The sequence below is a fragment of the Hippoglossus hippoglossus genome, chromosome 20 (assembly GCF_009819705.1).
Source record: "Hippoglossus hippoglossus isolate fHipHip1 chromosome 20, fHipHip1.pri, whole genome shotgun sequence".
Classification (NCBI taxonomy): Eukaryota; Metazoa; Chordata; class Actinopteri; order Pleuronectiformes; family Pleuronectidae; genus Hippoglossus; species Hippoglossus hippoglossus.
The window spans coordinates 1,695,500-1,828,498 of NC_047170.1; the positions used below are offsets into that span (position 1 = coordinate 1,695,500).

The 132,999-nt window shown below is 40.4% G+C and overlaps 1 protein-coding gene and 1 long non-coding RNA gene across 2 annotated transcripts; one reads left to right on the forward strand and one right to left on the reverse strand.

Moving 5' to 3' along the window:
* Positions 1-27,972: 27,972 nt before the first annotated feature.
* reck (reversion-inducing-cysteine-rich protein with kazal motifs) lies at positions 27,973-97,450 on the forward strand. The gene is made up of 21 exons (XM_034572530.1): positions 27,973-28,164; positions 48,336-48,394; positions 52,030-52,104; positions 55,833-55,869; positions 58,259-58,344; positions 58,509-58,556; positions 59,172-59,205; positions 59,596-59,793; positions 60,850-61,114; positions 61,217-61,390; positions 64,390-64,602; positions 65,672-65,808; positions 67,070-67,213; positions 67,308-67,496; positions 73,457-73,579; positions 74,873-75,044; positions 81,722-81,911; positions 83,227-83,437; positions 83,595-83,668; positions 89,071-89,226; positions 95,697-97,450. The coding sequence occupies exons 1-21, from the start codon at positions 28,098-28,100 to the stop codon at positions 95,916-95,918; spliced, it is 2,874 nt and encodes a 957-aa protein (XP_034428421.1). The 5' UTR covers positions 27,973-28,097; the 3' UTR covers positions 95,919-97,450.
* A 48-nt stretch (positions 97,451-97,498) lies between these two features.
* Positions 97,499-100,131, reverse strand: LOC117753952. Its single transcript, XR_004612331.1, has 2 exons — positions 99,363-100,131; positions 97,499-99,300 (listed from the first exon to the last, which is right to left on the reverse strand). It is a non-coding gene; the product is annotated as an uncharacterized LOC117753952 (long non-coding RNA).
* Between the last annotated feature and the right edge of the window lie 32,868 nt (positions 100,132-132,999).

Consider the following 132,999-nt stretch of genomic DNA (forward strand, 5'->3'; position numbering starts at 1 on the left):
GCCTCCAATATATTTCATTTGCATTCTCCAAGACCAATTTATGAAATAAAGAAATATGGAAAAGAGAGTAGAGCCTCTCAGAGATTCATCCATTAATGAATTTCTGTCTGTCTGTCTGTCTGTATTTAGATTTTCTCGACAACTGCTTATCTGACCAACTTCAAACTTTTAGGTGCATCGAGGATGTAAAGAAGTCCAGTGTTGACAGTGACGTGTTTGGGGGATGAGCACAATTCAGTAGGTTGTATAATGCTGCTATGTTGTGTTTTTGTGCTTATGAGTGTTGACAAACGATTTCACATTGCGACATTTCTTAGATGTGTAAGGGAAATGTAACATTCTCATCATGCAGAATGTAATCATGTTAATTTCCCCTTTGATTGATTATGATTGAATCGTATACAATGTAACCTTGAACATGCTGTATCCTGTGCAACTGAATTAATCTTGGCCTGATGTCATCAGAAGATCCTGACCTTTGGCTTAGAAACCCTAACCCTCAACCAGAGGGGGAGGAAGGAGCCAAATGTATAAAGAGAAAGAACAGCTTCCCATCGGGGGTGCATATTACAAACCAACCTTTGTCTTGTGCACCATGCTCTGAGCAGTAAAGTGTGACAATACTGTAGGAGATTTGTGTCTCGTTCCTCGTTGTCAGAGTGGGATTGCAGAATTGCAACGACGGATGCCAAGTGATACTAATTTGGGTTTGGCTCAATTAGTTGTTTGTATGTGTAATTAACGTGAGACCATGCAGTGCCCAGAATGAGAAATGAGAAAACACAAAACTCTAATCCCACAAGTCTCCAAGTATAATGGTAGAAAGGGATCATGTTAGTGTAAACAATGTACTGATTACATAAAGTTGAAGGGTTTTATTTGTCATGATAAATGGATCTCTACTACAGCATTGTGAAATTTGAACGCTGCTTCCTTCGAGCAGGCAACAGTTGAGGACGTGACAGTACCTAATACTTTTAGCTGAACATCATGGTCACAGGCCAAATCCCTGTAACCATCCGGATTGCAATAAATGAAACGCATGTGAAACCTAACACCGGTCTCACTGATTAAAACCTGGCTGGTCACACAGGTTCATGCACGTTACACATATTGAGGCAGAAGAGTTTCCTAATTCATTCCAGAACTCCAGCACATATGCAACCCAGTAATGAGATTTTTATCTAATGTTGCCACTTTGCCTTAGAGACCTGTCGAAGATCCAAAGAAAATTCCCGTGTGTGCATGTGTTCTGGGTTTGTAAAGGTTGAGGTATCGCTCATTATATGTATTTGTGAATGTGTATTCACATGGTTCCTTGCATGACTGTGATTTCCCCACAGCTGATACATATTACTGCGATACTATCATGGTTAAAGTTTTATAATTACTCTCAACCGCTCCCCACACACAGTGTTCACTCAGACATACAACCACCATCTGCTTATGTGTTGCTACATTTGCTTTCATTCTGAATATTTTGAGGCATGCTCGAAGGCATATAAGCACATTTTATACACATGGAAACCAAATGGACCAATATGCAGATGTAACAGGAGGGATGAAGTACAAGTTGAGGCCACATTTACTAACAACTATATCTTTGAAAATAATAGGGTTTCAAAGAGCAGAGGTGTGAACTCAAATAACATGACTTGGACATACGTCATAAACTAGTGATTTAAGATTAAACTTCAAATTGGACTTGATTCATTGATCTTGACTTGGGCCTTGTCTCACTTGTTGGTCTTGACTCGGGACTTGACATGATGGTCTTGACTTGGGCCTTGTCTCACTTGTTGGTCTTGATTCGGGACTTGACATGATGGTCTTGACTTGGGCCTTGTCTCACTTGTTGGTCTTGATTCGGGACTTGACATGATGCTCTTGACTTGGGCCTTGTCTCACTTGTTGGTCTTGACATGGGCCTTGTCTCACTTGTTGGTCTTGACTTGGGACTTGACATGATGGTCTTGACTTGGGCCTTGTCTCACATGTTGGTCTTGACTCGGGACTTGACATGAGGGTCTTGACTTGGGACTTGACTTTTTGGTCTTGACTTGGGCCTTGTCTCACTTGTTGGTCTTGACTCGGGACTTGACATGATGGTCTTGACTTGGGCCTTGTCTCACTTGTTGGTCTTGACTCGGGACTTGACATGAGGGTCTTGACTTGGGCCTTGTCTCACGTGTTGGTCTTGACTCTGGACTTGACTTGTTGGTCTTAACTTGGGCCTTGTCTCACTTGTTGGTCTTGACTTGGGCCTTGTCTCACTTGTTGGTCTTAACTTGGGCCTTGACATGAGGGTCTTGACTTGGGCCTTGTCTCACTTGTTGGTCTTGACTCTGGACTTGACTTGTTGGTCTTTACTTGGGCCTTGTCTCACTTGTTGGTCTTGACTCAGGCCTTCACATGTTGGTCTTGACTTGGAACATGACCAGGGACTAAACTCACTTGTTGGTCCTCACTAGTCACCTGACTTGTTGGTCTTGATGTTTTGACTCGGGATATGATTCTGGGCATCATATCCACGACCTGAAACCTACAGTTCATGTTTATTGGAAATCAACTACTTAGTCCCACTTCTCTTAGACAACAATGTGGGCGACAGTGTTTTGGGGTTCAGATTGTCCTCTAATAGTGTGTCGTCCTCACTCACATGTTTCCTGCAACCAAGTCGACTGATGTCAGTCAGTGACAGAAAATACATTTGGACCCATTTGGATTCAAACTACTGTAGGTTGCGTAATGCTCAGGTGTATTTGGGAGATGTCACAGTGTTTGAATCCAGCATGGAAACACAGTGGGATTTAGTTGACGGTTAACAGGCCTCCTTTGGTCTGCATCACAGACTTTGTTTCTTCATGGCTTTGTACTCCTGATTAATTCCAGTGCGTTCACAGCTGGGACCGAATTGATGATGAATGTGTTTTTTTTTCCAGCTCGCTGTTTTTGAGATGTTTCCTTCACTCAGTTTGTCTTTGTAACTGTTTGTGTTTCCCCTCTCTCTGGCTTTGATCAGACAACATGAGAGCACAGGCACGTCTGCTTTGCCTGGAGAAACTCAACTGGAGGATGTTGTTCCTCTGACTGGCCCTTTCAGAGCCCTTCAGTGCGAGAAACATATTGGATATGTTCATTTTTACAGCATATGAATTTCAGCGACCCCAAATCAACAATATTTGCACAAGACTGGACACTGGAATGGAAAGTTTTGTATCTCAAGCTAAATTAAAGGCATTTATCGTTTGAACTTTTAAGTTAGACTACACCTGCCCTAAATGAGATACACTTTACATTGTGGCTTTTTGCCTAAAGACAATGGCGCCATTAGTGTTACTTTTCTGATTAATAGCTACAATCCAAACTAAATGGTGTTCTTATTACCATGTAAAATCCTTACAATTCCCAAATCTTGTGTTCAGCTGTGGGCTATAACAGTTTTGATTTTATTCCAACTGCTCACTTTGGGCTTTCAATAGACTGCGGCAATGCAGATAAAATAAAACACACTGCCTGCAGTGGCTATAGAGAGCTTGGTTGTGGTTATGAGAGTCAATAGCAATGAGAGCAATGCTGATGATTTGTTACACAGAATGTAAGCTATGAACTGTGCAGTTCCCTTTCCCAATTTGAAACAATCAAAGGCTTATTTTCAAATTTCTGTTTCAAATATCAATTTTTTTCTCTCCTACGGTTTTTCAATTGTACTCATTAAACTTTAACCAGGATAAGAAAATCTAGTGCAATTCTTCACAAAATAGTCTATTAAATACGCTCACAGTGATAAACTTATACAATAAGTGTATATGGATGTTTTGGCACAGTGGTTTTACCTTTAACTGCACGTAAGCTAACCTATATCTGTATAATTAACAACTTATTGGAGCTGCTAATGACATTTTCTCAACGTAAATTAATGTTCTTATTTTCTAAGAACTAATTATGTTATGTTACTGTTTTTGCATGGCAGCACATGAAATTTCTCTCATATGCTTTTGCAGTGTCTCACATCAAGCTTGATTAGTAAAGCCAAAGAGGAGCTTTTCTTTGAGATATATTCCACCCAAAGGAAAAAGTATACGCTATCTGTTGAATGTCCACATGTCCACTGGATCCATTATATATTCTTGCTAAACATTAGACCTATTTCTTTCGGCTGTCACATATGTTATTTTCTTTTTTGCATTTTCCAGTGAGCATGTGTGGAATGTGTCCACGTTCACATATCCCTGAGTATGTATAGATACCACGTGTGCATCTGCTGTCCACATGTTAGCCGGCTGCGGTCGATATCTGCATCCATCCTGGAGTCAGAGCACAGCTTTACACCTGCCACTTACTTTAGCCTCAGAGGAGATGCTGTTTCACCGTGGACAGCTTGTCAGGATGAGTGACAGATAATGAGAGGGGAGGAGGACGAGGAGAACAACTTCCGCCGCTAGGGAAACGATGCAGATTGTGACCGTGGGGTTGAAGGGGTCGACAGGCTGTCACTATAACAGAATCTGGACTCACAGGTGTAAGAGACACTCACGGGATGCTTTTTCACATAATGCAGCAAACTTAGTCCAGGTTGATTAACATAAGCATGCTGCAGGTTACTTCCTCTGTATCATGATACTGGAACTGATACTCTAATGTAATACAGTTCCAGTATTACATTAGAGTATCAGTACCAGTGTGCATTATGCAAAGTTGACTTCTGCATTGTTTTTTGGTTTTCCTGTAATTGTTATTTGCACACTGAATTTAACACCTATTTATGTTATTAGTGGCCTTTATTCACTTTTTGGGACTTGTATTTTTATCCATAAAACATGTGTATTAGGTGTTTATCACCTAGGTCTACCTGTGGACAAAATATGAAGCTATACATAACAATAAAAAAAAATGTTTGGCATTGTTAATGACTGTTGATTGCTAAATTGAAACAATAGGATATAGGCTATGGTCATACACTAAGATGAATAAATACTACTTAAATACAACATGTAAAAACAAATGATCAAATATAAAACATCCCATATAACATGGATACTATAGGGATCAGTTTTTAAACCATCTCTAATCCTTTCTTCCCCTTTTTGTTTCTTGATGATTCCAATGAAATTTTGTTGCATACAGATTTGCATATGCTACTCTTTTAGGAGTGGCGAGTTGCAATAGTTTTAATGGAGTGTACACATTATCAAGACATTAAGTTTAAAAGGAAGATAATCTCTTGTTTGGTCCCTCCTCTTCCATCTGGATTTTCTCAAATCACTTTGAGCCCATGGCGCCTCACATCCATGTCCAGGCCAAAGATCTGTTTTAGCTTTGATCCAGCCTTAAATTTGGTAAACATATTAACAGCTCAAAAATATAGCTAAACCCTTACCTTACCAGACTGTTCTCTCCGGCTTTGGACTGTCCTTGATCAAGTCTTGTTTATTTATTGATTAATTAATTCATACCCTGTTTGTTTCAAGCCTGTTTAGCCTATGCCTACGGGTTTGCTTTGTGAACTCATCTTAAGCTTATTAAGTGGCTTTTCTTTATATCCTCTTATTCTATTGTTATTTAATTGTACTACACTTCAGTCAACTCTGGTTGTTTTTAAATAAGCTTTATAAATAAACTTGATTTGTTATTTTGGGGTATCTGCAAACCATACTATAATCTGGATTTTCAAAGGTAATTTCAGTGAGATAAATTTGAATGATACAAACACAGCCACTCGCACACAAACAGAGAAAAACAGCAACAACAATCACAATAATCACACAAATCTCCATTGTCTCCAGTCCAAACATTTTTAGATATTGAAGTCTCAGTGTCCTCTGCCGTTTGTGTTGTTTTTATGATGCACAGTTCTAAAAGCAGTGACGCTTTTCTAGTCTTCATGACCACTCAAAGCTCTTTACAGTGCAGTTTTACATTCACCCATTCACACACACATTCATACAGTGCATCTATTAGCAGCACTTTGTTGTTCTATGAGGGGCAATTCGGGGTTCAGCATCTTGCCCAAGGACACTTCGGCATGCAGATGGGGAAGACTGGGGATCAAACTGTCGACCTTCAGGTTGGAGGACGACCGCTCTACCCCTCAGCCACAGCCGCCCACATCAAGAGTTAACTAGTTCTGGGATTTGTCTAAATTTGAAAAGAAATGTAAAATTCCACTTTAGTGGTAGATAGGCTACGTGTGCTCTTGTAGGCAGGAGCTACTTTTTCAAATTGCTCACAGTGGAGATTATATAAGCATTGAGTAAAATAGTTTTATGGTGAGTGAGCAGTGTGAAGGATTTTTTCACAGTCAAGCACAAAAATGATGGCCACAATGGCTTTCCTGTCTTCAAGAGAAAAATCCAGTGCAGTATAATCTAATATATGAAAGATTATTCTAATAAGTTTAAAAGTCAGATTTCTATCTCAGTTAATTCAATATGTTTTTGAAGAAGAAACAGCTTTGATATTACTGCCATTATTTTTATAGATTCCAGACAAACATATTATTGGTTCATTTTGTCTCTCCAGCATTCAGCACCAGAGATGTCTGAAAAACAACAAAGGCAAACAGTTATATACACATGGGTTGAGATGCAGAAGATTGCACACAAGATTGTATTGCCTGCATAAAAAAAATAAGTAATGATATTGTTGATTGTAAATAATGGCCCAAGCACAGAATATTGTGGTAAGGAGATAAATGAAACCATCTGTACAGATCACACTATGCACTGATCAACAACACCAAGACAGGGTCATTCGTGTTTGTATTGATGTAGCTTTTATTTCTATACATTTTTTTGAGTTTCTAATTCACTTTGTAATGTTTTAGGAATCTTGTGAGTTTACTTTGCCGTTTTTTATAAATGTATTGTTATATGTTATTCAAAGATTCAATTGTTCTGTTGAATTCAGTTTTTGTTATACCATTTGTACCCTGTACCCTATACCCTTTTCCACTAGGCCCTGTCTCCCTATATTAAAACATTTGGTCATTTGATTATTATTAGAATTTTGATGATCAATTAGATTCTGTAGATAATCTGGTTTTGAGTTGTGTGTTGTATTATTTCACAGCAGGTATGTGTTGACCGTTTATTCTGTGATGTCTGTGATGTTGCTGTGTTTTTCCAGATATGTGCATGGGGTCAGATCAGCTTGTGGTGAGGCTGCCGAGTTTTCTACTTTGTACTCTTTTTTTCTTTCTCTAGTATGATTTAGCCTTTTTAGCATTTCCCAGGGATATTTATATGCCAGATAGCATCCTCCAACCCTTTCTGGGGGTTACGGCGCTGCAACATTGTTTTATTTTATATATATTGCATGGAAAATTGTAAATTTTGCAGATTTAGTAAATGTGCGGTCCTCTGATGTGACTGATTATACATTCACCTGAAAGTCAGCACTTCTTTTCAGTGAATAAATAAACAATATATTCCAGTAGAAAATGATACTGATGCTGCATCTCCTCAGACAGACTCTGCATACCTCCCTCTCATCTCCGTGCACTGCTTACAAACAACAGAAGAATGCAAAGTGACAAAAGCAATTCGTCTAAATCAAGTCTTTGAGTTCTTTCTGGGTTAAAGCGACTCTGGAAACAGCTCCATACCGCAGACTGAATACTGCTTCTAAATGGGATTTTTTTTGTGTGGTTAAATCCTCCCCATTTTAGCTTGAAATTACAGTTTATTGCCGACGGTGGAGGGGAACTCTGTGGACCTGGGTTTGGCTGAGAAAGAATCAGAGCAACTGTCGTGCTTGGTTACGTGTGTAGTATGACAATATGGGCACAGCTGTTCACCATAATTATTGTTGCTTTTAGGGAAAACAAAAGTAAAGCGAAGATGCCCACAAACCACCAGTAGAAGATGGTCAATGTTAGGATGTCAAACTTAGAACTTCATTATTTTTTATATAAACAAGGGGTTACTGTCTGTAATGTACAATGTGTCACTTGTAGTAACACATCAGTGCCTCGTTCTTTTAGCTCATAGTTTTGGTTTTACATCATCGCAACTCTCCTGTTTATTTAGTCTCACCCTTCTCAGCCGCCTGGTTACCAGCAGCAGACAGCTGTTATATTTAACTTCAGAAGCTCCAGATATATTTCTCTGAAACCAAAACAAAGGATGGTGAATATTGGACATGACTTTGCCTTTCAGACATGCACATGCACAGCAGGAGATTCTCCACTCAGACACGTTCACAACAACACAGAAATCCATGGTGTGTTCAGGTGAGGGGGGGGTGCAGCGGGCAGAAGTAGGATGTAACGTATAAATTCCACTGCAGAGTTTACAGCACATCAACACCGGCATCGGCCTTTGTCACCAAAAGCTCTCCTCATCAATGTCTTCCATGGCACAACTTTTTAATCTGGAGATATTTGTATTCTTTGGGGGGGTTTCAATTTGGCATCTGTTGCATGTTTTATGGAGTTGTTTTGCATGTTTGGTGTGGAAAACCATACAACTCAATCAATCCAGATGATGTGATGGGCTCTCATCTCACTGCCGTTCACACTGCACCAGAAGAGATTTGATTGGTGTTGAGTCTCTTCACTGTAGTGTACATGACCCTATTTTAAGACAGTCAAACTGAGTGGGGGTGCACAATTACAATAAATGGCATAAATAGTTTTGGCATCAAAGTGCTGGTACATATTAGAAGGGGCAAGAAGTCCCAATGTAAAAAAAAAAACCCTACACTGTTAGTGGTTTGCAAGCTTACAAGGGAAGGACCGAACAGAGTTTTGTTAGCGGTGATAAAGCAGTGCAAAGAATCGAGACCATGAACACATACACCGCGTGACATCAGTGAGCATATATTTGAGCCGCTCAAAGTTTTGCACCTCAGCTATTAACCTGTAAATCAAGATTAGCACGTATGTTCTTACACTGAGCCAAGGTGCAGAACAAGACGTACTGTATAGGTTTATGCTTGTAAGTAAAAAATGTTAGAATTACCTGGAAAACTAATGTAAGAAGGATGTGGCTGCTGCCGCGACCCCATAGCACAGACTGAACAGCCTCATTTCAGGTGCAACAGATAAATACAAAGACATCGTGGGTGGCTATGTGTCGTCCACTAAAGAGAAGGTTGGATCCCAGTCGCCCCCATTCTCCTCGGACAAGACACTGAATGGCCCTGAGAGCTGTGCCGACAGTGTGTGAGTGATGTGTGTTAGAGAAGGTGCTGCACATAGAGGCTCTGAATGAATGTGTGTGAATGGGGGAATGGCAAAACTGTATTGTAAAGCTCTGCGTGGTCATCAGGACTAAAAAAGCCCTATATAAGTACAGACCATTTACATGCTTTAAGTTACAATGTTTTCCACCAGCTGTATCCACCCTATTTATACAGTAAGGGCTTAAATATAGCCCCACAGGACAGAACTGGTAATTGTGGCCTTCAAAGTGTCTTTTTATAGATGTTTTTCAAACAGGGCAAAGAGTCTGTGGCACGATGTATTATTTGCTACAGTGGATAGATGCAGCAGACAGGCTGCTGACATCATTTGTTATGATGATGCTGAAACAGTTTTCTAGGGTTAGGCATAGTTCAGCAGCCTTGTATAATAATGAATAAAATGGATAAAACCCATCGACATTTTTAGCTGACATCATATATCATATTATTTATCAGTGTGTATATATATGTTGGTGTCATCAGTGGAAAATAATATCAACAATTTCCAATCGTCACGCAAAACCAAAATAAATTACATCAAAATGAATAAATCTGCCTTAATGGCCTCCCACACACAGACCATATACACAGTCATGCCACAATACAATACCACAAATGAAAGGCATATTCTATTTTGACATATTTTTAGATTTGTTCTGTTTTCTGTCTCAGTGGTCAGTGGTGCACGGAGCCTGGTTTCTGGCTTTTGGCAGATTCAGCAGCAATATAACAAAAAAAAAAATGATGGCAGATTTTGAAACGGGATGATATTAAGCCCAGAGGGAAGAGTGGACCTGGCACTCTGGCTTCCTCTACGAGCAAAATGCTTCAGTGCAGCAGGAACAGACTCTCCACTGTTGAATACACAGCAAATGAAATTGTAATTCCTTCAGAGGAAAATATATTTTATATTTTGCTTCATTCCATTAGTTGGCGTGAGAAAAACAAAGAGCTAAATAGAAAGTGGTGGTGCAAAACAAAGGTGTTTTAGACGGAGCAGCTACCTCCCCACTCCCCAGTCTGTATACTGTAGCTGTCCAGTATGATGGATGGCCATCATTCATACCACATGCACAGATTTATTTTTGAAGCCTGATGGATTTACAGCAAATGTCAAATGTAAAAATATTATTCACTATATTTGTATAAACTTAAACACGCAAAGGCACAAAAAAGGACTGATGCACATAGTAGGAATAAGGATTAGGAGAGGGCAGAGGCAACACATGTGAGACTGTAGCTGTGGCTCAGGATTTAAAAGCGGGTTGTCCACCAGTCAGAGGGTCAGTAGTTCAATCCCCAGCTCCCCCAGTCTACATTTCGAAGTGTTCTTGGTAAAAATATTGAACCCCAAATTGATGTTGGATTGAGAAAGTGCTGCACGTAGATGCACTGTATGAATGTGTGCGTGAATGGTACAGTAAAGAGTTTTTTGAGTGGTCATCAAGCCTAACAGTGCTATATTAAATACAGACTATTCATCTCATTTAGCTGTGTGTAAAATTATTTCAAAAGGAAAACTTAAACCCAGTGTTACATTTCAGGCCATCGTTTTTCTCTCAGATACACCGTGAAGGGCCAAGATGCTCGGTGAATAACTTTATCAAAAAAAAAAGAATTCTTAGAACTTTGTAACAGTAGTAACTTTTTGTAGAAGCAAAAATATAGCACCTGGAGAGCCAGTTACATGTGCCCACTTTTTTTAGTAATGGCTTTAAAGACTTAAGACAAAAACAGAAAGCAGAAGAAGACAGAAAAAAACAAATTGTCCGCCTCAGATTGAGGATTGAGCTTTCTGATCTGGTTTCTTGAATATTTTTGACGAGCCTGATGTTTGTATTTATTTGTTTATTTTTGGCCCTTTGCTCCGTGTGCTCCTTTAGTACATTTTTTTATTGACGTGTCTGTTTGGCAATCTTCCTCTTACACCTGACAGCCCCACCAGCTTTGCTATGAGCCTCAGGAAAGGAAAACCGACTTGGTCCAGGCACAGCCTCGTCAGCAGTGCTGAACCCAGGGTTTGGTCGCACCGTAACGGAAGATTGGGCAGAATCCTGTTCAGAAAACACATCCTTGTTATGGGGGAACATTCCAGCCGCCCTGAGTCCTGCTTGAAAGTTCTTTTAGGTTGCAAACAATGTCCCCTGGAGGAAACATGTGCTTACGCATGGCGATTTCTACGTTTTTGAAGAAAGTTGCAAAATGTTCTTTATTGAAGCTTGTTGAATGAGAATAAGGCTTGTGGCCTCTGGCTTCCTGGTGGAAAGGGAAGGGTGCCTCTTCAAAAACACTGTAAACCAGTTACAGCTGGCCTACTGATGCTCTGCTGGACTCATGCATCTTGATGTGCTGTGCCACAGCAAGCTGAAAGGCTAGCTGTCTGACCTCCCTGGGTGTAGCCAAAATAAATGTCGACTGACTTTGACAGATACTCAACAAGCTCCCTTTGCAAATCTGGGGAAATATTTTTCTGTACCGCTACACATAGCTGCTTCTTGCCTTCAGTCTCATCCTGGCTGATCTATTGGCAGATTCTGGTATATTGATGTTCTTCGCGCAAAAATAAATAACAACTAGTGCTAAACTCCTATGGCTTGCATTGTCGAACTTTTTTATTTCAGACATGACCAGCAGAGGATCTCTGAGAAATTGGGTCCGGACTTTCTCCAGATGTTGCCTTTCATACATAAACAAGGCAGCGTTAGATACTCTGTTTGGATGCATTCACAACAACAACCACTCCTCCAGATCGTTCAGGTGAGGGGTAGTGTAGCAGGCAGAGGCAGGATGTAACATTCTGTGGCTTCCCCTTTTCATGCGGAGGAATTTGTTTTGTTTTTGTTTATATCATTTTTTGCGTCTGTTGCTTGTTCGATGTGTCACCTACTCACTGTGGATCCTGCGCTGGATTCACACATGAGCTCCTCCGGAGTTTCTGCGGACTTTGTCCTAGGGTGCCACCTGGAGAAAGGAGGCCGGAGGCTCTCTCTCAGACTTTTGCGTTCACACATATACGTACCTCCTCAAGAGAAACTCCAGAGGTTTAAATACCAGACTTCCGCTTCCCCACTCCGCCAGATCGTTAGCCTCTGCAACATAGATCAACGCGGCTGACCTGACTTCTCCTGTGCTTCCTTATCTGTTATTTGGACTCGTCTGTACTCTCTAGATTTTGGACTTTGGACAAACCGCTGCTTCCCTGGACCTGTGGATTCCTCCCTCTGAGCCCCTACTCCCACCTGCCTAAACGTCCAGCCCAGCTCCCCTCTTCTATTAAATTCTTATTCACATTAAATAACCTTCCATCTCTACTCTGCTTTTGTGTCTGAATTTGGGTTTAGTTAAATGTATGCTTCTACGATGCCTTATTTTTGAATTGTGTTACAATTGAGAATTATGCAGTTTCCTTGCTTGAGAAAAAAAACTAACTTGGAACAGCCTCTGATCCCAGCAGCTGTCTCAGTATAAATGAGGGCGTATATATGTGTATATACATATGTGCTGCCCACATTGCTGTTTTGGAAGTTTACATGGATGTTTAAAGGGCATTTATTAAACATGCATACCACGCACACACATTAGCAGATGTGAGCCTCAGAACATTCAATCCTTCTACACGATGTTCAGGATGTGAGGAGGTTTCTTGAAGCTATTAGCTAAGACACAATGGAGATTACTGCCCCTATGTGTAACCGAAAACACATTCAAAGATCCCTAAACTGAAGTGAATAAGATATCAAAAATCAGTCCCTTAGAAGCAGATCGACTGTATCTCAGTCTAAAAATGTAAGACTGACATCAAGTTGAAAGGCTGTGATTCAACGTCTCTTCTCATGTTTCACCTTTGACAACAGCTCAAGAGTGAGATCACAATGAACTGAGCCACACTAGAATACATTTATACACCAATGCACCAAGGTCAGACATGAAAGCACTGGCGATCAGAACAAATTTGACTTTGATTTTTATTAAATTATATAAAAATGTATTTTATTAAATCACTCACTTGTCAAAAACCCTGTTAATGCCTGGTATTAACATCCGTCCTGAGTTATCCAATCACAAGGGGATAGCATTAAGTTCGTCTGGTCACACATGGGATTAAAATGCGTCCTGAATGTTTCTCCTGTAACCACTTGTGGACGGATATCAGGTCAACACTCTACATGCAAAAAAACACGACTTTCAATTGTCTTTCCAAAGACTGAAGGCTGTTTTCACCCACTTTAACTTTACAGATGTGTCTGAGAGAGAGATAGAGAGAGAGAGACAAAAGAGAGCAAGTTGAGTCCGGAGGGGCAAAATGAATGATTGCAAAATTCTGCTGTGAAGAAAGATTTTGCCAATGTTAGATCAGTATCAATCATGTGGTGAGCAGTGTTGATATTGTAGCAGTGGCCACACAGAACACAATTAACGCATGAACACTGAGAAGCATAAATATACATTTTCATACGTGGCCCAGGACACATTTGTGTTCACACAGCAAAGAAAGTGTGGCCCCAGACCACCTCCGAATGTGAAACAAGTGATAGGATCTCAAAACATATTCAGGACGCATTCGGGTGATCACTTGTAATCAGATCACTCAGGAATGATGTTTATACCAGGTCTGAACTGGATCAAAATGAACAACAAACAGGCAAAAGAGCTGACTGATTAAATAACATCACCCAATTTTCAACTCAACTGTCTCTTTATAGTAAACGTGGCACCCTGAATTAACTGATTTATAATATAATGTGTTTTAGTTTTAGTTAGATTATTATACGGTTAAAATTCATGTTTTTGTTTTTCTCTTGGACTAGCTAAAGTTCAACTGACAAGGCACTGAAAGAGAGCGGTGAACTTTGTGTGTCTGTTCTCAGTTGATAGTGGTGGGAATTTCTACGTGTGGTGTTTGAGCTCGGGCTGGTTAAAATGGTTTGGAAACCGGTATTTGTCAATTTGTTCGTCATTGAAAATGACCACTGACCAAGATATTACTACCAGTGTGAATCCCTTGTTTACGAATACATTCAGATAAAGGTGTGAGCTCACCTCCGATGATGTCACAGCAGGTGTTAAGGTGATGGAAAACACCTGCTGTGACATCATTGTTCAGCATGTGGCCACATGCTGGGTCTCCGTCCTGTAGCGAGCAGCTCAGCAGCACTGTTTTACCCTTTGGGATTCAGTTAAACTCCTGATTGGGACCTGAGGGACTTAATATATAAAAGATAAAAGGCTACCTGCAGTGTGTTAGAAACCTTTTACTGGCATGAGCTGTAAATTGTTTGTGGTCAACTTTTTCCTTTGCATAATATCACTGTACATTTAGATGCTTTCCAGATTCACTAGATGCTAACTCAGAGAAAACTTCAACTGTGCTAAATTCCTGTGCAGGGAGGGGAAGGAAATCCCAAACAGCTCATCGTGCATCTTGAGGTTCTCTTATAATTCCAGATAGCAATAAATACCTCGGACAAACTGCAGGAATGGAGACCAGCTGTAATGGATCCGGGTAGGATTAGTCTATAGGGTTGATAAAAGCTTTTCTGGGTTTGCGTGGTCTGTTAAGAGATTGCGACAGTGGTTTCTTGATAATATTTAGCTCTTGTTGACTTTCTTGGCCACGGTCAATGCTGTTAAGATGAGATGGGATGTTTGGAGATGCTGTGGGTTGGTAAGGGAGGAGAGATCATCTAAAAGAGAGATAGAAGTGTGGGGGGGGGGGATGCCGAGGCCGAGGATGTGGGAACACGCCCAGCTGGTGTGTAAAACCAGAAGACACGGGAGTGCTTGTCTTCCGCAGTAGAGCAATGTGCGCAGGTGTTGCTGTCCAGTTGAATTTTTGAGTTGTATGACGTTTTGAATATTGTAAGTGATGGAAATCAGTTTCCTTTTTTATGGTTTCTTTCACCTTTATATACTGGTGGTGACAGTGGGCTATTTCATCCGTTTTTTTTTAAAAAAGATGGTCAGGTTATAATAGAGCTGCCACTGCTGGGGTTTTTGGGGAATAGTTTCCATTACATCATCCACTGATTATTTAACTGCATTAATTCATTTTGAAATGGCAACGTCAATTAGGAAAATGAATAAAACTATGTCATACGAATATGTTTTAGTTTAATAAACAATCTGACATGATTAACATGTTCCGTCCATACATACCTGAAAAGGCAAATCACATGACCTTTCACCTACTGGGCATGCTCGTGCTGGTATAAACAGGAAGGAGATTGTCTAATGTTGGTTGCTTGGATGCAGAAAACACGTTGGAGAACTGTAAGAGCAGGGATTTATTTTCTTGGACAAACGACGAGGTGGAACTGTTACTGCATTCACTAGAAATTTAGTTGTAACTGATAAGAACCAACCAGGAATGACTCAGTGTTTGCCTGTTAAGACTAAAAAGCAGCATTTTCCAGGTCCTCCGTTTTAGAGGCTCACAAATTCCAGAGTGGTGTGGATACCAGGCCTAAACGTAGCAGAAGTGAGATGCTAAATTAAATGTCTATAAGTGTGGCTAAAACCCTAAAACTAAGCTGGCCAATCCAATGGTCAAACCTAATCTCTCAGTCATGAGCCATTTGACTGACCAATGGTTTATCTTGAACACTCAGTCAGTGACAGTTGCATTTAGAGGGTCGGCCCCACCACTGGTTGCGGTTCAGACAGAAAACAGGCCCTGATTCATACCAAGACCGAGAGGAAGTCGAAGCATGTGTGAGCAGACCTCAACTCAATCTGGTATCACATTAAGTGAGACTCAATCACAGAGTTCTGGCTCATTTATTGGCATCCTGTGACCACAAAGTACAGAGGCCATGTTACAGCCCTGTAGGCAGGCTTTACCTATGTTTGTGTGTGCATGACTTTTTCACTCCGTGGTGTTCTTGAGCACTTTTGGCTCACATATGGCCTCCAGGTGCACTTCACCCAGATCCCCCCTCAAACACATGCTTACTGTAGCCACACACACATTTCCCTGAGATTACTATAAAGAGCTTGATGTAAAAATAAACTCCTTTTATCTTTGTTCTTGCTAACCACTGATTTATAAGATTTATTAATTGACCAAATGATTATGTGGGACAGTCACATTATGGGACTTTCATTTGCCCCAGCTCCTGCAAACGAGTTGGAGACATCAACAGAGTAATAATGGGATTGAATTGGATTTTCATTTGTTTTGTTGTTTAGGAGTGCATTTGCTCCGAGGTGGCCAATATAATCAATTCGTGCATATTTTAAAGCATCAGTAATTTATCATTGTTCATATTTGTGAAAAAAATTGTCATGGTGAATGTGTCAGACCCAATGATACAAAGTATATATTATTTGTAAAAGCGAAGAAGCAACTAACTATATTAGACTGAAAATTCAAGATAGAGATGTACCTGTCTGAGAATGTTGTTAATTGGATACGATTTAGCTTTTCAATGGGAATATTTGATAGTTTGATTAATTTTTTCATATAAACTAGCAATATTATCTAGCAATACTTTAATGAACATCTAGATCTACTTACCAAGCACATAAGTCGCCTCACTGACTCACCCCTCACTGACTCACCCCTCACTGACTCACCCCTCACTGACTCACACCTCACTGACTGCAGGAGGTTGACCTCGTCACGTCCGGAGCCGAGATTTAAACCACTAGTTACTCACTAAATACCAGCCATAGCTATGACCTGAGTAAATACAGCCACAGCTATGGTTGTAGTGTTGTAAATACTGTCAAATATTGTTGAGTACAGTTATGAGAGTGAGTGCAGGAGTAAGCTGTCGACAATAATTGTAAATGGCAAATGTGTTCTGTGGATTTTAGAAGGTCAGAGCAAGTTTGTAACCCACGGTTTTGACTCTATAATACACAGTTCATATTAGGTAGGTCTACAGGGGTTTATACTTCTAGGCACTGTTCCAGTGTAGAAAGAAAGTTTGAACTTCTTCTGATATAGAGCCATAGCAGTGGGGTGCATAATTGAAAATTATAGACTGAAGTAACATTTTATGAAAATCTGTTGATGCTATTGTGCGGAATTTGATGACTAAAATTACACTTTGATTACCTGCTTTATTAGTTGCTTCCTCTGTCATTGTTAATAATTAATTTGAAAAAATGTGGTAAGTGGGGGTTTGAACATTTTTGGCTTCTCAAGGTTGGGCATGCTAGAAAAGGTTTACAGCAGATAACTGAGCCTTAAAGGGAAAGGGATTTAGACTAAAAACATGAGGTAAATGTTGCCGTTTCGAGTTGAATTTACACCACAGGAGCGGTATGGAGACATTTTATGTTTGTTTTTTTTACGTTTGAAGAATCGGTCTCCCAGTTACTTCAATTGTATTGATTTTGGCTGCTTTAAACAACTGAGTTTGACACATTACGTTGTAAACATGAAATAATTGAATATATATGAAAGAAATGGCCTTTTCGTCTCCCCCTTCTCTCTTTCTATTTTCCATCTTGTCTTTTCAATCTGTTCCTCACTTAAACATGGCCTATATGTCATCATTCAGAATTCAGGGGTTACTCTGCATGTGTGGTTAAGTTGGCCACCTACAAATGTTAATGTGATCATATGGTTATAATATTATTGTGTCACTGGCCCGAGTGGCTGACCAACCAGCGGGCAGAGGTGATGATTCCCTGTTCGTCTGTTTGCGAGCCCCTCACTTAAAGTTACATCATTAATTGTTGATATAAAACTATTAAATGAACAACTTTAATTTTCAGTAAATGAATGCTTTAATTTACACCCAACTCCATGGAGTCAACCATTATGGAAAATAATGCTCTAACTCAAGGATTTCCTCATGTATAGAAATACAGCACATGTGGTGCTCTCAGCCGTCAGTCCTGACTCGAGTGGGCCACAGGTGGCTCATGTTATTTTCCTTCATTACCTGCTGTGGCAGTGTGAGTCATGACCTCAGCCATGTCAAACCCAGCGCCTGGAAACCAAGCAAACAGCTCTATATAAAGGTGGACTTACTGAGTAACAATAGCAAAGCATATGTTCCTGTTCTCCATCCATCATGGCTGACACCAAAACACTGACATGGCCTGCTCCTTTCTCTATTTCTGCCCTTTTCGCATGCGCACACACGCTTCAGTGCAATGCACCTTAAAAAGTGTGTGTGTGTGTGTGTGTGTGGTGCCACTTCAGCCATGAGCCTGTATGAACATATAGCGTACATGAGCAGTGAACTTGACGATGTCGTTTGCTTTGGGAAATGTCGAGTTTCCATTCACATCTCTGTTTGTGTTTATACTTATATCTTTGTGAGGACCATTTTGAGCATAGACCTTACAAAGTGAGGACATTTTGGCCACTCCTCACTTTGTGAAAGGGCTGTTTGAGGGTTAAAAATTGCTTGCTAAGACCTGGATTAGGTTGAGGTAAGAGCTCAGTGCTCACAATGAGTGCTACGAGGGGCATGGGCACACAATATTTTTATATGTTTTAGTTTTTCTATGTTTCTGAGTAGTTACCCTACTCCATGCACTTTGTTTATTCTGGCCAGTAGGTGTCACTGTTCATTCTTTTGTACATGTTTATTTCATGGTTATTGGAAACATATTTTTATAAATATATATATATAATGTTTTCTTGGTTTTGGTTAGCAATGTACTATGAGCTAAGTATAGACTATAATGTCTGATTCATGTATTTGTATGTGTTGTAATTAGGGTTGCAAAGGGGCGGAAAATTTCCGGAAACTTTCCATGGGAAGTTAAGCTCGGGAATTTGGGACATTTTGACACTTTTTTTGCAAATGTTAGCTTATAACAGGTAACTTAAATGTAGTTGAAAACAAGACTAGGCAAGCCTAGCTCAGCTGGAACCTGGATGCAGCTAGTTGGGAACATTGTCTGCCAGAAACGTAAACCTATGACTTTCTGTTGTTTTTGAACGTCTTTGTCATTACCTAGCATATTGATTACTTGTTACACTGAAGCCATGTTCATTTTAATACCAAGTTTATTTGTATACAGTAGGCTAACTTTTTACAGCAGTGAGAGTAGGATGTATGTATGTCCACACAAAAGTACACCATCACCTCGATTACTCGCGGCTGTTGGGGTCCATCAAAAAAGCGCAAGTTCGGCTACTTATCAAAAATAAAAGTAATTACCGCAAATTAAAGGCTGAGCAATAAAAACGTCATTCAAAACTCTATCTTAAAGATGTATGGAATGCAGCACACGCTGTGTTTCTTTGAAAAGGATGTAGCTAGCTATTGTAAACCAAATTGACAGAATTAATGGATTGTTTTATTTTTCTCTCAACCCGACATGATCAAATGCGTCAAATGAAAGTCCGAAGTCCTCTTGTCCGAGAAAGCACGCAGTATCCATTATTGATTGACAACGCAAACAGGTGACTGTATTTATAGTCCACAGGAACAAAATTGTCTTGCTGGCAAGTGGCTAACGTTAGCAATTCTAGATCTTGCAGCATGATCTTGGTTAAAACAGCCAGCATGATCTTGGTTAAAACAACCAAGATCATGGTTGATCATGGTCGTTTATGTGTAAAACTACTTCCCCTTTGCACTTTACATCCATTTCCTCTAAAGTCAAAATATATTCAGAAACCACCAATACTCATCTCCAACATACTGTCACATAGAGGAAACTGCTGAGGACAGATTTTCATATTTAAGTCCATCGTTCCTGCAGGTTTTGATAAGTTTTCACTGACCGGGTTCTATCCTGAGATCCACATAGAGACGGTAGAGTTCTACTCACAAATGGATTAAGTCAAAAATGTCATTTTAAAAATAGAAATGTTTGCATGCATGTCTGGTTATGACAAAACAAAATGTTTATATTTATGTCTGTATATGACAAGGTAAATACAGTTAGTATAAATTACCCCAAAGTTTCCAGTTTATTCCCATTAATTCCCGTATATTCCCGTTAATTCCCATGGAAAGTTTCCAACTTTGAATATTCCCGGAATTTTGCAACCCTAGTTAGTAGTACAGTTAGCACCAGAGCTGAGAGGGTTGGAGCAGTGATCAGAGACCAGTCGTGCTGTTCTGCACAGTTTCCTCTCTATAGGCTTAAAACATAAAAAATGATTGATGCACATTCATTTTCTCAGTAATTCATAGTTTAAGAATGAACCAACATCACATCCTTTGGAATCAAAGTAATTGTATGAATGTGAATTAATTATAAATTAGTTGATAGTCAATGTTTAAATGAGCATGTTGAGTCAAAAACTAGATGAACCTTGTCCTACTAATACATGATATGCTTATTTTCAAACAGTGACTGGGCCCTGTCTACATAACAGGCCCACATTGGCTTTATACTGAACATGGGTTTAATTCAGACAGAAGGACACCCACACACATGCACGCACACACACACGCACACACACTGTAACTGCAAAGCTGTGTAATAACTGAAATTAAACATCTGGTTAGTGCAGACGGTGGCAGACCTAATGGAAAACAACAACACAGAATTCATCATGGTGTATTACTACATCTGCCATGACAATGGAGCTTTATGCTGAAGCTGGGAGCCTGTTGGCCAGTCAGTGACGGATGGAGCCTCTGGCCTCAGGCTTTGTACTGTCGGTCTGACAGAAAACAAGAGACTCTCTCTTCCACGCACTCTTCTTTTTCCTCCAGACTCCTGTTCAGTCAGCTGCTGCTGTGGGCAGATGTACGCTCGTTATTATTATTACCGCTTCTGCTGGTTTTCAAATTGGTGAGAAATACAAAATAGTGAAAGATAAATTCTGTGCCTCACTTTAATACAATGCTTTAAACAAAATACTAGACACTACTGCAAAGGAACTGATTTTAAAACTTCCCCAGTTCTGATTAAGTGGTGATACCGAAACCTAAAAAGCTGTATGAACATGTGTGTGTGTGTGATGGGTGAATGTGACTAGTGTTTTGAGTGGTAGATAAGTCTGAAAAACTCCAATTACATATTCACGATTTTATTTTAAAGCATGAAATAAGTTTTAGTGTATGTGACATGCATTCTTGCGTTGCAAAGCTTACTGACCACACACAAACATTGACAACTGACAGCAAGAATGATACATTATCCAGAGAGAGACAGCAGCAAGCCATGACGCTACATGACTGATGTTCATGTTGTGACTTTCGTTCCACTGCCTGTGTATGCATGTCACTGTCATGTGATGATGTCACTTGAGCCTTTTTCAGACATGACCTGTGGATAAAATTGGGAGAATTGGCTAGTTTACCCAGATATTTTGTCTTTTTCAGTTTTGGTCTGTCGTTCGTTAGAAGCGTCATCAACCTTAAAACTGGTTTGTCACATCGAATTCTCCTGGATTTCTATGGAATTAAAACTAGAAGGCCAGGCAGATAAAGTCTGCAGAGACTGCGGAGCGTCTAACTCAGACATTTGCGTTCACACATTCACCTCCTTCGGAGAAAATACGGAGAAACTGCAGAGTTCAGGGCATGTCTGAAAGCAGCTTCTGAGAGCTGGACTGAGTGCGACTCTAATCAGGATGCAGGACCAAAGCAGGAGGTGGGAACAAAACAAGGCCACACCTCCAGTACCCATTTATAGATAAATACCACTTACACTGAAGAACCATAATAATAACAATTATAAAGAATAGATTACTATTACAGTGTGTCAGGTGATGATTTCCCTTGGCTCTTCTACTCTGGATCTGCATAGAGCGACATGGAACACCAATACCACATCTTTCCACCAAGTTTTGGGGTAATCCGTCCTGAAATGTTTGCGTAATCTTGCTTACCAAAAGACAAACAAACTGACAAGCAAACAAACCACAAGGGCGCCCATAGAGCGTTTATCTCGCCATGTCAAAGCACTGTTTCTCATTATTATTTGTCTTGCCACGGTTTCATAATCAACCCAAAACATTTTTTTCACTTCTCTTAATTACATAAGATCGCTAACTTGGTGTTTTGCTCTGTTTCTGCATTGTATAGCTTTGTTTTGCAGCATGCTCAAGCTATAGTCCATAAAGTTTGTCCACTCAAACCTCGTAGTTTCAGCTGCAGTTGTGTGCGTACCTGCAAGTGGCATGCAAGGCAGCTCTCTCTCTCTCTCGCAAGAACTCCCCTTTTCTCTTTAGTCTGTGAACCCATCATTCATATGACGAGCTATCAGGGACACTTACAGGAATAAAGTTGTCAATTTACGAGGATAAAGTCTCAATTTTTGGCTGCATGGGGAATATCAGAAGATCAGCCTGTAGATTGTGTTAAAATAAGTAATATGGGGCATCTTGTTGAGTTATATTTTTAGTAAATGGGGGCAGCTGTTGCCCAGTCTTTCCCATCTGTCCTTGGGCAAGATACTGAACCCCAAATTACTCCTTCTCATATAAATGCTGCATATAGAAGCACTGTATGAATGTGTGTGTGAATGGGTGAATGGCAATACAACTATAAGGTAAAGCTCTTTATAAATACAGACCCTTTACCATTTAAAGGTCTGACAAATACCAACATACTGGATTCTTTGGCACATCAGCATCACATTATCATAAGTATCTGGGATATTTTTAAAGATAGTGCCAAGCAATTCTATTCTGAAGAAAGAAGCACATGCACCTGGATGAGATTGTCTCTTTTCTGGAGGAGGAAATGTTTGGTAGTGTTCGACTGTATAATGTTGGTTGGGGTTTCATCGTTTCACAATGAGACTGGTTCAAGGTTTTGGATCCACAGCTTGTGGAACTCCAGCGAGCATGGGTTCTCCTAGCTACCTAGTTCCTTTAAATATTTTTTTTCTCATATTCTCGTAAAATTACGACTTTATTCTTGTAATATTTGGATTTCATTCTTGTAATATTAGGACTTTATTCTCAAAATCTCAACATTGTACTAATAGAATTTTCACTTTCTCTGCAGATAAAGTGATGATCCTGGATTCTGGATCCTGTCTGGATTATTTGGATCTGCAGCAAAGTTTTACCACATCCTTCCACCAAGTTTTGTGGTAATCTGTCCAGCAGTGTAATCGTGCTAACTAACAGACTAATAATTCATTATATACATTTAAAAGCTATTAACTTCCCTGTGGAAGTTTCTTGTAAAGCAAGCAAAAGTCTTCCTCGATCAGTTGTCTGGAATCCTGAGGTCTAACAAACAGGTTGATGAAGCGGATTAAACTTTTGATTAAATATAAAATAACAAATACAGCTATTTTAAATGCATCATTATTGATTAACATTACCATTATATGTAATGAGGTAATGATACGCTGTAGTACACAGCGAGCATTTGTCATGTTTTTTACATCAAAGGACTGTCTATCCCAGACGACCTCAGTACATCAGTATGAATACACGATTCATTCTCCTCTTCTCTGCTGCCAGTTGGCCCTCTCTCCAGGGACCCTCACTATTCATGCCAATCGACAGTATGATGTAGCCACATGGGGCCAAAGTGCTGACTCCAGCCCCTGACATCCTCCCTCACGCTCAACCTTTGACCCATTACAAAAGAGGGTGTCTCCCAGAACAGAGATTTCCCTGCTGTTTGACAGCTGTATGGCACAAAAAGCCGCCTGGCCCTGTTGACACGGGCATTAAGAGGCACAATGAGGAGACAGACTGGGAGGCCACCCCCCCTGGAAAAGAACACTTCCTGCCACTTGATGGATGTATAGAAAAATTGCTATCTGTCTTACCTGAATGGTCTTCTTATCATGCTGAAACGTTCAGCTTTGACTATACGAGTACAGTTAGAGTTAGACAGATGGAAGGCTCCTAATGATCTGTTTCATCTCCCCTTTCCATATGGTAAATTATACATAATGGAATATAGTACAATTATGACTGCTTCTTTGATTGGCTTAGGAGCCACTTGAAGCTACAGAATTATTCCATGTGATTAGTGAGTCCTCTTCAAACCAGTTCTACAACACGCTGTTATTTATTGTTTGTTATTGTGTGCTGGACGTTGTGTGAAGAGCCTTTTATAAACAGTCTATGGTGCAAAATGAAGTTAGAAAACTTTGTGCTCATCCAACCTGGTTTATCCACAACTAAGATTTCATTGTTATTTTATATTATATTTTACATTATTTATTATTATTCAAATACTATTTATAATATTACTGAATCATTTATCTACTTATTCCACAAACAACTGTCTGTCTGTACGCATATCTTGTGAACTGTATAACCTATTGGCTTCACACTTGGCATGACTATTGTACAAGAAAGTGCAGTGCCGATTTTGGCGCAGCACAATAAGGCTGTCTGACAATAAGGCTGTATATATTTTACTCTACATACTGTACATATACGCTGTATATACAGTATTGTACAGGACAATGCTGAATACAGTTACTACCAGTCAATACACCTTTTTCACGACAGCCATTTTGACATGAAACAGTAGGTAAACACAGGTGTTTTGCTGTCTATGGATACACTGTAATGTTTTTTTCTACAGTAATTAAATTGCAGTAATATACTGGAATATAAAATATGCCAAATAGCCGACAACTGCCTGCCAGAAAGTTACTGTGCAATTCACAGTAACACTCGTGCACACAAATTGAATCTGTGATGAGGAGGTCCTACATTTGTTTTGTAAAAGAAACATTAGGTCGTAAACAGCACTTTAGCTTTCGTACAGCAAATTGTATCTTAAGTTTCACTTTAGAATCCTCACATGTTGATACTTAAATTCACCCAACCATCTATCGTTATTCTTCAGAACCACTGTACATGGACATACTTGCATGCAAGTGCATTATATCATAAAACATTAGAGATCTAATGTGAAAATGTTTGTTATGTTACACTGTATGTTTATATTTGTTTAGATGGGGCATGTTTTTGGTCTAGGGTGTCAGAGACATACAGTAGATATGCAGGGAAGGTTGATATAGCAACACACTATCTATACAGGCACCATTAACAGTGACCACTTGATGTGTTTCAAGCTGCACAGTGTTCACATAATGTTTCATGGTTGCAGTATTGACAGGATCTCTGTGTGGTAATTGCCATTAGCTTCCGCAGCTAAACGCACAGCAGAGTAATAACTCCACTGATGAACAAGAGCAACATGACCAAAGAGGAGAATCATTCACAGATTTAATGCATGGTCGTGTTTACTTGGTTTTCTTCAGACAACAGTTTCCAGACATGCAGGCTATATAAGTGAGAAATCTTAGAATTTCCTATAGATGTTCTTCTAGTGCATACTGGGAAAGATTCTACAGTGACTGTAAAGTGGATGAATGATTGGTTAAATTTAGGGTGTGTTGTCCTGCAAAAGTTAGCAAGAGCAGGCTACACTTTGGAAAAATTCGGGTTAGGGTTTCATCCGATACATCCCACCCCCTAAAATCAGCCCTCTTGTCAAAGCTAGGCCCCAAAATACATGAACGTGCACTGCCTGAAAACTGCTAGAAGACGACTTTTGACTAATGTCTCTACTCCAGTGATATATGGGTCAATGACATATAAGGATTTTCAACAGGCCAATTTTAAAATACAAAAAAAAAGAATATCTATTATAATTATTCAAACATTAGGAATGTTGTGTACACATAAAATCATATAAAAATTTCAAATTATTTGATTTTAGTGTTTTTTCATCTAGATGAATTGGCCGTGGCCTTAAAAAATGTCATGTGGTGCGACCGTAATTTATCTTAAAATGAATTAATTTCCTTAATATACTTACATTTTTTTTACAATTTCTCAATAATATAAAGTCATTAGTAACAAAGTAGTTGCATTTCTTTAGAGTTTTTGTAAATAATGATCTCATATTTTTGTTCTATAATGTCACCGTCCCCTTATTAAATGTAGTTAACAGACTTATTTTTCCGGTAAAGTGCATAAAGTTGATCAAAATGTTTAAAAAATACCATTCATTTAAGCATACTGTATCAGTGATTAATATTTCAGCCACAGAAATTTTATATTTTACTTTAAATTTAATACAGGTCTTGGTATTATTGGTCGCACCACATGATGAGTGGTCGCTCCAAATGATATGAAAACCTCCTATCGTTTATCCAAATGTGGCAACTACATACCAGCTGTGAAAATGGTTATTTTTTTTCCAAATTTGAGAGAGAGTTACAAACCTGTTGCTGCTTCCATGGGTCCTTGGCTAAATGGTTTATGATGCAACTTCCTGTCTTTGAATGGATTTCAACATCAAAGTCCCAAATTGGTCCTTTCTTGATGGTCGCACCACATGATATTTCATAAAATGGACATCATCGGACAAAGTTTGTTTGTATACTATGATGGAAATATAAATGCTAATGCTTTGCAATTTTGTACAGGATTACAAAAGACTTTGGAAATCATGCCAAATATGGCAGAAAATAAATTTGAATAGATTTTGAGTAATTTCAAAGAAGTTTTCACAACAGCAGTCATGGCCGGACGGTCGCACCACATGATATTTTGACACTTTAAAAAACAGAAACATTTAAATAACTAATGGTTTTTGGAAATTTAAAGTGTGTACATATACGGGACAGGTACTACATATATATGGTATTTCTTTATGTATTTAAACCTTTTTTTAACAGAAGAAAATGCAGTCGGACAGAAAATATAGGCGTCACGTCAATGACCCATATGTCTCTCAGGCTGAAGACTCGGGCCATGTGCAGCGAGAGCGAGGGAAGGTTAGGTTAGGTTACTGACAGACAGGTACACCAGCAAATCGAATTGATTGGTCGTGTTTATTACAGTCCTTAATGGGACACAGACACTGGCTTCTTGCAAGGTAATGCAATATGCAGTGTGAGGTAAAACTGAAGTATTGCATGTTAATGCAAAACTTATTGTGAGGGAATGCTCACCGCGACTGAGTGGGGCTGGTGGGAACTGCGGTGATAGTCCGGACCCGTCTGGAGATTCTCTGCAGGACATGTCTGAAAATGGCTCAAGGTTGTTTTTCACACATTAACAATGCAGCAGGAGATTCCCTGCTCAGACGCGTTCACAACAACACAACAATCTCTAGATTGCATTCATTCTGCTGATCTACGTGTTTTTGTTTTCAGCACATTGACACCGGCATCGGCCTTTACCACCAAAGTCTCTCTTGAAGTGTTTGTCCGTGTCTTTCACATGCATGGCTCTGCTCTTACATTCCGACATATTTGTGTTCTTTGTTTATTTCATTTTGTCGCCTGTTCAAAATATCACCAACATGCCCACTCGCTTGCGGTGAACCCTGCGGTGGATCTCCTGCTGTGTTCTCACGTTGGGACATTCAGCAGTCTGTGGACTTTTTACCAGAGGGCTGGCCAGAAGAAACTCCACAGAAAGTCCGGAGGCTCTCACTCTGGCATTTGCGTTCTCACATACAGCCCCCTCCGGAGAAGGTCTGGAGTTCAGTGCATGTCTGAAAGTAGCTCATGATTCAGATGAAATGAGTTGTGATTATTGTTAATATGAATACAGTTTACAGTAAACTGTCCTATATTAAAAGCATCCAACCGCATTTGTGAATGTTTTTGGTCTACCCGTCATATATTCATCGCTTAATCATATTTGTGAATATAATCATTAGAATGTGCAAGACCCCTGAATGTATACATGGTGGTCGGGGGTCAACCCCCAGTATTACTTTCTATTGCATGAGCTAGCTGTTGATCTGCAGGAAAATATTGTGCGTTGAATTTAATAGAGTTTGGTGTTTCCGATACTTTTACAAGTTGCTTTTTTGTCCCATGTAACGGGGCCAGTACTGCATTCTGCGCATGTGCAGTGAGGTTCCACAACACTCCAAACCTCCACACCTCCAAACCGAGAGAGAGAGAGAGGTAGAGAGGTAGAGAGAGAGAGAGAGAGAGAGAGGTACCAGGATCCATGGAGCATGTCACAGCGCTGGTGTTTTCCATGTCTTCTTCTTGTCCACGATGCACTTTAGGATTTCAATAAGATGCGTGTGTGTTTCCAGATAGTAACTTTCCTCTGCGCCTTCAACTTCCAGCCGCTCAGAGCTCAGGGTGAGTGTATGGATTCATCTTCCTCTCACACACTCACACACACACGCACGCAGACACACACAGCTGTAAGTCATATGTCCACGGAGCTGTCTGTGTCTTCTTAACTGAGATAATAATGATACCGATAATAAGACAGTGTATTCGCATGGAGGCAGCCGGGGGTAAGTCCGTCGCTGCAGGACGAACTTGTTGATCCGGTGACAGCTCGCGTCCTGCTGGGCCGATAGACTTCACTCTGATGGGTCGGGGAATGCCGCGCCAAACTCCGTTCACAAATCCTAACAATGCGACGCTCATTTGCTTATTGCTGAACTCGGACACATCGGAGACGTTGTATTAAGACGTCCTCTGAATCCTAGAAGTCTTCTGGTAAATTCGGGACCATAAGTGACCCACCAGTTTGCGCTGTTTTCAATGAAACCTGCCCGGTATAACTTGTTCCCGGCGCTAGCTGCCGCCCACCGCGGAGTGTGTAGGTGCGACACGACTGTGAGAATAACGGGGAAACAGCTGTAAAAGTTTGACCTCGGTGTATCAACTTCTTATCATTGACACTCACACGGCGGCTTTCAGTCATGGCGTGCTGCTGGGTAACTTCGCCGAGAAGCAAAGTGGCGACATTGAGGAGTCAATCCGTTGTCGGGATGAACGTTAGCATGACGCTCGGTATTATGGGGGTTAGCATCCCGTTCATCTCTCGGATGAACCCTTTAAGTTTTAAGGACAAAGCGACAACTGCGGCGTAGTTAACACAGACGTCCCTCTTCGCACGTATGTGTCTGCTGCTTGACTGTAACAGTTTTGAAACTACATTTAGTTTCTTCCCTGTCCAAACAAAAATGTGCGGAATAACCGGGAATAGGAAGGAAAGGCTTCCCCCTCGTCTCCGGATCTGAGGAGAGTAATATGGACCGTTATGTGCAATTTAGCTATTTCAATCCTCCTCGGCTGACAGCAAATGCGCACCGCTTTTATTTGTATTTTTTAACCATTCTCCAATTCGGCGTTCACCCCAAACCCTTATAAATCGTAGTCACCACTTATAAGTGTTTCATGTTTGAAAGTGTTATTCCCTCATCTTTCTATTTCCAGGTTACAGCTTTACAGCCTGTGTGTACTGGCAACTGTGACCTGCAGTTGTTTTTAATTGAACCCAGGTATAAAGATGTGGATCGCGTGTAAAGCCATGCCTGCAGTTTATGATCAAGTCGTTTTTGATTAGCCTTGTCTGCTCAGAAGGAAAGGAAAACCAAGTAATGAAGCTGCCTGCTGCTTTGAATGGAGTCTGGGGGCCAAAAGAAAGCACAGCATGGAGGCAAAAAGTGTGGGACTGATGAGCGTATTAGCTTTTCAGGGTGCTAATGAATGCGGAGGGACTTGTGAGGGCAGTTAGACAAACACAGAGGTGTGTGTTGGTGCTGTAGAGCAGCTGTCCTTGAATTTGCTTTCACTTGTTAATTGGCTGAGTCAACATGGAGCTGCCACTTTGTACTATGTTGCTACATTTTTGAACCATTTGGCACAGCGTCGCCTCGGCCAACCTTCTGCTGTTATCGCAATTCCTTTGGCCTGTGTATCGTAGCTTCCCCCAGTGACTGTTTTATCTGAGGGGGCTCCATGGGCAGGGTTATAAATTGGTCTAACGTGCTTGTGGGTAGGTCTTTGATGTTGAGTCCACATGGGTGCAGGATGTGGATTTTCTCTGGCTAAATATCACTTTGTGCCGTTTTTTTTCCTGGCACATCTGCCCGGAACATGAAAGAAACATAGGGTCTTAGATCCTCATTTGGGGAGCACATTGTCTCCCGAAGTCTTGTGTCCGTTATAAAGGTCTCGGAAAACCCTAAAAAGGGTTATCAGTGTGATAAGTAGCACCATGTGGTGAAGTGATCAGCCGGCTTTGCCCCTAAGAAGATATGTTGTCTTCTTCTTCCTCCCTCAACTAAATCTGTGTAGAAATTCCTTACATTTTTGTCCTCTATCGAGTTTTGCGAAACTTCTCGCCTTCATTTCTTTCATGTTGCGATTTGGTTCTGGAGCTAGCCGTGAGAGAATGCATCTGGAACCAATTTGAGTGCTCAAAGCAGAAGGGGAAGGGAAGGGGAAGGAGGGAAGTGAACGGCAGCCCTTTTCTTTCCATGTCCACTGTGAGCAGGCATGGGCTGGAGTCCCACAAACGTAATTATAGTTCTGTGAACACAAGATTAAAGTGCAGCATAGAGTTGAATTTCTTGGCCATTCCCTTGGTATGGTGATTGTTGAATTGACCATGGATGATAATGTTTTTCCAACCAGTTACCCATTGCTAGTGTTTTCTCAAGGCTAAATATAAAGAAAGAGAAATACACCCATGGAATTATAAAAGGAATCCCCCCCTTTGGTTGTCATTTTCCTATATCAGGACGATTCTAAAAATTCGACCTAAAATTATGATGTTGTAGCTTGTTTAAAAAATGTTAAGCAGTAGTTAACTTTCTATTCTGAAAAGGAGCCTTACATTGTTTCAAAACACTTTTGCTTTGACTAAAACCACTGCCTTGGCTGTGTTCCCTGCAGACGCTGAGTTCAAGCACTCTGCTATCAAAGGCAGCATCAACAGTCTTGTCATAGTTGAGGTTCACTTGATAGTAAACAGGAAGGCTCTTAAAGTGCACGTTGTTCTGTAGATGCTCTGTATGGGCTACGTCATATCCAGGTGGGGTTATCATTAAGCACCAGCTGCTACAGTTAATAGTGATACTTTACAATGTACTGCATGCACCTGCTGTTAGTCTCTCGACTCTCGTGACAACACGGATTCCATAAAAGTCAAGTTAGCTGGTGTTTATTCATGTTGGTGGTTGGAGGTGTCTAATCCTTCCACACAACACTCCTGTTAGTGACCACACTAACTGAGTTATAGCTCCTGTGTAATGAAAGTGAATTTAGAAAAGCATGCATCCCAGAGGAAATGCACATAACTAAGCTGAAATGGATTTTCCTAAATTAAATGAAATATTGAAAACAGGCAAACTATTGAGCTTGTAACAAATACAAAACACATTGCTGTATGTTGGTGGGGATATAAAGAAAATCCTGCATCACGGTAATACCATCAGTGGTGGATAATTTATACCACCGCTGATACATTTATATTATTGGTCAAAAGTTTTAGTTAATTTAATTAATCTAATTTGTATTACAATTTAAGCAATCCATGCCCTGAATAACTATGTAAATGATTGCTTCAGGACATGAAAATAAAACTTTGTGAGAAGGGAGAAAAGATCTGAGAAGAGAGCAGGCGTCCAACCCTTCACTCTGCGATTAATTACCTAATAGAAGGTTTTTTAGTTCTACACACAATGAAACTGATTATCACACTGAAGCCTTTAAAATCTATTTAAAAATCACAACAAGATACGTTTTTAAAGTATAAAGACTACTAAAAATGATAAAAACTATTCTACACTATCAAAACTATAGAAAACAGACTTAAAGATGATGAGATGCTTCGATGTACATTTGGTTGGTGCAAGGAAACCTACTGATAAGAGTCTTCAGTCAACAGCGCTATGGTCAGTCTGCATTAAATAGTAACTACATTGTCAGAGCTCAGTCATTTTTAAGACATTGAATTTCCACATAACCACCATCTGCCATCACTGACCTCATGTATGCAACACAACAGCCGTGCTACTATGACATGAAGGCTGACTGTCCCAAAATCTAGAACGTTGGAGCATTCTGCAAAGACAGCATCTTCCTGATTTGAGTACCTCAGCCAGTCTTTGCTTCCTTACCAGGAACTGCTGAAAAATGTTTTATTGCCTGAGAAAAGGCATGCAGGACAAACCTTGAACAGGATTAGGATCTTGGGCTTCTCTGTGTCAAAATCACTTGGCGCCACTGCCTACGACAACCATAGACTCTATATAAAGGTGGACAACGTGAGATCTCCCCAAAAGTGAAGTCAAGCAATCTTGATTGCCCCCTGTTGGCTGGCTGATGTATAGATCATAAACCCCACCTACTATAAAAAACTGAGTAAAATTTCATAATTGACAACTGAGACTGATGTGCAATTTTTGGAACACATTTTATAGGCTGGACCTCAACACCTCAGCTCCACGATATAGCAGCAGTCATATCTGGGATAGTTTGGCCTAATTTGTGTAATTGAAATGGATATTCATCGTCCATCTTTATTCACAATCTATGCCAATGACCCGATATGAGCGTAAGAGAAGGTTATGTTGCTACTACTTCATATCCATAATTCATTACGTTAAGGTTGGCCTGGCTAACTTCAGGGTACGGTGGCTCGTCCAGGGTGGGCATATGAACCAGTGGGCGTGCCGCAGTGTCTCAAAGTGACAATTGTAGCCAGCCACTGTTGAACTTGACAGATATGACGAACCCCCCACCACCACCCCCACTGCCTCCGCATTCCTTTGCATAATGCTCAGCCAGAGATGGAATCATTGATGAGGTCACCACTAACTTGGATGATAGAAAATAAGCTGGGTTAAAGCCATCAACAGAGTCTTGCGCTTCATAATGACTGAACACTGTTCATTTTAAGTTTGTTCCCTGAAAACCTGAGTCCATGAAGGTGAGACTAACCTCAGCATAAGCAGTTACTGTGCGGAGCTAAAAACACTTTGATTTTGTTATACAAAAACATACAGCAAGCTAAACCAGCAGTTAGCAATATTACAACTACTAGCCAACCAAGGTAGCTAATTACGAGCCAACTAGAAGTATAATAACACTTTTCATAATTATATTTGGATTACATTGTTACAATACTAGGTATGCTACTTATGTTATGTCTTAAATGTTAGCTGCAGTGGCCATTGTTTCTATTACAGCTATGACAATCAAGCTAGAGCTAGCATGGGACTCCGCTTCTTCAACCCCTTCCTCCCCATCCGCTCATTGTGTGCACGGTCTCAGCTAATATATATATATATATATATTATACACTAAAATATCCCACACAAGACAGAACAAAATGTTAAAAGGTCAAGGGGTGAATAGTCTCTTACTTGTTGGCCTTGTAACTTCATTGTATTAAAAATAAATAAAGAGCTATTGCGGAATAATTACATTAACAACTAATTTCCTTATGGCTATGCATACATACCATATATGCTGTATTTATCACAGGATGTTTTTTCTACTATTAAAAACTCTTGACATAAAAGTTTTTCCCATACGCTGTTGAAATTTAATGAAGCTGTAATTGTTTACAATAAGACTTGAAAAACAAACTTTCCATTAAATTTTATTGGACTACAGCTGGATTTTAGTGGGCTTTATTGAACTGTGACCGAGAGAAGGCAGATCCAGACAGAACCACAGAGAATGTAGTCTGTCCGACGGTTGTTTGGTTGGAGACATGGAAATCGAAGATAGCAAGAAATCAAAAAAATATGCACTTTTCTAATATTTTCATTGTATCTAAAACACAAATCTGGGAGACATCTGTGTTTTTGTTGACATAAATTATGAAGTCGTAACAGTTGGGAGGAGGTGTTGTATGTTCTAGTTATTGCGGTGTGTATGTGATCTGTGGTCAGAGAGGAAACCTCTGTATTAGAACCAGATCGCAGCGAGTGGCTACAATCAGTCTGATAAACTGGCAAAGTGACACATTAGTGTGAGGCTGGTGCACACGTTGTTCCAGCAGAACAAACAGGACTTCCTAAAGTACTGCTGAGTGTCTGTCCCACACTGTTCTACTTAGTGCAGCATACTGGAGTGGATGCCTCATTGTTCATGTCACTTTGGCCCCTCTCTTCCTCTTTCATTACTTTACTCCAACCTCGTACCACACAACCTCTCTCTGCCGCAGCCTTTTAAACCTTTTTTTATCCTGTTACAGTCTGTGCTCTTTTACACGGATGCCCTGCTTCACATTAATGCTGTTAAAGTCACTTCACAGAGAGCATTAAGCAGTTGGGTTCTTGATTGGGTGGGGGGAGTGAGACATGGGAGAAAGGACAGTTAAGATGCATTTTCTCCAAAGGAACTTTCCCCAGGAACTAATTTCCACTGCAAGGACCAAGGTCTAAATTAGGTTCTACCCCCCCCAAAACGTTCCTGCTTAGGGGTAATATTTTCCAAAAGTAGTGTGACCTTTGGGATTGGCCTTGCAGCACTAAAGACAAATGGATGGTCGAGTATTCCAGCATTTCTTTCAAGTGGTCAATCTCCATAGTAGCTTGTTTACTTTTGGTTCTGTTCCACAGCAACCTCTCATTCAGCTGTTCTTTCATTGGTCTCTTCTGAAAGGATGAATGGTCCTGTTTACTTTTTTGCAGTAAGTAATTTATACATTTCCAGCAGTAATCAAAATATTCCATTTACCCTGCAAACATTTGAGTTTAGGGAAACTAGTTTAATTCAAAAAACAAGCCTGCCAAAGACATAAATATTAAATAAGCAAAAACTATTTCAATATGTTTCTACCTCGGAGCCACATCCAAATGTAATTTAGATTTTGATTAGGTTTTCTAATTTCTGGTTTTACCTCAGCTCTCTGAAGTTAATTTTTCAAAGTTGACCTTCATATAGCAAACAAACTGATGGGAATGAATCGGTCTTAGTAGCCTGGAGAATCAATTTTCATTTCAATCCCTCCAGGCTTTTACTCCAATGAAGGGTGTGCCAATTATTTCATGTCTGAAGTGCAATATGAAACATAATTTGTATTTAGGCTAACTTGTATGGATAAAACCTGTTTATAGAACCTTTTGCCAAAAGGCTGCAGTTGAAAATTAGCTGGGTGGTAAACAGTGGTACATTTACAGGAATGTTGATGAATGTGTGCTGCTTTGTGGGTATAGAACAGAAACGCCAGGCAGAATTATGAAATGAAGGTATAACTTCCCAACAACTATGCTCTGCAGTTTGTCTGCGACGTTACTAAGTCTCCAGACTCCAAAACAACAGCCTCTGTACAGCTGCAGGTCTTTCTTAAAACATATCTGATTATTAACTGAGTTATTATCTTCATTTGATCTGACTCGGCTAAAAGTTCTTTAATGGATGTGCTTTTGCTGGCTCCAGTCTCCGTCCATCTGTCTGCCTGTCTTTATTGACAACATCTGAACTTATACTTGGGTGAGGTACTGAGGAACCAGGGTTTGAATGATTGGTTCTTGAAAATGATTCAAACACCACAGCATCTGGGCAATTTATGCCAGAAAATGAAAATGTTTTCATGTATAATTCAAATATGCTTTTTTATCAGCCCTCATTTGTAAATGAAATGTGTGAACTAGACATCAGTTGTATCCAGTAGGTGAATGTAGCACAAACAATAAAACGGGTTATCTATTAGTATATCCCTTCTCTCTGCCTCCTTCCTTCCCCATCTCTTTCTCTGTTCTATGACCCTTTGCCTCACCCTGTATGGCCACATGTATCCCATTATGTAATTTACCATCACACACACACACACACACACACACACACACACACACGCAATACCGTACATCAGGTCTACGTCCTCCTTTGATTCTGCTAATTGAATATGAAATTAGGGAGGCAGGACATGCTCGACAGTGTGTGTGTGTGTGTGTGTGTGTGTGTGTGTGTGTGTGTGTGTGTGTGTGTGTGTGTGTGTGTGTGTGTGTGTGTGTGTGTGTGTGTGTGTGTGTGTGTGTGTGTGTGTGTGTGTGTGTGTGTGTGTGTGACAGGTTGACGAGTCCAGCCACATGATATCCAGGTGTGTAACAAATATCAGCCACTAAATCATACAGAATACACCTGCTTTCCATCAGAGAAAGAGCATATGTCTAACACACACACATCATGTGGCTGGACTCGTCAACCCGTCACACACACACACACACACACACACACACACACACACACACACACACACACACACACTCAGTAATATATGGTTAAACATTTAAAAATGACCCCCTTTAGTTAGTGCTGAGCAGTATCCAGTAAACTGTTATAAATCTCCTGCACATTATGAATTTTTCACATACCCCCATATAGCAACAGCTGTAACCTTTTATTATGCACCAAATGATATAATACAGTTTGTCACTTGGAGCGCTGTGTAGACTCTTTTGAGGGGACTGTGGTAACTTTATAGTATTTACCTACAACTCACTCTCTTGCAGGGTAAATCACCATGACACAGGACATAAATATTTTGTTACACTAATAATTGTACTTACAAATTTACACCACAGAATGGCACGCTGGGTACAGGTTGCCCAATAGCCTGGTATTAAAAATAGCTAGTAGAGGCTCTTGGGTCAACATTGCGAGTGATGCATAATTTGCGACTAAAGATGCGTGTGAAAGCATAACAGAATTCAGCCCAAGTAGCCTGTTTTTCTATCAACAAAACCGTTGATAACACAACTGATTGCAGTGAAAAACCCTGAACCAAAGTTGTCCATTTAAAAAAGAATCCTCTGTCTCACGTGTCAGCGGACTAGTCCTGCTCTGGACCACAAGCTGAGCTCAAAGCCGCACAAGTTGCTAATGAAGGCTGCATCCTGCTGCATAAACCAGTAAACAATTAACATGTGTGAATATGGAATACTAATTGGTGATTGAATTTGAATTTGGAAAAATGCTCATGCAGGCTCACTGATAAACATTGAGCTGCAGCTTCTCTTTCTTTTCAGAGTGTTGTTGTCGGTTGTTAAAGTAATAACGGTACGTCATAGTAACTTGATGGCAGGCCTAAATTAAACTTGGCTCCCGTCAGTTGATGTTCTCTCTGCATGGCACTCTACTGTCACGACTTGTCAAAGATAGTTTGGGAAGGGAGAACCTTCACTCGTTCAGACCACAGTAAAATCACAAATGAACTCAGCTCCAACAAATCGTCTTCTTTCTAGTGGACCGTGTCGTGTCACTGTCAGAAGTGGCATCTCTGAGCTGAACTTTGATTCATAACATACAAATAATTTCAATTTACTGACTTCATGTATTTGAACCTTGACCTTCAGTACAAAGAGGAGGTGGGTGAGATTAAGTCAGATAGGCAGGCGAGTAGTTCTTTATCCCACTAAACACACATGAACAGAGATGCTTTTTGAACCAGCTTTCAGTTAAGGAAACTTAGTTGAAGCAGAAAAACGTTTTACTGTCTCATACGTCACTAAATGTTAGTAGTGTACTGTGACACTAAATGTTACCAAATGTTCCCTGACTTAATTCTGATCTTGTAGGATAGGGATCACTGTCAAATCTGACGAAAACGATGTAAAGCCTCAATGTGAAAAGCCTCAGAGCCACATTTGGCTTTGAGCATTTGGACGATTATGGGTTACAAAAGTCTTTTATTTTTTCACATAATCAATAAAAATGCAAAGCAAACCCTACATTTTGAATCTTCCCCATTGTTCTCCACCAAACATGCTTGGCAGAGACTTTAATGCTCAGCTCTGTATAGCAAATCTGAATTAATCCATGCACAGGAAGTGACCTCTGACCTCCATCCATTAACCCAACCCCCCCAGAGAGTCTGCAGCAGCTCTGAGGAATGCAGGAAGGAGAGTGGTACAATACGAGAGGCCGCCATGCTCCGACACACACTATCACACTGACATCTTACAATAATGTTCTCTTTCTTTCATCTGCATGACGGAGTGTAAATCATTACATTTAAACTGGCTCATTTACCATCACCTATGTTTGGCTTATTCAGTCTCATTACTCTTTCATGTCAAACAAAATCTGTCATACGAAAAGCTTCTTAAATGTACGTTTGTGTGAAATATTTCACATCACAAAATCGTACATGTCAAATTCCGCTGCATTTTGCCACTTCATTACTTAAACAAATAAATGGGATTTATTTGATCCAGAACACAGCACTGGGACAGTGAATCTTAAGATTCTTATTCATTCAAGAAGAGTCTGTCTTAATGCAATACTCCCAGGGAGAAGAGACGGGGCCATGTGGGCATTGTTTTAGAAAATCATCATTCCTTTTAAATTCAAGCTTATTTTTTGTTGTGCCCTGTTAGATATAGCAACATCACTCCTTTCTACTTGAGTTTAGTATTAACGGACTGCTAATGCTTACAGAAAGATTCCCACAGGTGGACTAAAATCATCATATAGATCATTTGTTCCTGTGTAACAGTTACAGATGATACCTGCATTTTTGCACTTTAATTTAATCAACATGTGCCATATCAGCTAAAAGATCTTAAAACCATACATATATAAAAGATGTATTTCTATTTTAATCAATCCAGCTCCCTACACAGGCCCTGTAATAGCTTGTGTTATATGGGCATGATTACAGTGATCTGAACACTATAACCCACACTGTACTGTGCCTGAACACATCCTGTGTAGACACAGATGGAGGTGTGAATATACTCCTGCCCTGCTTATTTGCTGTAGACGTAGTATGAGGTGACTTTGCCTTAACAAAAATTTTAAGTAGAAACGCTGCTATCGGTCCACTTCTTTTGAGTCTCTGCAAGCTGTTGTGAGTCCTGTTAACCAATAGCTGCCATTGAAGAAAGGAAAACAATGAAAGAACCACATCTGACAGAATGAAACACTGCACCATGCTCTGGAAAATGGCCGGGAGTGGTGTCAAATATATGCAGTTTGTAGTAAATGGGCAAAACCACAGTGGTGCTTTTCGATGAGTTGACTGCTCAGATTTATAAGCTTTGCTGCAGTTAGGGGAGAATAAAACCAGATATTGAATCTGAATATTCAGAATTGTGTAAAGCTGTGTTATTAATACATAAACTGTCAGTGTATGTCAGTGTGGCAGAGGATGATGATTTGACACATTTTATTGTGGTTGGGGTATCCTGCCAAGCTGCTGAATGAGAAATATTTCTTCTTCTATTTAATATGGAGCAATAGATATCTTGCTGTCTTCCTGAACATTCAGTCCTGTAAATGAACAACTTTGACTGGCTGATCAACTGGAAAAGAAAACAGCTTTCACCTTTAAAAGGTTTTATTTACTGTTTCTGTTTCTGAAACCTGCGTGCATCCTGAAAGAGAGTGCCGAGTCCCACTGCTATGTCCATGCATAACACACAGGAAACTAGCTGGCAGGAAACCCAGAGTAATGTTACATTTACATAGAAGGGGGTGCACTGAAATTCCTCCTCTTATCGTCCCAGCAGCTGGCTCCCAGTCACAAGCGTGGCTGCTATTTCCAGATTGTTTCTCATAGCTGGAATAGTGCTTTTTATCCTGGCCATTTGAAGTAGGGTGGCCGTCGGCTCTGATGCATGGCACTCCACCGCAGTGGAGGTAAAGCAAAGCTAGGGATATTAGCTTTCTATAATAGCCTGCATGCTGTGATAAGTTGGACTGGTCACAGTACAAACAGAATACCAAGCGCTTTACAAGCCGAATTATAGTTATAATCTACTATATAGTCAATTCTATGTTTCTTTTCCATTTTGCTCTTGTCTTAGTCTGTTTGTTCTTTCATGCTGTGCCCCGTTAGGTTTGATTCCTGACCAGTTTGTTCTGGTTCAGACTGCAGCCTACATTTCTCTTGAGGTCTATCGTCTTTGACTGCCAGGCTTTTTTAGTTTCCTCCACACCCTTGCTAACAGATGTGGGGGTTTGCAGTGACCATTTCTATGAGGTGTGATTTTTTTTGTCCTTTACTTTGAAATATATTCTCTTTTTTTTTTTGTTCACAAAAGTTCTGCAGCCCCAAAAAACTCAAGATTTCCCTTAAGGTTTTTCCGAAGTGTGTTTGTCTTTAAATGGGTTTTCAGTGTGTACAGGGTAAATTTAGCTTTTGCTAACCGATGACCTAACCTGCCCAGTAAAGTCAAGAGGGAGTGAAGTTAAAGAATGCTTTCTGTGGCCTCTAACTTTCTTTGTGATTGTTCCTGTTGATTGTGTAAAGAGTGAAATACAATCTGTCGACATTACCTGGATTCTTATCGATTTTTTAAATTAGGTTGCAGTTATGAGAGAAAACTGGTGCAGTGCCTGTTCTACCTTTAGAATGGGTTTAATTTAATTAGCCTGCGGTAATGCTGCAAAAGTGACCTGCAGTAATTGAGCCGCGGAAAATAAAAACCGTCTGTTGGACTCAACCCTTAAAACCCTGAAGCCACATCAGCTGCACAAAGAGCTGTGCACCTGTTTATTCAGAGCTCAGTGAAGATCAACTTAGTACATTGAACCCTGAACTGGATAATTGGTTGCAACGCTTGTCCTGAATGCGCTGTTGTCGTGGTCGGCAAATTCCCTTACACTGAGGACTACACTGCGCTGGTCACCTGTTAATTCAAAGTTAATTGATATCAAACGAGATGAGCACAGAGAACAGAAGGACACTGAGTGGAGGTTTATTGGGCTGGAAAAATAGTTGGCAAGTAAAGAAGACAACTTTCTGTCTATGTGGCAGCGAAGTTAACTTACTCTGTGATCACTTGTTTTCACATGTTTCGATGTGTTCATGTTGACTCTTTCAGACAGAGTTGCAACCATAAAATCGATTTGGTCAGCTGGGCTCTCTGTCTCGCTTCTTGCCAGATGTGGGCTGTGATGCAGTTTTGTTGTTGGCCAAATGAAAAAGAGGACCAAGAAGAAGAGATTTAAATGTTTTTATGGTGTTCAGATGTTTTACTGAGGACAATAGTCTCTACACAAACGGCCTGAAAATACCGTGAACGCACGATGTTTTGACACGAATACAGTGTTTTAATGATGTGTGGGTTTTTTTTCCGGGTATGCTGGCTTCCTCCCACAGTCTAATGACATGCAGCTCGGGGCTAGGTTAATTGGAGATTTTACATTGCATGAAGGTGTGAGTGTGAGCATGGATGGTGGTTTGTGACATGGACTGAACTCCAGACAATCTCCTGAAATTAGCCGTAAGGGCCTGTATGCCAGAATGCTAATGTCCAAGTCTGTTGCTGCGCACATTCTCAGGAGTTTTTCTTGCCAGCCCCCTTGTAAAGACTCATAAGAATAAACTGACAAAGATGTCAACTTGGAAAGAAAACGAGATTTGAGAGGTTTTGGTGATGCGGGCCGGCATCTGTGTTTATGTGCTGTAAACAAAAACACACGATCACCGAGGTAGAATTCATACATTATACCCCCCCTCACCTGAGCACTCCAGAGATTTTCCTGTTTTAGTGAATGTGTCTGAACGGATAATCTCCCGCAGTGTTGTTCATATGTGAAAGACAAACTCCAGAGAAAGTCCGGACCTCATTGTGTAGACATTTTCCGGAGTTCCTGTCTGAAGGGGCATAAGTCACCCTGTGACTGGCAACTTCTAATGACTTGATGGAGACACAAAGAGCAATATTATCACTCATTTGATGTTGTGTCCGACTCAAACACCACAAACCTTTTTTAACACCCAGAAGCAAGAATCATGTCAAACAGTGAAGAGAGAATCGATGGATGTTCCACAAAAGTACAGTCGAGTGATCAAAACAAACCCCAGACTGTGGTTCACCATATCTTGCACCTCCACTGCGAGTCCATGTTAACCAGTGAGCCATGAACTCATCTCACACTGATGCACATAATATAGTTGTGAGATGTAAAATTGGAATCTAGAGGTTGGACAAAACTCTTCCATTTCCAGTTTCTGTGATTTTTTTTTTTTTTTTCCACTCCAAAGGAACCACAGCAGTGTTTACCATCCCAGATCAGAGACGTCTCTCACTCCACACTGGAACGATGCTGCTGGGTTCAGTTTGACTAAAACACCAGCTGGCCCCGCTGACCACTTTACACCACATTTCAACCACATCACAACATTTCCACCATCCTCTCCGAGGAGAATTTGGATTTGGAGTTCAAATGCAGTTTGATTTTTATTGGCCAGTCAGAAGATGGCCTTTCATTTCCTGTTTGGGTTTTCTGTTTTGCTGTCTCTTAGCTGTTGTGTGGTTTTGATGCCTCGTTGTTTTTAGATGTTTACATTGTTAAAATGTCCTCTGACTGATGCTGGTGTCTTTTGAAGGGGAAAACTCAGTTTGACCATCAGGGGCTGGAACAACAGTGCTAATGTGATGTGCGGGAGGGATTCTGAGCACAGACAGAATAAGCAGCATGTTGGCTCTCACACTGTGAGTGACAGCCTCTTTCAGTGTTGTTTCAACCCCCCCCCCCCCCCCCCCCCCCCCCCCCCCCAAATAGCTTTGTTTTTTTTCCATCACCCAACACGTGAGCCCCCCAGTTGGGCCACATGTTCCTCCTGCAGAGATCTCACACCTCATGTTGACATTCATTATCTCTGGCAGGTTTGTGTCTGTATTGTCAAAGGCAAGTAAAAAACACATTTTCAGCTGTTGATTTATCTTTTGAAGAGATTTTTGTGTCATTCAGATATCAATCACGCCGCCGGCTATCGTCTGATGATAAATTAGCCTCAAGGGGGGATATTTTGGGACTTCTGGTGTAGACAGCAGATATCCAGACACTGTTTTCTGTTCTCCATACACTGTTTACAGTCCCACTAGTTTCTTTTATTGCAAGAGTTGAATGTTTCTCTACTCACAACAAAAAACGTAATACTTTTTGTTGGTGTTTTAGGACCAGATGACATTGTGTTCCAACTCTTGCTCTCTATGTGGATGTTTTACATGTCGGCAACCAAAGCCTGCTCAAAATAGAAACAGATTCTGCCTATTCCCAAGAAGAATCTATAGAGATCATTTAGACATTGCACCAGTGATGGATGCAGCCTGTGACACATTTAACAATTTCATAATTATAATATAATTTGTCTGGGGCCTGGTATTGCCTACTTTATTCAAAGCCACAGTATCTACCACCGATCTGAAATAAACAGAATCGTATTTAAAGTATTTTTGTTTTTCATTTAAACTGATTTATTGTTGGTGCAGAGATAATTAAGAGATGCATTTCCTCTGAAATGGTTTTACATTCTCTCTCTCTCTGTGCACAGTTGGTTGTTTTTATTTCATAATGAGACAACCCACTCATCACACACTTGTCCAAAAATTCATAAAAGAAAAAAGGGGGGAAGAAAATATGGATTCAATAAAACAAGAAACACATGCGTAAAACGTACCACAGAGACGAAAAGAGGACAAAACAAAACAGTATCACTACACAAAGCGGCACACAATGTGTTGTGCATAAAACTGACACAGAATAAAAACTTAAAATATTGTATAAATATGAATTATTATCCTTAATTAATTCTAGTTGAAAGGGTTGGCCTCAGGGGTGGATCCAGGGTCAGGAGCCAGGGGGCACTGGCCCAAGTTGAAATCTAATTGGCCCCTAAATTCCCCGGTCCTCTCAGTAATCTTTTTTTTTTTATTAGTCACTTACTTACAAAACCAATAATAAGAACAATAAATATTACAATTCTTTAAGACGTTTAAAGCTTTTTATGTGCTTGAATTAGGAACAGTTTTTGAAATATAGTCAATGATGTGTGGCTTTGCTCAAAGCTATAGAGCTGAGGAATGACTTAAATGTGCACAGATGTTGGACATATAATTGACCCCTCTGTTTCTAATGTGGCCCCTTTCTGGCCCCTGATTTAGAAAAAGGCCGATCATATGACTTTTACCCAAGAGCGCTATGTAACATTTTCATCACAACCAAGATCTCATCTGAAAAGGGTTTTCCATGGACCTGCGTTATCACTCAATCATAACACTACAACGGTCACTTTATGAGACTAAAGGGGCACCTTAAGACTTGATACACAAAGATCAACGAACCTAGATCTTCAGCAAGCAAAGGAGAGCTAGTGTAGTGATAGTGTGTGAAGAAGTCAGAGATTCACACAGCACTCAATGTCAATGTGGAAGTAACACTGATTTGAGCATCATGTGACAAATATCCAAAGTAATCCATTCACAACTTTAAATGTGTAGCGTCAGGCTTAAAGATGTCGCAGATCTCAACTATTAGCTCTGGAAATACACATTATGTTTCTGAAAGAACTGAAATAACCCAAAGTATTAAAGACACATGTTGTCATAAACCCTTTTATTCTCTAAAAGGAGTTGAACTGTACTGCTCATCATTCAGTTCACTTAATTCCAAATATACGTAGATACTAACACTGCAGTGCAATACTCTCAAGTACAGATACCTGACATCCAGGCTGTGGTATATAGTAAGAGACAGTAACGTGTAATGTGGCTGAATCAAGTGCAACAATGCAGTGGACTACTTCATGCTGGTGCCTCTGAATGTAACAGCGTAGCAGAGGAGGAGCTCTTGTTCCCGTTGTACGTACGCTGAGCCGGAATGGGGCCAGCACTCATTAGCAGCCAGCCAGGGGCCTCATACTGTACATGACTGAATGGTCTCCATCATCCCTCCCCTCACATTATTATGTCACCTGCCATTGTTTGAAAAAGCTGCTGTGTGTGTGTGTGTGTGTGTGTGTGTGTGTGTGTGTGTGTGTGTGTGTGTGTGTGTGTGTGTGTGTGTGTGTGTGTGTGTGTGTGTGTGTGTGTGTGTGAGAGAGAGAGAGAGGGAGAGGGTGGGAACTCCTTTGTTCTCAGTTCATTCAGGCCACATAGTACAACTACAGACAAAATCCGTAAAATAAGGTCAAGGAAACCTGGATTTTCAGCACGATTTTGAGCTCAAGGACAAAATTGTTCAAATAGACGTGTAAGTCACGCAGTCATTGACTAGCGTTTTGGACTCCTGGAAACTGGAGACGTATAGATCTGAAGTTTGGTTTCAGCACATATATAACTTGTCTTTGGATTTCAAACGCAACTCTCAATAACGAGCAGCAGTTTTCAGTGAAAAAGCTTGGATGAATACACAGAACGCTCCCTGCCCAGCACCAGGGCTGTCGCTTTTTGTGAACATTCAACCTTTTGTGACAGGCCTGAATTCAGAATGTACTGTTACAAGTGCAGCAGAGCATTTGAAATGATTTGCCTTGAGCTCCAAAAGAGGGCACTATAAAGGTTCACTGTCAGCTTAACCTATTTCTGCCCCGTTAACCTTGCATTGTGTTTAACAACTGCAGCAGCTCTGCTCCCAGTAGACCACACACACCAAGTCTAAATGGCACTTTAGACTCAGATTTAACTTTTTTAATTGTACAATATTCATTCCTGTCTGTGCAATTTAGTTGCTCATGCATCTGTTTCACTGTTCATACTCTTACACTATAAATTCTGTTCACACTATTTATTATTATTATTTATTATATCGTATCTTATCTTATAAATGAGTCGCTTTCTAATCAGTTTAAACAAATTCCATTTTGAACTTTTTTTGGAATGTGACAGCAGCAAGCAGCAGGCTGCATAAGAGACAGATATATCCCCCTGAAGTTGGTGGAGTCAAAACTGAGCTGAAAGGAGAGTTAATATTCATCAGGTGAACACAAACACAACTCTGGATAAATGCTAGTGTTGCTCCATGTCTGTTCATCTGCCCCCAAGTGGCCACAATAACAATGAATTAGAGCTTTCACACTAACTTAAACTATTACGTGTTGCCAAAATACTTTAGGCATTCTGAGACCGAGAGGAACGGAGAATCGTCCTGCAAAATAAACCCAATGACCTGTAGAGCCACAACTGTGTGGTCAGTTCAGTTTTACTCATTATTTACTTACTCATGCACATCACATACACCCAGTGAAAGCCTGCTCTTTTTCAGAGAAGCTAAGATGAGTGTAACAGACTTAGTGATGGAATCCAGACACACACACACACACACTCACACTCACACAGACTGAAAGTAGTCTCACTTCCTCACACACGTGAACATACTGATAAGCGGGTGTTATGGTTTTCATCCGCCTGCTTAAGGCCTGTCAAGTGCATGGCCTTTCTTAAAAGTCTCAGAATGCCTGCCAGCAGTGGTTGTAGAGAGAGCTCCAAATATGGAGAGGGGATCCAGCAGAAATTAAGGCCCAATTGAAGACTCCTTCAGCTGGATGCATTTTGGATATTCTGTGAAATAATTATGAAGAGTAGAACTTTTACCCATCTGCGTTCTGAGACAATGCTGTTTGAATATCTAATTGTTACAAAGATCACCTCTATTGCTTTTAAATAAGAGCGACAGTGACGGGAAACAATGGCAGAGAGATGGGAAACACAATAGATGTCCCTTGCTGAAATCAAACAGGGTAATGTGGTTTGAGGCTATTGGGGGGGGGGGGGGTCCACTTCTATGTTGAGGGTGAATTGTAGTATGGATTTAGACCATGGCTTAAACATCTTCAACACAGACCAAGCGATTTGTCATCCGTATGTCTTGCTATCACCTGACTCCTGTGCTGTTTTGAATTAGTTTCCCTCTTTTTTTCCTCATTTAAAAAAAAAAAGTTAGATCCTTTATCCTCACTCAGCAATTTACTTTCTTTCAAAAACAGTGTTCATGTGCATTTATCCATAATCAAACCCCTGCTGTGTCTGACATCAGTCCATACAAACAATGATTCATGAAATGAAACACATCACAGCTCAACCCACTGCTGCAACCGTATTAACCACATAATCAGCTCCTCTGAATGTTTGAACGGAACTGAACACAACAACACATGGATTTGTTATTTGCCCCTCTGAGATATGTCAGTGCCAACACCGTCACTGTGTCATTGGCTGAACTTAAACAATATATAAGTGATCAAAGAGAGTTGGAGGAACTTTACCCTGCTGAGATCTCAGCGGAGTGAGTGATCTGTCAGGTTTGTCAAAACAGTTTATTCATTCAGTCACACTCTATTCCCAGCAGTCATGGTGGTGGTGCACATTTTTTGCGGCTTTGCCTTCTACAGGCCCACTGGTCAGGGAAGAAATGTCAAACATAGTGTCAACTTTAAACTGAAATCTGCACTAGATGACTTCCTGCTAGGTCTTGAAACAACTTAAATTGAGTTTGCCTTATAGGACTAGTACATCTTCTCATATTTCTTAGTGAACTGTCCTTGTAGTGGCAACACATTAAGAATGGGTTTGTCCTGTAACCCCCTATTTCTATTATAAGCAGTCGGTCATCTGTTATCGAGGTGATGATGAGAATAAGGTTAAGGCTGAGGTCAAGGATGGTTTTCGCTGTACCCACCATAGCGGTCATGCATCATGCTTCCTAAACTTCTCTCAGGAGGGAGGAGTGTGAATGCTCACAAACGGAAAATAAGAAAGAACAATAAATAATATGAATATAAATAAACTTAAATACGGCTCCTACAGACACAGACGGTGGCAGAGAGAGCAAGACGTGCCCCGCTGCCAGTTCACCTGAGCAGCTGAATTTCCGTCCAGCTCAGCATCACTGTGTGAGACTGTTGTTTGTGAGTCCATGCATGAGGAGGTGGGAGCAGTTTGTTCACTGCAAACTGAGCCAAGTCACTTACTGGAAAACCCTGGAACCCTGCTGCCAGCCAACATCTCCTGTGTGTACGTGTGTGTGTGTGTGTTACTCCTGTTCACACAAGAGGATATTATTTACCTAAGTGATAAAAAAGGGGGCCTGTATCTTTGCCACATCACCAAGCTTCATCCCACAACATTCAGGGTTTGGAGGAGGATGATCTCAGATTCTGGTTCAACTTGTCAAAACCAGATTTTTGGGCTAAGTGAAGACTAAGCAAATTTCTTATTCATCAATATTCATACCGAGGAAATATATTAGGTTTAAGACCCCTGGGAAATCCACAGTGCTGTGATAGTTAACTATTTTTTTGTGTCAATGAACTTCTAACCGCACATCAATTGTATGTTCATTTTAAACAGCAGTTTTTAATTTGTCAGTATGTTTAATGGAAGCTGCTAACATCATCTGGATACTGTCTATTGAGTGGTTAGGGCAAACCAAAATAAAATAGCAACAGAAATCTGCTAACATGGAACTTAATGTGGGCTGAATTAGTCAAATTAAACAAAATGATAAGGTGATTAATATAAAAACTAAGTTCTGTTCTATTTATATATTAACATGTATTAATATATAAAATTACACTCCTGTAAAAATGCTAAAATGGTTAACTGATTTTTATACATTTTCTAATGTTTGAATGTTAGCAAGCACCAGAGTTTCCACCTGTAGCTACTCACCAAACGTCAGTATTCAGTGGGCAGGAAATTGACATTTCATGTTCATTTTACTGAAGTAAGCTCCACGAATGTATTGTACCATCCTTAAGGTAAACTTCAAATCTTTGTCTTCACAAATGATGATGATGCTAAATAATGTGTATTTGTCTGCAGATCCTGCCTGTTGCCATCATGCAGCTGAGTTCTCGTCTTGCAAAGAAGCTTGTGACCAGGTAGGAACAGACAGACGCACGCACGCACGCACGCACGCACGCACACACACACACACACACACACACACACACACACACACACACAAGCCCACTCCTCAGCCCATTATAGTCGGCTCCTGAATAGAGTTTTTTGAAGAAGAGTGGTGTAAAGTTTTTTGTGTCTTGGTTCTTTGAAGTGCAGACAAGTTCTTCCTCACCCTGTTTCAATTGGGAGCAGGTGATGTCGCTCTCTCTCTCCCTCTCTCTCTCCCTCTCTCTCCAATCATGTCCTTAAAGACAAAGACGTGAAAGATGCTTTTCTCTGGAAGCAGCAAACAGGCAGAGTTCAAACCTCATTCCTGCTTTTGAAGTGCGGGGGGGGGGGGGGGGGGGGGGGGAGTGAGGGGTGAGGAGTGTCATTGGATAGAACTTATTGTACTCTTATTGGTTGACATCATCATTTTGCCAGCCAAAGAAAGACAGACCAGGGACAGAAAAGGGACATGAAATGACGGAAGAAGATGAATATAAAGTAGAGGAGAAATAGGGCGGACATCTCAAAAGAAAGAAAGTGCTGAGGGAAAAAAAGAGAGAGGAAAATGGGCTTTTAGAAGTGTGATGGCCTCAAAACACCCTTCAGAGGCTGTGGTTGAGGTCCTGAGTGTGTGGGTGGGTGATTAGGGGGTGGGTGTCAGGCACAAGTTGTAATCACCAGCCCAATTTGAGCTCTAATTTGTACCTGGTTACACCCAGAAAATGAGTGGTTCCTTTAAAAGCCCCAGTTGTAATCAGCTCAGAGAATACTGATTAAATTAATGAATCCCAGTAAACCTTTTTTTCATACTGCTGCTCTGGTACATCTTATATAACGTTAAATAAAGTTAATGTTTTTTTTCAAATCTAAGCATGTGAAGGATTGGTATTATTTACAAATTTTTTTGCCTAATTTGGGTCATTACGGGACATACAAATGTTAACTGAATATCAATGAACCTTAATATCTGTTATGTTTTTATGCATTCCTTCACCATTTAATGTATTGAACTTGTACGATCTATTATACTACAACCACATTCCAAATGACTTCAAAAGTGGAATATGTTCCAGTGATATTTCATTTCTAAATTTCTGCAGTAAATTTTTAGAGCATAATGAGATTACTGATAAGAAAGATGATCAAAACTTTAAAAAAATGAGCTACAAGTTGTAAAAGTGAACTTTAATTTGTTTGGAATATGACGCTCTATTAGACAACATTTTCTAAAAGGTTCTTTGCAGCCAACAAAGGTCTGTGGGATTTCATTTCAAGTAAACGCCACATGTTAATTCTACTAACTGACGAAACCTTCAAACAAAGACAAGAAATCGGTGCAATAAGCTGCTAGTGACGCCTGTTGGAACGAGAAGTTGCTGACTCTCCGGTCTTGGCGGTAAATGATTGGAAGCCCTTGCTGCACTGAAGCGGTTTTCTTCTGCATGCAGTGTTTGATGAGCCCACCGCTGTAGAAAGAGCCCGTCAGTCTGCCAGCCAGCACTTATTCACCTTTCATACAGACAAACAGAGAGTCTTACAAATGGCCCACAGGGCTCATTGGTTTTCAGAGTTGTTGCGTCGGGAGATTCCTTTGATTATCTGCCAGCAAACCATTGCTGCTTTTATTGGTGTTTTTCTGTCAGTTCAGGGGGTGTGTAGGGGCATATGGAAAATAACCGGTCAAGTTCTTGTCAATCTGCACTGCATTCCATTGATTTAATTTGCTCCAGCAAAGAACTGTCCAAGAACACTTGATTAAATCCACATCATGAGCACCTGCTGCCTGGCCAAAAGGGAATTAACGTCCTCCAAATGGACAGTGGAGCACGAACCGAACCTCTTAGTGAAAGTGAAAGATGAACCTGGTGAAAGATGTACAAAGATTAACTTCTCCATGTACAACAAATAGCATATTAGGTTAAAAAATGTGAAATAGAAACACATTTCACCAGTGTTGTATGTAATATAAAAGCAGTATAAAAGAGTTAGTTGATGAGGCAAAATGTTCCCTTTATAAACACATCCAACTGACCCAGAGCAGCGCTATCATTCATTTGTTTCTCTGAGGAGGTGCATGTGTGAACGCAAATGTCCGAGTGAGACGCTCCACAGTTTCTACGGACTTTATAATGCCTGACTGCCTAGTATAAAGTATATAGAAACCCAGGAGAAGTCGATGTGTGAACACAGCAGGGAATCCCCCACTGGATTCACAGCGAGCCATCGGGGGGGGGGGGGGGGGGGGGGGGGGGGGGATCGATGCTTCTAACACGCGACAGATGCAAAAATGAAAAAAACAAAAAGAAAAGAAATATCTTCTGGTAAAAAAGCAGTGACACACACATAGGAGACACGGACAGATGTCAAGAGAGTTTTTAGTGATAAGAGCTGATGACGGGGATTGGGTGCTGTAAACGATCAGGTATCCTCAGTGCTGCAAGCCTCTCCCCTAAGGTTCCTGTACCACCTCCTGAGCAGGGACTTTTTATGGGGTAAAAGTATTGCCTTGAAACTTTAAGTTCCTGGTCCCTGTAGTGGAAATGCAAAGGTTCTTAGCTCCTGGGGAAAGTTCCTGCAGTGGAAACACAACTTTAGTTCCCTGAAGAAAATTCGAAGGACCAAAAGTTCCAGGTACATTTGGTCAAAACGTGACTCATGTTTGTTGTTTGGCGTAAGATTTAATTTCTTTTATAGTCTCTATGGTGATGGCAGATCATCAAAGCATCTTTGGAATTTGTTGTACGGTTTTGAGCCCCTGTTTACGTCTGAGAGTTGTGTAAGAAAAGTGAAGATCCACTAAAACAAGTAGTCCTCCCATCAGTCTGAGTGAGAGAAGCTGTGAATCTCACTTGTTTGGATTTCCATAACATCAGATTTCAGCCTGAGAATGTTGGCAGTGGCTGCACTCTCCCAGGCTCTCGTCGTGTGTGTGTGTGTGTGTGTGTGTGTGTGTGTGTGTGTGTGTGTGTGTGTGTGTGTGTGTGTGTGTGTGTGTGTGTGTGTGTGTGTGTGTGTGTGTGTGTGTGTGTGTGTGTGTGTGTGTGTGTGTGTGTGTGTGTGTGTGGATGCACACCACAGACTTGTGGATGTGTGTCTAAGTGAGCGTATCTTGTGTAAGTGTCGGATCTTACTACATTATCCAACCCGTTCCCATGGCCTGAACACCTCTGTGCTGGGAAATAAAACAATATGAGGCTAAAAGTGCAACGGTCACATTTTTACTGTTTTCGTTGGTCAAAGTGAACATGATATACCGTGTCTGCCGATTCTGATCAGACTCAATAAAAGAGGGAGCGGCCCCTGGTGCTGGGTGCGTTTTTCGCACAGTAAATTCCAATGTCAAAGGGATGTCGGCAAGAAAAACTGGTTTGCTTGAATAACTGAATAATTTCACCCACTCAGACGTGTGAATCAGCTGCTGCAGAATACTGTTACAAAGGATTCCTGCACTTACCTGATTCCTCCAAAGAATCCACCTAAAACTGAATTGTGTGAAAAATGAGCTCCTGCCTTTGTAATTAATAGATGGAAATACAACAGTCTCCTGCTTTCATCATCCCTGTGCACACATAGAGTATGTGGATTTATAATGTTCTATATTTATTCTGTTTCTGTCCTGCAGCTCGCCACGATAAAGAGTGAGTCTCGTCTGAAGCACCTCCTCCAAAGGTTACCCAGTTACTGTCCAGAGTCTATGGTGAGTCTTCTGTCTGTGCACTGCAGATATTTTTATACACATATTGAGCAGGTGTGGGTGTATCCATCATATGCAGCGAGGTGAAACATCCTGACCTGGAACTCACAGTTGTGTGGTATTGCATCATATCAAGGTCCCAATGGATGAATCTTAGCTGTTCTTTTGTTTATTGTCAAGGAAGTTACAGTTTCTCTCTCAGGCTGCTTTATCGCTGGTTTTCATTAAACCGTTGAATGTCAGTAAAATTTGAATATTATACTGTGGGACAAAAACAAGCAATATAGACTTAATTTTGAACTCTGTCAAATTATGTTCCTGTTTTATCAATATTATTGACAGAAAGAGCAACTGACATAAAACACCAGTTCATAAGAAAAATAGTATTTGTGTAGCAGAGTTAATTCCTCCACCAAGACTGATTCTCACTATGTCAAAGCAGTTTAGCATTACTTATGGACTGTAGTGGCACACCATTTTCTAATTTATCCTGCCACTGTCTCATATTGAACCAATAACAAATTGTACACTTCTTTTATTAACATAAGAGATCTCTAAATTGGTGTTTATGTTGCTGCATTGTACAGCTGTATGCAGTGCTATTTACAGCACAATTTAGTTTTTAAATGTAATCCTTATTTAATCAGTCACATTGAGATCAAGAACTCTTTTCCAAGAGAGGCCTGAGAACAAGAGACATTCACAATCAGCGACAAACAATCAAACACAAGCAACAACAAAACAACACAAAAGAAATGAATTAGTAAATAATAAATGAATACATTTGCTTTATTGCGGACTCGCACTAACGTCTATAGAGTCAGAACCCATAATTTCATCTGCAAGTGGCATGCATGCAGTTCTCTCATGTAAACTCCTCGGTCACGTGAACATGCACCCCTGCTACCGCCATAGGTTGAATTAATTCTGTGAGAAATGCTGCAAAGAAAGTGAAATATAAATCCCAGATTTTAATTTTTTGCGTAATCTTGCTAGTAAACTAATTTAAACACAAATTTAAACATAACCTCCTTAACAGAGGTAAGGGAAATATACTTTATATGCATCCTGCAACTGCAGCCTCAGAGATTATTAGTAAAGAAAAAAAACTAAATTACAGAAAGTAAAATGTTTACATGGTTGGTTTCATGGTTTCGTCAGCACACTTAAAATCACATGTGGACCGTTCATGTTGATAAAAGTGATCACTGAACATCTTCAGCAAACAATCTGATGATGAAATGCAGTTTACTGGAAAACAACCAGTGCTTTTGGGCAAATATCGCCTCCTTTCTTCAAGTAAGAAGAGCTTCATGTAAATCATAACCTCCGCTAAGGAAATCCAGGATTTTTTAAATTGTTAAATCTTTTCACTTTTCTCAACATTTTAATTGATTGTGTAGATCTTGATTTAAAAAATCTGGCATATTTATGGGAATGCTGTGATTTGGTGCAGATCCAAATCTATTGGCTGAACGAAAATGTTTGATCCCCTTCTGGATGTTGTGGATCTCGCTGAAACCCTTTGAATGAGTCACGACAGTGTGTTTATTTATGGTTTTAATTGTTATGCAATCTTGATTGAACTGAGAGCACATGTAAAGTTCTGACGTCTTGTTGTGATGCCTGTGATTAACTCTTGGTCAACGTTAAGACAAATTTAGTTTCATCTCTCTCGGATTTATACAGGAAGTGGGTTGGTGGTTATGGTTAGCAGAATACAGCAGCACCTGGTTAAACCACACACACACACACACACACACACACACACACACACACACACACACACACACACACACACACACACACACACACACACACACACACGTGCGCACAGGCACAATCCTCCTTCCTCCCACCATAGCTAATTACAAAGCAGAGAGGCTAGCTCAGTGCGTGTCTCATCTCTCTCCAACAGTCTATTAGAACCACACCAGTAATTAGACTTAAGTGTTTTCTATCATTGAAACATGTGTCCTGTTCTTATTTAGCTAAACTGAATTCAAAAGCACTGAGAGCACATACACATACATGTAGTCACATTGGCCTGTTTTTAATTGTTGTTTGGGAATCTCTCCTTTCATTCACCCGTGGACTTGTTAAGGGCCAATTTCGAAGCTGTGTGTTGAAACTAGTATGTCTCACGAAAAGATTAACTTGTCATTCTAGAGGATGATTGTACTCGGATGTTTTTCTTATTACATTTCTTGATTCACACATGTAGGTTTTTGGAAGAATACTGGGAGGAACCGGAACATACACACAGAGGAAGCAGAGAGTAGAGTTCAAAAAGGCAAAGTCACAAAGGTCCAATAGTATAAGCCGACGATTCATAAACCGGGGAATAGCCCAGCGTCAAAAACCAAGGGAGAAAACACGAGGCCATAGAGATCGATGAATACACAAGGGAACAGACAATGGCAGGAGTGTTGGAAGTTATCATTAAAACACTGGTGTTTGGGCTTTATGCTTTTTTGACTTAAACCAATTGAGCATCCTCCGAGGAAGATCATGAGGCGAGGTTAAAAGCTTAAGTTTGGGTTAGTGTTTGTCTGTTACAGAAGAAAAAAGAAAAGTATATAGTGAGATTTGTATGAGCCGTGTGCACAAAGGCCCTGGCTCCCTGGACAGACATGGTTTTCTGCTTTGGCTTGTTTAAAGTGCAGCATTTTTCTTCCTGGCGTGTTTTTGCGTTTTTGGTCCCTGCTTCATCACAAATCATGTCTACGCTTCATGTACAGCCACTGCTACTTCTCAGTCTGGCCTATAAACGATGCTGACGCCTGCTGACGGGAACCTTTGTTCCCCAGCCAAGAAACACGGGGGAGTGGTAACAGTGACGTATTAGGTTTAAACAAATGACTGTCCTTTAGAAGCATAACAGCACGGAGAGCTATGTACATTTCTCCTTCCGCCATGATGTTTTCTGTCCTTCTGCGTTTTGCCGTCCCATCAGTATATCTCTGTCCATTATACAGAGGAGACGGACAAACGTGTTGGTGACGATAAATATAATTAATGTTTGTCTGGCATTCAGACATTAAAACTTTCTGGTAAGCATGATTATCATTTTTATCCACTTTTTTCAGTGACAGATTATAGCAACTGTAAATATTACTTTACACAGTAATAAAAGTAATAATACTATTGTACTTTTCCCCTCACAGCTAATCTTCACTGGGCCTCTTCCTGCCAGCACTCACCGTTAAAATGAGATAATGACCTTATGAGGCATATTTCTAGGCACAAGCGCTGAACAACTATTAAGAACAATTTAATCAACACGAGCAAATTCAAAAAGAGATGAAAACAGACTCAATTTCATTGGCATCTTTAAATATTCATGTGATGAGTGAAAAATGTGAAAACTGAGGTATTTTAACAAAGACTACACATCCAAAACATGGCTGTGACCTGTGGGTGTTTCCACATCAAAATGCCTCTTTTAATACACTCATCATCAATTCATTTGGATTTGGATTCAAATTGGGACTTGATCCTAGAGACTTGAGATTTGGGACTTGCACCACAGTAACATTGTCCGGTATCTGGATTATGTCAAAAAGTAGATGGAAAAGCAAAGTTACCCTCCTCCTCTTGTGCAATGTAACTGTGCAGCACTGCTCAGAGTAACTTTTTGTACAGTAATATGAAATGGATAAACATTTTTAAAAGATTTAAGTTGGGATGTATTGTATGACATTAACCCTTTCCTCTCCTTTGCCTTTAAGAATGAACTGTGGATGTGCATCAACTCTACTCTTCCAGGTAAAAAAAACCCAAAACATTACAACCAAAAATGTCTGAATCTTCCACATGTCATTTAAGACCCCCTTCTACATCTTTACATTCAGTGTATCAAATGTGTTACGTGTAATGTGTAAACCCACAGATAAATCAGCTCAGACACAACGCAGTTTCCCTCCAGATCTTTAAAAAATGTCATCCTTTTGAAAATCCTTTTGGTTTAAGTGGCTGCAACTTTACTATTTCGATTCAGCTGATGGAAAGTGCTAAACCCACTGTCCACTAACTGCTAGGCATCAAACAGCAGACAGACACTGTCAGAGACTGGCTGTGAAGCACAGTGAAGCATGTAGCAGCAAAAGAGCCACATGCAATGTTTCCCTCAGGCGATGGAGGTGTGGGGGGGACTGAGTCCTCAACTAAACAGAATGTACATACAGTTACTCAAAAAGGAAACACCTTTAATCTAGTAATGACATGACACATGCCATTCAGCTTGAGCTGTCTCTACTGTGTGTATCTGGTTGCATGACAAGAAATGGTACAAGTGAAGCTGTTCAGTCTGTGAGGAAAGCCGACCCAGCATCGCAGAGTGGAAAGCAGCCAGTGGCTTCAAAGTTGTAAACCCTGCCGCCTGTGCTGCAGTGGAAGAAATTGACCTGTCGGAAGCCTAAATGCCTCCATACGGGGAGGTTTTGTTACTGTTTCCTTTTTGTACCCACTAAATACTCATGTCCAGACAGCCTCAGGACTCAGGGGAAGATTGAAGCCGTTAAGGAAAACACCTCCCTCAGATTGTCAGGCTGCAGTGAGATATCATCGATTCTCTGATGTTCACTGCATTCCAGCACCTTTTAGGGATTTACTCTGATTGTGAAACCACTTCTTACCAAACGCACCAGCTTCAATTAATGAGTCCTTCATTTCACTGAATGCCTTTCAACTACTTTTACAAAATACAGTGCACCCTGTTGGAACTCTAAATATACTGGGGGTGTAAAGGTGCAAAACCTGCTGCCTGGTATGTACAGTTAAGTTTTAGGGTCTATATGTAATTAGTGTGACAGGGAATACAAAGGTATAGAAGTTAACTTCCTTAGGTGATAAGGGTAGAAGTTAAAGTCCTGAGTACTTAGTACTCATGGGTCGGACCACACCGATCTTTGAAATCATATTGAACTTAACTACACACCCTGGAAGTTTCCTGACTGCATAATGCGTGGTTGTGATGCTATCACAGTGACCATATTTGTCCACAGGCTGTCTCTGGCAATCTTGTAGCTGTTCCCTGTACTGTGGGTGTCTCCAGGACACACACACACACACACACACACACACACACACACACACACACACACACACACACACACACACACACACACACCTCACCATATGGGCCAAACTGCTGTGGCTGGTAATTAAAAATGTCCATTAAGACGAGTTTGTCAATTTCTAATTAAAATACGTGTCTGTCGTCCGTCCATCTGGATGGAGAGGGAGAGTGCCAGGGCAGCAGATGATCTGTGGCCAACTGCCGCTGCTGCTCCTTCTCACAGGACTGTTTCAATGGACTGACTTCACTCATGTGAAGGATCATTGTAGTGGAGCTCAAACACTGTAACAGATGTCTTTGTTTAATGTTTTTTCAAATGTTATAGCTTGATGCAATCCTGGATTCTTTTAGGCTGATATGAGACCAGTATCGGCATATCAAATTTGGGTAGGATCTGATTGTGTGGAGTCTAGTTAGAGTACTGAAAATGTTCATGCTGATTGATTGATATTCACCATCCTGTCATGACACCTTTTTGTGAAAACTCAAAATATTCATAATGAAGGTCTTCAGGCTTCTCTGACCAAATTCGAAGTGGATATGTTCAACCCGCTTTGGGGAGGATGTCAAAGTGTAAAAGCAGTAATATCACCTATCACCACTTGGTGGCACTGTGACCGTGAATCAATATTGTCATAAAGATGTATTAAGGCGAAGACTCCCATCCACCATGTGACGTTTGTTACAGATTTGAACATGTACGGCACAGTTATAAAGACCCGCTTCCAGTTCAACAAAAACTAAAAACATTTGCAATTTAACATCATTATTGTCTTAAGATCAGACTGACAAGATTTGAAGATGATTAATAATCCACAGACTATTTTGTCAAAGTACAAGGTATATGGAAATTGCAAAATATGCCCAGAATGGTGGAAATCCTGTTGGGTTCAGGGTATGAATCCAAGAGACTCCAACAGACTCCAATAGATGTGTCTCCTGAATTTCATACATTTAGGGCAAAGTTAAAGCAAGGGGGGTAATGGCCCAATAAATAAGAGTGTGTAAGATAAATATCTATCTAAAATGAATTCTTATCACATATGGCTGAGTCTTTGGTGTTTGATTTGTCTCCAGGAGTATCCAGGAAATCAGATGGCTGGGTGGGGCTGGGCTGCTGTGAGCTGGCTATCTCTGCTGAGTGTCGCAGGGAATGCAGACAGGTGAGAAAGTCCAAATAGAATATGTCCAGATTTCTTTGTGAGAATGACTGTCCCATCAGTTTTATTTATTCATGCTCAGGTCCGGTCCATCTATGCTGTGTTTTCTACTTTGTTTTCATACAAGAGTTTAACCTGCTTTGATTTTCTTTTCTTTTTCCTTATAGGCAACATCTAAAAATGACATAACAAAAGTTTGCAAAAAAGTCACAGAGGTAAGTCATACAGTTTCAGAGATGTAAAACCAGTTCAGTATATGCAGGTTAACCTAAAAGATTTGTAATATTCTTACCTAACCAATTCAAGTAAAGAAGCGATAAAAACACCATTCCTAATACCTGTATTTTCACAGCACTAGTGGCACTTCCAGTACCACTATTACTACTACTACTACTACTACTACTACTGCTACTAGTACTACTACTAGTACCACTACTGTATACTCAACAGGACTCTACAGTTTGAAGCGGTGCATCTTTCGATCCTGCAATAATAACAATCATAACCATAAACAAATGAATGGATTCAGTCAACAGAAACGCTAGAGCGCTTTACTTTGAAACGGTTCCAGGAATATTTATGTTTTTGACATAGTCGAAATAGACGAGACCCCGACTCTGTAGAAGAGCAGCTAGGCTCACATTCAGGAGATGTGCCTAATTCTTCGGTTGATCTGCTCATCACTCTCTACAGCCTTTGATATAGTCTCCTTAAGCCTTCAAAATTGCTAGGAAACAGAGAGATAGTGTTTGAACTTTTTTTTTGTTTTTAAAGAAGTTAGCTGAATAGCAGAGGCCAGTTTAACCTCAGTTTTTCTCTTCTTGTTCTAGAATTCCCTCTACAGCTGCATCACCAAAAATGAAAGTAAGTGGTTACTCATATACACAAGCTGAAGAGAGAAGAAGCAAACAGGTTCACAGACCTCATCTCTCCCTCCAGCCAACAAATAAATAAACCTCTGCGGCGCATCACCATGTTTTTACACCAGTAGATGGGCTTGTTTGTATTCTTTGTCTGCTCCTTTCTCTCTGTCTCATTCCTGCACTGTCACACACATTGCAAATACACAACATGCACAGATGCACACACACACATAGCAGAGCCATGTCATTTCTCTGGCAGAATGCATCAGCCAGAATAATGCATTGTAATGAGTGTTTATCTGCTCGAGGGTCTGAGCACTGAATTCAACATACAGTCATTGGTAAAGAAAATGAAAATAATGCAGTGTGTGTACGTGTGCTTCCCCTTCAGTGGGCTCTACATGCTGCAGCTATGCAGGGCGTCACACCACCTGTAGGGAGTACTGCCAAGCCATCTTCAGGACCGACTCAACACCCACTGTGTCTCAGATCAATGCTGTCAAAGAGTATTGTCAGAGTCACAGCCCTCAGCTGCTCAGCTGTGTCAGCAACTTCACCAAGTCCTACCCCATACGCAGCCCCATAGACAGTAAGTGTATCTGCTCACTACACTGGATATTCTTTTCTACAGCAGTATTAGAATCAACTCTCAACAGCAGATGCATTTTATATGTCGGCAGTAGCTGGTGGGAACTCTCCTAAAGGTGTACTCCACCGAAAATCATAGACACCCCCTGTGGAGATGAAAGCGGTGCTGTGAAAAGTCTGTATCCTGCCCCCTCACAGAAAAGTTACAAGACCCAGAGTCACAGGGACATGTTGGCTTTGATATCCACAGACACCTCTGAAACCAGTTCTGCAGCATAAACCACATCTTTCCTACCCAAGTTCTTCTCCACAAGATATTCAAAAACACTTTTGTTTGTGCAGCCAATTCCTAATGGACTTGAGGCTTCAGGCTGTAGTAAAACAATAGTCAGGTGCCCATGAACATCAAAACAGTTTATGTTTGCTGTTTACCATTCTTCCTGCTCATACTCAACATTAAAACATCCCCTGCCATCATGCTTCCATTGAAGGTAATTGGGAACAAAAAAGACAAAAGGCACTAAAACACTTGAACTTTGGAAGGTATCTTGGTTTAACTGGCCTCTGATTAACTTCAGATAAACTTGATTCTTTGTAGTGTTTCACAAAATCAGGATGTCAGGAATATAAATCCCAGTTCATGTGATATTATCAAAAGCCCTTAAACAGTGGAGTGATCTATTAATGCTCAATATTTCTTTCTTTTTGATATTATGTTCTCTCAATCCATCCCTAATTTTATCCATCTTTCATGCTTCACTTAACTTGGATAAGACAGTAGGACCTCAGCTTTTAGCATGAAGATGCTACTTCAGAAACCGCCAAATCAAAATAATTGTTATTTATAGGAAAAAAACGTTAATTTCTAATAAAAATGGCCAAACAAGTTAAAATAGTTTCCCTACCTCAGCAAAGGTAAGGCTGAGCCTGCATCCTTAAAGGCAAAGTGTGGAAAGAAGTATAGACACACTTGACAGATTGTTATATGAAGTAGCTACTGTATATTCCACCATGTTATAGTACATTTTCCAGCAGTCCATCCATCCTTCATATCCAGGTCTGTACTGCTGTGACCGGGCAGAGGCTACCCACTGCCAGGTCGCCTGCCGGAAAATCCTTCGCACAATGAGCACAGAGCATGAGATCATGGAGGGTTTGATCGAGCAGTGTGGCTCCCAGCCCCTCCCTCAGGAACCCATGTGGCAATGCTTTCTGGGCAGCGCTAACCCTCCTCCCCCACCTGAAGAAGAGACCCCCCATCCTGCCAAAATGGACTGTGCCAAACTGCACTGCTGCTCCAAGGCCAACACCTCACTCTGCAGGTACTGCTAAGCACAACGTCCAGTAGATATATGCCATATATTCTAAGACAGGGTGAAATTAGTTTGTTTTTCTGATTGTTTTTCTCTGCTCTGCTCTGACAGGGACATGTGTCAGGAGATCAGCACTAACTGGGGCAGCCAAACGTGGCAGGACTTCGACCAGCTCTGTGAATACAACCCAGTGGAGACAGAGCTCGTCAACTGCCTGGCCGATGTCCGAGAACCCTGCCAACTGGGCTGCAAGGACCTCGCCTACTGCACCAACTTCAACAACAGGTCAGACTACTGCCATTCACCACGGTTAAACCAGAGACCATAAGTAAAGATGGACGACTGGACTAACCCCCAAATGTGAAGCCAAAATGTCTTGATTGCCACCTGGTGGCTGCCTCCAGTAATAGTAATAAATCCCACTTCCTTCACAAATCCCATTTTCGGTAGTTGTTATAACACACGTCTACAAATTTTTTTGTTAAGTTTGGTTTTAATTTGTTTTTGAAACTGAATTATACGTCATAACAGACAGTTGAGAGTACTATTTCAATCACAGGTGTTAGTGGCATCTCTCGACTGCTGCTCTATCTCCCGGGTCCCTACGATGCAGATTCTGGCCTCGACATTTGCAAGCACTTATATGCAGGATATTTTCATTTAATTTCTTGATAGTGGAAGGAAGTGGAGATGCATCTGATTTCATTGTCCATATGGCCAGACGTCGTTCGTTTGTTATATATTAAAGCTGCATTTGAATTCAGTAAATGAAGAGCAGATTAACTCTATGTTTCAGTGCCGTCACTTTGTTCCAGCAGGGAGTAATAGTTGTATTGTATTATGTGTTTTTGTCAGTAAAAATAACTCAGCATTTATAACTCAACTGTCTCTGCTTTTATCCATGACTTTCCAAATGACAAGTGAGCTACTTTACTTTCCTGAATTTCAAATTACACTTCAGCTGAGCTCTACTCTTTAGATGACAGTTCAACAATTTCAACTGACATTTCAGCTTCTCTGCTCACATTCTGACTAACACCAACTGTGCCGCTTCACTTTACAGTTCAACTGGCATTTCAACTTCCAAATATCACTCATTTGCTTCTTTCACAGAATAACTCACATTCATTTACATGTAAAACTTCAGTATTAACCAACCTTTCAACTGCAGCTCTTACATGGTTATGGAATTCAGACTTGATACTGAAATTTCAAATGCTCTCAGCTCAACACACAATATTTACCATGCACAAAATACATATCTGTTTTCAGTTTTTCTTTAGTTTTTATATTTGTAATATTTTAACCATACTTGTGAACATCTGTGCAAATGCAACAGGACAAGGAGAAACAAAGAAACACTGCAAAAACAAAAGACAGATTTATATTGCACCCAGAGTGACTGTGGAGTTATCAGGACCACAGCATGTTTTACACTGTCTACAGATGGGGCCAAAGGCCAAATGGAACGGCTTCAAAGGCTTCGCCAGGAAGTCACAGTAATACACACACATCAAAACAAACTCAAATACACTTCACACATACACACAGCAGCCTGCTGATTACCTGGTGAGCGAGGCAACTGCAAATGCTCACAGAGTGTTCTAATGGTGGGATCTGAGGTGGATTTTTTCAGGAAAGGTTCAACGAGAGAAGACATTTTTAAGACAATATTCAGGCATAAAGAGAACACTTGAATGAGGTTTACACTTAAATATAAACAAATCAACTGCAAAGGTATTTGGACCGACAAACCCACTGTGTAAAAAGTACTGATATTTGTTTGTCATGGAGAGAAATACATGATGTAGACAATATCTCACCATACTGCACATGCAATGATAATGCTCTTTAAATATTTCAATGCTTTGTTCAAAGTGAATTTGAAGCTTTTTACATTTGTGTTGTTTTTCACAAAGAAGAGCATACGACAAATTGTGGTTTTGGATCATGATGGCATGGATCCCATGCTGTGGCATTGTGGGACTTGAGGTTCAGGCAAACAAACTGTGTCAAAGTTTCTCCGAGTTTCCTTTGATGGGCTCCAGAAGATCCTTGTATGGCTTCCTCCTCCCCTGAGGGGTTCAAACGCTCAATGTGTAGCCTTGAGCAGCATGGAATACAAACACTGGCCAGGAGGTGGTTTTTCAGGGTGAAGTGCATGTGGCTAAGACATGTTTGTGTATGTGTGTCTGTCTATTTCTGTGCGGGTGTAAGACAAAGAAAAGCTCTTGAACCTTAATATTAGACACAGATCTATCATGCCAGTCCTGATTAAGAGCTTTGTCTCCAAAATGGTTTGGTTGACACAAACCAACAAGTAACTCACTCACGTTCTCATTAATTAGATGTTTCATTTGTTTTTTTATTGAATTCACATTGAGCCCATCTGTCCCCAATGGGGATAATGAAACTTTGCAATGTTCTTTGACAGAGCATTGAAGGTATAGTCTCTCTACATCTCTGTGGCTGTAGCTGTGTCCCAATGGGCTGCCTCTATGAAAGGAGCTCATAAAGTGAAGAAAGCCTTCTATCATAGCCTCTTCCAGTCAGAATCTCACAGTGTCCTCACAACGGTAAAGAGTAGACTATATTCCTCTTTCCTGGTTTATCTTCCTTGAATGCAATTATCCATTACTCAACACAGGACATATCCTTAGGGAGCTAATCTGAATAAGAAGAATCAGCTGATAGCCCCCATTTAGTTGTTGTTTGAGAGGAAAACCACCATTTACCAATTTGGGGTTGAATAAAGTTAAGGATCCAGGGTCTGTCTGTCTGTCTGTCTCTCTCACACGCATACACACACACACAGACAAACAAACACACACAGAGAGAGAGTTGCAAGAAGATAAACAAAGCAGCCACTCATAAGGAGCAAATGGAATGATGGAACCACACCCAGAACTTCTGCCTGGAACCTTCTCCCTGTAAACCACCAATTAGCTGACTCACTTGAGACCAAACCCACTAATCAGACATGAAACACACTTCCTGGTGTAGTGGAAGAGGAAAACAACCCTCACATTATCCAGAGGGACTTGAGCTCCCTCTGCATGGCTACAAGGCTACAGCTGTCAGCATGCTTTGTTCTGACAAAAGCCAGTTGCAAGTGTTGAGATATTAAGCTCATGGTTTTTTTTCCTCAGCGCACACCTCTCTATAATCCCTATCTTGTTTTGTAAAATTGTGCCGAAGAGTTTTTTTTAACTTTTAAAGTGCAAACAAATGTTAATTTCACCTCAAGTTCTTGTAAACATAACTCTGTGTGTCTCTGTCCGCAGGCCCACGGAGCTGTTCCGCAGCTGTAACGTCCAGTCAGACCAGGGCGCCATGAACGACATCAAGCTGTGGTCCAATGGAACGATCAAGATGCCGTTCATGAACATCCCCGTGCTGGACATCAGGAAGTGTCTCCCGGACATGTGGAAGGCCGTAGCCTGTTCCCTGCAGATCAAACCCTGCCACAGCAAGTTCAGAGGGAGTGTCATATGCAAGTAGGTCTACTACCATTCAACATGCATTCTACACTCTACTTAAATGGATGTAGACAGTAAAGGGCTGTATTTATATGGAGCCTTTCTAGCCTCATCAACCACTCAACATGCTTTACACTGCAAGCCACATTCACCCATTCAAACACACATTCATACAGCACCACTGTGCTTTTATTTTTTGTATCACACATTCACACTCTGCACAACCGTCAGTGGCAAGTTTGGGTTCAGTGTCTTGCCCAAGGACACTGATCGGGGCTCTAACCAGTTACCAGCTGGTTAATCAGCCAGCCGCTCATTATTGTTCATATAACAAAAACTCTCAAGTGGCCATGGCCTTCATTTACCTAAGTGGCAGAGAGAACTAGACCTATGGCTTGTATTAGGAACAGTCTTTTATTTCTATGTCAAAACAAGAGCCTCTTACTGGCAGCAGCAACAATAATAATAATAATAAATTCTAAGTAATTATTGCAATAGTGAATAGGGCTGCTCACATTATGAAATGTGAGCAGCCCTATTCAGTGCAGTGGCTCTGGTGATATAACTCCTATTACTTGTCCTCTTTGTCTCAACTGTGCTTTATTTTTGTCTTTAATTTCTCATGTTTACTAAGTTACAGGTTCAATACAGCCTTTGCTCTGTCAGTATTTTCTTCATCACATCACTGCACAGTATAAAGTCACGTAAACAACAGATGAGAGCATGAATTTATCTGTCTTTCATTTACCCTACTTTCAGGTCCTGCTCTGTCGTGCCTGGAGTGTGTGCATATGTGTGTGTGGGTGTGAGTTCGCTTCAGCCCTTAGGCTACGGCGTATATATGTCTTGTTCAGTCATTTGTCAGACACAGCCTTCCTCTCAGGTTTTAATCATCCACTTGTCTTGAATGACATTACACCATCACACATCCAGCCACGGGGCGCGTGTGTTGGGAGAGCCTCTTTCTTTTGCACCCAGTCTACCTTACAAACCCTAACTTATCATAAAAGGACACGTTATGTTAATCAGTGTTATACTGTACATTCAGGTTCACTCTGTTCTTATGTTAACGTTGATCTGTCCTCAGGTCAGACTGTGTGGACATCCTGACCCAGTGTGGGGACAGGAAACGTTTCCATGAAGGACAAACACCAGAGAGGATCTGTGAACTGCTGTCACCCATTGACGACCCTGAACGCTGCATCCCGCTCCACAGATACCTCAGTGAGTCACCACAGTGCAGGACATGTTTTTCAGACCTGACATGTCTGTGAGTCTCACAGTGTAAAGCAGCAGTATTTCTTTCCCTGTAGAAGGACTCAGTTATAGATGGAAATACCATGCAAGGGTGTTACTAGGAAAAAACTAGGCATTAAAACATTTCTATTAGCGCTTCTTTATCCATACTGCTCTTAGTCCTTGGCTCATGCTCATTCAGCCTGATCTGTAAGTAAATTGATATGCGGCCACTAGAGGGCAGTGGAACACAGAAGCTGAGAAGCTGACAGACACAACACTTCATCTTAAAAAGACAAATTGTTGAATGTTGAATTTACAAAAAAATAACAATTTGTACATTCAACAGACACATGATAAAACATTATCATATCCTTTTAATTGTGACTCTGGCCACCTGACAAGGATCGGTTCGCCGCTTTTGATTGACACATCATGTGATGGTTCATATAAAAAGCTTATCGTGAAATATCTGAACATCTAAAGGATTGCATTTACAATTTGATTCTGACATTCACGGTCTCCTCAGGTTGAATTGTGACACCTGCAAAACAATAATAATAAATTCCATCTGCCTCAACATCAGCATGTTAACAAGCACACAATCAAAAGGAGAACATTCTGATTTAAGCAGTATGTTCACAATCTTAATTCAGCATGTTAGCATGCTGACATTCAGAAATAAACACATAAGTTAGCTCAAAGCACCACTGTAACCACACAGGGCTGCCAGTACAGCTATAGTCTATATCCTCTATACAACTCTCAGTGTTGGAGATGTCAAGTTATTTCAAGGAAACAATCTAAACGGTCAAATACAGTCTCAAGTCACTGGTGTTTACATCAAAGTTGAGTAGCAAATATTTTTGTATTTGGTAGATCAAGTGTCAAGTCATCAGACTCATGACTCAACTCTGATGTGAGTCCACACCTCTGCTAAAGAGCTCAGGGGCCAATTAGTTAGTTTTATCTTGTTATATTGAATAACAATAGAAACTGTTGCATTCTACATTACATTACGTTTCTGCTAATTGGGCTGTTAATTTCAATTCAATAGAATGTATTTGTAGAGTCTACAATTACCCTTATATCTAATTCACATTCATTGTTATGAGGCGCTCAAGGCACTTTGCATATTAAGGTTGATTAATAAAAAACCAAAAAAATTCAAAGACAGAAGATACTGTCCAATCGTGTTTAATCCCATTTTCCCTTTCCGAACCCCTACCAACCCAAACACTTTCTCCAGCCCCCAGTTCCCTTGGCAACAGCATTGTTGAGGAGGTTGTCCATCCATGCAACCCCAACCCCTGCCCCAGCAACCACTTGTGCCAGGTCAACAGGAAGGGTTGCCTTGATGAACTCAACTGCCAGCCATACCTCTGTGTACCAGGTAGGACCAACCATTGCTACAGATCAGCAACTTAACTGCGTAAAACTGTGACATTGAAGTAATTTTGTGTGTGTGTGTGTGTGTGTGTCCTCAGGCTGTAAACTGGGTGAAGCCTCTGAGTTTCTTGTGCAGCTGGATTCTCGTATCCAGGTGCCGACTCGCGCTGGTCCTGCTGGGTGCTACGAAGTGTGCAGCTGCGGTCCCAGTGGGCGTCTGGAGAACTGTGTGGAGACGCCCTGTGTGGACATCAACAAGCCCTGCATCGTAGGAGGACAGAGGAAGAGTAAGACTTCCTTCATGTCCCTCTTTGTCCTAAATGATTCCACAGATTCTCTAGAAGTCAAGAGTCTTTAAAAAGTTTCAGTTTGAAATGTGTATTGATACTGTGGTGAGATACAAAAGTTCAAATTTTAAGAACTTCTCTTATGAACTTTTATGAACTAAATCATTGAGATAGTTTCGATGAAGGAAAGGCCACTGTTGGTGAACTGACATCCCTCAAGGACTCTTATTTTATTATAAGAGTCATGAAATAATTTGATATAAGTCATTAGACTCATCACTTCCTGTTGAGAGGGGAATGAAATTTGGACAAGTATAATTAATCTTCAGCATCGTAATTCGAGCAGTGGGGCACTCCTCTCATCACGGCAGGTAGTTTCAGAAGAGGACAGGAGATTGAAGTGGATGGTTAATTGTACAAGAAGTGTAACTTTGATACCAGAGACCCTGTCATGTCAGCCATCTGTGCTGGGTGGCCTGGCCGTCAGCTGGGAGGTGTGGGGACCTCCCAGTTTCTGGACAGCTTTTAGAATGTGCCTTATTTTCTTTGTTCCCCACCCTGTGTGCTCTCTGCTGGTGCTTTCCAAACTAAATCATTATTTAATTCATACACTTTATCAACTATTTTTCCTTTCAAATGGCTTTTGTTTGCACAAATGACCCACACATTCTGTAGGTTTATGATTTTACCTCCACTTTTTTAGGTTCATGCAGCTCTATACCAAGCTTGAGCATCAGCTGCTGTTGCTAGGGCAACACAGGAGCCAATCAGAGGCATCAATTGGAGCTTGTGGAAAATTCACACTTTGATGTTTGCAGCTGGGAACAAAGGATGAATGCTAAATTCATCCAAAATTCAAGTATCGAAAACTGAATTCCTTTAGCTGCTATATTGCACATCACAGAATTTTAAATCAATACTATGAAACTTTTACTGAGAAACTCTTCCCTCTGCAGCCAAATGTTTTGATGAATCCTGTTGGGCTCAGTGTCAAAGCGATAACGTGGTTTCCATTTTGAGAAAAAACTAAACCGATCAATCTTTTGACTAGAGCACTGACTGTGCAGTCCCACCAATCTAACCAAAACACAGAAGAATGGTGGATATTACCCATGACCCCCTGCTTCCTGAACCAGAAAAGGTGTCGCTGTAACAATTATGTAAAACTCTGTTTGGATTTTTTCATATTTAAAGTGTTTCCTGGCTGAAAGTCAAAAATCCATGCTGTTTTTTCATCACTTCTACATCTTTTGAACTGATTGTTCAGCGTTCTTGAACTTGAGATTGTACCCACTCACCAAAGTTACACAATGCAAGAGGGTGAGGAGTGGGAATGAAAGCTGCACAATTCTCCCTACTCCAAGTCAGTGTACCAGCGAGCAAATTTTAAAGCTGCTTTTTAAGGTAAAATAATTACAAGTGTTGCTTCAAACTCAGTGATTCGATGATTCCATAATGGTGCAATCCGGTATAATAAATCACCACTGCAAAACTAGTTGCCATTCATACAAATGTATTGATGGATGGCTGTTGCAACCCAAACCAGGTTTCTTTAATCTGCTTAATTATAGCTCACATCTTTGGTTCAGTTCGCCCAATACTGTATTTGGTTGTTAATATGTCTAAATGTCATGGCTTGTGTTAAATGTTACTTTCTGAACCACGCAGCTAAGCAATCTACCCATCCACAGTGCCAGACATAGCATAGCATTATAAACAAATACGGAATTTAAACTCTATATCGTAGTCTGCAGGTATCTGTAATCCAGTCTCAATCTGAGACCTGGCTAGCCTCAAAGAAACAGTATTGTCAGAAGCCAGGAGTCTTATCAGTCTCCTCTTCCAAACTAATGACATGAGACACCACAGAAATTCATTTACAGATGATTCTGGTGGAGATGAAGGAGTTGTGGTTCTTTCCAAATGAGGCACTGAAGATCAAAATGTCCTCTAAGGTGGTGACTGAGGTGGAATGGTATTATCTGTGCCACAGACCGTGTCAGTGACGTCTGTCAGCTGCACCTGGATCAGAGGAGAGATCTCTCTAAGGATTTCACAGACTTTAAATCTATGCAGTCCCATTTTTGTGAAACAGAAAAATAACTTCTTAGAGGCAGCTGCACAGATGAGACCACTGATCACTTAGCGTTCATATATTACCCAATTCAACTCGATCCATGTTTGTACATTTAATTTAATTATTTAAGAGTTGGTTTGCATAACTTTTCAGGATTATACTCCATATTATTATAATTTTAGTTGGAAGTTGAAAAGGTAGAGAGCCTCATTTGAGCAGATTGCACATGTTTATCACACTTAAGCTCTCCTGTAAAACGTGTTTGAGGCAGAATGAAGCAGGTTTACAGACTGTTGAGTAAAATCCTCCCCCCTGTTAGAAACAGTAGGGATTAGAACAACATATCGACAAACTTTGGTCACAGAAAAACCTTTAACATATTATGATGGGGAGGATCAACTGTTCAGTCACATATTTTCGATAAAAAACAACCCTGAAATGTATTGTGGACAGTCATGAGACATTTGTTGAAATTGATCAAATTATAAATGTTTTGGATAAACCCCAGGTGTATCATCTTGTTTTCAAGGGGCTCCCATGCCCTTACAAATGGGAAACAGAACAGCACAAGGATAGAAACAGAACCCAACATGCAGTTACAGAACATACAACAAAGAAGAGAACAAAGTAAGGAGAGGAAGAACAGTTGCAAACTAAAACTAGACACAATCAAAATCTATGAATAAATAAAGATTAAAGGAAGGGAAAGAAATCATGTAGATCCTGGAACAGTGACATTACTGAAAATATGAGCAATTTGTTGTATGATAACAAAGATGATATTTTGAATAAGCTAAATGATGACAGAGAACAGAACAAATTCCAATTAATTATCTGGAATACAATGTATCCATTTGTTGTCCAGTTATTGATCAAGCTTGCTAGCATACTTCACTGTCAGACACCAAGGACAAAACTTGGTAAACTAAAACCTGGAAGATGTATTTTAAGGGGTTATCATGGTATTCACACAGCATAGTTATCCAGATAACTTTTTTGCGGGGAGCGCAGAGCTCATACAGCATTCATGTTATATGGAATGGGTGTTATAGATTGGAAAGATTCTTATTCATTATCCGACAACAGTTTTTTTTTTTTTTACAGAGTTGTTCCTGTGCGGGTTTAAATATGCATCGACAAAACACGAGTCATCCATATTTATGTGGCTATTTGGCTCTTCTGTATTGTTCAGATTCCAGTCAGAGCTTTTAGAAAAATGTGACTTTCCTTCTCATAATTGCGTTTGACGCCAAGGCTTTTTTCACAGACCAATTAACATCATAAATAAGTGACAACAGAAGGTGCAAGGACTCAAAATGCTGCAGAAGGAGTTCAACAGCAATCTGTATCAGAGGCATTCCTGTGTGAAAAGATATCTCTTTGTGTATATATAACATTTTTGCTTTCACAGGGTAAAGGAACAGACAGTTCTTGCTGCTCTCTGCGTGTGAGCTTGTTCCAACTCGATTATTAGTGCTTTCTGCCACCGTTTTCATTATCACAGCAAAATGATAAGGATGGTCCTTCTAAAGGTGGAATATGTTTAATTGTCTTTATTGCTTATAGATTATTTACATGATATAACATTTTCCAGCAATATTCAAAGGTAGATACATTTTAAGTTCAATTCGGTCACCTGTCGAAGGTGCATATCCAGATGATAAAAACCTTGTGAGAGAAGCTGACTATGATAGTGACGACGATGTCAACTCCTCTGATCCCATGCCACTATATCGTTTGTTATTGTTTGAATTGTGCTGGCTCATTGTGGGAACTGTTGTGTTTCCCCATAATTTTTATGGTGTCAACCTTTATATGTAGATAATTCATGTTATGATTTGACGCTATACAAATACATTTTAATTGAAATTTTATTGAAATTGAGAGACCCCTACTGGCAGAAAATTACATGGTCCAAGTGAGAGCCTCCGGATTATCTGCGGACCTTTCTCTGCCGGGCCCCCCAGTGTAAAGTCAGCATGAAAGTCAGGAGAATCCAGTGTGAGAACACAGCAGGACTTCTCCCCCTGGATTCACCGCGAGAGAGTGGGGGGGTTGATGATGCTTCTAACACACGACAGACGCAAAAATGAAAAGAAAACAAATATCTCCCGATGAAAAAGCGGTGCCACACACAAAGAGAAGACACAATGGCGAAGATGTCTGGAGAGTCTGTGGCGATAAGAGCAGATGCCGGTGTCCTAGTGTCGTAAAGAAAATCCTGTGATCTCTGCAGCGGAGTTAATACGTTACTCACTTCCTCTGTCTAATACACCAGGCTGCACCAACTCTTGCCTGAATAATGCGGATTGGTTGCTGTTGTGAACACGTCTGTGCAGAGAAGCTCCTGCTGCGTTGTGCATGTGTGAAAGGCAAAGCTCTGGATTTTATGTGGAATGGAGGAGCAGGTGAAACCATCAACCCTCAGTTGAGGGAATTATCTGCTCGACCTCCTGAGCCACAGGCAAGGCAAATAGAAATAAGGATAAACCATAAAATCCATATGATAAAATAAATAGGACTAGGCATTTCCAAGAGCATTCACAAAAAGAAAAAAAAGAAAGAGATTTAAAAGAAGCTTGAGTCTAAGTTCAGTAGAGTTCCATAATGTTGGGGCTTTAATAGCATATAGAAAATCCCACCCTTAGTCACAAACTGTGACCTGAGATTAACCAGCAGGGTACAATTTGAGAGGTATTTAAAAGTAAGACATTTCTAAAATCGATAAGAAATCTAAGAAAAAGCCAGTGTAGGGAGGCAAATGCACAAGTGTCGTGGTCCGGCCTCTTTGCAGAGCAGCATGCAGCGTTTTCCTTCAGCTGGAGAAGCCCTGGCTGACAGCTATTAAAATAATCAACGGGAGAATAGATGTATGTAGAAGCATGTGCAGCTTTTTGTAAAGCAGCAGTTAATGAATGGTCACGTCTCAGATCCAAATGGATGGTGCTGTGCATGCAAACTGACCCACCTCTCCGCATGGTTCATTTTTCTGTTATAACCACTGTGTGTCATTTTAAAGGCCTTTAAATGGGGATGTTTAAAATGGTTAGTGGAGAGGTCTAGTGCAGCCTGTATGTAGCCTTAAAGGGAAAACGCCAGGGCAGAATTCAACCCTTAGTTCAACCCTGAGTTGAGGGAAACAGTTTTCTTTTTCAATTTGAATCAGTTCTCTTCTCACTTACTTAAGTTTGATGTGCTTCACCAGCTGAATTATATAATGTCCATGAATAAGAAAACAAGTTTGAGCACTCCTTTATTGATAATTATTCATAAAGAACATTCCAAGTGTGAAGTGCAGACAGCATGAGAGAACACAGCCCTTATTCACATTCCATGAGCCGAAAGCATTTATTAGTTTCTCTCTTCAATGGCAGCAGGATGTTTATATTAAAACAGAATGTCAGGTTTCATTTGAGGCAAGCAAACTCAAACTGTACACTGTGGAGCAAAGTAAATGAGAAATAGTTTTTTTTTTAAAGTTAACTTTATCTGCTTGTATATGAGCAATGTCTGGAGCGTGGCTATTTCTCTGGCTGCATGTATCCCCGAGGCCTATCACGAGTTTTAAGATCTGTAAAGATAAGATATATGAATTTTTAATGAATTGAAGAACAGCCAGCAGGATATTAATGGTAGTGATAAATCACTGCTTTCCTGTAGGAATGTGTAGATTAATGATTATTGACACCAATAACAAGCAATAAGTCAAAAACACACTCCATCACTCAGTATGAGATGAATCACTCCTCTCTACACTGTCAAAGTCCATCACTCATCTGCAGCTGCTCACCATGAATGATGCTGCTCTTTTTCTTTTGTCACATCTTGATATTTTATGAATGTAAATCATGGCGTCTTGTTGTCCTGTTTGTGTCACCACCAGGCCATGGGACATCTTTCAGGATTGACTGTCACACTTGTTCCTGCTTTGCTGGAAACACCATCTGCTCCAGCAGGGAATGTCTCCGCCTCGGCAACTCAGACGAGGACCGACGACACTTTACTGGTTCGTCCGTGTAATGGTTTAAATATATGTTGTGGTCACTTCAGTTCATTATTCCACCAGTTGAAGGATCTAGAAAATGGAAAGTTCCTTAATATAATCATTGTCTTTGTTGCGCACAGTTACCATGGTTACAGGTGTCTTTTGTGAGGTTAGTGGGAAAGGCAACAGTTTTCTTGTTCATGCACACAGTAGTAAATCGCGGGCTGTGATTCGTCCGCTGTGCCCCAGGAGTCATCCACTCACCAGAAGGTCGTCATTCGGTCAGTTCCTCCAGTCTGTGTTCCTGTGCCAACAGTGTATGAATGTAGGGTGAAAAGGCATTGGAAGACTGGAAAAGCGGCATAGAAATAAAGTATATTTACAATTTTTAAATCCAGTGAACATTTCCAAACTCAGTTCAAACAGAACTGCTCTCTCTCCCTGCTCACTGCGCAGTACTGCACTTTCAGCTGCTGTTCTCTACCTGCTCTCTTCATTGCTGAGCAGCGTCTCATTCAGAAGCTGGATTGACTGACATGCTGTTTTCTGTTTGCGTTTAGCTTGAGTCAAAAACCTTTCATGTCAGATAGCATAGCAAACAACCATCCAGAGGAAGATTTAGAACATCTGCCAACATTCATCCTGGAATTTAGTAAATCTTTCCAAATTTATGACACAAAAGATGCTGATTGACAGTAAGGGTTAGGGTTAGGGTTTGCCTGAAAGTAACATTATATCCACAGAACGTTTTAATGTTATGTTGGCATATGTTGTCATAAATGTCAGCCTGCTTGTTAATTCAAATTTTCAGTGGATCATCAATATATTTTGTCCATTAATGTGTCTCTTCTAAGAAGGGTCATCAAATCAAATGATAATACTGATAAAAACAGAAATGTACTGAATGCAGAGGCTACGTAATGACAAACTACTCACTCAACTTCTGAACTAATACTTTACTTTATTCATCTGTACATGAATTGTCTTTCAACAGCTTAGTGCAGATCAATGAACAAGGCTTTGAATTAAACATTAATTACATGTATGATCTTTATTTGAAGTCAATCTCTCTTTTACACTATTGTTAAGCTTTTATTCATTGATTGATTGGTTTTGTCGTAGTTGTTTTTAAAATGGTTAAGTTTTTTTGTCTTATTTCTGTCATTTACAGAAAAACCTATACAGGTTCCTCTGTGGAAACTATGGGCTCACATGATTACAATGTGTCCCAGTCATCCTATCATTTCATCATAGGTGAAGGAATTAATTGTTTCCTCCTTCATAATAATTGTTATCTCCCCCTCTCTCCCCCAGGTCTCCCCTGTAGTTGTCCGGACCGCTTCATCCCAGTGTGTGCCTCTAACGGGCGGACCTACCCCTCTGCCTGTGTGGCTCGCTGTATGGGATTCAAGGACCATCAGTTTGTCTTTGGCCAGTGCCACCTGAGCAACCCCTGTGCCGACAAACCATGCCAGAGAAATCAGAGGTGGGTTCGGCTGCTCATTTCCCCCTCCTTTTCTTTTCTCTCTTTCCCCCTCCATCTCTTTTTCTGCAACTTTTTCTTGACAGTATGTTGCTGTTTCCAGTGGCTGTGGCTACAAAACCATTGTTTTTAACCATTTCATTCCTAAATCATCCTCACCCCTGGACTCCACCCATTAGTGCTGACCCCTCACCAGTGATCTTAGTATTGTTTTGTAGGATATTCCACCTTGACAGGAAACATCAATGACTTCTGCATTTTTTATTTACAACATGCATTGTTAGTGGTATTCACAAACCAATGGCATTTTAATGTTTCTTTTAATTCTCTGTTTAGCTCAACTTCAAAAAAAACGTTAGGAACCCAGGCCTTTATTTGTAACATTGCCTTTTAAACAAAGGTTTATAGTCACACTCAGAAACAATAGTGAAATGCAATGGGTCATGCGCAGAAGCCTGTGCTCAAGAATAAAAACTCAAGGTAAAAATTATAGAAATTATATACAAATCTAAAATAAAGACAAGACGTATATCTTATCATTTTAGATATCTCCTTGTATTTGATATTCTCCTGTTGTTATCTCGGTAAATTCAATACAATGCACAGACATGTCATAATCTCAACTCTACTTCTCCCACTTTCTCTTCTCTAACAGAAACACTGTTTTCAATCACTAATTTAAAGTGAACTCCTTGAAACTGAAAGGTCTTTCAACAGCTCAAAGAGCATAATCCATTAGCTACTGGAGAGAGAGTTTGGTGTCGTTTCGTGGATAAGTGGAATATTGGGCAATGTTTTGCAGGCATTTGTAACATGTATGTTTGCATGTGCGTCCTGTGCATGGGCACAAGATTAAACACACACAAACAATAAAACATTGTTCTAAAGCAGTGGTGTCCAACTCAATCACAGTGAGGGCCAAGATTAAAAACTGGGACTACGTCGAGGGCCAAACAGGGTCAACATTTATTAAACAGGATAGACAGGATATTGGATATAGTGCAAAAAGAAAACATATTTAGGTAGGCTACATTCTTCTTTGCCAAACATCTGGCTCTGGCACATGTACATAAAAATGCTGCTCACACAGGTATGCAGTGTTGTGCCAGTTCACACTAAAAATGAAGTAGTTCACGTTGATTTGTTCAGTTTTTTATTGGGATGATTTCGGTGACAAACGTACGGTCATGTGTGTAGTTATGAATCGATGGTGTCGGCTCATGTCTGCGTGTCGCTCCGCTCATTTTAACACTGAGTCCTGACTGTGAGCATCAAATCTCGTGTTGTACTGAGCACAAAATGTTGACGAGTCATTTTTCATGATGTTTGAATGCAGCCTCATAAACTCTGGAGCGAATCAAACAAACGCTAAGTTACTTCATGTACCGAGGGGGTGGAGCCCCGGGGAGAAACATCTTCTCTCGCTCCTGGTATTTCACATAGTGGCCTGATACGATGATGATTTAAAAAATGAACGTCGTTCACGTTCATCATATGAAAACTGATTCGTTCAGTTCTTCGTTCACAATGCAGCCAGTTAAGATAGACATAGGATATTTTATCGCGGTCCGGATATAATTGTACCACGGGCCAGAAGTGGCCTGCGGGCCTGGAGTTTGACATGTCTGCTCTATAGCACTATTAGTGTCAGAAACAGTACAGGACACCTTTAATGTAGAAAATCTGCACAACGTGTTGCACATTTTTGACAGCAGTGTAACACCAATCAGAAATGTTGCCAATTGTCAAAAGTGATTAGTATTGGAATCAGTCAGTAAAGTATTACATGCTCCTGTTGTTCTGATGCCGGTACGTGAAGGTAATTCCTGCCCTTTATTAATGACCTTCCTGTCTGTGTTCATGTCAGCTGCATTCTGCTTTTGCACATAAAAATTACACTGGATACAGGCTAGTGCCAGGTTCACAAGTATAGGGTAATTCCCCACATGCTGAACGCACCATAATGTTATTAATTATGCAGTTTTGCTACAGTACAGATGTGTTTTTCTCAGCTCTCTTTGCCTTTTCTATCCTTTTTGCTGTCATCTTACATTTTCTCATTTCACCGGTTACATTTGCACTTATGAAAACATCTACAGTGGAACTGCAGAACCGAATGAAAGCTCACATTCGGGACAGAACCCTTGCATAAACGTAGCTGCTTTCCTTGCTTAGCATTCAAAGCTTTTCTGAACTGCAAAAGAAAATGACATTAAAATGCCAATGTGTTTGTCCAAACGATGAGCTGCTGGTGAGAAGATAACGCAGGTTGAGAGGAGGATTGTGGCACTTAATTAAATATTTGAGTGAGCAATTTATTCACTCTGTTGTAGCTAATGTATCAGATGCAGAGTCATCAAAAGCTAACGGCCATAAATATATATAAATGTATATGTATATATAAGTGTGTGTGTGTGTGTATATACACTACCGTTCAAAAGTTTGGGGTCACCCAGACAATTTCGTGTTTCCCATGAAAACTCACACTTTTATTTATCAAATGAGTTGCAAAATGAATAGAAAATATAGTCAAGACATTGACAAGGTTAGAAATAATGATTTTTATTTGAAATATGAATTTTGTTCTTCAAACTTTGCTTTCGTCAAAGAATGCTCCATTTGCAGCAATTACAGCATTGCAGACCTTTGGCATTCTAGCTGTTCATTTGTTGAGGTAATCTGTAGAAATGTCACCCCACGCTTCCTGAATGATAGCCTTCCTTATTTAAAATCCCTTTTACCTTGTACAAATCTCCCACTTTACCAGCACCAAAGCAGCCCCAGACCATCACATTACCTCCACCATGCTTGACAGATGGCATCAGGCACTCTTCCAGCATCTTTCCACCTGTTCTGCGTCTCACAAATGTTCTTCTGTGTGATCCAAACACCTCAAACTTTGATTCGTCTGTCCATAACACTTTTTTCCAATCTTCCTCTGTCCAATGTCTGTGTTCTTTTGCCCATATCAATCTTTTCTTTTTATTGGCCAGTCTCAGATATGGCTTTTTCTTTGCCACTCTGCCTAGAAGGCCAGCATCCCGGAGTCGCCTCTTCACTGTAGACGTTGACACTGGCGTTTTGCGGGTACCATTTAAAGAAGCTGCCAGTTGAGGACCTGTGAGGCGTCTATTTCTCAAACTAGAGACTCTAATATACTTGTCTTCTTGCTGAGTTGTGCACCGGGGCCTCCCACTTCTCTTTCTACTCTGGTTAGAGCCCGTTTGTGCTGTTCTCTGAAGGGAGTAGTACACACCGTTGTAGGAAATTTTCAGTTTCTTCGCAATTTCTCGCATGGAATAGCCTTCATTTCTAAGAACAAGAACAGACTGGCGAGTTTCACATGAAAGTTCTCTTTTTCTGGCCATTTTGAGAATATAATCGAACCCACAAATGTGATGCTCCAGATACTCAACTAGCTCAAAGGAAGGCCAGTTTTATAGCTTCTCTCACCAGCAAAACAGTTTTCAGCTGTGCTAACATAATTGCACAAGGGTTTTCTAATCATCCATTAGTCTTCTAAGGCGATTAGCAAACACAATGTACCATTAGAACACTGGAGTGATAGTTGCTGGAAATGGGCCTCGATACACATATGTAGATATTTCATTAAAAACCTAAAATCTAGACGTTTCCACCTAGAATAGTCATTTACCACATTAACAATGTATAGAGTGTATTTCTGATTAATTTCATGTTATCTTCATTGAAAAAAACAGTGCTTTTCTTTGAAAAATAAGGAAATTTCTAAGTGACCCCAAACTTTTGAACGGTAGTGTATGTATATATATATATATATATACACACAGAATTACATTAAATGTAGACTATCCCATCACGGACTTTGCTGACATGCTTCCCAGGATGTATCCTAATGCCACAAACCCAGAGATGCTAATCACACCACTAGAATTAAGGCTGACCAAAACCCACGATAGCCCGACAATCACTGCTAGACTGAGGGCCAGAAGAAATATTGCTAGCTGCACATCTTATAAACCAGAGGCTATTCTGACTGGAGAATGTATAATACGATTCAACACATAATAAAGGGCATGCCTTAGACCTAGATATTTTCTACGCTTTAGACATTTCCGAGATTCGGGAGAGTGATTGTGGTCTTTTCTGCTCATTACTATGTTTTCCTCTAAATGATCGTCTCTGACACCAGCAGAATTCAAACAGAGGTAATCAGAAAGGGCTTTTTCAACCAGAACACCTGTGCAGTATTCATTCGTAACACCCACACCGGCTCTGCCTTCAGCTTTTTGTCAAGGATCTTGTAGAAAGTTTCAGTTTTAAAGTTGTGAATGTTGTTGGTGCCATTTCCCCCAAAAAAGCACCATGGATGAATTCCACATTGCTGAGAAAAGAGAGTGTAGGCAGTGCACAACTAAACTCCAGGTTCATTATAACAACTGTGAAGAGAAACTTTGCATCTCTAACTTGGAACTGAAAAGGTCAAGGCACTCCTATACTTCCATTTGTCATTGACATACAAATTATACAATTTGCACTACTTGTAAATATGATTTTTTTGGCGGGGAATATTTGTAAATAGGGTTATTCTATATGTAGTTATTTGCTGATGCTGCCATTATCTTTTTTATACTATATTTCTATATATTGTTATTTACATTCATATACATATAGATATCTTGGACAGAGAAGCATCTTTTAATTTCATATTACCTCAGTATGATGATGATGATATAGATCCTTGAATCATGAATCTGTGATTTTAAATGTTGAAATCCCTCAGAGTCGGGCTCAGTGGAGATAATCCCATGGCATCTTCCCTCCTCTACTGTTAACCAAGTCATTCTAAGGAAAAGATTTACAGTCTGCTCCTCCATCTCAGACAAAATGGCTGTCGCATGTGCCTTCACACAAGTCAACTACTTTTAGTTTTTAAGCTCCACACCTCCTTCCGGAATCGCTGTGGTCTGACAGCTCATATAAGGAAAGGCCCAGCTAGCCACTTCAGGCAATGATGCAACACTTCTTGCCTTCTTCTTACGGCCTGACCCAATGGATTTGAACCTAAAGCAGCCCATGGAGTAAATTGTGAATATGGCCCAAGTAGCACAAAACACGTTTTTGTTAATAATGTATTTTCTTATGTGCTTGCTTTTACCTTTTGTTTCCATTTTTATTGTCTTTTAAATGCAATTTTAGTCATTTATCTCAATGTCTTATTGTTAATTAATAGTTTTCTCCTAATGGCACTATATGGATAGGATATGATGCCATATGTAATCAAATTAAAAATATCGGTCATTAGTGTACTCATTTAACTACATTTTATCTAGCTTTCCTATGTTTAACATCATAAAATGTCATTCCTGAGCCCCAGAGCTGCTTTACAAGGAAACATCTGGTTACACAGGAGGGGGTCAACTCGGGCACCAGAGATTTCCCTGATTCATGTCGGTCTTCAGAACAGACAACATTCATGTGTTCCTCTTTATGATCTCATTAAAACGATGTGTCCAGTGGAGATAACGTTACATACATGTTGTTCCTTTCCCCCTCCCTCAGACACAGAGACGTGTAGCACCGTCACTGTCTCACCGTCACTCCCTCACTCTTGCCCCTCACTACTCCATCTCTTTATTTTCTGTGTTGATTTGGTCATATTCTATTTCCTGTCAGGTCTTTTCTCGCTACTACTAGTTTATCTGTGGTCCTAACACAGATCACCTGAGCTTCACCTGATGCTCCGCTGTTATTGTCTTTGCTACAGTTTAGGGGGTGTGCATTCATTTAGAACAGCAAAAAACAACAACACTCATTTTATTTCTGTCCACTTAGTGGATTATATATATATGTGTGTATACGTATATGGATATACTAAACGTAAATCCAGAATTTTCAATTAGCATAGTATATTGTTAAAAACCAAAAGACTATATCTCTGTTTAAGTCTTCTTATTCTCAATGTTTACACACACAAACACTCCCGCAACACACACACACACACACACACACACACACACGCACACGCACACACAGACATTCTCACACTGGCAGATTTAGTTCCTTCACTTGCGTCCCATGATGACGTCTTTTATCCTTCAGCACAAACTTCCATAAACTCTCTTTGTTCAGAGCCTGAACACGCACTGATTGGAGGTATCTCCAGACACACACACACACACACTCACACTCACATATATTCACAAACACACACACACACCTTTGTTGAAAGGGTAAACTGCAGTCAAATTCAGCAAGCCAATTCCCATTTGCTGAACACCTGATTGGTGCCCAGCCTTGGAGACTTGTTGCTATGGTGATATAGCAGATTCGTGATGTTTTTTCTCCTGTTACTTTGCTCTTTTATTTCTGCTTTTCTTAACCAAAATATACTGCTGAATATGTAATGTTTTCCTCCTTCACAGTGTTTGTGTAATGACCAATCAATATATAAAGTTGTATTTGTGTAGCCCATATTTACAAATCACAATTTGCCTCAAAGGGCTTTAACATGTTGCAACATCCTCTGCCCTTAACCCTCAAGAGTGAGGTAGACTACCAAAAAGACCCTCTTAGCAGGGAAAAAAAACACAGGTGTGTGTTAACATGTGTGTGTAGTGTTTGTAGTCTGAAGTTCTCAGCTGGTCTCCTCACATGCGGAAAGATGAATGAATAAATGTAAATTCTGTCTGTATTTCCAGGTGCATCCCAAAGTTCCGTGTGTGTCTGAGTGATTCATCAAACTGCCCACAGTTCGAGTGCATTGGCCGGCCGGCGGCATGCGATAAGAACAGCGTGGAACCCGCCTGTGATACTGACGGCCTGGTCCACCCCAGTCTGTGCCACCTGCAGCAGGCTGGGAAAGCTCTGGCTTACATGGGTCACTGCCAGGTAGGTTACACTGGAGAGCAGGAGACAGTGAGGCTCAGGGATTGTTGTGAAGTGAAAATTGCTCAACAAAGTGTTTACCTGCTCTTGCTGTTTCTAAAATGCATCTCTCTGACTGGGAGCTAAACCATGTGCAGCCCTCACTGTTGTTAAAGCTAATTTGCACTCGACAGAGTGCAGTCCTCCATCAAAAGGTAATAATCCTCTCAGTTTGCTGTCACCTTCAGAGTCAACACAATATGGGGTAGAAGCCAGAGCGGTCACAGGGAGACAGAAAAGTATTAGCCTGCTGGTGCCACTAAAAGGAAAGTTCTAAATCAAATCTGTGGAATTTTTTGCAGTGTTTAGTGCCGATTTGCAGAGGTGGTGGTTATTTTTTATTTTGTCTTTGGCGCTTTTGGTCTGGTTGGTGCACGGCATATAGTATAGGTAGCATAGACGCACTGGATTTTAGCCACTAAACATTTTATTTAAATGAAAGAGCCAACGTGTCAACCCTACAATCTTATTTCTTGATAAAGTTGTGTTAGAAACATTTTATACTTTTATACAGAGTTGGCAAAAGATCTCACATTCTTTACTGAAGTAGAAGTACAGATACTTGTGGATAAAAAGACTGGTAAAAGTAGAAGTACTGGTTCAACTCCTTTACTCAAGTAAAAGCTCCAAAGCTCTGAAATGTACTTAAGTACAACAGTAAAGAGTAAAATTTATTTTTTTACTTCAATGATACATGATGCCCCTTATGATAACTCGGCAAAATGAAAAAAGTTCTAAGCACAAAATATAGGATAGTTGTCCTCTTTTGTCAACAACCTGAACAGTGTTGGTACAGAGAAAAGAAAATCACTGGACACAGTCTAGTTTTGCTGTAAGACAAATTTCAGACAGGATAATAAAGACTGAACTGAACCGAGGTCCTGCATGAGCACCTGGATATTTTTTTACAGGGAATAAATGGATGGGGAATGTGCTCACATTGATTAAGTCCCTGCCCTTTGTACACACCGCCCACGATTGGATGGTTTAGTGAGGTCCTCGGATCGGCCCTGCCGGAGTCGTTCACGGCCCTGGCGGAGCGCCGAGAAGACAATCAAACTTGACTATTCTTGCTCCTCAGAAGATGATCCCATTGTAGTCTGCATAAAGGCTCATAGAGACAATAACATAGCTAAATACCAGAAGACAGAAAACAAAATATGAAAATGTGGCCTTAAAGAGGACTAAAAGACACGTAATGTGAAGAAAATATAAAGTATGATATATAATTCACAGTGTGTGTGCATGTGTTTTTGTGTGCATATTTGTGCGTTTGCAGGATGCCTGCAGGAAGCGTCAGGAAGTTTGCGGCCATAACGGTGAGACCTACAACACAGTGTGCGATGCCTTCTCTGACCGTGTCGCTGTGGACTACGAGGGCTCCTGCCACGCTGTGGGGGCCGTGTCGGACGTGGCCCCCGAGTCCGCCTGCAGTTTGATTCCCTGTCCACCTCTGTCGACTCCAGGCTGCCAGCCTATCACACCACCTGGTGAGTGGAGCAAAACCTCAGATAGAAAGGTTGCAGGTTTAGTGGATGAACCGTCCTCAGACAGGTTAAAGCTGTAGCATGAATATGAAACACAGCATGACTTATTCTTAAGAATGTACTATGAAAACACCTGACCTCTGACCTCTGACCTTTTCAGGAGCATGTTGTCCAATCTGTGCCAGTATGCTGCAGATCCTGTGGAACAAAGAACAGATGAACACTTTCTCTAAGGTAAGGATTTATCTGACTGTCTAGTTGTAACTTTTTCATGAATCCTCCATGACACTAAGTACATTTACTCAGTTTAAACTCTTGCTCCACTAAATGTATCTTGTGAGTTAGTAGTTCATTTCAGATGCAGAAAACATGATGTGTTTATGAATCTGAGTTCCCCTGTGTTTTTGTCTGATCTCCTTATAAAACAACACACTGTGGTCATAGTTTGAGACCCATGTTCTTAAGATATCCCCCAAAAGAGCAAAGCTAAGAAAAAAGTCAAGTCAAAAAAGTGGAATTGGCCACCTAAAGAAAACAAACTAGGTCAGCACAAAAGGTCACTATGACATTTATTCCACATGATATCCAAATCTGGCAACTACATACCAGCTGTGAAAAAGGTTTTTTTTTTCCAAATTTGAGAGAGAGTTACAAACCTGTTGCTGCTTCCGTGGGTCCTTGGCTAAATGGTTTATGATGCAACTTCCTGTCTTTGAATGGATTTCAATATCAAAGTCCCAAATTGGTCCTTTCTTGATGGTCGCACCACATGATATTTCATAAAATGGACATCATCGGACAAAGTTTGTTTGTATACTATGATGGAACTATAAATGCTAATGCTTTGGAATTTTGTACAGGATTACAAAAGACTTTGGAAATCATGCCAAATATGGCAGAAAATAAATTTGAATAGATTTTGAGTAATTTCAAAGAAGTTTTCACAACAGCAGTCATGGCCGGACGGTCGCACCACATGATATTTTGACACTAAAAACAGAAACATTTAAATAACTAATGGTTTTTGGAAATTTAAAGTGTGTACATATACGGGACAGGTACTACATATATATGGTATTTATTTATGTATTTAAACCTTTTTTTAACAGAAGAAAATGCAGTCGGACAGAAAATATAGGCGTCACGTCAATGACCCATATATGTGCATTTTACTACGAAACCAATATTATCACATTTGTAAATTTTACTGATAATACACTCTTTAGATCAAATTTACTTAAGTAGGATTTTGAATGTTTGTACTTGTTCCGTCAAAAACTAAAATCTGCTTTCTGTAATTTTCACATTTCAATTCAAAGTATTTTCGCTGGATGTGAATGTTTTCAACTGAAGGATTTTACATCTTTCTTACATAATCATTTCTTCACCAAAAAAAAGTCAATATTAACAAAGTATAAACACAGTTCTCTGGCGCTCAGGCTCAAATATTCTGACTTACTTTGTTAAATTATTAAACAAAAAACAGTCCAAGTTATAGTCAAAAGAACAGAGAAGGCCATACCAGTGAAATTCTGCAAAGTGCACAGTAAATTAAAATCCCATTTCACTTGTATGCCAACACACTAATTGCTATAATTAGCCACGTCATAGCAGTGGAGCTCCCTAGGTTTTATCTTGAGACAAACATTATTGACTTAACATCCTCCATGTGCCAATCAGAAGTGATTACTTTGTTCCATCTTTAACTGCAGTGTCATCCCCTGAGCCTCCCTGAACGTGTGCCCAGCCTGCTAAAGGCCGTCAGTGTCTAAACACCGACCGTTTGTAGCTAATAAGTCCCACTGGCATCTCCCTCTGATCAGCTTAATTATACAACAAAGCTTTGGCTGTAAGTCAACTTGGCCGTAATCCTCAGCACAAGAGCATCATAGTGAGAGTCAGCATTAAGCCGTTTAATACCAAACACAAGCAGAGCTGATTTAATCTGCAGCTGCTAAGAGACTAAAGCTGAGCCTGCTGAGAGCACCTCTACACTGTGTGCTCAGCAACAGGCTGCTGCTACAGTCATTCACATATTTGTAGATGGAGGGTTAGGGCCATTGGCTCATAAAGGGGACCTCTTCACTCCTCCGCATCAAAAGCCACATTTCCACAGCAGGAATGTTCCCCTACGAAGTCGGAACCTTTGCAGGAATTTCCACAGACCAGGATCTAAATTAAGATCTGGGGAAATCTTTTTGTCCCCGGAAACGTCCCTGCTCGGGGGGGGCATACTTTACTTTCGCACAGGAACCTATAGTGTGGGGCTTGCAGTACTGAAGATGCCTGATTGGTATTGTACTCCTGTGTTTTTATTTCAGCTGATCCGTCTCCACAATAGTTCATTAAATCAGTCTATCATCTTAGGTGTTTTGAATACATCTTGTTACTAGTCCTTGTCTCTTTTTATGATCAGCAGCAGCATGATTTGAGTGTCTCCCATGTTTACTGTTGCAGTGTTGCTTTATTTATATATAGTGTTTCCCATTAATTACCTCAACTTGTCTTAAAAATAAATGATCTGTGTTTTGTTTCAGGAACAGTTGTCTAAACATCATATTTAAGCTCTGTCAGACTGGTTGTTATAATGATACTTATAATCTTCAGTTGTACCTAAGTGTCATAAGGTGTTTCAGCCTTTTACTCACAATAAAGTTATGAAGCCGAACCTGAGGGTACGCTGAGGCTAAAGGTAAATCTGACTGGCTACTGTTTTGAATGGCAGCGCTATGAAAGCTCAGTAGATCCGACACCGTTACCTCTATGCCTTTTTAAACTAAACCCCTACTGTCACAGGCAACAACAGTCAAAAGCTGTCCCGTTTAAGAAACGATATAAAATATAGTTGCAATGAAATCAAGATTAAAAGGAATTCAAACAACACAGTAGCACCAGAGTTACCAATCAGACTTTAAAAATGCTTTCCTATAAAAATGACTGGTAGCTCGGTCACCCTGAGTAGCCAGCCTTGACCTAGGGACATCTAACAAGGACAGACTGGCCGATCTCAGGTTGAGACTGGGATTGTAGGGAGTCAAGAGCTCTGAAACGTAATTAGGGGCCAGCTCGCATTGAGCGTTGAAAGTTAGTAAAGAATCTTAAAATCAATCCTGAATTTAACGGTCAACCAGTGAAGGGATGCAAGGATTGGTGTAATGTGAGACTTAAGGTTTGTTTTAGTTAAAATACGAGCAGTAGCATTATAAACAAGCTGCAAACGAGCTACTGAGGTTTGACACAGGCATGTATAAAGTGCATTGCAATAGTCCCAACGGGAAAAGACAAAGGAATCGACGAGCTTTTCTAGGTTAGGGAGACATAAAACTATATTTTAGTAAGTGGAAGTAGGAGGATTTAACAATATCGTTGATATAATATAATAAATTGTGCTGCGTCCCTCTCAGTTTATAAAGACAATAACATTAACTCAAGCGAAATCACTGTATCAGTACAAGCTGGCAAAACTTCCAAAAATGACAGTTTTAGAGGTAATAGAAAAGATATATCTATAAAAATAAGAAAAAAGATGGTACTACCCTAAATGTTACTTATTAATATAGTCAAATATTCATGAAAAAAATATTTTTGATTTGACATATTGCACTTTGTAAATTTAAGTTTAAAATCCTATTAAAAACATATAATTTTCATAAATAACAGCATAGCTTGCTGTCAGACACCTGGACTCCACTGTAAATGGGTCAGGCCTTAGTTTTGTCAGTTAGTTCAGTTCGCAACACAACAGATACACACTTACTGGCTAAAAATATCTGGTGACAACTAATCTCTAACCAAGAACTAGATTTGAGTTAGTCAGGTGTTAATCACTTGATGTACAATTTGCATTAGAAAGTTTAGAGTCGTGTACATCTGATGTAACCACTCCCAGGCTTTGAAGAAAGAAGCATCCCCGATTATTGCATTTGTTTGCCACAGGATGGATTTGCTCTTTTCTAGCCTGATGCTGTAAATACTACATTGACCCAGTAATAGATCTATATTATACAGCATTGTGTTGCAGCTGAAATAGTTGCTTGACACAGTTTATGATTATTATGTTTTTATTTATTTTTAATCACTTCAGTGAGTGCACATTTGTAAGACAAAACATACACAGAATCGCCCAAGGCCGTAGCCAGGATGTTGAAGGAGTCTCAGAGCCCCCTCACTCAAGGAAATATGAGCAAAGGAGCAAAAACTGTCTTTTAATCTTTATTTTATTGTTATTTGGATTCTTTTTACTATTTTAATCCCTGCACACTGCCAGGAATTAAATTTGTATTAGGAAACAATGAATTCCTTACTTATTTGTTTATAGAATAATATAATATACAACGTCAACAAAATAGGAATCTGCCTGTACAATCAATGTACAGTATATATCAATAATATATTTACTGAAGTACAATGTAAAGTTCTTGCAGGTTCATTAAACCCTCCAAATATCTAGATGAAACACTGAGGACACGACCTCAGTGTTGCTTGGGGAAAAAAAATGGCAAAGAAGAATTGATTGAGTTAGGTTGAAGAAGAGCGGGGAGTGTTTTTTTAAGTAGCAACAGACGCTGTGGCTTTATTCATGTTCTCGAATCATAACGTTCACTTAAGACACAGTCTTAACTGCTGCATATTCAAATGAAAGCAGAGACAGAAAATCATTTATGAGCAAAGTAATACAGCACCACAGTAATGAGCATATGATCTGTACTGCTGTCATATGCATATTAGTATACTGCATTGCATCTGTACTTTATTAGGTATTTGACTCCCTCCTTGTTACTAGATTTACTTACATATCTTTTTTCGTTTGCATTCCACACCATTTAGTCTTATTATCATTCCGACGTGTGGAGGCAGGATCCGTACGTCTGATCTGATCCCCTCGGAGATCTTTGTCATGTTTGCTGCTCCCTGAAATTGCAGCCTCTAAATATCAAAGGAGTCATCAAAACCCCGGGGAGTCTGAGGAGATAAATGCCTCAGTTAATTGCTCAAGCTACATTCACTTTCTTATACTTGCTTTAGTTTTCTTCTCTGACATTCTGCAGCTCTTTACTGCTGTTAATTATTTCATTCTTCTCGTGCATGATTAATGAGAAGATGAAAAGCACAAAGCTGTTTACATTGAAATTTGAAATATATTCAGTATATAAACATCTGTGCTTGCAGTAAATTATCTTGCTGTCCATTATGTCCCCGCTAAAGTTTGGACACTAATTGAATTGGTATTTCAAACAGTGACAAACACATTTCTGAGACAAATAATAATCAGCCAAAGGAATGAATGGAATAATTTAGAGCCACTGTAGACATTTTTAAGCGGAAAATTGTTTTTTCAATAAAAAGTAGAAATGTCACAGTATTACTTTATAATGAATTCTGACTGATGAACAGTCAAATTCTTTCTCTCATATGGTATTTGGAAAATATTACTTGGTGACATGATATTATGGCATTTTTCCTCACAAAGTTACAACTATATTTTAATATTAAAATTTAAATAAAGTCTCAAATTTACCTCAACAATAGCTCACACTTTACAATGTATCTGACCGGCAGTACTTCTTTTAAAACTGAAAAACAGCTCCAATCCTTTGGACATTGTCTGATGTTTGACCTTTCACCCCTGTGTCCAGCTGAACAAGAACCAGCCATTGACGGTCCATGATGTCCTGCGGCTCCTGAGGCTCCATGTCTCTGTGCCACAGTGTGACGTCTTCGGCTACCTGAGCATCGACCATGAGCTGGTGGTCCTCATCGCCCCGGTGGACGAGCAGCCAACCCCACTGCAGGTAACACACACACACACACACACACACACACACACACACACACACACACACACACACACACACACACACACACACACACACATTAGTTTAATTAGATAAATCCTATATACACCTTTCTTCTGCCTGAAAAGTTCCAAAAGTTTATAAATCCGCTGCTGAAGATAATCCACAACAAGTGCATTATTTCCTCTGGTTTGAATAATGCACTTCTGTCCATTTATGGAAAATGTCTCATCCTTTAAGGTTGTAGATGAAGCAAAGTCGAAACTAAACAACCATTATAAACACAACAACAGTGAGAGATTCCCAAACATAGCTTAGATTTAGCTTTGCTAATTACCTGCTTTGCTGCTTCTGGACATGAATATTCATGCTCACAGGGATTTAAGTGGTGAACTGAGAGGGAGGATGCATCTGTCTACTTCCGCGTCTCACTTCACCCTCTTCCACTTCATTTGCATTACTTTCTTGTCATGTTTGTTTATTACATTGGTAACTGTATTTTAGCTTGTTCAAAATGGGCCTGTCAGTGTGTTACAAGAAAATAGCCTGATGGGAGTAACTGTCTCTGCATGTCATCACCTCATCATCATCGTTTATCGTGTTTAACCTTGTGCTGCAGCCTGAATGGTAACACGGCAGATGGCATTCGCTTCAGACTTGTGCTGTGTTACTGAGATAATAGAGGTTCAACTTAGTAAAACTGCCATATAAGAGTCTGACACGCTTATCAAGCAATCAAGTTTTATTAGTTTATTAGTCACGTTTTGTAGAGCCCATGTTGTTAAATCACAATTTGTCTCATACGGCCTAACAATCTGTATAAGGGGCGACATCCTCTTCCCCTAACACTCCACAGAACTAAGGAAAAACTACAAAAACAAAACCTTTTAACATGGAAAAGAAAAGGTAGAAACCTCAGAGAGACTCCCTCAACAAAATAACAATTAATGTCAAACATAAATGGCGATTTTTGGAGAAATTGAATATTTATACAAAAGAAAATGTCTGACAGAGATAAAGGGAGCAGGACAATTATTTTTTTTCTTTTCTTTATTAAACAAGGATAATGCACAAAAACAATAATCTCAAAATGAGAAGCGATGAGTTATGCCAGACGTAGCTATCAGCTCATTTCCAGTCCTTGGGCAGGTACACTGTTATCTAAAATGATAGAGGTAGTGCCAACAATGACAGTATATGTGAGGTTTATTGTACATCTAACTTTTGATGAAGACGGAAAAGAGGAAAGAGAATCTCCATGTGTCTTATGTCCCCCAACAATCTAAACCCAAAGCAGCATAACTAAGAGCAGGTCAAAGACAGACCTTAACCAACTATAACCCTACACAAGAAGGTTTGAAGATGACTGTTAGATGTAGGGATGGTGTCTCTGGGAGAGGAGCTTGATAGCAAAGGGCTCTGGCTGGCCGAGCAAGCCTGAATCATGGGAGCACGGTGCTCTAGTGGGGTAATAAGGTACTATGAGCTCTTTAAGGGCCATATTTTTAAGGGCTTATGTCATTGTCATCACTATCATGGCACGTGCTGTATCCGTGTATGACTGATGCAGCCCTTTCCAACAGCTCTAAATTTAATTTGACCAATAAAGATTTGTTAAAGTCACCAGACCAACCAGTACACTGCTGATACCTCTACTGACAAGAACCAAGTTTTAAATAAGGCTCTTTGTACTACACTAAATATATAGCTTAGTGAAGCAATCTCATAACTGTGACTGATAGGAGAGCACTTTCTGAATCGTTCACCCCCGTCGTAGCCTCAGATCATGAAAGGGGGTCATGTTAGGTCAATGTAACAGGAAGAGGTTTATGTGTGTCACCCAGTAAGTGGGTTAAAAACACGTCCAGCTGCCGCGCTCTCACTGGAGCTGGGATGTCTTCAGGCTGGTGTTTAACTGCGGCTGCCGCTGCTGCTGGTGGTGATCTAATCTTAGACCAGAATCAGTTCATGCCCAAAAGCGCTGAACGTGCTTCCTACAAAAGCTGCTGATGGACTGATGGTGTGTAATGAAAGATAGAACGAAAGTGTGGAAATGAGGAGAGCGTCGAAAAATGAAGACATCAAGAGAAAAAGGCCAAATTCATCAATATTCCATCATCAAAACAATGTTTCACTTGAAGAAGCTTTAATCTAGAATAGTCACAGTTTATCTATATACACGTTCTGGTCACCACCTGCACCAATCATTCAAGTTTTTATAAGACCATTTACAATATAGCATACAGTCAAAATGTCTCAAATGAATAAACAGCAGAAACAACAGCAGAGAATATTGTTCTCACAGCGATCTTGCCGAGCGAATGTATCAAAAATACAGGTTGCATCTGTTTAGTCTTTTCAGGAGAAATCAGCGCAGTGCAGCAGCAGCAGCAGAAACCCTTCAGGAAACTGCAGGGCCTAGAAAGTACAGTTGTGACGGCACAGATATTTCTTGGGCTCAAGGTCTTACTGTCTTCATGAAAAGAGTTATAAATATACTGTATAGAGCATCTGAAAGTCAGTCTCACTGAAATGCAAATGAGTTTCCTGACAGTTCTATAGTTGTATCTTTTTAAGAGGTGAGACGACACATCCTGGCTACAGCACCTTGACCTATTCTTCTGCCTGTGTGACGTGTTTGGTGTGTAGAGTGTGTGTGAATCGACAGTTCACAGTGTGTCTCTGTGCCTCTGCTGACTCACATTCACACCAGCGTCAGTACCGTCAGTAAAAGCATTTTCGTACTGACTATTTTGATTAAACTAGTCTTTACCGACAATAACTTTTTTAAATTTCTTAGCTTTTTGAAGAACTCATTTTCAAAACGTATTGGATGATTTGTGGCTATGCTCGAAGCCATAGAGCTAACAGTAAACGAGGAATGACTTCAATGTGCACCTTACTCAATCAGGAATTGTGAATGGACATACCAGTGACCCCTTTGTGTAACTGATTTAGAAAAACCTTCGATCTGCCACTGCAGCTATGCCCGATAATGTCATGAGCTTACTAATCATATACATTTTTGCTCAAAACCACAATTTGCTGACACATTTGTTCAGTTTACAGGCTGAATGTTGTTGTTGTCATTTCTACAGACAGTTACTGACAAAAAAAACAACCTGTCTGACTAACTCTACCATCAAAGTCGTGAGGAGGCTCTAGAGACCTTTTTGATTTCAATTGAGCTTCGGGCCCTGTTTACATCTGATTAACATGTGCTTTGTATCTGAATACATTATATGAGTAATGTGCTTTTCCATATCCAGGAGGGCGATGTCATTGACAACAGTCGTTTGTTTTTTAATCTCTTTCTGCAGAGGAAGAGTGCCACTACTTATAGCTTCTGCCAGGCTTGCTTCAGCTAGCTGAAAGGAGAATAATACCACACCATACGTATTGCATTTAAACCTGGATTCTAGTTGTGACTGATCTGAGCGCATTGTGATCATAATGCATTTTGTCTGTCTGTGTGTGTGTGTGTGTGTGTGTGTGCGTGTGTGCGTGTGTGTGTGTCTACTATACTGGCAAAAATGAGTTGGACCTCCAGGTAGAATATCCAGGTACAAATCACATGCTAATACCAGGGAGGGTGACACAGAAAAAACCCAGCATGCATCATTTTGTTTTTAGAAATGACAGTTGACAGAAAAAGAAAGGTAGATGGATGTGGTTCATGTTTCACATAATTCCCTCCATATGATCGATTTATTCCCACAGATGTCTTCAGCAATATTACCTTCATTAAAACAGTATAGCTGAAAACATTTTGGGCGATTAACAGCATAGCAGAGGAGCAGATGTACAACTCTCATTTCATGAATGTTGTATCTGCTTGTCTGCGAATCTGTCTGTCTTTTGCAGCAGATTTAATCCAGTTCGGTTAAAACTCTAATAGTCTGGGGATAAAGGAGACAGGATACAGCACCTGCACTATTCAAGGTGACAGCATGGGATAAAACAGTTTTACTCTAAAGCGAATGCATGGGAAATACATTACAAGGGCATATATATACATGTACATTTAAAATTGTCATTAATTCAGTTACAGACTGTATTCATATTAAAAACACATATATAAATGTTAAATTGTTGTAGCATATTAAGAAACAGTCAAAACATAAAACTACAACATTAATATCAATAGCGGCACCTCACGGGTCAGATTGCTTGTGCAACCCCAGGTTTGCCGGGAAATATATTCAAATAGTCTAATACTGAATTTTCTTCGGTTACACTTAAGTTCGGAAGAAAGCTTCTCTACATTGCCCACCAGCAATCATGTCATCAGGGCTTATTGGCCTTCACTTTTACCCAGCCCTTCTCTCGCTTCTCACATTCAACGGACCAAAACCTGCAGGACTGACAATTCAGTCCAATAATTCATCATTTATACTTTGATACTTAAAAGTTTATGGAGCCGAGTCAGTTAGGCTTTTTTTACAAAGTTGTATCTGAAGCTGAGAGAAAATAAACGTCAGAGTGTAAGTTAGCGGAGACGACCCTGTAGAAGTCTGAAGAGTCTTTGGAAAATAGATCTCCGGAGAGAGAACGGACGAAGCAAAACATACGGCACAATAAACTCTGCAATTCTGAACTGTTGCATTTGAATGATGAGAAGCAGAGGATAAAAGTATGTCGGGGATGAATGAATCTCAAAGAAATGGTAAAGTGGCATTAGATTTAGACAGGAGACCAAATGTACTAAAAAGACAAGGATAAACTAGAAGAGAAAACACAAAGCAAACATCGGTTTCTCTTTTAGTTTTAGCTGTTACTAAGCAACAGCTTCTCCCACATGTTGTGATGAAATAGTTTTCCCCAGGTTGACTAAGGCACGACCAACACAAAGTGTCTTACATGGCTCAACACATCTGTGCTCCTTACTGTGCGCTTGTTTTGTCCTTAAATAAAAGATTTTGAACAAATCAGGAAGCACGGAGCGAGATTTCCCCCGATTTATTCATCTCTGTTTGAATATAAAGTCTTCACATTCAACACATTCCAACCCTCCAGCTTCGTAGCAGTGTGAGGTGATTTGATGAAAATCCAGTTCTTAACAGAAATATATTAAAGTCTAATTGCTAATGAAAATGAAAAGCATCAGAGGAGGCGAGTGGGGCTGGTTGCAACACTTTTTGCATTTATCTCAGTTACTCTTAGACCATTGGCAACCAGATTTATACGTATTCAACTTACATCTGTCTGCTAACTATCCACATCATTGCTGCTGCCATTACCTCTATGAAACAGTTAGTCAGAGAAGCGCAATGACTCATGGGATAGGTTGGACCGGGAAGGATACACCTGGTGGAGCCTCTGTTGCTTGGAGTTGGAAGGACGCATTTGTCGGGGCCTTCGAATTGGGACAGTCTTGTCGCGCCCCTGTGAAGCAATCAGTCTTCAGATGCAGCCTCCATGCCAGGGACAGGCGGTTGTTGGAGGCATCGTGTTTTGTGTTCATTGGTCCGTCCCATCTCGAGGACACCTTGAGGGAATTTCTTCTTAGGTGGTACAAACGTTCACTTTGACTCAAGGATGAACTGATTTGATTTGGGTGGTACTGCTCCTTACAAAAATCATGTTTGTGTTGTGAATGCGATATCTCAGGAGCACCTGCAGGAAATCCTTTCACATTTAGGACAAATCAATCAATCAAATTCAATCAAATTTTATTTGTATAGCCCATATTCACAAATCACAATTTGTCTCATAGGGCTTTAACATGGTGTGACATCCTCTGCCCTTAACTCTCAACAAGAGTAAGGACAAACTACTAAAAAACCCTTTTAACAGGGTAAAAATAACGTATCAAGATCGGATGCCACTATAGTCCAAAGTCATTGTCCACTGCCGCCATCAGGATCCACCATCAGCTGACACCTCGGTCGTGGTTATTATCACGATCTCTGATATGCGATCCCCCATCATAATCCACGATGTGGCCGCAGCCGGGCCCTGGATCTGCGGACGATAAGGCAAAGGGACTCCGGACAAATGATCACTTGGACTGATTCGATTTTGGTGGTTGAATATAAAAGTCACAGTGACCTCATATCCTAGTATGAAAACATTTTATGTAGAATGTAACTGCCCTGGAGGCAAACAACCGCAGTGCAGTAATTCCAATATATATTGTAATAATGGCTTTTCATAAAGATATCTTCATGAAGGCATTTATACCATAGACTGTTTGATCTAATTAAAGTGAATACTTTATCTCTGATCTTATTGGTTGCATGAGTCATATGACTCCTATTTAAGCTTTAGGTCGTGTCTATATTCTAATAGGATGCAGAAATATCTCAAAAAGATATCCTCCCAAATAATATTCCCACAAAGTTTTGTTGAAAATCTATCCGTTCGCTGTCGACTTATTTTGTACACACACACACACACACACACACACACACACTTCCTTTGAGAGAAGTTTGAAAATGAGTTGTTCTTGTTCTTGTGTTTTCCAGATTGAAGCCTGCAGCAAAGAGGCCGAGAAGATCGATTCCCTCATCAACTATGGCAGCCCCACACTGGTCTCCCACGTTCCCCTCTCTGCCTTCCTCGCCTCCGAGATCAAGACCTCCTCCATCCATTCCTCCGCTGGTGCTCCGACTTCACCTCTGGCCCCCGGCATCTGCCTTCTCCTTGGCCTTCTCATCGCTGCAGCACCTGGCCTCCATCAGCTCTAAGTCCTTAGTACCCCACCCCCCCCTCCCCCAGCCCCATCACCTATAGCTGCATGTCCCAAAGTACCCAACCTACCAACCCCCACCCCACCCTACCTTACCCCCCACCCCTCTCATAGGATGATAGGGGTGTCATGAGGTGAGTGTGTTTTGGCAGCGGCCGAGCAGGAAGAGGCTGCGGCGGCGTCTTTCGACAATCATTCCAATTTAGTCACCTGCGCGTCAAGCAATCAAGGTGGTGGAAAAGCTATTATTATGAAAAGCTTTTGTATGAACAGTATTATATTCAGTGGATGAGTTACTCGCTGGGTTTCCCTCCAGTGAAGTGTGCTTTAGCGTGTGTGTGTGTGTGTGTGTGTGTGTGTGTGTGTGTGTGTGTGTGTGTGTGTGTGTGTGTGTGTGTGTGTGTGTGTGTGTGTCTGACCTTTAAGAAGCATTTGACTTTATACCAGCAGTGTTTATCCATTAATCCCAGCAGCAAGCTCTCCTCGGGAAACTGTTAATGTCGGGATGTAAATATCATGACTCGCTCTGTCTTGTTCTGAGTGTGTGTGTGTGTGTCCAGTTGGATTTCAGAGACAGACAAGGACAAAACATCCCTGTCTGGCAGCACATCTGTCTGACAAATTACCCCAAATTCCCTTGGCCACACTTTCACACACACTCAAACAAACTGATCTGTGTTACATCCAGACTTCTCTGTTACAGTGACACTTTCAAAGCCTCTGATGAATGGGAATGCACAGTCTGTACCCCACAGTGCATCGTGTATATACATGTGAGGTGTATGTGGACCTAGTGTTTGAACCTCTAACCTCAGCAGTGTTAGTGCCATGCTCATGGACTGAGCCAGCTCAGATGAAGCTAATCCAGCCTCCAAAGTCAGTTTACTGAACTGCTTGTCCCTAAACATGACCAGTTCAAATGCCAGTCAAAAAGTTTGGAAAGTAAGGGAGCCCAGTTTCTGCTCTGTTTCACACAGCAGTGTAGTGAAGCGGATCAGAGCTGAACTGATGATCCACGATTCAAAATCCATTTTACTTGATAACGTGAAGCTTTTCTCCCCCAAAAAACCTGATAAGACTTTGTCCTGATGTGGTGCTCATAAAATATCTATAATAAATGCTACACACAACTTTCACACCTTGATGAATAAAGAGTATGAGTAAAAAAAGCAGTTTATAGTACATACAGATGTTATTCTGCATGGTAGCTGAAAATGTTCCGAGAATGTGTTCTCCATGCGTCACAAAATCCAATCCAGAAGTCTAATTTAGTGTTATATTGTTTTTTCTCCATATATAAAAATATTTTTTTATCAATAAGTAATGTCCTTAAAACACAGGGGAAGCCTCCTTCCATTGAGAGTAATGTACACAACCAGCTACAGCATTATTTTCTCGATGAAAACCATTGGTCTCTATGTACAAGCTGCAGTGAGACAAGTGGGCGGGACCGTCAACAAAGTGCAGCTCACCAAAATCAATACTCACATAAACGGTTTCTTCCTGGTCAGGCTACAACCCTCAATTTGGAAAAAAATATTCTTTCACATATTTTAGATTTTTTCATTTTTTATTATTAATAATCATTAATAATTCCACCCCTTTGGCGTGTAGGGTCACCAAAATCACAGCCGCCTGGACACAGTTTGAAATCTGACTGTGTGCTTTGGAGTATGATTCTCCACTAACCCACTGTGGCACAAGTGAAGACAAGAGACACTGACATACCCTGACTTTCAGTCTAGTTGGTATTTGATCCTAATTCCCATCATGCCCCTTGACCGATCACAAAGACTTTTGATCAAAAAGTTATTATTGTCTGAACCTGACTTATCTAACTAATCTTGATTGCATCACATATGAGGTCATTAGTTATTTCCTCAGACTAAACAAAGCTCTGGAGACACAGAGGACATTGAACAACTCTTTTCACAGTCAGACTGCTTCTACCTCCGAAGAGTCCGGATGGTGAATAGTCTCTTTTAATTGGCAGGGACATTCCAAATTAATGGTTTTGTCCTATGAAATGCGTGTAATTAATTCATATTAGAATATGAAATATTGTGCAGCAGAGAGCTCACAGGTGTATCAGGGAAACCGTGTTGGAGAGAATCTTATGAGCACCACTTCTGAAGGGTTCTGAGGACGAACGGCAGGTGAAGGCTCAGTTGTCGTGTTGGAGAATGGTCTGGATCATCGCTCCCTCTGTGTGAGGCCAGTAGCTCTGAACAGTATTAAAAGGGATGTTTTCTCTCTGTACATATGAACCAGAAGCCATTTAATAACAAAAGGACAATCAGCTAGTCACTACCCACAATCCACTTTGGGTAGAGAAGTTATTCCACAGTATGCCTTGCATATAGTGTCTTATATGAAGTAATAGTAAAAAAAAAAAGAAAATGCAATAACTTTATATTTGTTAAGAAATGTCTCTATATTTGATATGTTTTTGATATGGATTGAGATAATAATAATCTATGTGCCATGTTTTTTAAACAAATAGTTGCTATTCTTTATTGCATGATGACAATTATGAAGTGTTTTACTCCAGAATGTATTACAGTGTGTGTTGTCCCGTGTCTGTCTGTGTGTGTGTGTGTCTCTGCCTGTAAAGCACAATGTGTCCCATTGTCGAACAGTATTACTGTGCTGGGCAGCTCTGTAGCAGGGAACCCTTTCCACGGCTCCTCTATCTAGTATTATTATAATTATTATCATTATTAAAATAGATTGTTGTATTATTGTTGATGTACTCTGGAGCCAACAAGGATTTGCTCGCTTATTTCTGTGTTCACTTTGATTTCATGTCCTTTTGTGGGAAAAGCTTAAGATGTAAGAGTTCACACAGTCAAACTTTAAGACTTTGTTACAGAGTTTTTCTGCTCCTGATGAAACTGAGAGAATCGTCAACATGTTGGGAAGTCGACTTCTTTACTCTCTTTCTTTGAGTGAGATGAAAAGATTGACATCACGAAACAGCTGCATCCTTCAAATTTCAATCCAAGGTTCAAATACACAATATATCTTGTTACAATAGTTTGAGGGTTTAGAGGCAGTTAGCTGTCGGAGCTCTATCTTCACAATTATATTCATCCTCATGTGCATTAGCTCCATTAGTTGACTGGGTCACGTGTAAATCAGAAATCAAGGTTTCAAATATGCATTTAATGGCTAAACACAAAGTCATGATGAAACTAATTACATTTTTCTTTAAAGGCTGCAGCAACATGTTGCAGGCAAAGAAGCCAATGAAATATTTTATGAAGGAGCAGCATTGTTGTTTTACTCTTGTGAGTTGAGCGAGAAATCTACAGTATTACAGAGAAAGATTTTTAGGAATGTGACTATTTTTCATTTCTTACATTACACAACAAATCTAACTTAAATAACAATAGTTAAAAAAAATTACTTTATTGTATGATCCAGCAATTAGCTACTATACCACTGCTGTATCCAGCACAGTAGAAGTGTCCATATTGAACCTAACCCCACACGTCGAGCATGTGACATACTAAGGGATCCCTCATGCTGAGTTTCAGCAACCTACCAAAAAGTCAGAGGTAGATTTAGATACATATTGACACCATTTTTAATTCAAGCAGTAAGCTCGTTGTGTTATGTTGTCAATAATGTGCAAATTGGCTTTGACATTATCAAGCTAGTTAACATTGAAAATGACTTGATTGCCGTTGTGTTTTGCGACGGAGAGAAGTGATTGGTTCTGGAGTCTTACAGGCCGATGAGCCAATCCCCAATAAAGAGCTGCAGACAAGCGGCGCACTGGTCCGGGGAGCGCACGCTTTCATGTAACCATCTTTATATCTCACTGTCAGAAAGAAAGGAAGTTCGATTTCCCAACATGTTAAACTCTTTCCAACAATATGATCACTTGTTATAAAGCTATCTCTGGAAGCCAAGCGAAGACTATTTTTTAGCATTAAGCCAATTTCTCCTGTCTTCCCATGTGATGTAAATGTAGTGTAATGGAGAGGAATTGAAGCGGTGGACTGTCCTGAGCATGTGAACCTGGAGGCCGGCTGGAGGCGTCGGCCCAGTCACTTCAGATGGTTTGTGTCATGACAACACTCAGGATTGTCGTCCCTCATATTGTGTTTGATTTCTCTTTTGTCTGTTCTCCCCTTTCATCACTTTGTTTGACTCTGTAAAAGTGCCATGAATTAAAAACTGAAAATTTGATTTAAAAAAAAAGTCAGTGTGATGCTTATTTCCTGAAATATAAAAAAAAGGCAGTACCGCAACCAACAATGTGTTTTTGCAGTGTCTTTCATCAAAGCCTGTTGTGAGATTAAATCCTCGGCCTCATCGCTGAAAAGCTTAAAGCTTTAACAATATTCAACAATTGAATCAGTTACACTTCAAAATGTTTACCCTAATCAATGCTGCTAAAACCTTTATCTTGATGTTCTCCTTTACACTTGACATCTATTGCACTTCTGTCCGTCCTGGGAGAGGGATCCCTCACATGTGGCTCTCTCTGAGGTTTCTACGTTCTTTTTCCCCTGTTAAAAGGGTTTTTAAGTAGTTTTTCCTTACTCTTGTTGAGGGTTAAGGGCAGAGGATGTCACACCTTGTTAAAGCCCTATGAGACAAATTGTGATTTGTGAATATGGGCTATACAAATAAAATTTGATTGATTGATTGATTGACTAATAGAATTGCATATTTGCCTGAAAGCTGAAAGAAACCAGGACATGTTTTTGTTTACTTGTAACAGACGCTCCCGCGGCCTCTCCCCAACTCAGAACTTTTCAGAATAGAAGGTGTGTGAAGTGTGACATTAATCTTTAATCCACCGAGATACAAACACAACCTGAGCGTACACAACAGTATACAATACAATTTACAATATATATTTATAACGTGCAGAGGACACTAATGTGCAAAATTACAGTTTAGTTAAAAAGAATGCAGTCATGATAGGTAGCACACAAGGATAACACAAGGGTTGCTAACCCAAACGTGGAATAAGTACATCATTGCTCAAGTAGCCAGTCCTACAGAAGCATGTTTTATTACTATGCTGAGTTTTACATCAATCTTGCATCAGCTGAACTCTCGTGGTACTTCTGTAGATGTGTCTGGAGCTTGAAGGCCGGATCAGAGAACGCTGGCAGAGACGCTGGAAGTTAGTCAGAGCTGAAGGAGCTGAAAGAAAGTGTGATGTCAGTTGAGGATGAAAAGAACTCATTCATCAGGTTACTAAACAACAAGAGGTGGGAGTTCTTCTGTCTCCCACGGTTCTTCTTGAGTTTACGATGTGTTTGGGATGTATTTATTCTACAGTCTTGCAACATTGTGCTGTGTGGTAGGTGATGCAGTATCTTGGAGACACTTTCCCTTCGGGACAATAAAGTCCGGTGTACCTGAGCTTATTTTTTAATGCAGAGCAGCAGCACGACATTCATGATTATAGTTTTCATTTGAGTGGTGAAGAACATTTTACACCAGTAAATATAACATTACAAAACAACAGAGTAGAACTAGTTCCAACATGGAATGTAGGTTTTATAGATGTCAATCAATCAATCAAATGTGTATATGAAATGTACATTAATGAGACATTAATGTGATGAACACAGAGGAGATAGAGGAGGAAAGAGAGTTTCTGTGTGTCATGTGTCCCCTGACGACAGCAGCAGGTCGGAACCAGCTCTGTCCTAAAGTCAAGGTTTTAGGCCGACTCCTCCACGTAGAGATGGTGTCTGTCTCCTGAACTGAGAGATGATTAAACAGCTGAAGGTTCTGGCTCCTACTCTACTAATGGAGACTTTGGTTCTATGAGCTGTTGAAGATATGATGGAGTCCTAACATTTAGGGCTTTGCAGCTGAGAAGGAGAATTTAAATTAAATATACTTAAATCTAAATGTGGCACACCTAAGATTCAGTCTGTTTATTTTCAATTTCTAACTAAATCTAGTCAATAGGACATTTCCTATAGTTTAGCATGGATATCATGTGACTGAAATCACATGACTTCATGGGGTTGATGTCACAGAAAGAACCCCCCCACACTTTATGAAATCTGATTGATAACGTGGGACATCATGCTTTGGTCATTTCATTTCTCTAAATGGGGGAAATATGCATTTAGGGACTTCCTGAAATGAAAATATAAACTAAAGAGATGTAGCACATGATCAGACAGGAGTTAATGGTAAATACAGTCTGTCCCTGTCTGATTTAAACTGACTGTCAGTTTGCTCTCTAGAACAGAGATGACCCCAGAACACAGAAGAGAGTCTGTAGGTCTGCAGCCATTTCAGCCAACATGTGGAGAAGACAATGGGCTGATCGATGATGAAGATGGTCTCTAACCTGCCAGGGCTGTTTGTTCCCTGAGTCGCCACCAATATAAACGGTCAATTATTCTTATTTTTGCTTGCTGTTGATTGATTTTTAGTATATTTTAAAAAAGAAAAGTGATACACCTTTAAAGGAAAGTTTTAAATGAATATTTCTTCATGTAGGCTCGGGTTCTTTATAAAAATATGACTTTTATATGTCACTGTGAATTCAAAACATTTCTATGGACAAAAAACATTTTCAGCTTACAAAGTGACCTGTGCTTGATGATCAAGCACAAAGAACACTAAACGCTGTGCCATGATTCCTCTGAGTATGATATTTCCTTCCTCTCTTCTGGTGTGGTTACTGAACATTTCAAAGATCACAGAAAGGTATAATATGTTGATCCAATATGTAAAACAGATATTGGAATAAGTCACAGAAATCTAAATTGCAAAAAATTTCCCAAAGTACCAGAATTAACCAAATAAAATTTATAATAATAGACATAATGCCTAACGCTAACTACGTCACATTCCACATGTGTGCATCAGATGCTCAGCAGCAAGTACACTGAATGTTCTGCAATGAAATCAAATATTATAAAAATGCTACGACTGTCAAAACCTTACTATAGAAGTCAAATAATACTTTTCATCGTAAACTTTGCCGCTGCTCTTTCACAATAACTTGAAATAAAATGTTGTCTCACAGGCTAACGCCAGCAGAGCCCATCAGCAACATGGTCAGACAGTTATAAAAACGATGAAAGATTGTGGTTTTAATTATTTACACTTGTTGAGTTTTCCATGGTTCTTTTAAGAAGCAGTGAGCTGCAGCCATCCAAACACAACAGTGTTGGTTACTGAGGCACAGTCACACAGCCCTTTCATCTATGTCACTCTCAGAATCCATTTAAAAGCTACAACAGAAGGCAAAGATTTCAGTTGTCCTCACATTTGGTGCAAATATTCACTTGGACTTAAGGATGAACTGATCAGATTTTGGTGGCCAAAGGTCAAAGGTCACGGGGACATTTTCCACCTTGTGAGGGGGATATCTCTGGAACGCCATCAAGAAATCATTTCACTTTTTGCACAAACATTCAATTTGAGTCATGGATTAACTCACTTCATTTTAGAAGCCAAATGTCAAAGGTCACAGGGACCTAACAAAGTATATTTTTATGTTTTTCTTGGACGTGAGATTTTAAGATGAGCTTGAGGGATTGTCTTCAAATTTGGTACAAACATTCATTTGGACCCCAAAATGAACTGATTACATTTTGGTGGTCAAAGGTGAAAAGGCCAAGGTCACATGACCATGTGTTGTTTTGAACTCAATATATCAGAAATGCCCCAAGGGAACTTCATTACTCCTGGCACAGCATTCACTTAGACTCAAGCATGACCTGAATACAACACCTTGGGGGAGTTCTTTCACATTTGGCACAAACATTCACTTGATCTTGGATTTGATCTTGGTAGCACAAAGGTCAAGCTCGCGTGGCCTTTAAAAGTAACTTTGGGTTTTTCTTGAACATGATATCTTAAGATCAGCTTGAATGTCTCAAAATTTGGTAGAAACTTTAACTGAGACTCAAATATGAACCGATTTTGGTGCCTGGAGGTCAAAGGCCAAGGTCACAGTGACCTTACATTCCTCTGAATGTGACATATGACTGGGAATTTCACTACATCGGGCATAATTCTCTTGGATTCACTGATAAATTGATTAGATTTCAGCAGTCAAAGGTCACGGGGGCCTCTTGAACATATCTCTGTGGGAGGGAATTTCTTCAACTTTGATCAGTCGTCTCTTGGACTCAAAGATAAAGTGATTATGTTTCAGTTGTCAAAGGCAAGAGTGACCTTAAATATGAATCTTGAAAAAAGTATGTAGAAATAAGTACACAGAAACTGCACTGGTTGGCAGAGGCATATAATAGCAGTGCTGTAATTTTTTCGTCTTTTCGTTTTTTCATTTTTGCATCTGTCGCATGTTAGAAACATCATCAACACTCACTCGCGGTGAATCCTGCGGAGGATCTCCTGCTGTGTTCTCACATCGGCTCCACCGGACGTTCTGCAGACCTTTCAGGGGATGGCAGAGAAAGTCCAAAGAAGTTCTCACTCAGACATTTCTGCTCACACATACACCCTCTGGATGATCTCTGGAGTTCAGTGTATGTCTGGAAGCAGCTTTTCTAACGATGTGTTGCAGTTGTCTCATAACAGTAAGAGGCAACCACTGAAATTGATTGTCTTTAAAGCAGAGACATTTTTGACATTCAATGCGATAAAGACAAACTAGACGGCTGTGTTTGGAAGGCTGCAGAGTCTGAAAAGACCCATTCAAGTGTAAATAATTAAAACCCACAATCTTTCATCTTTTTTTTTCAAAGCAAAGAAGTTTATAGAACTGTCTGACCATGTTGCTGGCTTTAGCCTGCAAGATACAAAAACACAAGTTTTTCGTTTTATTTCAAGTTTGATTCAATAAATGAAATACAAAGTATAAGCTATTGTTAAGTGACTTTTTCCCAGAACCTCTAGTCTTGATGCTGCGCTATGACAAACTGCTCGCAGACACTGTCTCTTTAGGAAAGAAAAAAAAATGTGTGTGAGTTGTTTATAGAAATCAGTGAATCTTCTTGAGGTTTCCAAAGCTGGAAGCAACTTTGCTAACGCTGTGTTACAGTTGTCTCAAGAGGCCACCACTGGAATTGATTGTCTTTAAAGCAGAGATATTTTTGACATATAATGTGATAAAGATAAACTCGACTTCCATTAAATCATCTAATCTTCACTGTTTGTCATTGACTATTGACGATAATCTATTTAGCATAAATAATACTATACAACAGCCGTCTACAAAGATAGATATGGTACTTATTACCATACTTATAGATGTGTGAAATTATTAGTATTATTTACAGTGTAGTTGCCTTTAGATCATTTATGTTAAAATGAGTGTATGTGAACTGCAGATCGTTTTCTTGGTCTGAATCATGACAGAAAATCTAACAAGAACTCAAAAGAAGCCTGTTTATTGGATAGAATTAAAATACAGTGAATTTGAACCAGGTTTAACCATGTCCCAAGCCAAACGGTGAATTGTTTACCAGTAGAGCATAGTCCATGTTTGCAGAGATGATCCACACACTTACAGTCTGAAGCGAGGATGAAGTCCAGCGGTCCTGCACCGACTGTGTCTCTAAAAATATCTGTTCAAAGTACAAAGTCAAATCATGTGGACATTACTACAATCTAGGGTTCGGGTTGTAATGGAAAATTCCACTGATGAATGTCTTACTACTGTTTGGACTGTTTTCTGTGCACTTAGCGGATGCAACCTCAAAGTTCATGACCTTACTTGGTAAGGGCACCTCCTGTTTACCTTTTATCTGTGCACCTGGGTGCTGGGGTTGATTCCTCTTTCTGTAGCAAGTGATGCCAGACAGCAGATGTTTCCTGTCTGCTTTCCGTTTTGTTTCCTGTTTATCACATTGTATAAAAACCTTCCTTTTTAACTTCTCGTGGTTGCACTCTGAGCCATGTTGCTGACCGTGTAACCCTCTGCAGAGCTAATGATTAAACCTCTAAGACAACTCCGGTCTGAGAAACTCTTTATTTCAAGTCTCCTGATAAATTTCCACGACAGTCCTCTTTTGTCTTTTGGAAAATCTGACATTTCAGAGGAAAATCCAGTTTTGAACTGAAATTGTTACTTTGGTTGAGTCACTTTTCACTTCTAAAAAGATGTATTGTTGCCTCTCAGCTGCAGTATTGTCATTTACCCTCCTCTAAAACTTTGTGTCTGAGTTCTCTGACTTTATTGTAAAGTATGATCAAGTGATTATAGTTGATTATGTAGACGTTGCAACCTATTCCCCAGCAAGTGCTTTTGTTCGAGCTTTGAAGCTTTTTAGCCAATTTTTACTCGGTTATGACACTTAGCTCCACAAAATTGGATGATTATATCTCTGATCACTAATACATTATGATTAATACAACTTAACCTCTAACCATTTTAACCCAGAGGGGACCTTTAAAATGTCGACTCATTAACATCTCAGTACTGACGTGTCATATGTGCATCTGCTCTATTCTTACTTAGAGCTGCTTACTCCAATAATTCCATCCCCCAAAAACACAATCCTGTTGGTCATCTCCTAAATAATTCAGTCTCCTTTAGTTGAGGATTGTTCAAAGTTATCCTTGAATATAATTCTCCTTTAATACATAATATCAACATAATTGGAACAGGTTGCAAAAAGAAATTCAATACAAATCCGGCTGAAGGTGAAAGCCTAGCGAATGACATGATCACGAAGTCATTCAAATTCATTTTATTTGTATAACGCCAACCCACAACAAACATCATCTCAAGGTACTTTACATAGTTAGGTCGAGACTTTGGTTGTGTGTTTTAATCATTGCTGTGATAATGGTGCTACACAAGCGGTGACATCTCAAAAATTGAAAAGCTCTCCAGCTGAGATTGTCTGCAATTAAATCAGAGCAAAGCTGAAGTTCAGGTTTTTTCGCCCTTGATCAGGTTTTTACCATCGTCCTTCGACACCTTGGCTCATTAGCAATTGGTTTTTCATAAAAATCCATTTGGACTATGAGCTCAAAGTTGATAAAAGTCGAGACAGTTTTTCAGTCCGGCTTCTTTCGCCTGAGCAAAATCCCCAAAATATCCCAGGCCCAGAGCACATCAGTAAACCATTATTGCCTTGTCGTGTGTTGTGATGTCATGTTAGATCATCAACCTTCTCAGACCTTTACAGAAAATCGATATGAAGCGCCAGAGGGAAGAAAAACAGAAAAAGCATCATATGTCTCTTTTAACTCTGAACTGCTAGATGTTGGAATGTAACGATGCAGAACTCTCAAAGTGGAATCTCTGCCGGATAAAAGGAGATTATTGATGTCTCAGCTTCTGACAGAGCATCCAGCAACAAGCGTTTTTTTAACAGCCACTAATGCAGAAGCATCATTGATGTAAGATTACCTTGAATTCCACCAAAACAACAGGTAACGGGGCCGTTTGAATAAACATAAGCATTAGTCGGATAATACAGAGAGGGAGATGCTAATGCGGGGGTTACAGAGCAGCCCCACCCTGTCTGGATTTGCGAAGCAGCTTCTTTGAGAGTTAAACTGCACTTAATAGCTGGACCTTGAAGCAGGGTTAAATCATCTTGTCCTGTCTGGTTTACAAGCTTCACGGCTGTAAATCAAACACAGTGTCAACGAGATGATCAGGACAAACGCAGAATAATAATGAACTGAAGTAGCACATGCATTTACATATGACACTGAAAATGCTACATGCTGGCTGAATACGATTAAAGTCTATGACAAGCTGTGCCACAGACCCGTGTAATCCAAATTATTTTAAGATGATGACTCAATATATCTTAAGTGCCCCTCCCTTCCCGACATCATCGGTCTCATTACTCATATGTCATCTTTGCCTCGTCACTGTTTTCTGCCGCCGCGGATCTACTTCCCTGTGGGGTCACGACAGCCTCACCCTGCTTTCATGCGCCATCTGTGATTCTTGTCTTTCCTCTCTCCTCTACCCACCTGTGTGCCCACCATCTATGCAGGGGAGTGGGCAAGGTAGCTTTCTGCCCTTCCATGAGTGTTAATGGGACCAGCGCCCCCCCCATCTGTCCCACCATGAAGCCACTTGTGCCTTGACACCATCTGCTGCCAATACATTCTTCACCCTGACAGGTGGGATGGAGAGGAAGGTGGAGAGATGAGAGAGAGAAGGTGATGTGGGACGGGAAATCAGGGGGGAGGGTGACAGATGGCACAAAGAATGAGTGGAAATTAGAATAGAAATACAGACATTAGCTGCTCCCAGACAGGCACTGAACTCCTGAAGTGATCCAGTGAGAACGCAAATGCCCAAGTTAGTTGCTGGGGAGATTATCCGGAGGTCCTCCAGCCAGCTCCCGAGTAAACACTCTGGATAATGTGGGATCAAGCCAATGTGAGGATACAGCAGGAGATTATCCAGCAGATTCACCGCAAGCGAGTGGGCAGGCAACACACAAACAACTGAAAAAAAAAACCCAGAAAGAACACAAATATCTCAGGAAGAAAAAGAGGAGCCATACGTATTGAATACACAGATGAAGATGAGATTTGAGAGCTTTTCGGGATGTGGTCCATCACTGTGTGTTGTAGTGAACGCGTCTGTGGGCTGCACCGGGGTGGGAGAGTCTAGTTGGCAGATCACTCTCGATGAGATCAATTCAGCAGTCCTTGAGCTGGTGTATACAAATGTAAAGAACCCCCTTTCAGTCAAAACTGTATCGACACATTTCTGTCTGTTGATCTGGACCGTGACACCTTTCACCAAACAAGGCAGCTGTGAAAGACATCTTCTCCTTTTCTGTCGGGGGAAAAATTTGGAATCTTTGAATATTCTAATATTCATTCATTTCAAACGTTTAGCTGCTCATCACATCAGCTGTTCAAGTAGCTCACTTCGAGAGGCTGTTGACTCGTGATGATGCCACAAAACCCTGCTGGTATGTCCATTTGTTGAATTGCGATGTTAAAGGTGAGCATAGAGACTCATCTCTTCAGTAAATGAATGGGAAAACAAGTCCAGCCACCGCAGTGAAGTAAATAGAAGAAAAACACAGTTTTGAGTGCAGGGGGTTCTTTACATTTGTATACACCAGCTCAAGGACTGCTGGATTTATCTCTATATAACAAATTAATCCATTTCACAGGGGATCCAGACACTTTCTACAATAATGTTCAGAACAATAATCAGTACAGGCTTGCTCTCGTCCGTCACAGTGACTAAGCCGATCAATGAATTCATCAGTAATGAATTGAATTCATTTAAGGAGTAATTGGATTAGTAACGGGTTCTTCCAAACACTTCAGACGCAGAAGTTAAGTTCCACAGCTGAGCAGCAGACTAAGAGAGAAAGAAAAGATGGAACTAGCTTTTCAGCTCCAGGGTCCTTTATCACACAGAGGTCATTTTCATTACTAGGCTGTGAGCGAACTCATGAGTTTAGAGTAATTGACTTATACAGTGCATTAACTGACTTTGTTGCCTTAATATTATATCCTTATCATACGTTTCAGTATATGGAACCAAACTTTATCTGGATGACGACATCTGATCCACAGACATTTGCATTTACACTTGGTGAAGTTCTTTTTATCTGGTCTACCTGTCACCCGCCTGATCATCGTTTGTCCTCACGATCTGCTCTTCAGCGAACCTGCTCAGCTCAATAACCAGGTTCTCGTTCTTAGCCAGTTGCCAGCCGAGCCGGGGGCACACCAAGACCACACCGTGCCAGCCAACCCCCGCAGCACGCTTTGCCTAGAGTCCTAGAATAGAAGAATCCTGCCCTGAACCAACACTTGTTATATTTTTGAACTCTTCATTTAATCCTTTTTATTGTACGTTCCTCTGTTGTCTGGCTCATGCATTAGCAGGAACAGAGTGGTGAGGGAACCCTTCATAAAAGATGCATTGAGCAGGGCAACCTCTGCAGGCCCAAATGTGTCTGGGTCCTTCTACTCATCCACCAGCCACCCAGGGGACTGGGTGAGGGAGGGAATTGCTCTTCCATGAGTGGAGCACAAGCACTATTTGCCTCAATATGCTGTCCTACACACACTGGAAGGGGTTGACCAATCACAACAATGTGGGCAAGCTGGCCAATCAGAGCAGACAGGCCTTTATCAGGAGGCCTTTAGACAGGCGCTGAAACCAAGTGCTTCAGACAGTGGCTGAAAAGAGGAGTAGGAGGAACATGATGTATTTTCTGTATATTAGAGCAGGTAAATCTATTCAAGTAATAACCAAAGTGAAAGTATGGAACTTAATACAAGCACAATATGTCTGCTTTAAGTCTTCAGATTATAACTCACTTTTCGGTGAACTGCCTGAGTATCTGCAGTAAATAAGTACTTGCTGATAATGTAATGCTTGCGATCAACAGTCTTGTCAACAAGCAAGAGTCAACAAGTTTGGTTGATCCTGCAATGTTTTCCTCAGTGAACAGTCAGTGGGTTTTGAAGTGCCTTACCTGTGTTTGCTCGCCTTGCCTTGCTGCTCGCCTTTGTGTCTTCAGTGCAGAGTTTCTTCTTTGAGCTCAGCCCTTGTGCTGGGATTCTATCAGCCAGCCTGCTCTCTGCCTCCACTGCCTGCTTCTTTTTGCTTTTTGTTTAGCAATAAATTCTTTATTTTTCTACCTACCTCTGTCAGTCTCCGCTTTGGGGTCCAAACAAAACCAAAACCTAACACAGAGTCTGTCAATCATTTACAAATATTTACTACAAAGATTGTTTTACAGAAAATAACATAAAACTATTAAATCTTGTTGGAAACAATTAAATTAAAATGAATGGACATGAATAAGTAAAAACAAAGTAAAAGCCTCACAGATTCAAAAAAATCTGTTTCAACAAGGAAATCAAAAGTCCAGGAAAGAAGAGAATGTCCTGAAGGTCAAATAAAATGTCTCCTCTGGCCATTTATGGGAAAAAGACAAAGTCATGAGCCTGGACAGCCTGCAGTTGTTCATCATCACTGCAGTACATTACACTGTGGTGATTTCACCACGTAGAGAAGAGAGAAAGGCTGACTTCCTATGTCAGTGTCATGAACCCTCACAGACTCTGTGGACACCAAGGTCTGTCATGGTTCACAGACTCCTCACTGTGAAATCAGCAAAGTTTCTCTTTCCACCCTCTGTTAGTCTGCAACTCCGCAGACTTTGCCCAAGCAAACACCCACAATGCATTGTGATGTTACATTAAGTCTGGGCTAGTTATTGGTACTGAATGTTGAGAGAGGGAAACTATAAAATAAATTTGATAAAAAATCCTTTATTAGTCCCACAACGGGGAAATTTGCAATGTTACAACAGCACGGGGGCAGTCAATTGACATAATACTTAATAATACTTATAAATGCAAGGAAATATATAAAATATACAAACAATATGGATGTAAAAAATGAACAAAAACACAAATTGTGAGGGAGCGCTGCTGCAACAGGCTGCCATTACTGAGGCACCATCTTGTTTTCACTTAGTCTAAACTATCATCGCCACACTTTAAATGTCTCTGTGCAGGGAACACGATTGTAGTTTTGAGCTTTCTAAGCCTCCTGCATTCACACACATGCAGTGATGTTGATGAAAGTGTTTGAGCGTTCGCTGCTGCAGGTTTAGGAGACACGTTGGAACTGAGTCATACACAGTCAGCTCTCAAGGCCAGTCCTTACCTGACCTGCAGCCCAGACAAGATATTTTAGTCTGTGAGGATGACCACTGCGTCACAGAGGATTTTAGAGTCATAACTTCTTCTTGTCTCGTGGCCAAGAGATGTGACACACAAAAAAGGAAGGAAAGGAAATGCTTGTGACTGACTTGTGGGGACAAGTGAACCAGCATGGCATCTGAAGTGTTGCGTAAGACACTGGTTGCTCAGAAAAACACCTAAAAACCTTTCCTCCGTTTCAAAGCTTCACTTTGAGACACCAACGGTATCATTCCTCCTTGTTTACATTTATGTGCAGCAAAGCACTCTCAGCTGTCCTCCTACTGGTGATGAAACCCATCATGGACGGTTAAAATGACATCAAACATGCTACTCTTTCTTGTAAGATGTCATTTGGTGTCCCAGCTTCAGCTTCGGCATTCCACACACACACACACACACACACACACACACACACACACACACACACACACACACACACACACACACACACACACACACACACACACACACTTTCATACAGTCCATCTATATGCAGCACTTTCTCTATAGTACATCACTCACACACTGTCACTCACACACACAGCCGTCAGGGGGTTCAGTATCTTGCACAAGGACACTGCAGCACGTGGAATGGGAGAGACGGCCCACTCTACCACAGCCACCATACTACTATGACACTCCACATCGACTGTCATGCCTAATGCCCATTGAATGACGGCCATGCACTTGGACCTTAACCCCTCAGGCAATCACTGTCTGACCTTGGATAGCATTGGCTTGGTCCCTAGCTCTACTGTGGGGAACATTGAGTTATGTTGTTTGACCAGCGCATGTCATTTAACTCACACATATAAGCCTCTATCCATGCTTTTCTTACCTCTAGACTGGATTATTGTAATTGTTAATTATCAGGATGTCCCAGTCAATCTGTGAAAACCCTTCAGTTGATCCAAAATGCTGCAGCACGAGTGCTGACACGAACTAGAAAGAGATTCTTCCCCAGAATCTGTCAAGTGGTTAAACCTCCATTGAGAAACAAGTGACCTCCAGTAGAGATTTGCACATTGGGCATAGCTACAAACTGGCACCTGGTGCACCTCCGTCTGGGTTTTTATTCACAGTTCTACACTAGTTATTAAATGCAGTCAGGGTTTGGGGGCTTGGAGAACATTTTTCACTTTTGGTCTTTTTATCTTTGGTCCATACAAGTAAATAATCACTACACATAAAACATATTTGATGTTGTGGGTGTAAGGTTTGAGCTGGTCAAATAATAATTTGTAAAACAATGAAAAGTATGTGAGGGATCAGAAGATGAGGCTCTGATGGTGAATAACAATTCTTATGACTTAATCTCTGCTGAAGTATGTTTGTTTTCGTATATTTTATCTCCGTATAAGACAGGGTTCACTTAGCAAAAAGGATAACAGGGTGATCCTTGGCAGACAGTTAGGGTTTCAAGAGAAGCAAAAACTGAAAAAAACGTTTACAAAAGGTTCAGACCAGAGTTGGCCAAACTGTTCCTACCACAGGGGTAAACCTAGATCTGGCAGAGTAGTGGTGCTCAAGCTGCTCCTTGTATACTGCAGCCAGAGACAGGTGATTATTGTGCATTAAAAGCAGGCAGTTGAATGAGGTGGCAGAAGATGCAGGCCAGTGGAAGCCATGCCCAGCCAGCTGCACACACACACACACACACACACACACACACACACACACACACACACACACACACACACACACACACACACACACAATCAAAAAGCAATCCAATAACCGATATCCGATAATTTATGATCCTAATGAAACAGTTACAATTATTGTATGTGCAATTTGTTTGAATCATCAAATTAGTTTGTGAGTTTGGGCTTATGATTTAAAAATAACGTGACAACATCAACAACAGGGTGGGTGTGTGGGTGACCTTTAAAAATGATAAAATGTCCCTGGTGTATGATATGTGGGATCATAATGGTCCAAAATCACAACTTTTGATAAAGTATTACATCCATTGATTCCAGAGGGTCTACAGAGCAGCTGCAGGGTTTTGGCAGGAAACCCATGCTGACTCATGGATCAGTGTGGAACATAGCTACTATCTGCATTATTTTGCACCCAACGTCTGCATACAAAGAACTGCCAACAAAAGCTTAAATGAGAGCAAATGGAAATTAAATAAGGGTCATATGAGTAAAACATAATCTAGCTGCAGGGACATGGGTGGAAGACCTTCCTCTTATCAGCCTCCACCAAGGCTCGTCTCCTTGGGAAGAGAAACAAAACCTTGCTGGTGGATAATTCCATTAACAGTGGTGATCCTTCCAACTTTTGTTTAGCTTTTCTTGGAGTCACAAGGGACAGACTGTACCTGCATTAAGTGGACCAAGTAGTGGAAGATTTTTCCTTCTTTAGATGACGGAGCAGACTTACATACATAATTATTTCACCAGGTCATTTTTAATTAATAGCTTTTTTGTTTAAAAACTTGTAGAAAAACTACTTTAAACTGGCAGACATTCTTAGTGCTTATGATGAGCGTCCTCAATATGGCACAGACTAAGGCCCAATCCCATTTCACCCCTTCTCCCTACACCTTGTTTTGAAACAGATTTTAGTCAGAAGGGCTAAGGGATAGGCCCAATCCCATTTCACCCCTTGGCCCTACCCCTTAGCCCTTCCCCTTTGTTTTGCACTTTCACGTGTAGGGGTAGGCTGTCCCAATACCTGTTGGGATGGAGGGGTAGGGCCAAGGGGTAGGGCTTTATAGCCCTCGAAACTGAGATTTTTCAGACCCTCACTTCAAACCTAGGGCTGCCTAGAATGCCTTGCGAATCTGTGGGGGAGAGAGACCCACAAATGTAGTATTTTCTCCATTAATAATGATTAAAGAATTATGATAATGATTGTAATATCTTAGTTTAATATTGTTTCAATGCAAAAGGAACAAGAGACGCAAGAGAATCACTTGCAGCATGAATCAATCTTAACAAAACTGAGTCCTTTAAAAAACAAATTTTCACACTCTCAGCTACAATGGTCAATACCTTGTTGTTGTTGCTGTTTTGGAGCTGAAAGAAACTAAAGGATGTTGGTCAAGGCCACAAATACTGTCAGGGGTAAAATGGACAAAGTAACACAACAACCAAAAGCCTTGAAGAAGTCAGAGTAATAGTAAAATAAAATGTATTTTGAATTTCTTTCTTATCTGAGGTGAGCCAAATGATAAATGGTTTCGAAAACATGCCAACCTTGCTCAACACTACCTAGCTAGCTAAGGCTAGAAAGCTATAGTCTGTGCAGTAGTGATCATGGAGTGGAGCCATTGTGGCGTGGTCCCACTGATAGACGAGCATGACCAATCGTCAGTCATTCTCAAACTGTCAAATATGACGTTTCATCATCAAATAACTAATTAAAATCAAACTGACTGAATAAAAATAACACTTTATCGTACACAAGGGTGATAAGAAATATCTCAAATAACAAAAATCTATTTTTGAAAAAGGTTAATTTAATGTGAACTTTTACTTTTCAGTTTGGTCCATTTCCCATCTACTAACATGGAGGAGGCAGGATGATCTATACTCTTGCCAGCTTCAGGTGGTGATCAAGACACTTTGAATACAGTTGTGAGGAGAAGTAATTTTTCTGTTGTCAAGATGATATTAAACAACCTTTAAAACTTATTGTTGCATATAATTGTGGTCGTTGACAACACTCGTTGTTCACACATAATTTTAGTTACAAGTCATTTGTTTAGTTTTCACCTCATTGTAAGTTTAATAAGTCAATGTTAACAAGCTATGTTGCATGTCATAAATCTTTGATACTGGCTCATATAAGCATCATTATTCTTGCTGCACAAGAAACTGGAAAATCAGCGGTTCAGTTCTCGCTGCAGATGCGTGAGTACATAACAGCTGACAGCTATTATTTTATATTTATATTTTTTACACTCAAAATGAACAAACTTTTCCCGCTATTAAACAAATTTAAATAAAAATTCTAGGACCGCCTTCGTTCACCTGCGTAACATCTCAAAAATCAGTCCTTTCTCAAAAAGATGCAGAAAAACTAGTCCACGCATTTGTTCCATCCAGACTTGATTATTGTAATTCCTTGTCATCAGGCTCCAGCAGTAAGTCGTTAAAGACTCTGCAGCTTGTCCAAAATGCTGCAGCACGTGTCCTGACAAGAACCAACAAAAGAGACCACATTTCTCGCTACACTGGCTTCCGGTTAAATCTAGAATAGAATTTAAAATTCTCCTCCTCACCTTCAAGGCCCTTAATAATATGGCACCATTATACCTCAAAGAGCTGTTAGTACCTTATCAACCCACTAGAGCACTGCGCTCCCAGAATTCAGGCTTACTTGTTGTTCCTAAAGTCTCTAAAAGTAGAGTAGGAGCCAGAGCTTTCAGCTATCAAGCTCCTCTCCTGCAGACACCATCTGTACGTTTAAGAGTAGGGTTAAAACCTTCCTTTACGATAAAGCTTATAGTTAGAGCCGGTCCAGGCTTGTCTTAGACCTGCTCTTAGTTATGCTGCTATAGGTCTAGAATGTCGGGGGACACATGACACACGGAGCTTCTCTTTCCAGCTTCTCCTTCCTCTTCTCCAGAAATGAATATCTCATCAATACATGTTACTGACTTGACTTCTTCCCCGGAGTCCCTTTGCCTTATCGTCCGCAGATCCAGGGCCGCGGCTGCAGCCACATCGTGGATTATGATGGTGGATTGCGAATCAGAGATCGTGATCGTAATGGTGGATCCTGTATCGTGCTGGCTGATTGTGATAATAATGGCTGATCCTGTAACGTGTTGGCATCTTGTAGTGGTGGTGGACCACGATTGAGGTGGCAGCTGATGGTGGATCCTGATGGCGGCAGTGGACAATGACTGTGGACTATGATTACAACAAGACTGCTTGATATACAATATTTCTCCTCAGATACTCGAACATTAACTGACAATAATTCATCAATTCATTGACCTTCAGTTATGCTACAAAGTGTTTATTCTAGTCAATGCGGCAACTACCTTTATCTTTCTGATGTTCTCCTTTACACGTGGCATCTATTGCACTTCTGTCCGTCCTGGGAGAGGGATCCCTCACATGTGGCTCTCTCTGAGGTTTCTACCTTCTTTTTACCCTATTGTTGTGCAATAATGCATTAAACGTGATATCATAAAATGGTGTGCCTTTTGGCATTCAATAAATTCGGTTATCAAAATAAAATATTGAATATTCATATTAAAAATATGAATATTAAATAATAACTTTAATTAATTAAAGTTACCTCGGGGCACCACCCTTCAAAGGAAGGGAAAAGATAGCCAATTTATTGATTAAGTCTCATGAAAGTACTAACTACAAATTTGGAACTCTGATCAACAATTAAATTAATTACCATATAGATAGTTAGCTAAGTTGAAGGATATAGAGTTCTTGACAGTGTAGAGGTTGGCAAAATTCACTTATGCAACATTAATGAAAAAACCTTTGTGAAAGAAAAACATTTATTATGAATATAATAAAGTATAAAAACACAAATTACTAACGGTGTCCTCACTAAATAAAGATATGTATGTGAGTATACGTGTGTGTGTGTGTCTGTGTGAGTTAGCGTGCTTCCTAAATGGCGGCTTGCCACTCTAAAGATAACGGACTCCCCCCTTTGGAATGTTTACGACATGTGGCGGGGGTCAGAGAGATGGTTGCTGAGATATGCGTGTGTCTGTGTTGGTGCCAAGTTAGAGAAAGTTACTAGATGCATGCAAGGAAAGACTGAAGAGCATAACTAACATTAACTTTCAAATAGCTTGTAACCAAAATATCACAGCAACACAAATCAAACTTATAAACATCACAAGGAATCGAATAAACAGTCTTTGCTTAGCCTAGTATGATTATTAAGCCCAGTTGTGTTACCCGTCCATGGAAAGGGAAAAAAGGTTGCTGTGCTGTTCGAAGTTCTGTGAAGTCGTCTTGCTGGTTTTGTGGCTCCTGCCTTTGTGGTTCTGTTGTGCGGTGCAGCTCAGTTGCTGTTTGAAGTTCTCCGGCAGGACATCGCGTCGCTGCTTGAAGGTTGGTAGAGCTTGGATTGGAGGAGGTTTCCTTGTTGAGGTGAGTGGAAGCTGCACCTCTCCTTCATTTGAAGTTGAGCAGAAAGAGAGGTGGGCTCCTTTCTGAGAGTTGAGTTGAGTTGAAAGAGTGAGCTGGACAGCCATCCTTCTTCTCTCGAGGGTGGCGTAGAAAGAGAAAGATGTGAGCTGGAGAAGCCAGACTTCTCCCCTCGGAGGGATTGCATGGAAAGAGATAGAAGAGGGAGAGAACAGGGCTTATATTGGCCCGGTGACCTCATAGGTCATGGGGCCCAGAGTGACCAATAGTTGTTGAAACTTGTGTCCCAGGGCAACGTCACCTCTGTGTGACGTTGCCGCACCCTGGGAGACGGAGTTCTGGAGGCTCTGGTTTTCTCCAGAACAAAGGACATGCGGCCTTAGGCTTTTGACTACACATGTAGGCCGAACTGTAGTTCACAAATACCAGGTCCCAACACTGTTAAAAGGTTGGGTTTTTTTGTAGTTTTTCCTTACTCTTGTTGAGGGTTAAGGGCAGAGGATGTCACACCTTGTTAAAGCCCTATGAGACAAATTGTGATTTGTGAATGTGGGCTATACAAATACAATTTGATTGATTGATTGATTGATTAACAGTGCTTTGCAAGATTATCACCTTCAAGATTACAGTTAAAAAAAGGAGGGTTTTATATTCGTTATAAGATATTGATTTCTTTCAGTACATTGGTCCTTGTTGAGCTCAAGGCCCCATGTGATGCTTCCACATAAAGCAACAACTGTAAGTTCTAATCTTGGCTGCTTGATTTTACACAGCTGATACAACATTGTTACAACAAGTATATAATTATTTATTTTCTGAGGTGTTGCTCCTTTGTTCAATTTGAACCAATAGGTGTGGTCTTATGATTGCTGTCAACATAAAAAGGAGCAGTGGCAGTAGTGACATGGTGGAGGTCAGCAGGTTGAGGCTGGACAACAAGAGGACAACCAGCTTCACCTCCTCCACACTTTGTGTTTTCTTTTGTCACACTGCTTACAGTTGGCAGAGTCCATGTTTTTGGCCTTTAGGCCCCATTTTGTTAAGCCTAAACACTGTCATGGTTAATATTGAGCTTGCTTTTTGTTCTTTATGGTTGAATAAAAATCTGTAGCCACAGCACTGTTATCACAGTGCTGTTCCTCATCCTTACAATCTCATCATATACACCCAACACATTGACTCTGCAGCTCTGAGCCTTATGGGCTTTGCTGTTACCACTTGCACAGGCCAAGTCTTTAAGTTGTAGTCAAATAAATTAGTTCACTTTAATGTTTTATAACTATAATATTGTCCACCTTTTTCTGTTTTATGTCTCTTCATTTAAAACTATATATTTTGAGAATTAATCTATAATAACCTATTGTTCACATTTAAAAAAATGCTCAAATTTTATATTTAATATATTAAAGTGTCAATGGGTGCCTCCCGATACCTGTATGATACCTGCACATGTGCCATATATATTCTTAGAGGTTACAGCATCGCACATAAATGATGTCTCCTAGAGGGGCTTCAAAACTATTGAGTGTGCAGGTCTAGTTTCTCAATCAATGTTGTGCAATTGTCCTAAAGAAATGTCCAAACCTTTCATCTTTTACTTTCTGCGGATCTCTATCAAAGTTTGGTACATTTAAGAATTTGATACAATCAGAATGTGGTATTACTGAACACCATTTCCATTAAACCACTACACAAGCAACAGTTTAACAAATTTAATTTCTATTTATGAAAACATAAATTTTAAAGGTTAAAGGTACAAGTGGTTTTGTTTGACTTAAATACACTGGTGTAACCGTAATTATAATTCGAAAAAATATTATTACAACCCAGTGTTTAATTTTTCTTCGTTGAATGGAGGCAGAACACTGTTGCAATGTCCTTCAGGCTGGTCCTTCCCTAATGAAATTACAAGAAACACAATAATAGGGCATTGTTGAAGAGTCCCTGCTGTTATTCAAATAAAGTTTGTGTGTTTACATTCTGTAGAAATTTGACTCTGAATTCGAATGTGGTTTTAGATTTAACAGTGTACTACTAAGATAATGAATGCACATTATGCAGTCCAGAATGCCAGACACAGTCGGAGTTCTTTTCAACAGTGAAATGTTTAGAGCTCTCCTGCAGCAGCAGAGGCCAGTCTGAGGCCCAACACAGTCTTACCTTGGCGGAAGTGCTCAAATAAACCACGGGCAGTTGAAGCTGTCAGGCCCAGCAAACCCCACCTTGAGATGTGCTTCTTACAATCTCCTCAAGGCTGTCGAGTTCCAGCTCACACTGTCCTAACACAGCTATTATAGCAGAGATCCACACAGTCCACACATAGTGGTTTCAGGGTGTGCAGAGATGTATTTCTGAACATAACAATGGTTTCGAACATGCTCCTGAACTTTCCTGACTGGCCAAAGAGGATGCCAAGCTGGTGGACCCAAAAAAGGCAGTCCTAGATCAACAGAGTGGCTGAGCAGCCAGGCCCTGTGATCAGATTGAGGCTGTGTGCACCACAATGCACATAGAAGGCTAATGGCTGCTGCCTCCTCAGTATTACCTCTGCACCTCCCTGCCATGTTTAAGGCATCGTCATAAGTAGCAGTTTGAGTCTCAACAACACATCAGCTGCGGTGCCCCAACAAACTCTTGTGGGAAATGGTCCACATAGCGCAGACAGACTCGTATTCAGTACCAGGAACATTGTAAGTACCAACAATGACTTTCTTCTTTGCAGTTCTATAAGAAAAAGTAATTACTCTTCGACATCAGCTCCAACACGATCCGCTTAGTAACACTTGCCATTGTTCTGAGGTAAACAGAGACACCAGAGGACACCAGCACAGAAACTCTACCGTCAGTAGCGTTTCGGCGGTGTAATTGCAGTGCGACTCACACACAATATGCACAACTATGAATGCTCGGCCCCGTGCGTAGGCTACATGCGTACCTATGGCCTATCTTTGATCCAGATGCATGAATCAGCCTTTAGTTTCAAGAGCTGATATAGATCATTTTAATTTGTATGGTTCTCTTCAGGCTTGTCCCTGTTGTGCCACATGATTCAGATAATTAACAATTGTGCTTAAGCAATGCCTCACCACCTCCTGCTGCTGCCCTGGATAACTGTGCACTGATTGGATCGGTTGATGTGCATTCATAATTACACAGTGGCAATTGGTTTAGGAGTTCTGGTGCGCTGTGAATTTCTCTTGCAATTTCTGAACCTGCACTAATGAAAGCAGCAGCAGCAGCTCTTTGTCCGATAGAGGATTGGTTTGAAAATCCTTTGGGGCTCTGGCTCAGGAGAAAATCGAGTCGTCCACCAGACAGGGGTGCGGCGGTTCGATCCCCATCGCCCCCTACAGACACTGAACCCCAAATTGCCCCTGATGGCTCTGCAGTGGGATTGATGTATAATAGAGAAAGTTCCGCACAAATGTGTGTGTGAATTGGTGAGTGGTAAAACTGTACTGTGAAGCACTTTGAGTGGTCATAAAGACTAGAAAAGTGCTTTATGAATACAAACCATTCACCATTTAAAAACACAAAACTCCTTTTACTGATGGACTGGAATGTAGCCAGGGAAAATCACTCAACTTTTTCTCTTGAATGTGGTTGCTTTAGCTTTGTGCAGTCACTGAGGTCTAAACTCGAACAATTCTGTGGCCGTGTCCTCTGAGCTGGTGCTGACACTATGGTCTTCATGATCTGCTGTGGCCTGTCCCATGGCTCTTTCTCTGACTCTGATCCTTCCACCACACCCACTGATCCGTCTCCTCGACAGCAGAAATACTCATCACTACCGAATCGGGGCTCGTGATGGTGGATCATGATCATGGATCATAGTGGCAGTTGCTCCTCTGTCTGTCCTGGGAGAGGGATCCCTCACATGTGACTCTCCGAGGTTTCTACGTTTTTTACCCCATTGAATTTGGTGGGATTTCCATACTCTTACTGAGGGTTAGGGGAAAGGATGCCGCCCCTTCTTATGCCCTATGAGGCAAATTGTGATTTGTGAATATGAGCTGATCAAATACAATTTGAATTCTTGATTGATTAATTCAAGAAGCACATCTCAAATATTTTGCCATCAATGTGTGAAAGTCTGGAATTCTATGAATCCTGCCAGAAGCTTATATATATCAATACATTGTTTGTTGATAGGGTATTTTTAATATATTTTTTAATGAATTTATTAGTTCTAAAATTAAATCTAAATTACACCAAGGCAGCCATTTCATATAAACTAAGAATGTACTTACAGCCGAATATGAACATAATCGAGTCTTTCAAACTTAACTTTTGACTTAAATGGCACTTACTTATAGCACTTTGTAGTTTGGCTTTCTTGAAGAAATTGTACTTTCTTGATTCTTGTTGTTCTGGGTTTGTTGAATGCACTTATTGTAAGTCGCTTTGGATAAAAGCGTCAGCTAAATGAAATGTAATGTAATGTAATGTAACTTTGCATCTTTAATCAGCACTAGCACCGTAAATGCATATTATAGTATTTAAAAATGTATGGTTATGTTGGGGATGTTGGAAACAGAAAGTCTTCACTACTTTGAATGTGCAAGGGATAAACCCAATAGTAACAAATCATTGAGGGCTACGCCTATACTCATGACAGGGTTACAGTAAATAAACCAATTTTATTTCAGGTGTCATCTTATTCCCTAAAGTTGGAACTTCAGACACATGATAACATTTGCTGAAATATGATCCAAAGCTAAAGTGAGTGGATCTTGTGGGATTATCATCTCCAAGTTTTTGGGGGGGTTTTCTTTATTTTGTTTCACTTTAAACTTCATGCTGTGTAATTTGAATCCCACTCATTCATACATTTAGTTACATGTTAAAACCACATAATTGTATGCAATTACAAATCCCAGCACATTTTAAACAAATTCAAGTGTCTGGTAAAAGCACAAAGTTCTCAACACTACACAACGAATTGGGCGACAACATTGGCTTTATTGTTTTTCTTTTTTTTTAAACATAAGCCATTTTCAGACATGACCTCCATCTGGAGAATTGGGTCTGGACTTTCTACGGAGTTCGACTTTCACACATGACCATCACAGCAGGAGATTCTGCACTCTGTGGCTCAACTGTCTATTCATGTGCTGGGATTTTTGTTGTTGTTTTTTTTTTTCATTTTTGGGTCTGTTGCGTGTTGATTAAAGGGGACATAGCATGCCCATTTTACCACAAGTTGATATGGTTCCTTGGGGGGGGGTTGAGGTGGGGGGTGGGCCAAGACCATGTAGGGAGACTTCCAGTACCTTGTTACGACACAAAACCCAGGAAGCTCAATCGAGTCGCTCAAGCATGACGTTTCTGACTTAGAGGAACTATAACAAAACGCGCAAGTGTTTTTTCCCCAGAGTTTTTGGGTTGGTAGACATGCCAGATACCCACATTAACCTGTAGAAGCACTAACAAAGTGGAATTTGCATGCTATGTCCCCTTTAAACGTCATTAACACACCCACTCGCTCACAGTGAATCTCTTGCTGTATTCTCACATCGGCTCCTCCAGACTCTCTGCAGACTTTATACCAGGGGACTGGCCGGAGAACGTCTGCAGAACGTCTGGAGGCTCTTACTCGTACATTTGCATTCACTCATACAGCCCCTGCAGGGAATGTGCATGTCTGAAAGCAGCTATACTGTCACACTGCCATCATTCACTTCCTTTGCAACTCAAACACATTCAGACACAGAGTGACAGCAAAGAAGTGTTTTGATGAAACCACAGAACAGTATGGGGTGAAAATATTCAAAGTAACTGAAACATCTTAAATTGTCTTTGATGCAGACTGTGTCTGTGAACACTGCAGGACATGGATATATATCTTAGCCCTCATCTTTGAAAAGTGCAACACAAATATGGTTGACTTGTTTACTTGGGTAATAGTGCTCTTGATGCTCGAGGCAAGAAAAACAAACAGATGGTAAATAATTTAGTTTCATGTCAATATAGTTTCTCTACCGTGTACATAAGCAGCCAGGAATTTAGAACAGGCTTTAATTTGGTGCAAAATGAATCATCGCTCGAAAATTGCAAACGTTATACAATAACGGATGCAGTGATTTATTTCGATATCATTTCCTTCATTTGTCAGTATGAACATTCGTTTGCAGCCTGGTGTCCTTGTGAGTCTTGTTCAAGTTTTAATATTTGACATATAACGTGAAAAATAAGGAACATAAATATGCATAGTCCTCAGGGATCATGATCGTATGTCTGGTTCTTTGTACGGCAGTGTCTCTGAGTGTCAGAGTTTTACCAGATGAAAAACTGAGTTGTGAGTAGAGTAAAAGACAAGGTCTCCGTTTTAATTATAACTTCCAAACTATACTCAGCAAGAAAATAAAATAAAACTGCAGTGCACATCGGGGCTATGGACTGAATTCCTGACAAAAAGGTTCACAATACAAACAAACAAACCATGGATGTACTACTGAATCAAATGAAAACCATTATTAGTTTGTAATTGGTAGCTGTAGAAATAGTTTGTACATTCTGCAGAAAAGTTTTGTAGCTGTAGAAATGTTTTGTGCTGGAACATTTTCAATGAAGTCTGAGAGACACTCTCAAATTTCCAATCTCTGCACTGTGACCCTTTCTTGACTCTTGACTCTTGGTCTGACCAGCCAATCAGCATGTTGCCCATTGAAATCAGACCAAGTCAAACTGTCCAATGAACCTCGAGTTTTTAAAGTTTATTGTTATTTCAAGTAGTTTAATTCAGACACATTGGAGGGTTTTTTTCCGAGTGCCACAGCATGTCAACCTGATTCAAGTCAGGACTCCAAAACCTTAATTTGACTTATTTTGAGCCGATGTGGAACTTGCTTGTGTGCTTCGGATCATTGCCCTGCTGCCTAACCCAACTGCTCTTCAGCTTTGGGTCACAAACTAATTGGACGACATTCTCCTGGAGTGACGAGGGCGAACTGGCGGTGACTGGGAACCCGACCAGGGTAGATATCCTGTTGCTGATCAGCGGATGAGCTGTCCCTGGCCGTGCCTTCGCCGGGTCATCACGGGACAATGGCACACACCTGCGGGGGGAGAGAGACAAGGGAAGGGGGAGAGAAACCGAGGGGCACAGAGGAGCTATGACAAATAACTATGGCTGTGATTAAGATTAAGATTCATTTGTTGTCCCGCAATCATGCACACACAAGCACTACATGCAATGGGGAAATTGACACTCTGCTTTTAACCCATCCGTGTGAACACAGCACACGTAACACAACGCACACAGTGAACACACGGAGCAGTGGGTAGCTATGGAAAGAGCAGATGGTAGGGGAGTAAGGTGCCTTGCTCAGGGGCACTTAGACAGTGGGATAGGGAGAGTCCATCTGTCCTCTTGGACTTGTACAGATCCAGGTCTGGTCCATCCTCCGGACCAGGTATGTTTGCCAGTCCGTGGCCTCGAACCAACAACCTTCCAGTCTGATGTCCCTCTTTTCTAACCCCTAGTCCACCGCCGCTCCAGTGTAACCCTCTCCACACTGATAGATTTGAATGATTTTGTTATACCTGTGTTCTTGCATTTCTTTCGCGGCATCATGTTTTGCCCATTGAGACCTTTTAGCTGAGTTCACATTGCTTGAATAATTATTTTCTAGTGACATTTAGATTGGACAGGTCCGGCAGGAATCATGTCTGGTTGTGGCTAGTGACATTTATCCCAATTAAATTTGGTTGGTTGGTGGATTAGGAAAGCGCGGGGGACCGGTCTTCACTGGGTCAGGCAGGTTAGGATAGATTTTTTCCTTAAATAAATAAAACATCATATCACTTTTGTGCGATTAATTCACCTTAAAACAATAAATAATTTTAAACCTGAATCCAGTCAGTGACAGAATTTCACTGAGTGATACTGAAGTCATAATTTTTTCGGACCTTTTTTTCCTAAGGTTTCGCTTCCGACATGTGCACATCTAACTAATCTGAATGTGTGTTGTTGACAACTACACATTTTGAAGTAGTAGAAGTAGAAGAAGACCAGCTTCCTCCTCTACTCAATCTGATATGAAGTTTATTTGCTAGTTTGTTAAATATATTTGTCTTTAGCTATGCTCTCAGTTATTTTTGTCTTTAGAAGGCTATGAAATGTATTGAACCAAATATGCACAGCTGGGACAACAGCAACACATGGGACCTTCCTCAAATTAAATACTCACGAAAACACAATTATCTTGGTGTCAACTGTTGGAGCAGTTCTTCAAACTGTCTGACAGACGTCCTGATACATCCTCACACAGCTGTGGTACAGTTTAAGCTTGTTAACCAAGTAATGAAATTGGATATTGGATGTACCCAGGTATTTAGTTTTATTCTTTTCATCAAATAAAACAAGAACAAGGTCATCATCATCACTTGCATCTCTCTTTACCTGAGGTGCAATTTTTTAAATCCTTGTAATTTATTTGCTTAATGTGAGTAGTCATGCACGTTGAAACTGGCCTCTCCCTTGTTTCACTTGGCACAAGTGTAAAATCTTTGGCTTTTGTGACATTTGACAGCCAGCAGAAACATCATCGAAGGCTTTTATTATCGATTAAGAAATATCCCCAAGGTCAGACACCATACATGCTTTTACATCTTCATGTCTGGGCTCCTGCAACTCTGTTTTTACCTGCTTGAACTCCTCCTCAGTCTCTCAGTTGCAATTTGTCCAGAACTATTACATTCTGGAGGTCTTGTCATATCACCCCAGTTTTATCATCACTGTGCTAGCTGCCTATTAAATTTAGAATACTTAAAGTTTTATTAATGACCCACAAGGTCATCAACGGCCTGGGTCTAGAATATATTAAAATTCTTCTTATAGCCCAACAAGGTCCTTAAGAACAACTGATCAAAAACTGTGACATTGGTTTTCAGTTACAGCTCTAAATCTCTAAACACAGCCACCTACTCAGTGTGAAATCCACATAATCCACTGCAGTTTATAAATCTCTGCTGAAGACTCACCTTTCCAAGATGGCCAAATATTGTTTTAATTTTATTGTTTATTATTATTGTTGGATAATTTAAATCTATTATATTAAATCTGATTTCTTTTTTATAAATCTGATTGTTTCATTTATTATAATTTCTGTATTAATTTGACCTTTTATACAATTTTAGAAATGGAAATACAGTACACACTCGCTTGATATGACATTATCTTCTACCTTGTTATTCTCTATGATTAAATTTCACCCGTATCAATTTATTGATGTTTGGGGGACTGCAGTTGATTCATATTCTCATGTTCCAAACTTGGAGTTCCCTATTAGAGGTGTTCCAATAATAATAATAATAATGTTAATAATAATTTGTCCATTACTGTTTTGTATAATATCCACAGAAAGTATGCGTGTAGATCTGTTCTAGCAGGAAAGTCTATGTTTTCATTGTCAGCTTAAATAAAATAGTTTCCAACAGACAGAATTTAAAGGTGTCCTTCATCTGCAAGATGCTCTAAGCTCATTTCTCACTCACAGATCATTGAGTTAGACTGCAGGCTGCTGTACTTTCATTTTGTGACGCAGTCAGCGTTTTGGAGCGCAGTTTCTTTGTCAGCTTTCATTACCACTGAAAATATCCAGGCTGATAGCCAGTGTCTGTTCCTTTGGATCAGCGCAGTGCATCCTTATTTCCATTTTGATTTCAAGGTATAAATATTTCCTTAGCATTTTATCAAGCACTATATTATATCTTAGTTGTTTTGGTTTTATTTAACCTGGAAGTCTCTTGAGATACATTATCTCTTTCATTAAAATGATTTGGCAAAAATCCCTGCACGAGATACTGTGGGTATCAGCATATTCCATAAGAACACATCATCATTTGACAGGAGTTTAGTGTGATAACATTTATTATTTAAGCTTTACACCTAGGTGGTGTTTATATGCCAATACAAGTAGCAACAAATGATTCAGGTGGATTCAAGCACTGAAATGTAAATGTATTTAAAGATTTAAGAATAATCCATGTGGTCCAGAGCTGCAACAGACCCTTCAAGTTCACTCGTCTTTGAAACCCAACTTCCCCCACTGTCTTAAAAATGTGAGTAAACTGAATTTATGATTGGTTCAGCATAATAAGATATGAAGTTGAACCAACTGCAGCAGTTGAAGCCAGTTACCTGTACAGTACCAGTACAAAGATAGGGACACTCACAGGATACAGATTAGCATTCTTAAGGCCAAGTCTTTACTGATAATCAAGAAGGTCTAACACAGACACAGCAGACAAAAATACATAAGAGCCAACCCAAAGAGCAAATGTTGAGAGCAGTTACCACACAAGGGAACAAAGACTGGCAAGGAGGCATGGGGAACAGGGAAGGGTCTACTATAGGGAACACCAGGTGCAGGTAGGTAATGAGGTGCAGGGGTGGAGGGAAACACGAGGGCAGGAACTGAAAAGATAAGACTGGACAGGAATCAAAATAAAACATGAAATGTAACACAAAAAGTACAGGTGGGACACACACAGAGGGGCAGATGGCAACCCCGACTTCAAGGGACAGACTCCAGACGCAGCCAAGACCCTGAAGACTGCTCTGGGTTTTTTAGGTTCCGGATCAGTCGGGACACTGGCTCAGGATCAGACAGTGGATCAGCTGGTTCAGGACAGAGCACATTTCTTGAGTTTTATTTGATGTTTTTATATCTATAAGAAGATGAATCTGCACTTAACATAACAAAAGCCATCCCAGTTTTACATCTCTTCTGATTGTGTAGACCGTGAGCAGTTTTGAATGAGATCAAGTGGGACTCTATCTCAAAGTGGGACTGCATGGAATGGACATCTACCGCCAGTGTCATAATGGCAGCGTGAATGGTGAAGTTGTGGCATAAAGAAGCTTTGTCTGGGTAACTTACTGGTTTTGGAGCTCACAGTCATTATCATAGCTGGTTTTCAGTCCAAGTGTAACTCATAAAGCAACAAAATTGATAAAACGGTCAACTTAAACAGCAAGATAAAAGGAATACAACATGTTGCGTGACATATTTTGTCATTTTTTTGCACATGCAGGTCAGTTCAGGACCATGACCAGTTCACATTGGAATCTGATGCTGGTTACATTCTGGCCACAATTACGAAGTTATGCCAATCCAAAAATACAGATCTGAGCAACAAATCCGAACTGAGCACGAAGACTTGCAGTGTGAGTGTAGCTTTAAATAAAAAAATCGAAATCTTCCCCCCGCAGTCCTTGTGCTTTATGGTTTGCGGCCGCACCGTGGATCATGATGGTGGATCACGATCGTTACGGTGGATCTTGGTCGCACTTTGTTAAGCCCTGTGAAAAGAATCGTGATTTGTGGATATTGGCTATACAAATAATATATGATTGATTGATTGGTTGGATTGAAAAATGTCAATCACACTTAAGCATAAAAAAAAACACAATATTTTTTGGGGGCTGTGGGTAGAGTCGGGTAAAGCAGTCGTCCTCTAAGCAGAAGGTCGGCAGTTCGATCCAAGTCTTCCCCATCTGCATGCCGAAGTGTCCTTGAACAAGATACTGAATCCCAAATTGCCTTCATAGAGAAAAGTGCTGTACATAGATGCACTGTATGAATGTGTGTGAATGGGTGAATGGCAAAACTGTACTGTAAAGCGCTAGAAAAGACCACTTAACATAAATACAGACCATTTAGTAAGCAACGATGTAAATAGATATTCGAATGCTGCAATTTACTGAATAGGTGTCAACTGGAGTGAGAGTAGTTCTCTTTTGCATATCTATGCCTGACTAATCCCTTCATTCAGCAATATAACTAACTAATACCTTTTTATAACAATATCTGAAGGCCATCATGCATAATGTAAATGGTTATATCCTCCACTGGCAGAATGATTAGCCCCACTGTAGTATTATCTGCTAAAAGAGGTGTTAGGCATGGTATGCCACTTTTAACTTTAGGGGGAAATGACATGTGGAGAGAAATAAGGGGCTATAAGTCTTCCCCTTTCCTCTGCCCCCCCTGCTGTCCACTCAGCACAGTGATTCTTCAGCGTGTGACTTAGTGCCGAGTTTTTTCCTTAGCCTGCAGGTTTCGTCGCTTTTCAAAGATCCTAGCTCCCAGCGAGGTTACCAGTCGTAAGAAAAAGTGCGGAAGAAAAATCCATATATCAGTTACTTTGCTTAGCAACTGCAGAGGCAGAGTGGAGGGAACATGACCTGATGGGTAAGGGGCCGTGCCTGAGAATGAATGCTGTGCCATAAAAAGGTGTGAAATGCTCTGCCTGAAGGCTCCTTTGGTACCGGACCTTTTACTGCAGGAGCTACTGTATAAAATCTGAGCTGCGGTTACAGAAACAAGTCGACAAATAAATCCCTGTAAGCAGCTTATAATGGTTATTATTGTGAGGCCACCACTGAATTCTGCTTCACACTACTTTCCTGCACTCCCTATAAAGTGTTGGTTGCTTCAGGCTGGTGGTGGCAACAGAGAAAAGCTGAGGCGGTCAACACAATCAGCGGATGCCATTTCATAGGAACTGATGATGGAAACTATGTATTTTTGTAACTAGAGCGGAGCATTGAGCTGTCAATGAGGCAACCATTCTGAATGGAGAACAGTCTGTGATATCAGTGATACAAATACTGAGAAGAAACTCTGTGCTGGTCCAGAGATCCAGTGGGGGCAGAGGCAACGAAGGGCTGGGTGTGAGTGTGGAATGAGGGCGACAGCGTTCCTGGCAGGAGGTGAAGCAGGCCGGGAGGCTGGGAGCCGTTTTCAGACATGACCTCCGGAGGAACTCTGGGGAATTGGGTGGGGTTTGCCTTTTGCAGAACACAGCAGGAGATTCTCTGCTCAGTGTTCACAACAGCAACAAATCCTCAAGAGCATTCAGGTGAGGGGTGGAGCAGCAGGCGGAGGCAAGACGTAACATATTAGTCCTGTTACGGAGATCACAGGATTTTGTTGACAACACATCAACCCCAGCGTCGGCTCTTACCATCAAAAACTCTCTTGACATCTTCCTCTGTGTCTTGTGCATATGTGGCTCAGTGTCCTCAAGTGGCATCAGACTGGAGAGCATCATGAGCAGCTCTGGAAACAAAGGGAGATACGACCACAGCTGGAACTCAAGAATATCTACTGTGATGGAGCCTGAATCTCCGGAGCTATTAATCTATTGGAGTGGCTTGTTCTGTTGATGGTGTAAGTTTCTCATTACTATGTCCAAACCCTGATGTATGAAATGACATACATCAGAGCAGACATTTTTCAAGAGCGACAGGAGTGAAGTTAGAAGGAAGTACACGTCAGATACTGTATTTGAACAGCAGAGGAAGTACTCAAACATTTTACTCAAGCAAAAGTACAAATAAATACATAAAAATATACTCAAGTCAAAGTAAAAGTACCACTTTTCTACTTGAGTAAGTAAAAGTAAGTACTTGCTTTTAAATATACTTGAAGTACTAAAAGCAAAAGTAGTTGCTGAGCGTATCATATTGCCTTATGGTTAACTTCATCATTTCCTATTGTGTATTCTGCTTAATACAAGAATGATACAGATTCTGAATACTGCAGGTGAAAATATTTGCAGAGTCTCTTCTGGGTTTTTCTTCATCACCAGTGATGCTGCTGCTGCAGGAGGCGGGGTCTAATTTTACCTGCCCACTCTGATTGGATCAGTACAGATATATGAAAAACATACATTAGTACAGTAACATGTACTTTGTTACATCCCACCACTGGTTGGAAATGTGACATTTGGTATCAGGTCTGCAGAATAAACAGTCTTAGTCTTTCTGGAGTCCCTCTTGACAAATTGGTGCTGTTAGGCTTTATTTCTGGGAACTGCAGGACATGGAATGTGATATCCAAGTTACATTGAGTAGCAATGTGAGATGCAAATGGTTTTAAAGGTCTGCTGGATGAACACACCTGCTCCCAACACACTCCGAGTTGTGTGGGACATTTGTTTTCTGCTCGCGTATCTGTTATGAACTTCTGTCATGCTGGATAAACAAGCCTGCAGGGATCAAACTTTCAGAAGTATACACCCATTCAATACTTGTCCTCATTGCCTCTGCCAAGGGGGTTATGTTTTCATCTGTTTGCTTGTTAGTCAGCAGGATTTCACAGAAATCTACTGGATGGGTTATTATGAAACTCAGTGAAAGAATGCAGTATTGGTCAGGGAAGAAGCCATTATATCTTGGGAATTAAAACATGGTTTCATAAGGGGAATGTTGGGCATTGGGGGGTGTGCACTCTAAGAGCCATTCTAGTTTGAAATAATATAATGAAATAGGGGACATTAATATAAAATGAATGTAGTGTGGATGTAGCTGTCAACTATTTGAGCCCCAATCTTTAATATAATATTGTGTCCTACACATTGCATTAATCTTTGTTCATGAGTGAAACTACAATGTGTACTTCTTCTTTACATACACAGTGATGATGTGGTATGTGGGCTGTATAATGTGTGATTACACAATAAGAAAAAAGGTTGGAAACGCCATTTTTGTTTTCTAGTACTGCACTCCATTGTTACCCAGTATTTACAAAAGTACAGAGAAATACATGAATCATTTATTTCTCCTCTACTCTCTCTTGTTCCCCAAAGCCTTGTTTTCTTCCAGTGTACCTACATTGCACCTACAAGTCCCAATAGTAAACCAGTGAGATTACACTGTAAATTGTGGGGTGTATTAACTCTGACTCAGTGGAGACTGTTCAGAGAGAGTCAGAGTGAAGACAACATCTCGAAAATTGAATAATGACTCTGTTTTATTTGTTTTTTTCGACTACAAACATCTTGCAAAGACAGCGAACCCTCTTTTTATCAAGACCCCAGCTCCCTAACACAGTGAATGACATAAGATAAACACAAGCAAGTCCCTTCGTACAGTTGTACAACTTCTGAAGATACCTTGACCTGGATGACTGAGCATCTTCACAGAAACATAAACACACTCATCTCCGCTGTGTGACAGGGGTCTCTAACACAAACAATGTTACAGGTGGTGATGAATAAATTAACAATGGATGCACTTTCCATGAGAGAGAGACGAAAGCCCAATTCATTCTTCTGCGTCGAAGCTACGCCGTACGAGAAGCACGTAGCCTGCGTACGACGCCGAGCATCTATAATTGTGCATGTTGTGTGTGAGTCGTGCTGCAATTACACCACCGAAACACTAGTGGCGGTAGAGTTTCCATGCTGGTGTTGAGTGTCTTCCGGCTTATTTACAAATCCTCCAATCCTCTGTTTACTTCAGAACAATGGCGAGTGTTTCTAAGCGGATCGTGTTGGAGTTGGAGCTGAAAGATGTTGAAGGCGAAATTACTTTTTCTTAAAGAAGTGCCACGAAGAAAAGAA

Coding starts and splice junctions, on each gene's coding strand:
- reck (XM_034572530.1), top strand. CDS start 28,098: ATGCGTGTGTGTTTCCAGATAGTAACTTTCCTCTGCGCCTTCAACTTC. Junction 48,395..52,029: donor GCAAAGAAGCTTGTGACCAG/GTAGGAACAGAC, acceptor TCTGTCCTGCAG/CTCGCCACGATAAAGAGTGA. Junction 67,497..73,456: donor CGTAGGAGGACAGAGGAAGA/GTAAGACTTCCT, acceptor TGTCACCACCAG/GCCATGGGACATCTTTCAGG.